Source organism: Chenopodium quinoa, unplaced genomic scaffold (genome assembly GCF_001683475.1).
Source record: "Chenopodium quinoa cultivar QQ74 unplaced genomic scaffold, ASM168347v1, whole genome shotgun sequence".
In the NCBI taxonomy this organism is placed as follows: Eukaryota; Viridiplantae; Streptophyta; class Magnoliopsida; order Caryophyllales; family Amaranthaceae; genus Chenopodium; species Chenopodium quinoa.
This window is the reverse complement of record NW_018745684.1, coordinates 5,279,504-5,399,863: the sequence shown is the minus strand read 5'-3', so window position 1 is coordinate 5,399,863 and position 120,360 is coordinate 5,279,504. Positions and strand designations below refer to the sequence as shown.

Here is a 120,360-nt window from a genome sequence, read left to right as displayed (position 1 = left end):
AGAAATATGCAAATGTGAAAGTTCACATGTATTTAGATCAATTATAGCTATCAATCCTATACTAGTAGGTACAATAATGCCTAATATTTTATTGTAAAATCTTACTATAAATAAAGCCATGAAGTAGTAGTAAAGTGGACTACATTTTCCACCCATACTCTTTCTCTTCTTCTTTACTCTACCTTTCACTGATAAATATTTCTGTCGGTGAAAAATCTTTTAACAAAGGTAAGTTTTTTGTGAAGATTAATGTTTTTAGGGAAATATCAAAAGAGAAAATTTAAATTAAAGAAACCTATTATAGAAAAATCAAGATGAAGTTTTATCTTGGAGAAGTTTATTGTTCGGAATTTACTAATGATAAGAGCATTAGCGGAGATGGTTGGTGACACGGGCACCGACAACAAACAAAATTTGAAGACACGAATATTTTGGGAGAAGGTTGGTGATATGAGCACTAACAAAATAAAATTGTTGGTAACATAAGTACCAAAAAAAAAAAGTTGAGAAAATTACAATTAGGGGGAGCAAGTTCAAGTTGGTAACACGGGTACCAACACAAAACATTGAAGATCAACAAGATGTGATGAAGAAATAAAATTGGGGTTGTTGGTAACATGGATACCAACATAAAAGATCAACAATATAGAATATGAAGCAAATTAAGAAATGGTTGGTGACATGGGCATCAACGTGCATAACAAGGAAAACTTCAAAAAAAATCAAGTTTGGAGATCATTGAAGAAGAAAGCATCAATGGAGTTTTTTTCAACAAAGATTTTCAAGATTAAGGGAGAGTGTTAGAGGTTAATCTAGAAAAATCTAGAATGATGTAGGAAAATCAATAGAGGTTTAGAAATATCTTGTAAAATATCTAAGATGAGTGATGTAGAAAAATCTAAATACAATATGAGATAAGTGTAAAAAAATCTAGAAAGTGGGAAAACACCACTATAAATATCTTATGTATACATGAGTAAGAAGTGAGCTAATCACGAGCTCTACCAATGGTTGATAGAAATTAAGGGTTCTATTAAGAGAGTGAGAGACATGAACTCTCACAAACATGTTTGTACAATTTATGATGAAATTTATGAAATCATAAAATTGTTATATGATATTCGGATCCATTAAACTTCCGCTTGCGCCCAAATTCTATTAGTTGTGAGCTCCATTCAAGTTGCTCATGAGCCCATTGAAGCTTTGTTTCCTCTTTATTTTATCTTTTTTTTTTTTTTTTTTTTGTATTTTCGAAATTAACCTTACAATTTGCGCGAGAAAGTTCAAAGTTAGCCATGTCAAACCAATAAAGACTTCCATCACTTGTCCAAGGTGGTAACAAAGAAACTATATAAAGGAATTCAATATTTATTGTGTAATTAAATACTTCCATGATTCCATCACTTGTCTAAGATGGTTGCACATGTTTTAGAAAAATTCTTACTAAATATAATCTAAATTCAAATATGGTCATTCACAAGAGATTTAAGTTTTTTTTCTCCTCATCTTTTCCCTCCTCAATTGTCTTTCGTAATTTTCAAAGTTCAACGATGACATTTGTTAATTTTTCGTGATGTTATTATTTGCTTTAATATAAAAAATAATAAAAAAGTTTTACTGTCATACCCCTAACCTCTTCAAAAATTATTAATCTTCCATAGTTCCATCGCCTTTCTTAATTATCATACGGTCATACCACTAAATGTCTTTCAATATACCTTTCCACTTCCACTCTTAATTTGTATGCTAAATTTTGTTTTTCAATCATAAAGTTTATATTTAAGTCTAATTCCTTTGTTAGACAACCAACTATCTATCTACCATCCCTAACAATCAAACACTAACCACACATCCTCCATTCTAATTTTCTAATAAGACCATCATGATCACCGTCATCACAACCACAACTTTTTTGCCACCCACCACCATCACCATCACCACCACCACCACAAATTTTAGCTACAACACTTTGTAAAATGGAGCAATACTTTTTTTCCCCTTATACTCTCTGTAGGCATGTAAATAAGAATTTTTTTTTATGTAACACTTAAAAAACAAAAATAATCTAAAGTAATTAGTTATAACTATATAAAGCTGATTTCCATGATTTTCAATGCGAAGATTAATTTTTTTTTCTTTTTTTAGGAAAGCCAAGACTACTTATTAGAGGGCGAAGGTGTACTAGATGATGCAGATGACTTTAAGTACTCCCTCTGTGTTTAATAAGTGTTACACTTTGACCGACACATAATTTTAGCTAATTTAATTGACTTAAATAAAATAAGAAATAAGTGGGGTACTCAGAGTATTAAAAAATTGTAAAAGATAGATAGTAAGATTAATAATTTATTGAAAAATAATGAATGTGAGAGAGAGGAAATAATAAAAAATGTAGTAGTAGGTTTGGGTGGGGATCATGAGAGAATAGAGATATAGTATTAAAATGTAGTTTTTTGCCAAAAATAAAAGTGTAACACTTATTAAAACACGGAAGGAGTGAGAAAGACTTCAACTACATATTTTCATTCAAAAATTAAAAATGGCCCAATTCGACACGAGCCCGCATAGGACAAATTTGTAACAAATTGATTATGTACTCTAATTTTGAATAATCAGCATGAGTTTAAGATGACAGGTAATCCTGGGCACCGTGCCGTGCCGGGCCGCCGCGGGCCGTGCCTGGCGGGCCACGGGCTGGTTCGTGCCGTGCCGGTCGTGCCGGCGGGCCCAGGATTTCGTGCCGTGCCGTGCCGGCCATTTTCACAGGCCAGCCCACGGCACGACACGACCCTCGTGCCTGGCGGGCTCGTGCTGTGCCGGCCACGTGCCGGCCTGCGGGCTGGTGCAGTTTTCAATTTTTTTTTTTTTTTTTTTTTTTTTTATGACAACATTATAAATTAATAAGTTTATAATGTATATAAGTTATAAAATTATAATTATAAGTTTTATAAGGTAACTTATAAGTTTATAACTTATAAGTTATAAGTTATTAAGTTATGAATTTTATAATTATAAGTTGAATATTTATGTTTTATAATTTGTTTATTCAATATTTATATTTATATATTTACTTTTTAATTTTTTCCGATATTAGGAAAATAATTAGAGAATTTAAGAGAATAATTAGAGAATTTAAGAAAATAAGGATTATTAGAGATTTAGAGAATATAAGAGATAAGAAGAAGAGATTGTGATTTTGTGATTTGGGAATGAAATGGAGGTGAGTATTTATAGAATTTTTGGCAAAAACCTAGCTGTTTTATAGCCGTTGGCCCGCGGGCCGTGCCTGCGGGCCAGCACGGCGGGCCATGCCCGTGGTCGTGCCGGGCCGTGCCTGGGAATTCTCAACCGTGTCCGTGGCACGGCCCGTGGCAAGGAAGTTGAACTTCGTGCCGTGCCGGGCTGCGCCGAACGGCGGGCCGTGCCGGGCGGCACGCGGGCCAACCCGGCCCGTGCCCAGGTTTAATGACAGGACTATATCTTGACCCATATGAGACACGCTGACACCTGACATCTCACGGCATAGATCGTGCGGTTCGTGACACTTTACACTTAACCTACACATGACTACATGACTCGTGACTAAAAACAAAAGGAAGAACAAAAAAAAAAAAACCTAAAGACGTAATAAATCCGTCCTTTAATTGTCCTTTTACATTTTGTCAGAAGAAATAACACACCTTTTTGCAGCAAACTAAATTAGTGGTGGATATAGGCATAGTGGTGCCATTGTCCAAATCACACTTTCTCTCTCCTCCTTATACCTCGGCTCCACCACTTCCCCCCACCAATTTTCTCTCTCCTCTCTCAAATCAAATTCAATCTTTACGTTACATTTTCCCCGCCATTCTCTCTCTTCCTCAGTTACCAGTTACAGTTCATCAATGGCGGAAGATCACATCCCTAACCCTAGCTCAACCTGCGTCGTCATCGGCGGCCAAACCTTCGTCGGCCGATTCCTCGTTTTACGCCTCTTGAAGCTCGGTAATTGGATCGTTAGAATCGCCGATTCTTCTCCGAGTCTCAATGTTGAGCAGAATTCTCTCGTTTCTGACGCTGTTGCTGATGGTCGTGTTTCGTATTTTCAAGTTGATGTTCGTGATAAATCTCAGCTTGTTCGAGGTAATTTTTTTTTTGATTTTTAGGGTTCTTCGAAGTTTAATGTTGTTGATTTGTTCATTTTATGATGGAAATTTTGATTTGTTTGTGTTGTTGTTGGAGAATTAAGCTGTAGAATGATAATTTGATTAGTTTGGTTGAAATTGTTCATCATGAGAAGTGTATGGTGTTACAACATTGTTGGAGCAAATTGATAAAGTTAAAGGAGATTATCTTCGGTTTTATCGAAATGTAGTCATTTTGATCATGACCTCATTTTTAGTGTTTTGATATTTGGAAGGACAGGAAGAAAAATTCAATGTTTAAGTCTAATTCATTGATAAATTGCACCGAGTGCTATAGTGTTGATATCTTAAATTTGTCCACGGAATCTCATCGTTTGCATACGATGAAGGATCACTGTGTTTATAGTCAATGTATAGGCTCATTGACTTTGTTTTCTTTGGTATTTGGCTAAGTTCTTTTAAGAGATTGGGTCTAGTTTTCGACTTCTCTACATTGGTGAGTAGGCAATATGTAATGTGGGCTTTTTGGCAAGTGAGAAGTGTAAGTAAGAGGCTGTGATGGGACTATAATTGTGTATAGGATTTGGAAAAGGTATATCACTGAGTTTTGGTACTCCCAAGAGTTGAGTCCTTGGGTTGTCTTCCGTTCTATCAGATTTTAGGCTAGAAATTTATTCGTCATCATGAGCTTTGTGATGGCATTCTGTTTTGGTTTGTTAGAGGTATGAGGGTTTTAAAGTAGTTTCATATGCTCAACAGAGAGATTGTGTGCTCACATCCTAACCGCTTCCCAGTTTCACATCGATAGGGATATTCTAGTCCCAAACAGTATATAAAAAGGCGCGCATAGGCGCTAGGTGATTAGGGGAGAGCACCTTTTTTTATCTAGGCGAGGTGGACTCAAAGAGGCGCACCTGAGGCACACTTGAGGCGCATACAGGCAAATTTCTCCAATTGTTTATATTGTGCGCCTCACTTTAAAGAGGCGCAGCAGGATCTTCATCGCCTCATTGCGCCTTGAGCCTTTTTATACATTGGTCCCAATGTCATGATTAATTGCAGGCCGGGAGGCTGGATAGAGGTTTTTTGCACTTTGTGTGGTGCGTAAGGAGTCTAAGGACGGTCAAGCGGCTAATCTGTTAGTGCATTATGAATATATAATGTATACGTAGATTAGGTGTTTAATGATACAAGGAGAAAAGAAGATTGTCTAGTCACTATGTTGCTATAGGAGCATTTTGAAATCAACTAAATTGGGCTTCGTGGTTTCAGAGCATAAGATTCTCTTCATGATCTTTCCTATTGTGCTTATGGTTGTTGATGAATGCTGAGTGCAGCTTTATATGTTGAGTGCAGTTTTATATAAACTTACTGCAGTAAATCAGCATGAAAAATAAGAATCCTTTGGACCTAATGAAGGTAGATGGGAAGAATGAAAGAAACTGAAAGTAAAAAGTAGAAAATGGCTTATGTAAAGGGGAAGATAATATCAGGACAGCTGGTGGATGTGATACTGAATTATAATTACCCATAACATATTGATGTTTTGAAAAAAGCAAAGTGGTTCTCACTTCACAAGGAAAAGTAGTGGGACTCTGTTACTTAAGTAAAAGATTATGGAAGGATGCTACTCTTATAGAAGATAGGATAACTAGCGGGCGATCTTGTTGTGAGCCATAGCCCGTAGGGTCCTGATTCCCAATTTTTTTTTTTTTTTGAGTATTAGATATAAGCAATACGTTGCTTACACATGCTAATTTTGCTCTTATGGAGTTTTGCTGAGCCAGCAATTGTGAAACTGCTTCTCATTGCTTTTGGATATTTTAAGTCTTGGGATGACATATTGATCTCTTCTAATATTGCCTGTTTAGATTGGTCCCTTTTATCATTATCTTACAGTGTTCTCTTCTAGTTGTGACACCTTCAGCAGACTGAGATTTGATGACTTAATTCTTCTTACTTTGTTTCACTGCAGCTGTTGATGGTTCGTCCGTTATTTTCGTTGCTGAAACTTCTGGTGTATCCCAATGTAATCTTTACGAAAGCTACATGTTTATTGTTCAAGGTAATTTCTTTTTAAATGAGAGTGATTAATTCATATGGAGTTTATGATTGTTGCAGAACTACTACAATACGTATTATCTCTATGTTGTCCATCAGGTGCCAAAAATGTCATCAATGCTTGTCGAGAGTGTAAAGTCAAACGACTAATATACAACAGTTCTGCTGATGTTGTTTTTGACGGTTCTCATCATATTAGAAAAGGGGATGAATCCATGCCCTACCCGTGGAAAGTATGTATCGTTGAAGTTCCTTTCTTATTCTTTGTTCACACCTTTTGAAACATATGAGGTTCTAATTGACTTCCTACACTGATACAGTATACAGACATGTTAATGGAAATGAAGGCTCAAGCAGAAGCGCTTGTTTTGTATGCTAACAACCATGATGATCTATTGACCTGTGTTCTCCGTCCCAGCAATATCTTTGGACCATCAGATACTCATCTGGTGCATGCTATGGTGAATCAAGCAAATTCTGTCTGGGCAAAGGTCTGGTAATTATTCATGTCTATATCCTCTCCTTGACACCATCCCTTTCCCTGAGCATGTGGATGGAATATGAATAAGCCTATTTTCATGGGTTGGCTGTGGGTAGAGCAGGGTTCAGTGTCATTGCAGCTTCTACTTAGTTAGATACCACAATGAAGTACATTCTCTGATTGCCTAAGTTTCAGAGATTTGGTTATCATATGTGCCAAGCTTCATATTGCCCTTTTTATTTAATCAAACTGTTGTTGGTCCAAAGTGAAGTGTCAAGTATGCAACATTTGTATGCAAGATGAAATGAAGAGTTTGAGAATTATAGCTGTTTGCTAACTAGTTTTGTATGATCTGCAATATAACATCGTTTGGCAGGTTTCCCGAACTTCTCAGTGTAAGCTGTTGTTCTTTCCCTACATTCTTGCAACCCAAAGTTCAAAGAAATGTAAGATATTTTAGAATTATATCTAGGAATAGCATCTTGTTTCGTTTGGCAGCCCCTTGAAGCGCAGTGGACAGTGATGAAATAAAATGCATGCATCCCATTTCCATCTTCCACACGGAAAGTCAGAGTGTTAATCTTTTTCTTCAAGCCCTGGGTGATGTGAATATGTGATATACAGTTACCACACAACTGACTAAAAGAAGCGAACGACTCTAGTTTTGCAGATCTAGGGTCTTTAGCTAAAAATTATATTGAGAATTCAACTATAATGATTTTTGTAATTTAAACGCTCTATGTCGCCGGGTAAATTTTTTGTTGCCATGGCAGGAGAGGCTAAGAGAGAGGAGTTGAGTGACTGACAGATTATAATTTATGTAGATTGCAAGGGATAAATTAGAGTGGGGTGTTTGGGAACAAGATGAATAAGATAGTGGAGGAGTTGTTTTCTTTTTTTCTAATTTTTTTTCCTATGGTATATAATATTCAGATTTCAGATACCTTCCTTCAAAATCTAACTTACATGACTGCACAACTTTATTTGCGATAATTATTTAGTTTATATTTCGTATTCTATGCAATAATTATTCACTTATTTTCCTCTTCCCTTTTTGTAGTTTTTTTTCATATGCTTTTTATCGTGTGTATATGCCAAATCATTTTTTCCCCTTTTTTAAAGTTAATTCCTTATCATGGACATATCTCCCTTTTCCAGTTTGTTTTAGGCAGTGGTGACAATCTCTCCGACTTCACCTATGTTGAGAATGTGGCCCATGCTCATATATGTGCTGCAGAAGCTCTTATTTCTCGAAAAAATTCTGTGGCTGGAAAGGTAATTCATTGTTTTAAATTGTTTTGCAGTCTTGCTCAGTGCATTTTATTACTATTTGGCCTTTATGTTTAAGATTTTCTCATATTTAGGCATTTTTTATCACAAATCTCGAGCCAAGGAACTATTGGGAGTTTGTATCTCGGATATATGAAGGTTTGGGATATAAAAGGTGCGTTGAAGTTTTATTTACAGGGTAGCTCCTAAATAAGTTTTCTTTTTTGCTAGGTATTTATAAGTTTGATGGGAATGAAATTATATTTTGGTCACATTTTAGGCATTTTAGCTTTCTCTTCAGTGTTTGTTCACTGACACGGGGCATGATTGTCACATGGTGATTTGAGTCGATTGATGAAAAACCTAGTTCTCTCAGCCTTTGTTGCACAGAAACCTCACAAATGTCGTGTTTTCCCATTTTTGGAATCTCTAGGGAACCTAATGAAAACCTCTTTTGGAGACTACTGACCACCATTGATTTCTGTCATACAGTTGAATATATACTATAATAGTTACCTATAATTGTCTATATAACTGGCTATACTTATATCAACTATAAACTATTTGGATGTTCCAAATTTTCTTCTGTTAAAAAACATGTTTTTCCTTTTCCTCACTTAGTCTCTTATACGTGGGACAAATAATAATATTTGTAGGCTTTGAAGTGAGCCTGATATGGCTTCTTTTGGGACTTTTTTCCACTGCTGATTCAACAAATTGTCTCGAAGAATGTATTGTATCTGATTGCTATATAGTTAGCACGATTTGAAAGCCTTTGCTGACTAAGAATTTTATTAGTATATGCTTCTTTCTGTTTTTGGACGACTTATCACCCTATACACTAGTGGATTTTCTCTTTTTTTCGTTTTTAGAAAAAGAAAATATGGTCATACATAGTTTTACCATTCTACCATTGTCCTTGTCTCCTCGATATAATGTGGATTTTTCCTTAGAGATATAATGTGTCCCATTGTACGTGTCTTTGTGTATTGTTATTATCACATGTGCATTTAATGTCAGTCACTATCCTAAAAGAAATGTTTCCCCAAGCAACATGTACTTAAAGATGTTTGCTAGGTTTTTTCGGTACAGTCGTTGGTTGTTTTGGTTAAAATACTTTTTTATCTGCATTTTCGTCTTCCACTGTATTGGTTAACTCTGTGTTTTTATGCCTTTCATTTTTGGGGTGGTTGGGCTCAATGGGTGGCACACTTTTAAAGTAGTTATAATTTTGTCTACGAAGTTTAGTAGTACAATGTTACCACAATTAGAAGATAAACTGTTGTTTCAATAATTGGCCACGTGGGAATTGGAATTTACTCTGTGTTAGAGTATTAGTTTGAATCACTAATGACCTTTTTTTGGTTAATTTTATTTTATTTTTAAAAATACAATTTCTTGCTATTAATCTCCCATGATGTATGGAGTTTAGTATTGTATTATTATTTTACTATCGAAGTGCTACTAGTAGTATATAGTATTACTTGCTCAGTGATTAGATTACTGCTTGTGCATTTATTTGTTATGTTCTTTATATTTTTTATATTCCATTATTCTGACTCATTGTCAAAAAACAATAAATGTAGGCCAAGCATTCGAGTTCCTCCTAAGATTGTCAATTTTTTGCTTCCGCTTTTGAGGTGGACAAGTTACAAACTGGAATCTGAATCTGATGTCAAAGGCCTCTTAGTGTCAGTTCAGTTTGCTATTGAATCATCACTGTTTACCAGAACTTTTAATTGTTCTGCAGCTAAAGAGCACATCAATTACTCACCTGTTGTTCCTTTGGAAGTAAGTTTGACCATATTGCCTACTTTTCCAACGCTTAATTATTGCTTTATCCTATTTTTCTTGTGCCTCTGTTTATGTGGTTTCCTTAGTTATTATTAAAACCTGTCAGGATAGATTAATATTTTGCAGCAGTCAGAAAAGGATGTATCTTATGCTAGAGCTTTAAGGCCTTTCATTATGTTTATATTGTTCCTTCTAGCTTGCAACTTATATGATAGAAGTGACTGGTCTGTTTCATGTCATCTTTATTCATTTTTTTGGGATAACAATCGAAGTTGTGCTTCTTTACCAATGTATATACTCATTTTTTCATCAAGAATGAGATCTTTGTTGGACACTTAATAGTGGACAATTTACTGAGAGTGAGGGATTTCTTAAGTGGTTAGAGCTTCCCTCCTGATTCCAGGAGATTCTGGGATTGATTCTCACCCCCGCCCTTGTGGCTCTCTAAACAAAAAAAAAAAATTAGTGGACAATTTACTTAATTTGCTGCAGAACTTTCTATAGATCTGCAATAGGAAAGAGAATTCCCTCTGGTACTTGTTGTCACATTGCTCCTACCCCTCATAATTAAGGATTTACCTTCACTTCACCAAATAATCTCCTTTCTTGTGCATTGGATATAAGTGATTAAGTGGTAGTAGGTTTGGAAATGTACTCGGAAGTAGTTTTTTTTTCTTCCAGGAATCTTGTTAAATTTTTTCTGGCACTTCCAAGTACTTTAAGTGACTATATTGTCTGGTCTGTGGGAACACATTGTAACTCTGTCAATTAAAATGTTATAATATCTACTCTGAACTTCTATAATTTCCTAGTAATCAATATTTTGTAAGAAGGAAGCCGGACATTGTGGAGATGTTTTCCTTAATAATAATAATAAAAGATAAGAAATTAAAGGTGATAAAACACAATTATACTACAACTAGGGCAATTTCTAATACAACAGAAACACATTTCTACTCACATGAAGCAATGGGTGAAGATGTGAGCCCATAATTATTTTTGAGTTAGTTATAAAACCTTTAGCTCTATCTATCATGATCTAAACTAGACCTAGCAATGTTGAGATGATGTTGTATGTTTGTGGCTCTTTTGAGTTATTAGTTCAATGTTAAGAGTCTCTCTCTTATTCTGAATAATGTATAAAGAAGGATTGTGAGAGTTTATAATCAACTTCTGTGCTCTCACTGGCTGCAGGAAGGTATTGCTTTGACTGTCAAGTCATTTTCTCATTTGGCTAAAAGCTCGTTACCCTCTAAACAACACCAGTTTAAGGATTATTCAAAAGCAGAAGAAATTCTGGGATATGGGAAAGGTTGTCACTTTCTCCTATGATTCTTCATATATCTGATTTCCTTTTAGCACAAATTTTTGCAACTATTGCTGTTCAATCATCATGCCTTGAAGTATGTGCTAAAATCTTAAGCTCTTCTAGTGACTACCTTAATATAATAAGCCCAGTACTCAAATCTCCTCTCTTAGTAATGTCTAGGGAAGATTCTCAAGTTGGCATCACCACCTTTCTATGTGGAGGCCACTTGAGCCCATGTCCTTCAAGGCTTCAGTTATCTTAGTCATAGTGGGGTATCATTGCTTCCAGCTTTTTCATTCAGTCATGATATGCATGCATGCATTGTTTGGCTTGAATGCAGTGAACAATTCCTCTGGTGCTAACCTACTTATTCAGCTGTGAAATTGTATGGCGACTAGTTTGGCATGAATACAGTGAACAATTCCTCTGATTCAGCCAAAAATTTTCTTGGATGATGATTTTTGAAAGAGAAGCCTTATTGAGAAGATGCTTCTCCTTTTGCTGCTCATGTTTTAGTATGTTTTTTTGTAAATCATACATGTTTCATGCCTGTGAACTATTGGTCTTGGTGGTTTTTGTTCTTAGCCCTCTTTTTACACATATGACACCTATATGACATCCGGAGGATGGTATTTCTTGTCAGTTTTATCTACAATTTTAATTATGTTTGTCGACTTTTTCGCTAACTTCATTTCCTTGATTTTTCTGAAAGTGCAGTTGCTGACATATTGCTTTGGAGGGACGAGATGGAAACATTTACATGCTTTCTTATTACGTGTGGATTGTTCTACTGGTTTTTACTCAGTGGACGAACATTCATCTCATCTACTGCTGGGCTCCTATTGCTGGCCATGTTTTTTCTCATTGTAGATAGCATTCTTCCAGTTAACATGTAAGTATCGACATGTTGCAATCTCTAGATTTGCATGCAGTTCTGTGCTTGAGTTATGGTACCTGTGCGGTCTTTTATTTCTGCACATCTTTTGTGAACTTATACTCCTATATCTCTTGTCAACCAGTTTGCATATCTTAACCGAATCACCCCAAAATGGGCTGATAATTACTGGAGTGTAATCATTACTTTCATCCCAAGTTGTAGAGTGATTGCCATGTTTCCCATCTACAATAGTTGGGTAGCAATTGATATTGCCCCTTGAACAAGTAAAGTGTTTGCCATGTTAACTATTTACAAACTCTTTGGAGTGTAGTTGGTGAGTGTAATTTGATCAACAGTGTTGTGTAAGGGGGATGGATCGGAGATAGATGTTTGCTGAACGTACACTTGTTAAATATCAAGGACAATATATAGGGACTTCCATACTAGATAGGTGGACTTTACAACTTGGAATGAGGGGATCAGGAGCATTGGACTTCCCATAATAGATAGTGTTTGATAAACATACAGTTCCTATTGCCCATTGGTCAATGCCTCGTGCAAATTGGATTTCATATTTTTCTGAGAAACTTTGACTGTGGTACCTTGTGTGAAAATTACTTGTCAAGAGATTATTAGCGAGAACAGTTACTCAAATGTCTTTACAACGTATTTGACTTCAGCTTCAAGAAGATATCTATCCCTTGTTTAGCAATCTCAGAGCCAACAATGAGAAACATGCTTGACAATGTAGCACTTATTTGGAATGAAGGGGTTCAATTTGCTAAAACTTTGGCACATGGAGAGGATTGGAGCTTATTCATAAAGGTACCTACATTGTCTCTTGTAGTGATTTGATGTGCATCTGCATGCAACCTACTGTTACGTTATTTTGTGGTATGAACTTAAATAAAGTTGCTAGCTAGAGCTCTTTTGCAGATTATAATTTTCCAAACGATAAAAAGTAATCATATAAATGTTGATGCTGTTTCCAGCTTTTTATGTGCTCATTTGTTGATTATTACAGGCAGCAGTTATTCTGTGTTTTTTCAAGTGGATCTCACATTCATTGACCTTTTTATTAGGATCAGGTAAGTTATCCTTTCTTACTTGTTATTAATGACATATTGAAATGTTTCTTGTTCCTTTTATTTTCCTCTAACTTTGACCTGGATGAATGCAGTGCTCGTGTTTGCGTTCACGTCATTCTTTATCTATGAGCAATATGATGATGAACTTGATCAGTTTTTTAGGGTGGTTGTCATTGTTGCAAAGAGTTTATTGACATTGTTGCTAAGAAGTCTTCCTCCGTCCATTATCTCAATCCTTTCTGCTGACGATGATTTGACTGAAGAACAAAAGCAACCTGTTGTGAAGTAAAGATAGTAGATTTCTTTAACTCCATGTATACACTCACCATGTGATCTGATAATCTTAGATCATCAGAAGAGGCAAGCCATGAAAATCGTGATTCTGAGTCGTATGAGGCACATAAATTTGTTTGAGGGGGATGTCTCTGAATTTGGCTGTCAGTAAGTTGCTTCAATCCACTTTTACTGTGGTTATACATATAATAAGTCTGATGCTGTTTCCTGTGAGTGCCTTGCTCCTGCTAATCGCGGCAACACATCCTTGTCGGTCAAATATTTTGTGTGTATTAGATGATGTATATCCGTGGTTTGTACCATGTGATTAACATCAGAACCATTTAGCTTACTATGGAATGTTATTTGAGCAAGTAACTGCAGTGAAAATTCTGAGAATTTTGTACAGACTTTATCTAAAGTGATCATGAGCTTTTCTTTTTCTTTGGTGCTCAACGTGCTTGTTTCCTTAATTAATTCACGGTGATGGGAATGTCTAACTTATTTCCTTAATTGAATTTATTAAAAGGTAAAATGGAAATTTTAAAATAAGGGAATTTCTAGGGCGTTACATAAATAAAGTAATTTTATCAATAGTATAAAAAAACCTTTATTTATTTTAAGGTAACTTTTGATTATTTAGAGCAACTTTAAAACGGATCACACTGATTTTTGTAAAATTTTGTGTTCCTTATAGGATTAATTGAAAATTTTATTTTAATAAAAATAATATTAGAGTTTTCATTTAAAGGCCTTTATCCTCAACAATGATTTTAGACTCACCAAAAAAAAAAAAAAAAAAAACCCACAATCTCTCGTCCAATTTGTGTTTTTCTGATCTAATCCGATTGTTTTATTAAAGATATTGAACAATTAAAAGTCACACATACACTCTTTTAGATCCCAACATATACGATAAACTATGACCCAATCCTATTACTCTGATATGATTCGCTTTGAACTTTTTTTTTTTGGAAATTTTATACAATAACCTTTTACTATTGACTTTTCTAAAATGTGCCCCCCTTTTTTAAAAGTTATACGTTGTAACCTTGTACAACTAGTGTATCACTACTTCACTAGTGACCTTGTTATCCAGCTTTTGATTCAATCAACACTAGTGGGGCTTACTTTACGCCTATATATATTTTTTCTTGATTTGCGTGCTAAAAAATGTTCCATTAAAGGTTGTAAGGGTCATTTTGGGAAAAAACAATAATGTCTCGTTTTGTGAAATGTCTCAATTGGTATGTCATTATTATTTTAGCTGCGTCAACACTTAACCATAGCCCTCCAAAAGCCCAATTCTCAAATTTTATTCATTTTTTTTGCTATAACCTCCAAATTAAATAACTTTCGCTTCTCCAATTTTTTATTTTTATTTATTTATTTATTTTGTGCATTAGCACGGATACTCTCTAGCTAAACTAAACTAATCTTCTGGCCTGTGCAATGCACATCTTATTCATAGGTATATAATGTAATTTTTTGTTTTATAATATGTTTTTAATTTATTGGTAGAAGAAAAAGGGGTGGAAATTAAATAAACTTATAAGAGATGTTAAGTTGGAGGAGAATGAACTAAACAACATTAATATGCATTGGAATTATGGCTATTTTTTATTTTTAATTTTTATTATATGTTAGAAAAGGAATTAAAAGGATAGATTAAATAAGGTAACATGTGGCATTATTCAACAAAAAAAAAAAAAGGTGACACATGACAATGAATGCATTTTGATTTGTGTTTTTAATACTAGGTATAGATACGAGGTAGGTGAACTAAACATAACATTAATCGATCCTACGTGAATAGTAGATTAGTAGGAGTATACGAGAAGTTTGAAAATCATTGACCACACGATCTACAGTGATAGTCTGCGACTGGTAGTGGGCAGCAACATAACAAAACGGTTGCTAATAAAATTGTGCGGCCACCAACTCACCGTCGTTCAATTCCTTCTTTATATATAAATACAAAACCCAACCCAATCTTCTCTCACATCCTTCTTACTCTCTCTCTTCTCAGATTCCTTCTTTTCTTCTCTAATCACAAACCCTAATTTCATCTTCCCCCTAATCCCTAATTTCTAGGGTTTTCTCTTAAAAAAAACAAATCATCAATTAATCAATCAAGCAATGCCGATGAAGCCGAAGAAGCAACCCTACGCTTCAGAAATCGACGCAACTTCGAGTCATCTATGGGTCGGAAATTTACCTCCAGAAGTTACCGAATCTGAGTTGACGGAGTTGTTCGAGAAATACGGATTGCTTGACGGAATCACTTGCTACGCTTCCAGGAGTTACGCTTTTGTTTACTATAAGCGTGTTGAAGATGCTGTTTCTGCTAAAGATGCTCTTCAAGGGTTTTTAATTAATGGGAATTCAATCAAAATTGAGTTTGCCAAACCGGTTTGTTCTTTTCTTTGGATTTTTGTAATCGAATTTGTTTTTATAAATTTTTTGTTGATTGGATTTGGTTTTTGTGTTTTTAATTGCTGTTTGTTTGCGACAATATCTCGAATCCGAGTCGAATTTAGATGATGGATAGATATAAATTAGGGATTATCGTGGTATTCGGATTATCCGGTTTCGAAAATCAAATTCATCTCAATCAAATTAGGTACATCGATTATAGTTAGTTTACGCAGCACGATTAATTGAAAGAGAGGATTATGTGATAATCGGTCTTGTAGTATATAGGATTTAGTATTTAGGAGATTCAGGCCAAGATCAATAAGTAAATTCATAAAAAGTAGTGAAAATTGAAATTTTTTGCAGCGGTAGGCCTGTAGTGCTGTAATGAACATCTAAACCTGCTGACTTTCAGCTACAATCCTCTCGTTTAAATTGGATTATTCGCGATTTAATTTATTTTGGGTTAGGTTTTGCTGTAGTTACATTCATCGCAATCTTTGTCGATCAACTACGAATCTAATAAATCTTGTTGTCAATTAATAAAAATTATTCATATTAAACAACTATTACTCCTATATCACAGTCGAAAAATCGAAAATAGATTGCATTAGACCCGTAACAGAGGAACATCATAATGCAACCGAGATTAACAATTAAGTCAATCGACTAACTACATTTCTATTGAGCATTTGTTTATTTTAACTGAAATCCAATTCATATGTTCCGGATAATAGCTATAACTGATTGCACAACTTGAATGTATATTAGCTGAATGGCATCAAGTACCGAATTCAATTCTCTTTGTGGCCTCCAGACTTTCCACTGATACTTCATGCAGACTACCGCATCAATTTTACTCCAACGGGTTAGGATGGGGTCGGATGTACCCATGGATGCTATATATACTAGTGTTCCAAATCAAAATGCAGTACCTTTTTCACTCCTCATTGGCTAATGCAATCCAAAGTTTGAGTGGTGTATTATTTTACTTTATGTAATTAAACAACTATAAATTGCTCTTGCTTGGATGATATCAGCTAAACAATTTTACTCACAATGGCGATTACAATTGAGCGATTGTAGATAGTAGTGTATTTGTAATCAAAGCTTATCCGTTCGCAATATAAGATAGTCACATGGTTTTATTATCACCATTATTTATTTTGACCATGTTGATAAAACAAAGCCAAATAGATTTAGAATTGTCATCTTTGTGAACATAATAATCCATGCCAATTCATATTGCCTAAATAACTGTTGCTAAGATGCCATTTTTGTGGCGAATGAATTTGTTGATCTAATTTTCTAGTTCAAAGCAACTGCATAACATAAGGGCTTATGCCTATTCCGTGGTCTTCGTCTTTATCAATCTGCACCTAAGGTCAATAAATTGTCAAATTGCCTTATGGGAGGTCTTATGTTGCAATTCTGTATTCTTCTGTCTGATAACTTGAAATCATGAGAATTGCAAATTTTTTATAAAAAATTCATGTACTAAAGGTTAAAAAAGAGTAGTTAGTTTTTTGTTGCAGTTTTGTTGGCTATATTATCTGCGCTACAATTTTTTTTAGAGCTTTTCATGTGCTTAGACCTTCATAGTAGACATTGGACTTGCAGGCTAAGCCCTCCAAGCATGTATGGGTTGGTGGATTTGGTCCATCAGTCACTAAGGAAAAGCTAGAGGAAGAGTTGAGTAAATTTGGTAAAATTGAAGATTTAAAGTTCATTAGAGACCGGAATACTGCACTTGTTGATTTTGTGAGGTTGGAAGATGCTTCAGCTGCAGTGAAGAATGTGAATGGTTTACAAATCGGTGATGATCGCATTCGTGTTGATTATCTAAGATCTTATCCTGCGAAGAGGGTTAGTATATACTTTTTTAAAAATGCTTTCAAAATTGAGCTTTGCATTTGTAAATAGGTATTGCAATGTAGTGCATGGGTGCTGCATTTCTTTCTACTACTGCAGAACAACCACTTGCTTGCCATCCGCTCCTCTCTTTCTTTCTCTTTCTCAGATGTCTTGTTTTCTATACTATATTTCTTCATTTCACAGTAGCTTTAGCATGAATTTGCAACAGTGTTCTGGTATTACTTGCAAGAAGTGCATTTGTTCTCATAACTGGTTGTTTGGCCGACAACTAAATATTTTCTGAGAGTTCCCTCTTCTATTCACATGTGATTTTTTATGACCTTATTATCTTGTTTTTGGAATTTTGCCACCTAACAGGATCAGTCTGATTTCCATGATCCGGGAAGTGCACAATTCAAAGGCATGGGGGGTTTTGATCCATCTTGGATTAATCCAGACATTTCAAGGAATTACCCTGAGCCTACTTATTCAGGACACAAGAGAATGCAGGTATGAACCTTAAGCTGTGATGCAAGTAAAACTTTTCCCTGACTCTTAAAAACATCATTCTTAGCATCAGTTATGTGGGTTTGTGTAGACCTGAGATATGCGTGTTATATCTGTACTTAGTTTCATTTTTTATTTGTTAATCTTACGAGCGAACGGGTTTGCAAGACTCTTGGTGAATATTCTTATTTTTTTTTTCAGCCATCTCAACCATTAGGAGGACGTAAAGTGGGTCAACCCAGTAAGGTTTTATGGGTTGGATATCCGCCTTCTGTTGTGATTGATGAGGAAATGCTGAATAATGCCATGATACTGCATGGAGAGATTGAGAGAATAAAATGTTTCCCTTCAAGACATTATTCTTTTGTAGAATTCAGAAGTGTGGAGGAAGCAAGGCGAGCTAAGGAGGCCTTGCAAGGAAGACTTTTTAATGATCCTCGAATTTCAATAATGTTCTCCAACAGTGATTTGGCTCCTGGCAAAGATTTTGGACCGCCATATCCAGGAATTAGAGGGCAGAGGCCAGAAATGTTTGGGAATGAGTTTTCTTTTGGACCACCTGCTCACATAATGGATGCATTTCCTTCAAGTCGTAATATGTTGCAAAACAGTTTCCATGGACCTCCTACTCCTAATGGTGTGCTTGGACCAGGTATGCCTCGGCCATTTGGGCCTAGAGGGAGTATGGATCCATTATTGCCCAATCCAGATTTTCATGATCCCAATATGCATTCTACCATGTCTGAAATGACTGCTAATGCTCCAGCTAACCACAGAAAACCGTCTCCTTCTGCTGCTGGACTGCTTCCACCTCCCTCTTTCCCAGGTAGGACATCTTATAAGACAAGTGGGTGGGATGTTCTTGATCCAAACCAGCTCCCTAGGGAACCAAAGAGGTCTAGAATAGGTGGTCCAACAGGAAAAGGTGATGAATATATTGCAAGTGACCAACCTTATACTGCTGGTCCTGCTGGAATGGTAGCTGCAAAAGGAAATGTTATTGGGCGTGCTAGTGAAGATTATATATGGCGTGGTGTCATTGCCAAGGGTGGCAATCCTGTCTGCCATGCTCGATGCATACCAATGGGAAATGGGCTAGAGTGTGAACTGTAAGATTTTCTTCTTATATTTGGGAGTTTTCTCATTTGATATAGTTGTTTTAACGTTTTAAACTTCTGTGAGCTATGTTTTGGTGACCAATCTCTTGTCGCAGTTGGCTGTTTAATGTCACTTATTTGTCTTGGATAGTTATAAATCTTATAGCTAGAGTTTTAAATCGTGATGCGATTGTGGATCCTTTTTTGCAGACATTGTGGATGGTTTGTGGCTGTGGCGGCCTATTATTACAGTCGTAAAAGCTTAAATTCTTTGCCATCCTCAAAGATTCCTTACAATGCCACAGAATGTGGTGATGCAGCCACATTTCTATTATATTTTTGTCTGGTTTTAATGATATGCTTTTTCGGGGATGCCAAAAGAACATGAGTCTGTTAGGTACTTTGGTTCACCATCAAATAGAAAAGGGATATGAAAGGTATTAGGGGGAGGAGTGCAATCATAATATCGTATCAAGTAATCAAACCCATTTCTTTAGTGACTTGTTTGGTGGTCATCCTTTTTTAACCTGCCCTTATTTTTTTCTAGTTCCCCTCTCCCTCCATCTCCTTCTTTTGATCATCCTTTATGATCACTTCATCTCTCTCTCTCTCCATAGTTATCTTCCTCTTCCATATTTCTGATTACTATTAAAGTGAATTTTGTTTCTGGGGAGAAATTAACAAATACCCATGTAGCCAAGTAATGGGATCAAAATAAAGTTTTTTGAAATAAAAACATCAAACAACAACCTTTCCATCTATATGTTGGTGATAGATGTGAAGTTGTAACCAAGATGAAATGAGATTTCCCTTTTTTCAGTAGCCATCAGATCAATGTATGATTTGCTTTTACGTGTGATGCGTTTAAGAGTCGTATGAGACTATGAGCTCAGCTAGGAGTGACATCCCATGCCGTAGCTTTAAATAAGTGTAATAGTCTTTGATTATTTCTACATGATTGTTACTAACTTTATCTTATGGAGCCTAGTTTCTGTTTTACATCCCTGAGTCAAGAGTTTCAAGGCTTTCAAGAGGACATCACTTTGAAACTGAAAAGGGGGCAATAAAGAAGCTTTGTAGTATTTAGCTACCCTATCTTTAGACAGGATTATAGATTTTGCAATGTTTAGGTGCTCCCGCGATTATTTAGTGGATAATGTGTTTTGGGTCTATGGTGCTTTGAGTATTTGAAGGCCTTACTAGAGAAGGTTTTATTTATTTATATGTTTTATTATCCATCTGTGGTTGGTGTGGATATTCATGAGGCTGAGGTAATAGTTGGTGATTGTGGATTTGTGAATTCAGAGTAATTGCAAGGGGTAGGAGGTAGAATAGAAGAGGTGTCCATGGATGAACTTTCTGATTAGCTAGTTAGTTTTTAGATGTGTTACTGTTAACCTCTGTTAAATCTGATGACTGAGCTGTCGAAAGGATAAAGTTATTGAATAGTAAATGAGTGAAGCTTTCCTCATAAAAGTAAGTTGTTATTTTGATGTCATTGCCCCCTTGGTGATCTGGTTGTGCAGCTTGGGCTTAACTTACTCCCCTGTACTTTGACATGGTTATATTTGGCTGAGCTGCCACTGATTCTTTTTATATGTTTATAAGCCATCTAGGTATTATAGCTTTATCGCAATATCTAATTTAGTTTCAATTTGTTTCTGGATGCCAGAGATTTTGATTGATGAGTGCCACCTTGAAACGGTGAAATAATGTATTAAACTTGGGTTGTAAGCTCTTTTGTCACTCGTAACTCACTTGCCTATTTCCTTTTTATCTTCACATAATCTGTCACGTGTAACCCTTATGCCTGTTTGTCTGTTGTGAGCTTGGGGAACTACTATATACTGGTGATGTTGCTTGTTGCACAATTGTGCCTTTATTTAGGAAGTTGCTATGTGGTTTGAATGCATTTCCTAATCCATTTGTCTTTTTGTTTATTTTTAATAATGTGTCACAATATTGTTGGTTTACGCACTAATATTATAACAAGCGTGGCTGTTTTTAGTTATATTTGTGAACTTGATATTGAATTTGTAATGTATTTTAATAGGTTTTTTTTGTTTTTTTGCAGACCAGAATCTGTTAATTGCTCTGCAAGAACAGGGCTTGACATGTTAGCGAAGCATTATGCTGGTGCTATTGGGTTTGATATTGTCTTTTTCTTGCCTGACAGTGAAGACGATTTTGCTAATTATACTGAATTTCTGAGGTATCTTGGTTCAAAGGACCGTGCTGGGGTGGCTAAATTAGATGATGGGACCACATTATTTTTGGTCCCGCCATCAGGTTTCCTGACGGACGTTCTGAAAGTGAATGGGCCTGAGCGATTATATGGAGTAGTGCTTAAGTTGCCTCAGCAACCCCCAGTTGTCCCACCTCTTTCTCAGCCAGTACATCTGCCCCTTCCTCCCATTCAACAGTCAGAGAGCCAATTGGAGCCTCCTACACAAGAATATGTAGCTCCTGAAAAAGAGTTAGCTGTTCATATGGATTATGGTAGAGCTGTACATGATGATACACATTCAAGAGCATCCTTCCCAAATGCATCTGTTTCACAAAATCAATCTAATGAAGGTGTTTCTTCAACACCACGACCTGCAGTTACATTAACACCTGAGCTTATTGCTACACTTCATGCATTCCTGCCAGCCCAATCTTCAGCTGCTCAAAGTGCTCAGCCACAATTACATCCCTCCACCACAGGACGTTCTCAACCTCATTCAACAAATGAGAAAGGAGCTTTCTCGCAGGATTGGAACCAACAGCCTCAAGCGATTGATCCAACTGGTCAATCTCAGCAGTTTGGGATGCAAGTGTATCCTAATGCACCGCTGCTCAATAATTACCAGTCATACGCGTCCAACTCTAACATGGGCAGTCACCCTGTTCAAGTTCCTCCTGCAAATATGCAAATGCAAAATCCTTTGTACAACTTTCAGGAGCAGAGTTCTGTTTCTTCTAGGCCTCCTAATGTTCACCCTGTTACAGCACAAAGCCAACAGTTTGTGCCACCAATGCAAAATATGCAGCATTATCCCTCAGATCACAACTTTCAGAAGGGTTATGGGATGATGCATGGAGCACCTGTTGGCTCTTATGGAATAGCAGAAAGTCAGCAGCATAGTGATCCAGGTTTCTACCCTAATCAAGCTGGTGGTGCTGATGTTTCCCATGCAGAGATTATGTTGCCAACCTCAAATGGAAATATGAACTCAGAGTCTTTAAATCCACCTGAAAGATCACAAACATTGCCATCTGGAGTTGGTCAAGGCTCATCGGAGGTTGAAGTTGACAAAAATCAACGGTACCAGTCCACTCTACAGTTTGCTGCCAGCCTTCTCCTTCAAATACAGCAGCAACAGCAGCAGGCAAGCTCTCATATGGGAAATCAGCAGTGATATTTCTATTTGGTAGGTAGGTACACCTCATCCAACCATTTTTGGTATTGACTGGGCATTTCCTGATTATTGCTTTTTTGCTAGATGTTGGTAGCTGATTGGTAGTTTATTTTTCTGATTCATGTGTCCATGCTCCCGTCCTTTTTTTCTCATAGGGGGGGAGGGGGGCGGTGTTGTGATGGGGTTGTGACTCTTGTGAGTCCAATAGCTGCCATAGAGTCCATCAAGTTATGCTATGTTGAAGGCTTCTTTTATGTGTTAGCTGTCATAACTGGGTTGTTCTTTTGCTTGTGCTCACATCCTGAGTATTATTGGTTTTCTGATCATCTAGTCTTTTGCCATTTGGGTCAGGTGTGGGGGGCTGGCGGCTGTGCGAGGGGGTAGGGGGGGGGGTGGGGTGGGGTGAGGAAGGGGATCAATATTGCGGCTGAAGATCTTTAAATTCGTTAACTCTGCATTATTGTGATTGGTTTAGGAAATTTGTTAATTCTATAACAAGCATGCTTCTAGATGAAATTACGGTTATGTGTATACACTTGCGTTTTTTGTTGATTAATAATTCTGATTTAAACTTGACTTGGCTGAAATCCCTCTGAGGTAACCTTTTGCTATTGTTAGGAAATTAGAGTTGGCTGTGTGGGCAATAATTGTTTATATATCTTTCTCTTACCCCCCTCTTTACAATACAAATATACCAGGCCTAATTGACTTCAAGTAGAAAGCCTAGTAGAAAAGCCAAACATCTACATTAGTGCAGTAGTACCATTGTATCTGTCATCTAGCAATTTTGTAAGTGGAAATATAGACTTTTAGACTTTAGTAGATGATATATTGTATCTGTGAGGTGTATTGCGTGCTGTAGAATCATTGTAGGAAATGAGGACATCAACAAGACAACTGTGTGTCGGTAGATTCTGAACTCTTATGTGAGTGACGAAATAGGGAAATCAGCATGTCATGGAATTTTTTGGGAGAGCTTTAGAAGGTTGACTTGAGGGTGTGGACAAGAAGCAAGATCATTTTCTTGACGTTGAGAGTCTAGGTCAGGATTATGGGTGTGAAAGGGGTGGTAGATAATCCATAGGAAGAATTATTGAAGAAGTGTTGCTATTAGATTGGGAGATACTTGGTGTTGTGGGACAAAGGCTTTAGGATTCTGAGAACTTTTACAATAAAGACTTCTTATGGAGAAGAGTTTCCAGTAGTCTTCTTGTACATTTTGAGTATTTCTGCATTGCCGCTTTTTTGCTTCATTAATCACTTTTTTTGTTTCCTCCCTGGTTGCATACCATTTGTGTTTAGTATTGCTGATGCTGTGATATTTGGTTTCTGCTATGAAAGCATGTCATAAAGGTGCCTTTCGTGTGTTTGCATGTTGAAAAAAAATTCTGTTTATATTATTTTTGTGCATCTTGTTCATGTTTTTTTGTGTAGCTACATTCTTTGCTGATCATTTTATATTTGTTTGGCCCTCCTAAGTAGTGAACCTTGTCTATTTGTTGTAACTAATTGACTTGTAAATGTTTTTTCATACCAAGTTTATATTATATGTTAAGATGCCTCTATGTTATTCTTCTTGGATGGGCAATGAGCATAAGATGAGATAAAACGTTGTTCGGGGAAGGGGGGTTGCAAATTATCATTACTAGCGATTGGAACTTCAGAATTCATGTACTGACTAGGGCAGAGGAAGTGAAGATAATGTAGGACATCCCAAATTGTTTCCCATCTATAAGAGTTTGAGACACGCAAATTTGCATGTCACAAGTTTTGTGAGCAAACAATTTGGGACGAGAAAACACGGGGTAGTAGAATTGGACAAACTGTTAAACTGCCAGTTTACTGTATTTCTTCATGTTTGCAGTGGACTATAATAATTCATCAGGAATATGTTTATGGTAAAAGCAAGATTAGAACTAAAGAACAGGGTAAATCTCGGGTTTGACTGCATTTGTCAAATAGTCTGAACTAGCTAAGGTCTGTGCAATTTCTACTAATAATAATGTTAACTAAAACTTGGATATATGTAATTAAAAAAACCGGAACTCTGCTTAAATGCACATATGTTGAACATTTGAACCTGAAAATCTTACCTAAACAAACCTTATTTGTAAGATTGAATGTTATCAAAACTTAGATACTTTTCAATTTCTGATCTTTTTAAGACATGTAATTTACTTATTTATTACAACTGGATTTTGTAAATTTCAAATTCACCTATCTGGTCCATTTAACTGTGTCTTCCTCACTTCATTATTGTGGTTTCTACCGTGCTTCAAATAACGGCAAAAACTAAATATTTATCCTGTATTTCGTGAACACTAATTATCCCTCTTGCAATGAGTTACGAAAACAACCTAGGACGCGGAGTTAGTGGCCGTTTTCTGATTTTACATTTTCCTTTTTCAATTTTAACCAACTTAAGCGAGTCATTAACCCTGAAATTTGACCAGTTCCTTAATGCTTGCCGACTGTCAAAGGTTTAATACTCAATGATAATCCATACCAGCAGCCTGTTTTCAGTTGGCCATTTGGGTTCAACACTAGTGTCCGCAAGGTTGGTAGGGGTGCAGGAATTTGTACTCAATGTTGCCCTAAGCCAGTCAACAATAGCAATTTACTTCGACTTTAAAACAGGTTTATATGGATGTTCTGTTAGCCTGTTAAGCAGTCAAAATCGGCTCAAACGGTAAAGCTCTCTAATTGTCTAATCAGATGGATCAAAATATCGTTTCAGTCTCGAATATTATTAAGATCACTAAGTTACCTAATGTTTTGAATCAAATGCTAAACCCTCCCATCTCAACCCGCAAGATATCTGTTAGGATGTTTTATACACTTTTTTATTTATTTATCTATTATTGCGAGTCTCGACTTTTACTCTCAAATTACGCGTTCGTTCTGTCAATTCGAGGGATTATTACTTTGTGGGACGCGAAGCTTAAAGCGTTCCCAAGGGTTTGTGTTTTTTTTTTTTTTTTTTTTTTTTCCGAAATTTGCTAAATCTCTAGGCATCCCCCCTAAATCTAGGAAAATTCATTTAAAATCTGGCTAAAGAAAACTTAGTCCCATCTCTTACACTTGACCTGATAATTAATCACGCAAATTACAGTGTTGCTTAATTTTGGGTTCAAATTTCGAGGAGCAATTATGTTATAATAATAAACTTATAGTAGTATAGCATCTTAGAATTATGTAAATGTGCCATATTGAGTAAAATACTACTGTAAATTATTAGGGTCGGTAGCCGAGCTGAGCCAATATAAACTTCACGTAAAAATTAGGGTAGTCGAGCCAACATATAAACTTCACTTGTTTCGAAATTTTAACTGTTATTAGGTATTCGCTGTATACAATGCGCAACGCTTATTTGACTGTCAATATTTTTTGTGAATTTTCCCATAAAGTTCAACTTTTCTAATTTTATACATAGCGAAAATTTATAGTCAAAGTTCTTAAAATTTGGCGTAGCTAATTTGAATGTCTTACTTCACCCTAGAGTCAAATATATAGCTTGTTCGTGTAAAGTTTTTACACTATAATATCAAAAAGGCATCTTTAATACGTGGCTTGTTTAATTTGACATACTACCTTTGTTTTATGTTATGTTCAACAATTAGATATTTTCTACTTATACTATATATCAAATCGTTGTAAATAATATGAAACAGAGGTAGTACTTAATCGAACCTAGTGAGAGATACAAAAAGTCGAAAAAGCTCTAGCTAATATGGTTGAGGTCTTAGGGATGGTACCTATGAGATTAAATTTCGTATACATTCTGTGGCGTTTGAGCGTCTCTACTGAAAATGTTCTTAGTCTTTCATTCAAAATAATTTACTTTATTTAATTTTTTTTTTTTTTTTTGACTAAACATTCAAAATAATATTAGTGACGGTTTATAAGGATAGAAAAAGAATAACAAATTGTGAAGGACTAAAAGCACTTTAAATTTACATTTAAAGTATTATACTTATTTGATTTGAACATGTATGCGTCCAACCTGCTTGACAGAAAGGTTACAATTTTATAAAGCTGAATAGAGAGGATTTTTTTTTATACAATAAGATACAGGGGGTGCCTCTCCTATCATAGGAGGGGTGGGTGAGGTGAGCATCGTACTCAAGTCACTCCTAGGGGATATGGAGGGACAAACCGTCCCCCAACTCCATGATCCTCAGCCGAAAAGAGAGGATACTTATACTGCCCAATTTTTAAACTCTTTTTTTTTCATTAATTGCAATATTTTCAGATGTTTTTTTAATAGCAACACTTTTTAAACTATACTCCACTCTTTTTATTTTTTATTTTTTTTTCTTTCTCATATTTCTTGGTTTTCAATAAATTATTTATCTGCTTCAAAAAAAAAAAAAAGAATATTTATCTACTTCTAAAAAAAGAAATTACATAAGAGGTGTATTTACTTCAAACATTCTATTGTCTCATCCAAGCTATTAACTCAATCACGAATTTTCCTCAAAACAAAAAAAAAAAGGAAAAAAAAAAAAAATTAAAGCACAAATTATTATACTTGTATTTACTTTGAAGTAGGGAAATTTCATGAGTTAGGATCATAACAGCTAAAAATGACATTCTAGCTTTTATACAAGACACTATTTAAGTACGTTAGCGTGAGATGGTGTAATTCAAATTCTGTTCGATAAAATATTGAAAAATAATAAATCGATAGCAAAGTTGAACATAACACCTCATAGATCTAGCTAATAACTCACACCTAAATTTCATTGATAGTGTTTATTCAATAAATTTTACATTGAAAACCCATAAATGTTATTAATTTTACATGGGTAAATTTAATTAATATATTATTTTTCCATTTATTTCAGCCAGTGTAGAAGTTGAGATCTGTCTGCATAACGAGGAGCAGATGCAAAGTTACTGCATCAGTAAACCCATTGCGCTCAAGGGCTTAATCATTGGTAGTGGACTAGGCTAGTGGAAGGAACTAATTTAGGTTTTTTTTTTTTTTTTTTTTTTTTTTTTTTTTTTTTTTTTTTTGTGTTAAGTTGTGCTACCTTCCTTTCCTTTTTCCCTTTTGTAAGAATATAAAGCTACCTTAGTTTTTAGCAAATAGGAAATTAAATTTATCCATGCAAAATTTCACTTGAAAATTTTCTTTACTGTTTTCCTCCCTCCGTGTCTTTTTAATTGTCACATTTATCAAATGTTGCCTTGTTTATTTTTTTTACAAATGTTATATTTCATTTTTTTGGCAAAAACATACATTTTAATATTATAGCTCTCTCATCTCATGATCCTCACCAAAATCTTATACTACTTTATTTTTATTTATTTATTTATTATTATTTTATATATATATATATATAATTATATTAGCTCTTTCCTCTTACATTGAGTATTTTTCAATTAATTGTTAATTCTATTTTCTTTCTTATACAATTTTTTATACTCCAAAAACCCACTTACATATTATTTTATTAAAGTTAATTAAATTGCCTAAAACAATGTGTTGGTCAAAGTTCAAATCTTGAAAAAATGCGGAGAAAGTATATAAATTGAAAACGACATAAACACAAAATAGCTTAGCAAGGCCCTTTCTCCTCTACAAGGCACTTTATTTTCGGATTAATAAGTTTATTTTTTTTAGAAAGAAAAGAATAATAAATTTATATAAAAAATAATGAGTTTAGATTAGTTCAGTTGAAATAGTAAATCAACCAGATATTAATAACAACAATTTAAAAAATATCAGGGAAGGAATTTTTTACCACATGATGATCACACATGTTATTTTTAATTCATCTTTAGTACTTTCCTTGTTCCTAAAAGATGGTTACAATTGTCATTTTAGATGCTTCCCTATATTGATTATTTTAAATATTTTCTAGATTATACATCCTTCGTTTCTAATTTTTTTTGTCCCATTTGACTTTTTGCGATCTTCAAGACATGTTTTTAAAAGGTTATATCTCTATTTTTATACGCGTAAATGTTATAAAAACTAGATATTAAGTTTACAATGAGGCGAATCCCCAACAAGATATTAAACGACTATATTATCTCTTATAGATTACCATTTTACGCTCATGCTATGTTTGCATGATGTATGTAAAATATTTTCAATGAAAAATTAGTTTCCATGGAAAACATATTTCTAAGGAAAACCACACTTGTAAGATAGTTTTCCTTTATTTGGTTTTTACAAGTAGGTAAAAGAGAAATTAAACATAGGAGTGGGACTATGGAGATGGATGAGAGAAAAGTAGAAAGAAGATAAGGAGAAGGGAGAAAAATGTGGCTTCCTTTGTTTTGCGAAGGAAATTGTTTTCCACCATATGGATTCAATTTAATTTTTCACCATTGAGAAATTTATTTTCCACCCCTTCACAAACCAAACAAAGTAAATTAAGAAATCAGGGGGAAATCATTTTGGCCTTAGTATTAAGAGGAGAACTCTAATTATTGCAATGGGACTTCGAATTGCTTGACAAGGACTGTCAGAATCGGTTGTATATATATGGTTGAAAGGTATTTTTGGGTCAAATTCTTCTGTTATGTTACGTATTGTTGTGTATTGTTTTCCGGAAACTTAGGATTAGGGTCGTATTTATAGGCTAGCTAGGTGCGGAAAAGAGAGACTGCACAAGAAATAATTGCACTCTTTTAGAATTAAAAAAAAAAATATCGTGTCACGGTGCAGATGCCGTGAGGCGATGTATTTGCCGCGGTGTAATGCATTGAGCCGTGTCGCGGCATATCCCATCATTACTAAACCCGTTTTCAGCCTTCTATGGATTGGGGTAGTTTAGGGCTTAGATATCGGGCTTGTTGAAGGTTGTGTAAATAGGGTTAGGCAGATTGGGGTTTAAAATGGAAGAAAGGAAAGGCTCGGATTATGATTTGGGCTAAAAGGGATTGGATTAAGGGACGACTGGAGTAAAGGTATATTTTCAAGCAATTCTTAGTTTCGTTGCGCAACTTGCTCAATTAGCGATAAAATGTCATTCATCATTGAGTCAATTGAGTCGGGGAGACACAATTAGGTGTCTACAAAAGGGAGTATAGTAGATTAATTTTCAAAAAGCATTTAATAATGTTTAATAATTGATTTTTCTTATAAACATTTAATAGTATTAAATATTAATAGTATTAAATATTGTATATAACTATTAAATGATTTCCATATTTATAAAGATTTTTTTGGATAGAATATCTTCTGTGATTCTAATTTAATGATAAATGACAAAAAAACATTAAATACTTTACCATTTTTAATTTTGTCTTACAAGTATATATTTCATGAGCACAGAGCTTAAAAATAGTTCCATATTGTTAAGAGTTCCATTCATTTGAAGCCGAATTAAAAGGTTTGTTTGAGGTAATAATAATTTTACACTAAAATTGTTTCTTAGTTTATTGATTATAATTAATTTTATGAAAACTTAGGCCTTGTTTGGTTAATGTAGGAAGTAAATTCCCATGGGAAATTCTAATTCATGGGAAATTACTTCTTTTATTAAAATTCCTAGGAATTGCATAAATATGTTTGGTTGTCATGTGGGAATTTGTAAATCTTAGGAATTGTGAATGACCAAGGTAAGGGTGGGTAAGTAACTTCCCATGTTTTGTGGGAAGTGAAAATTCCCATGAATTGTGACTTTCCCCATTTTTGCTTTTTAATGTCAACCAAACAACATACCTAAAAGGATATTCATGGGAATTTTGAGTGCCCATAAAAACTAAAGGCAACCAAACAACACCTTAATGTGCAGAGAAATGGTTGTAAAAAGTCTAGCATACTTGTTAGCTTTGTTGTTACTTCTAATAATCAATCAAGGAGCAAAAGGTCATTTGGCTAGAAGAGAGCTTGATTATGAAAAACAATTTAAACTCCTCCGAAAACCAAGTGTTAAAATAATTAGGGTGTGTTATTTATAATTATTTATTTTTGTAGAATGTATTATGAATCATCTTCTAAACTTGGTGATTTTTTTTTGAAATGATTTATATTTATTACAAATTAGTTTGACCGTTGGTTAATGCACAACTTTATTACTGGGTGCGTGATTTTGTCAACAAGTATCTTAGAAGTTTTCAGTACTACAAATAGGCCAGGGTTGGCAATGGCTCAGATCTAGATTTGTTTAATGGATATGAATTGGGATATGTAGATTCGAATATGGATTTCGCAAATATTACCTGCGTTTCATATTTTTTACAATTTTGGAATATTTTATATATTTTTTTTTGAATGGAATAGGGAGGGATGATTTCATTAAATAATAAGAGACATTCGGCACTTACAATCATCCCTTAAGAGATCTAAATTCTCAATACAAGAATTAAACACCCCTAAACTAATGACATCCCTTTTGAATTGCTCCTGGATAATTTTAAATGTCTTTGCATCGTTTTTGACGGAGCTCCATCAATGCATAGCCGCAAAAGTAATAAAATTTGATTGGTCATCAAGATCTGCAAATTTGCAAGACGAATCTTCTAAATCTGCACCCCTATACCAACAGATCCGCAATTCCACAAATTTGAAAGACAAACCTTCCAAATTTGTATCCCTGCACACACTAAAAACAAACAAACAATACTAAACCCTACATGGAGGGATTGAATATAATCACCATACTGTTGGTGATCTTTATTGGCTAAAAACATTAAATTAAAGAAGAATTTGGGGCTTACCATCGATAAAAATCGATGGCAGCCCCTAAGTTTTCCTATGGTGGCTAGGTTAGAAGAGAGAGAACAGAGAAAATTTTAGGTTTTTTTTTTCTTGACCACATTAGTTTTTAGGCCAATTAAACTAAAATGAAATTGGAATATTTTATATCTCACAAATAATACCCCAAAGTTGCAAAAGATATGAAAGGGAGGTAGTAATTTTTTTTGCTCGATTTTTTTTATATATTATTTTACATAGTTAATAATGAGCTAAAAACATATGTATTATAAGTTCTTTTATTATGATTACATGCTTAAGCCAATATTTTTCCAAAATAACAAAAAATAAAGTTTTAAATAACAATTTTTTCACAAAAATAATGTAGGTAATATGAGAAACAATTTAAAGTATTAGAAAAATCATTTAATATAATAAATAAATCTATAATTAATTATAATAAAATATAAAAAACGAATAAGTCATATATGAATCTCAAAAAAGAATTCAAATCTGTATTCGGTACATTAGAAACAGAGTTATATTTGTTGGGTCCAAAATAAAATTTGAAGATCATGATCTTATGCAATGGTTTTGGATCTAACAAATCTAGACATGATTCTGGATCCTTTGCCACCTCTAACGACGAACAACTACCTTAATTTTTTTTTTTGGATACTAAAATTAATTCATTAATAAAAAGACATATGGCATCTACAAAGATAATAGAATTTTACAAATACATAATTTGAATCAAATAAAAATATCTTTCATAAAAACTACGACCGTCGAGCAAATCTTAAAATGTGGAACACATCTCCCGCTTATACCGCTGGAAAATACAGCCATATTGGAGAGACAATTTAACGATCCCTTGTAGTCGCGAAGATGATTTTCATCGGATTCATCTGATCGTATTTAAAAAATTGAAAACCTTTGCGACTTCGCATAATTTTTCACCAACGAAACAATTTCACGACACCATCAGATCTTTTATCCCGGATTTAAATCTAAAGAAACCCCCCCTAAAAAAAGGAGGAAAATCCTGTCTTTCGAAGGAGGTCGAATAACATTGCCTTCGAATGACATCGACAAAACCTTGTCTTTCGAACGAAGTCGAATACCTTTATTTTGAGAGAGAAATCATTATTTTATTCTCTTTTTTATTCCAAAATAACTATCGCGCACACATTCGCCTCCTCTAGATGTCTATTCTCACATAAATTCTTGCGTGGACCTGGTCCACAATAATATTATTGTGGACCTGAGATTTATATACACGCATAACTAACGTTATTTGGAACATAGTGACCGTAATTTTAACATAGTATCCTTATTTTTTAACATAATAACCTTTATTAAAACTTGTGTGACCTTTAATGTTATTTCTGTTTACATCCCAAAAAATTAACCTCTTATAGCTTTTATAATGTCACAATCGCTTTTATTTCAACATAATAACCTTTATTTTAATGTAGTGACTTTTTTTCATATGTGGTCAATTAAAGGGCTAATACTTGTAACATATACTTGGTATATATGTTTATTGCGAAATTACAAAGGATCCGAAATATGGAAATTGGTGGCTTGTAGTAGGGTATAAAAGCGTCATACAAGGGTTTTGGCCAGGAAAGATATTGAATGGATTGGCAAATTCAGCATATGGCCTCGTCGATCAACCTTTACCGCCCATGGGAAATGGTTACAGAGGTATCGCATCTCCACAATATGCTGCTTATGTTATTGAATTTACAGTGTTGGATGAAAATTTTAAGGAAGATTATAACCCTGTAGAAACTGAAACGTATATTATTGATGATCCGCATTATCTTGCAATTGATTATGGATATTCGAATAAATATGGACGCATAATGTTCTATGGTGGTACTACTCCATAAATATGATGTACGTAGTGCTACTCTTGTATTGAAAGACATTAATAAATTTCTTTAACTTTTCAAGAAATTTCATATCAAGTATTTCGTAAGATCCGGGATGTTTGAAAAGCGTTTTGGACCAAGAAAATGAACCAAAATGAGTGTAATTATCGGTTAGGAAATTATTTGAAAATCATAATTTATTGTTCATTAGCTTTATACCTTTTAATTATTAATTTTGGACAAATTTGATAGGAAGAAAAAGGATTCATTGATAAAAGATTGTCAAATGACACTTACAAACAATTCCTATCAAATCTAAGAAAAACCAACTCAAGTAGATACCACCACAAAACTATTTACGTCGCAGATACAATCAACAATCATCTTAATAAAAATTTCATTTAAAGAAAATACAATGTGATCAGCACAATCATCTCGGCTAGAAATTCAATAATGCATAGTCGTTTGGGTGCGAAACTCATGCAGTTCTCTTGATTGTTACGGTGATTATGAAACCCTGTATCTTCAATCTTCACCAAACAAACAAATAAATTAAAGAAATTAATTATAATAGAAAAACTCCATCTCTCAAGGATGAAATCTGATTATTAAAAGAAGTTAAAAAGCTTTTTGGGGCTTACAATCATCGGTAAGATCAACACAAGTGGGATTGAAGCCTCTATAAAGATTTAAAACTAGAGGAAGAAAATAGATATATGAAAGAGAAGGAGAGGAAAGGAGATGAGCGAAGGAGACCTTCACAAAAACTGAAAAACCATGAGATAAAGGGTAGGAACTTGAGAACCCTCCGAAGGAAGAATCCCTAGAGGTTAATGAAAAACCTTCCCATAATCCTAGAGGGAAATGTTATTTTTAATTGAATAATTTATTTAAATCATGGCAAAAATCGATTCTTAGCTTACATATATCGACACAATACTTTAAATGACACGTTTATTATGATTATTAAATAACTTTTAAGGATAATTAATTAGAGATGTGTCAATTCCAACTAAGGAGATACTCCTTCTGTTTCAGAATAATATTTTTGTTTATGTAAATCGATACAAGTTTTTACCCATCTTTAATTTGACCGCAAATATTTTTAATCTTACACTAACAAAAATTATAAAAGTTAGATGTTAATAATGTACTCACCAAGACGAATCAAACTTGATCCCACATAACTATATTTGTTCTTATAGATTGAGAGTTTAAATTTAGAAGATTCTCTCTTATTTTTTAAAAGTCAAAGATTTCAAATAAGAATATCATTGTGGAACGGAGGGAGTACTTCCTTAAAAGGAATACGTGTGAACTAGTAAAAAACGTAGAAATATATATTACTTTCCTCTCTGAAAGCTCGACTCACATGTGGGATCTTATTATATTCGTTATTCTGTAGTCATTTCATAAATATAATTTGTTTCCTTTTACGTACTCCCTCTGTCCCTTTATTTTTGCCCCATTTGACTTTGCACGTTCTCTAAGACACGGGTTAAAACATTTATATCTCCATTTTCATACGCATAAAAACAATAAAAAGTTAATATTAATTAAATTTACAATGAGAAGAATCAAACAAGATCCTACATGACTATATTTCTTTTTGTAGAACAACGGAAATTTACGATTAAAGTTTTTAAAATTCGACCCACATTTTTGCAATGGGGCAAAAATGTAAGGACGGAGGGAGTATAATCTAAAATATTAGTGCTCAAAGATAATGGAGACCGCACATGCAAAGTAAAACAAGTTTTCAAGTATTATTATGTATTTTTTAATATTTTAAATTACCACCCTTTAAAATAAAAAAGCTAGATGTCATCACCCATTGTCTGAGTTCGGCCAAATTTTCGACCTTAGGGCCCACATAAGACGCATTATTGTGAGTAAAATGCTTTATTATGGCAAAATGCATTGGGACTTTCTAATTCGTTTTTCTTGCTTAGCCTATACTCCGTACTATGGGTCATCAAACCACTTGATACAACTTAATCACCAATTCACCATGGTATATCTAGTGTAAAGTATCATATAATTAATGTGCTCATCATTGGGCAACTTTTTTTTATTTTTTTATTTTTTTTGACAAAATGGGTAAACATTGTTAAAACAACGATTCAAGCTCATTTGCGGTAACAAAATTATAGTAGTATATCACTTTAAAAAAAAAATACTGCATTTCATCAATCAATATATAATATAATAATTAATGACACGTGTTACTTCCTGGTGTTGTTTTTTCCCTTCAAAACTTCTTCTATATTTTATTTTTATTTATTTTTTTCCAATGCGGTCATTTACTTTCTACTTACTATAAATTATATACAAAGTATTAAATTGTGATATTTTTGATATACACATTTTCCATATATGTAATAAAATATCTTCCATATCTTTTTTTTTTTTTTTTTTGAAGGAATAGTTTCCATATCTCTTACTTCGTATATTATAATCTTATATATTTTAAATGAAAAAAAGAACAATACATTATATTTTATTCCTTAAAATATTGTGTATGAACACTTAACATATAATAGATTTTAAATAAGCAAGGTAATTTTGTAACAATATTAATATATCTTAACATTATAAGCACTTAATCTATATATATTTAATCATGTAAGACAAATATTTTTTTTTAATTAAATAGAGGGAAATTACCGTGCATGGCATGGGACCTAATCTAAGTAAGATAATAAATATTTGACGCAATAATGTCATAAACAAACTCGACGTATTACAAATTATTAACAGGTACAACAGGAATTATGTTCCAAAAAGAAAATATCTAATATACTCAAGTGTACAATAATTTCCCTCGAAATAATCATATTTACAATTTGGGCATCGGCAGCCACGTTTCAAAAACCAATTGTCGATGCAATGACAGTGGAAGCTGTGCCGGCACGTCGGAAGAATCCGAAGCAATTCTCCGTCTTAAAACGGATAAATACATATGACACAATCTTCGTTAATAAATTCTGTATGCCTATCTACATAGTATATATCTAATGGACATAATGTCCATTAGATATATACTATATATTTCTACGGGTAATTTACGTTGGACATAACGTCCAGCTAAATAATAATAACGACAAAAATAAGCTACTAATACTATTACAACAATAAAAATTGCGACAAAAATGGCTACAGCATTATTTCTCAGGAGACCGAGCATCCCCTTTGTGCCTTCTGATTTTCCATGGACTACCGCCGGCAAGGTTGCAAGGTGCCTAGATTAAGTATCGATGAACTAATTAATGTTCAATGCAACACGTGTAACAACCCGATAAACTTACTAGAAAATAAACAATGATCGAAAGAAATACGAAGTATTTATTATAACTTTATTGGAAAATAATCATCTCATATAATGTACTTCAAATCTTCAATTAGTATAATTCATATTTCTAGCACAAGATGTCAAGATTAATATTACCAACTTAATAACATTACGCAATATTATCAACTTAACAACATCTATATTTTTGCCATTCTCCCAAAAAAGCTATATTTTATTATTTTTGCCTCAATATAATGTCACAAATTTAGGCATGTTGATAAGGGAGTACAAGAATCCTCTTGTATACTTCAATTTGTATGGTTCAGGTTTCTAACACATGATATATATTTTGTAAAAAACTACTTTATATACATCAAATTTTGTGAATAACTACCTTATAAGAAAATTGTTGTAAGAAACTACCTTATAAAAACTAAATGTTGTAAGTTGCTACCAAGTGCTTGATTTAACAATGAAAGAAAAAGGGAATTAGGGGTTATAAGCGGGCTATGGAGAAATTGGGTGGGAAAAAAGAGAAAAAATGATGTTCGGGTCAGGTAATGGGTCGAGTTCGGATCGGGTCAATTTTGGGTCGGGTCATTTTCGGGTCAAATATGTTCGGGTCAAAGTCAAGTCGAGTCATGTTCATGTTGTTCCATTTAATTTGTGGATCTAGCTCAAATCAAGAATTTAATATTTTATTATTGTTATAATAAGAACTATCAAATCGGTTTATGAGCATGGCTATAGTTGAAGATGAACAATTTAAATTATTTTTGGCACCAGACATATCTAGTTCAATAAGGTAGTTTAGTTTGGAAAATTTCGAGTATTGGGTCTGTTCAGGTCAATTTCGGGTATCGGGTTTGTTCGGGTCAAACAATCCGGGTCAACTTTGGGTCGGGTCAATTAGGGTGTCAGGTCAACTCTATTTTCGGGTCGAGTATGGGTCGGGTCGGGTCTAATTCGGATTTCGGGTCATTGTATTTGGGTCAATTTCGGGTCATAGGTCGGGTCATTCGAATCGGGTCATCAGGTTTGGGTCAGGATTGTTAGGTCTAGGCTTGTATCTCAGAAGTCTACAGTTTTTGTGACGAGTTTTGAGATTTTTAGTTAAAAATTGCTTGGACTGTGTATATATGCTTGTTTGGACTTTTGACATTTATTGATTAAAGTGATAACTTTTCTCCGATCATAGAAAAATCATAATATGCAACAAGTTGCAAGGCTCTCGCGCGTGAGCGAGGGTATTACTACATAGTACGGAGTATTACTGTATTAGAATAGAGTATTGTGCTAAGTCGATCTCATAATACACCTCATACATAGTATATACGGGTTGGTCACGTGTCAGGAAGTTCAATATATATATTGCAGAATTGGAGAAAAATGCCCAAGTTTTGCCGGTTTTCTTTTCTTTTCCCTGCACATCGATCAACAAATAGCCCTGTCTGACATAACTAATGAAGTACATTAATGTGTACCAAAGTCCGAGTAACATAGTATTATGATAGAGCATTGTGCAAGATCTTATAATAGACCTCATACATAATCTCCTATTGCAGGCAGCAGGATCTGAAGTACATTATACTTGGTATGGATCGGAGAATGGAGCATTAAAACAACGGTTAGATAGTTTATCAAGTGAGTAATGTCACTAATTTGTATAGCCAGATCACTTTCACCTGCATGGTTCTAGAGTACTTAGATTCATATGATTTTCTGCATCAATGGAATAACAATATGCCTAAACATACAAAATCATGTTTCAATGGAACAGGAAGTCTTAGACAAAGAACTTGCTAGGCTTCAAAACTTGTACCAAGTCCTGCGAAATTTGAGCGATAATCAGGAACTGCCACGACAGAAGCAGACTCCACAATTTTAATAAAACATTTTGATTTAATTAAGAGAGTCTAGAATGACCTTGACATACCACGCATGTAAATTTTAAGTGGTATATAAAAGCGATCCTGCACATCTCCTACATTCCATTTCACTAGAATGCTAATGGGTTTTTGGCATTAAAATCGAAGGCCAATAATGTATGAGAAGGGAGAATATGTTAATCACCTACCTTACATATCAAGGGATGATTCATCATATGAAAATAAATACTTTTAATTGAAGTTTGAAGGTGTACACAGGCTTTGTTGCAAGCTCTCTTATAGGTGGATCATGGAAAATATATCGTTAGATGATTTACATACGCCGGCCAAAAAGCTAGGCAAAGGGGTGCTAACATAAACATAGGGCTGAATCAATTTCAGTCACATTCATAGAAACAGCTACCTTTTCTATGACAGCTTCTCCATCAGCATCTTGCTTTACAACCTTAACTTGCTAAAAAGCAATCAACAACCGCATAAAGAAGGAAGTTTTAAGCTTGCTAAATTTTCATCTTACATGTCTAAAAGTCAACCAAGAGTTCTTGGAGAAAGAAAATTAGCACGTCACTAGAACAACCTCGGCATATGTCTGCCGGTTGATGAAGTCCTTCTAGTTAACAAGACATGGAAAACAAAATCTAGAGTAAATGGTATTGGCCGGCAAACACTACCTTGTACAAGGATGAAGCATACATATCCTCTATTCCTCTCCAAAATATAACTTGAAGAAGTGTTGCAAATTGAAAGGGTTCCAATAATGGACTATATATGTAAATTGGTTTAATTTTCAAGCCAATACATATGAGAAGGTCAATGTGACCCACACAAACTTATACTCTGAGGTTGAGATGATGGAGTAGTGGCATCACTCTCACATCGTATCCTTGTGATTTAGGGATCAAACCCCATGGGACTCCTTTTGAGGGATTTCCCTTTATCTTTCCCCTCAAATAAAACCCCTTCTTCTTACCATTATAAAAAAAAAAAAACACACACACACACAAACTTATACTCCGTAATATATACTCTTGCTTACACAAATAAAAATGCCACACAAAATATCCATAATCAACACCAAATTATAACTCTTGCGTACACATATGAGTATACCACACAAAAAGTTTCATAATTACCTATCGTATTCAACCACACAAAACAATTCCTCACTATATGAAAAAAAGGGCTGACCGGGTAATAGGCTTCTAATTTAGGGATTGAGGGAATAGATTAATTATAACTTAGGATACATTTTCCTTTATCAGACCCAACTTACATCATTGAAAATAAAAGATATTATTAGACAAAAAAAATATATAAAGAGGACATTTTATTTAAAATATACCAAGATCGTCACTATTTTAAAAATAGATATATCTCGTGCACTAATATGATACATTGTGATAATAAGATTCAAAGACGTCATTACTCACTACAAATCCTATCTACATCTCGCCATTGTCTCGACAACACACCCAAAAAAAAAAGGCAACAAATTAGGAGTACAAAAATAGCCTCCACGGCTCCACCTCATAACATTTGTTGTTCCCCAAGTAGAAGAAGGCGAGGCCACACCGCCACACACCCCAGCTTCAACTCCTTTCTCGTGTAATTGCAAACCTAATTACAAAACAAACTAGGCAAACACATGAACTGCTGCAACACCAAGAAATGGAAGCAGAAATAGGAATTGAGGGTTTAGGGGATCTAGCAATTCAAGTAATCCTCTCAAAATTAGACCCAAATCACACTGCTATTGTTTCTTGTGTTAACAAGAAATTCAAGGGTTGGGCTTCTGATGATTTTTATTGGTCTAATCACTGTTCCCGAGACCTTAATATCTCTACCCCCATTGACCCTCTTGGCTCCCCTGCTCCTTCTTATAAGGTATTATCCCATTATCCCATCTTTTTTATTTTATTTTATTTTAGTTTTAAAATTTTTTGTTTTTTGAGGTCTTCTATATTGAATTCAGTGTTTATTCTTGGTGTGTTTTATATAATTATGTGATATGATATGGGGGTATTCTGTGTTTGATTAAGGCTGATCAATTGGGGTTGATTTTTTTTATTTTTTTTATTTATTTTTTTGATGATTTTCAGAGCTAAATTGTGTGATTCTGTGTTTTTTCTGGGTAATTTCGATGATTTGGGTAGTAGCTGATTGGTATTGTGTTTTGGTTTCGAATATATATAAAGGTTGATGCTTTTCTTGAGAAAGAATGTAGCTTTATGTGATTTATGCTTTGAATTGATATTAATTGAAATGTAAGTTTTGTTGACTAGTGTGGCTGATCTGAGTGAGATATTCTACTTTTGACCATTATTAACCGAAAATGACTGTAGGTTTGTTGGTTGATATTGTGTATGATATTAATGGGATTAATATGGTCTGACCATTGAGAAAATGTTTGACTATGTCAGTGTGATCGATTCATATAGTTAGGAATTGTTTTGTGTATCTGAATATATTAAGAAATTATGGAATTTTTTGTGTGGCATACTCATATGTGTAAGCAAGAGTGTTATAAGTTTGTGGCGATTATGGGATGTTTTGTGTGGCATACTTATTTGTGTAAGCAAGAATAATATAATTTTATGTCAGTCACATCAGTTTTCTCTTGTATATTGACTTGAAAATTGAACCAATTTACATATATAGTCCATGATTGGATACAGAGTATTACTTTGCAACAATTCTTCTAAGTATAATTTGGAGAGATATGTATGCTTCATCCTTGTACATCGTAGTCTAGGCTGGCCAATACCATTTACTCTAGGTTTAATTTTGCATGTCTTGTTACGGTGTTACCTAGAAAGATTTCATCAACTGGAAGACATATGCCGAGTTTTTTCTAATGAAATGGTAAATTTGGACTTCTATCTTTCTGTCTCCAAGAATTCTTGGTTGACTTTTAGACATGTAAGATCAAAATTTAGCAAGTTGAAAATTTCTCTCTTTACGTGTTTGTTGATTGCTTGTTGGCTGCACCCTTGTTAAATCATTATCTTCTCTATATTTTTTTCCCCTTCTTTTCTTTCTCCGTTCTCCCTCACAAAAGAAAGTTTGTCTACCTGCTGATCTCAATTTGGATTATTGTTGGTCTCCCCAGGTAGCTTATCGACTATGGAGGGAAGCTTTCATTATGTATCCCTGGCCTCTTTTCAAACGTGTCAAAAGGTGTTGGGATAGTCTTAAAAGTTGGTTGGAAAGCAATTTTCCGGAGGTGCTTGCAACTTTGAGAAAGGGTGCATCTGAGGAGGAGTTAAATGATGTGGAGAAAAGCTTAAAAGTGAAATTGCCTCTTCCAACAAGATTAATTTATCGTTTGCATGATGGTCAGGAATATTCGGAGAACCTGTTGGGTCTTATTGGAGGGTACTTTGTGTATAACCACCTGGTGAATGTGAACTTACTACCTTTAAGGCATGCTGTTATGGAGTCACAGAGCATAAAACGTGACTTAGGTTTTTCTAATGCTTCCAAGTTTATTGCTGTAGCTTCCTCTGTTAAAGGAAGTGAAAAGGTCTTCTGCCTTAATTGTGTAAATAATCAACTGTATGTTGGCACCGCTATGCTTAGAGAAGACGGTGAAATGATTCCTTGTGTTCCTGATGCATTATTGAAGTCTAGTAGTAATCAACAGTGTGATGGAGTGTTATTGTGGTTGGAAGAACATAACCGTCGTTTACACAGTGGTATGATTACAGTTCTTGAGCAAGAAAATCTGAAGAGCATTAGTCAGTTTCCAGAAAAACCACCTCTCTGTTCCACTGCTGTGACAAATGGTGTACAGGTACTGTAGTTGGAATAAAAAGTAAATATATTGAAAAGATCTTCTATGCATGCTGAAATAAGCTTTGTTTTATAAATAGTGTGATAACAAATTAGCAACTATGCGTAATTGATCCACGTTTTGTGGTGAAATATAATGAGCTACGTTCTATTATAGTTCTGGCCCTAAGGGATGATTATTGTTTAGAAGAGGTGTAGTGAACTTACTATTTTCTAGTTTATCCTCAATTGAGCACGGATATTGTTCATTTTAGTAGGATATTTGATGTAGAAGACTTGACTCATAAACAAACATTTGGTTGCTTGTTTCCTGAACTAGTTAATTTATATGTTTACCTATAGTCACCCAGTCATAAATTTGTGTCATAGATGTTGAATTTCTAAAATGAGATCTATGGAGATTCAGAATGTATACTTATATGAAGTTTTGTTCATAGCATGCAATGTCTTTTTAATTAACTAGGAACGGTCTTAACTATTCGGAGACTAATCAGACAGTCCCAGCACCTTTTGCATATTTGATAAGACTGTTTAATGAAGGATGTTAATAGTTAGGACTGTGATCAGTTTTCCCATTTTTCAAAATAACAAGTTGGAAGTTTGGTGTACTTGTACTTGAAATAATCCTGTTTTCATGCTTGCTATTGCTTGGGTTGAACTTTCTTTATTTTAATTCTTTTTACCTTTCTCCTGACATCAACCTCATCTTATAAGTGCAATGTTCATGTCAGGTCCGTGCATCTGCTGTGCTTGTTCCAGAGCAAAGTGAGCTTGTAAGCCCCAAATTTATGTTTGCTTACTCGATCCGGATGTCCCTTTTGCCTGAGGGATGTAAAGTACATGGAATGACATACGATTCTTGTCAACTTCACCGGAGACGTTGGATCATCCGAGAAAATGAGGTTGTAATGCACGATGTTAATGGAGAAGCTGTCATAGGAAAGGTAGCCTTTATCTATAATTTTCATAATTACCTTTTTGCGATGAATGTGACTGAAATTAATTTATCCCTATGTTTATATTAGTACAGCTTTATCTTTTTGGCCACTGTACATCTAGCAATATGTTCTCATACATCTAATAATATGTTTTCATGATCCAACTCCATGAGAGCTTGCAACAAAGCCTGCAGCCTACCTATTCTTTAAGCCATTTCTGAAATAAGTCTGTCTGTGCTCTGGATTCTTACTTTCTTAGACATGAATTTATAATAAATTGACAAAACTGCATAACAATAGCTGGAATTAGAATTTCAACATATTGTAGTTATTGGTGCAACCTTATAACTCTCTTCCAATTAATATACAAGATGGTTAGCAATCTTAGCATGCTGAATTCATTGTCATGGCAAAAGCGGATGAGTCCAGTCATCAGTATGCTGCTTACAATTGATGATCTACCTTCATCACTCTTTACATTTCACCTTGTTTGGAATTTGGGATTAGTGCTGATTTCTATCTTTATATATCCTCTGGAACCTAGAGGTAATCAGCAATATAGTTGAAGAGCTTAATTGTTGTCAGTCTGAAAATCTGTTCACATAAATTGCTTCCACCTCAGCTGAAATATGCATCTCAGATTTTAAACTGTGACTTAAAGTAGAAATTTCCTTAAATTCTCATTGCACACAATTCAATTTCTTATTTATAAGGGAGAATGCCATGCCTGCTCCTGGTGTGTCATTATCAGCCAGTTGATTCCTTTTTTTTTTTCCTGATCTAATTATAAGCTTATGGGTATGGTAGGAAGTGAGCCTTTTTTTTTTTTTTTTTTTGTGCTCTCGAACTGTGCTTGTCAATAGGTGATTGCTTGAACAAGACTCGAGGAACTGTACCATAGTTTGTTCAGGGTTATCATCCACAAGGTGCACTAAACTCTGTACTTATGCGTAGTCACAATCCTGGGCGGTTGTTGCTTTATTGCTCACAGTCTCAGTTGTGCCTGGAAGTAAACTCTTCAAATCTGTTCATTATGTGATGCATTACAGTATTTAAAGATAACCCTGGTCACTGTTCTTAAATGACTCCTTGTACACCTTGTTTGTTGGCCACAGTTCAACTTGCTGAATATGAACTTTGTTCCTCTGTGTCCTCTGAGTCCTCTGATAGCAGGCGAACCAATTTGGTTTATTGTGTTGAGTGTTGTGACTGTTGTGCACCTTCCTCTAATTTGGAACATTTAGGTCCATGTTATTAATGTCAACTTGTCAAGTTTTAAGGTTCCAGTAAGTCAATCTCGTATTCTCTTAGCTCTTGATATCCATTAGCCGCAATACCACAAATCTTAGAGCATGATGGTTTAGGGGATATTTATGTGGGCACAAAACTAAAGTTTAATGGTTTCGTTTGAAAGAAACTATCAGCTAGGGTGTTTAGTGACCTCCTGTCAGTTTAAGTTGGGCGATCGTCAAAATGGGGTAAACAACTTCCAGTATACCAGCAAAATTTACAATTGGCCAATGGAAGTAATGTTTCTTGCTTTAGAGCAATATATTGTGAACCAATCTTTTATTTTATAATTTAAATGATCTATCAGATAAAAGGTGCATACTCTTTGAAGTGCAGGGATATTTCCCTTTAATTTAAGTAATAGATGCATGAATTGAGAGAAAATGAAATTTGCTTCTCTCTTCATTCGACTGAGTTCATTTCCCTGTTTCTATTTTCAAATTCCCATTTCCGAGTGCTTTAGTTGCTACTCACATCTATTTAATATACTTAAAGGCTGAAAACAAAAATTATATTCAGCTGAGGATTTGATAATAGCCTAAAGTCCTGTCCTTAAGAATTAGATAGATAAAAAAAATTCTAAACATTTAACAAGTGCTGCATACAAGTTCTGGTCAGATTGTTTGGGAAAGATAAACTTATTTAGTTATTTGAATTTGAACTGCTCACATGACATTCTTCAATCTTTCAAGTTTGACAATTTTTTTTCTGCTTTCCTTTCAGTACCCTTTGCTGCTTCCCGGTGAGAAAGAATTTGTATACGAAAGCTGCTCAAATCAGCAGCGTACACCTGGTTCCATTGAAGGTTCTTTTACATTTGTCCCTGGAAGGTATTGGATACCTTTTATTCTCATACTATCACAGTTGTGAAATCCTTAAATATTGAACTTGTTACAATTTTTTATGCCTGCCATGTTTTATTTTCTCATTACTATCATATGGTTAATGGATGCTGAATTTATTCTCATTTCCTTGGTAGATTGGCACAGCCAAAAGGTGATCCGTTTCAGGTTGAAGTGGCTCGATTTCCGCTTGTTATGCCAGACTACATTTTCTGATGGACACTTCTTAAGAATAAGTTCCATGACTCCATCATTCATCCAACATTGTGTGACTAGCATCGTCATCGTCATTTGTATCATAGTTCCTCATCTTCTTAACTTCAACTTAGTTTTGGGTGCTCTGTATACTACAAATGTGGATTGTTTGCTTTTGTGAGTGGCTTGTGAAGTAATAACAGGCTTTTCTGTTTGCCTGCTTAAGCCTATCTATTGAAGTAAAGTTCCTTCAATTCACTTTATTATTGTACTTTTTTGTTTGTTTGTTTGTTTGTTTTTGTTTTTTGTTTTTTCTTTTTTCCGTATCAAATTTTTACAAAGAGCAGATATTGCTGCAAAATACGTAGCAGGGAAAGATGCTTACAGGAGTTCGTATAAGCGAGATCTAGAAAGGCGATTAATACATACGCAATTTGACAAGTTATGCATGAAAAATAAAAAATGATTGTGATTTAGTACAACACTTTACAATATATATTGCCAGAAGATAAAATATATGAGTTATTTTCTTGCATAGTTTCATTAAGACCATACTTCAACTCAGTTAATAATGTACAGATAATTTGGCAACCATAAAATTGATACAGCAGTTACCTTCCACCTCCCAAAGACGAAACTATGCGTGAATCATATGTACTTGAGTCATAACCAATGCTACATTCGCCGTAATCTGATATTGACAATTCTCCGAGCAAAAATTCACAATCGCCTTCTTGAAACAATTCATTGTTACTCCATGGATGCGATCCTTTTCTTTTAATTGTTTCGAGTTCTATTGCAACCTCCTTCATCGTAGGCCTTTCCTCTCCTTTTAACATCAAACACCATTTAGCTAAAATGGCCACCTTTTGTATTTCTTCAACTGTTTCCTCGCTCACTATGTATTTGTCAAGTATGTCAAACAATCGGCCTTCTTTCATCTTTAGTATGAAGTGCATAGCGAGGCCTCTTTCAGTTTCGGGTCTATCATTAGATACCACCTTTTTCCTAGTCAATAGCTCCAACAAGACGACACCAAAACTATAAACGTCGCTTTTTTGAGTTAGTTCACTTGTTTGCATATATTCGGGATCCAAATACCCCCATGTTCCTAGCACCATTGTTGCCAATTGGTCTTGGTCTGATGGAACCAACCTTGAAGCTCCGAAGTCTGATACTTTAGCCGTGTACCTTTCATCTATGAGTATATTCATCGACTTCATATCTCTATGAATTATCGGTGTTGAGATTGTATTGTGTAGATATGATAGCACATCAGCAACTTCGGATGCTATATTTAAGCGCACATGCCATTTCATTAAGGATGCTTTGATTGGGTCGTCTAAGTGGTCATATAATGTCCCATTATTGATGAACTCGTACACCAATAGTGGTGCTTCGCTCTCAAGACAACAACCTAGCAACTTGACCACATTTTTGTTGTTGATTTGTGATAGAACAAGAACTTCATTAACGAATTGCTCAACTTGGTTCGGATTCACCTTGAGTGATTTTTTGATTGCGACAACTTGATTATTTAGCAAAATTCCCTTGTAAACAATGCCGAAACCTCCTCTTCCAATTATATTTTCGTCGCTATAATTATCAGTTGCAATTTCTAGCTCTTGTATAGAAAATATTTTCAATATGTCAACATCTTGTCCAGAGAGTTTACTATATAAAAGCAAACCACCATTTTGTCGAAAATAACTTTCTCGCATATTTTTGAGTTGTGTTTTCCCATGTTTCCAGTGCAAGATAAATCCAATCACAAGCATAATTATGGTACCACCACCAATACCTACAAAATGAAAATGCCGATTTGCTTATTATTTAAAATTTTGAGATGGGCACGATATACAATATGTGGTAGTCATATATAAATGTAGAAGCACCTAGACTTGGTTATTGGACAAGTTGGATTAAGTCAATACTAAGTCATCTTGTATAACACCAAAGCGCTAGCTAGTGGATTAATAGGTGCAATGATTGGGCTAACTCATACGCAAATTATAATTCTCAATAAAATGAAGTATATGATTACTTATAAGTAGAGCTGACAAATGAGTTGTGTTGTGCTAGACTTAAGGGTATTAATTAGCCTAGTTAGCTCATTAGGCTATTTAGGCTTAGCTCGAATCTTTCACAAACAGAACACAACAATGCTCGGCTTGAGAAACTCATGAACTTTTTGGGTTACTAATAATAATGATATAAAACGAAATAGAGCTTTAACATATTTGAGCTATAGGCATACCTGCAGTGACCAATACAGGAATGAGCCAAGGCTTAGGCTTTGCATGAAGAATGCAACGATCAGTTGTAGTCCCATTGCCGTGGTAGCCTAATTGTACTCTACAGGAAGGGCCAAGCCTTGGTAGTACTCCATATCATGACTTAAATATCTTCTGTTAAACGTAAACACATCTTTTGCAACTTGAAATGCAACATTGCACGGGTTAAAAGTGTACACAGAACTATGGTTGTTAAAACTGTCTAAATACACTGTAACGTTGTTAATTCCGCCGGGAATAGAGGCTTGACAACAACCAACACCGGTACATTCACCGTCTATCACATCTTCCGGCTCTACACATTTAGTCATGCATCCTGTTCCATATTCCTTGTCACCTCTAACCCCCGAAAATGTGGCATAGGTGTCACACCCTATAGCAACTAATATGTTTTTCGTGCTAGATAAGGTAAACGTTACAAGGTTGAACCAAGTCATCCAACTGTTAACATACCCGCTTTGGTTGTAACAATAGTAAGAAACTGGTAATTTAGAATGAAAATCTCCCTCTTTTACTGAAATGTTGAGTATTCCGAAGTTGGTACCAAATATTGTAGGAAGGCTATTATGATGATGACTGCAATTGATTTTGAAGCTAGGAAAAGGTGTAATATCGGGTTGTTCTAAGTAACAACCATCTTCGATACCAAATGGGTATGGAATGCTAACATTTCCACATTTGTCTGAGCAATGGGAGGCGATTACAAGGGGCATGGATGGTGTTACGGCCTTACCATCCCCGGCGATGAAAGGTGTAAACAACAACCACACGGTAATCATTGTTAAAATGACCATAGAACATGAATCAATGACACCCATGCCTAAAGGAAAAAAATCTTGTTTGAGAAATGGGATTGCATGAATTATCAAAGGCTAGAAACTTGAGTGTTATGTGACAATTGACAATTTGTAAGCACTATACTATATATGTACTAGTGATTTTTAAGGAGTCTTAGGACCTATTTATATTGAACTCAACAACTTAATTAACGAACATTCAAATTAAAAAATTGGAGCCATTTTTGAAAATTTCTAGGTGATTAGCTTGAAATGTTTGAATCCCAAAAGAATTAGCTAGCATACCGTCACTCTTTTTGTTTTAATATTGTCATTTGGTTTACAATATATTGATGTAGTAATTTAATTGACTAGCGAGCTATTTGTCATATTCAAATCGCGTTGTTAACACAAAGTTTGTGTTTAAACATGTTGTGTGGAGCAATAATTTTACTTGTTAACATTTCTATTAAAAAACAATTGGTTTGGTGATTAAAGAATGAACCTTATAGCCTTAAGGTCATGAGATCAAGCAGTCAAGCTTTACTAGCTAACGATTTCACCTTGAGGAAATTTCCTCCCCCAGCAAATTTCAAGGAAATTGACCAACAAAATTAGATTGGGTCGACTGCTTCGGTAGAGTTATGCCAAATAAATAAATAAAAAATGCTTGTACTCCATAATATAAACATGCACATTTGTTTTCTTTTGTTATTCGAGTTCACAAGGGTCTTAAATATATATAGACTTTTGACATAATTATATTTTACTTATGTATTTTTGTTTATTCATGATCAAAACGGAAAATAAATAAGAATATAATTAATATAAAAACTTGGTAAGGATACTTTAATTCGATCATAATCTAGTGAAACAAAAAAAAAAAAAAAAAAGATAGGAATATAGTATGTAGTTCTTCATAATCTAATGAATTCATTTCAAAAACTTAAGAACTAGATATAGGGAATTCATTTTAATTTAGATGTTCAAAGACGATGTGAAGAACTCAAAAACATTTCACAATATCTTGAAACCTTAAGAAAGGTTTTATTGGATACATTAAACCCTTTGGCCTCCTTTATTATAAGAACTCAAAAATGACTGATCCATATTAAATTTGATGTGATAGAGTAAAGAATTACCAAATAATAAGCCACTATTAATTGCCAATGGAGGTATCATGCTGTACTATATTATGGAGTAGTTTCCAAATGCAGTAAATTATCTTGAAATAATGGGTGTCTACAATGTAAATCGCTAAGAATTTAATTAAGTGATGATACCTACATACGTGCATCACATACATTTATATCGTGCACTACTACTCATACAACCCTACATACTAACTTGGGAAGTGCATTGCACAAATGCACAATTGTTCGATCAAGAATGTGTAGCTGAATTAGCTTGTGAGTAGGAATAACGTCGAATTAAGTATGGGGTAATTATACAAGATTGAAGAGTTAATTATGTATAATTTTTTAAAAATAGCAAGTAAAAAAAATGTAACCTTTATTGTGATTTTGGGTTCTCATATGAGGTTTATCAGTTGATGTGTAGGTCCAACTTCATAACTCAGGGGACTCACGACTTTACTTTGTAGTTGGATTATTAGTTTTATTACCAAATAACGAAGTAGAAAATTGCTTTAATCTCATCTCAGTTATACAATTTATGCTGGTAACATTTGCAATTGATGATTTCGAGATCAAGAATGATTGCTGTTAAATTATTAGTTATTAACTGAAGATTATTATTGATAAATTTTACTCCGTATTAATTAATTCAAGAAAATAGCTTTTTTATGTCATTTAATTTACATGATGTTTGTTGTTAAAATATTGAATATATCTACTTGAAATTGCTGAAATATTGTGTCTATTTTTGGAAAATTAACAATTTTAAATGCTAATTTGCCAAGGAAGTGAGTCATACTCACAAGTCGATTCAGCTAGACAATCTTGAACATCTTAAATTTCCAAGTTTAGTATGAATTAGTGAGTGCATCAGTTCAATTTACTTCTTAGTGTATGATATTGTACGTAGGAATCCATTTCATGAATTTATTTTCAAAAAATTTGCTGCATTTGTAAATTATTGTATTGATTACAACGTGATACTATGTATCTCATTGGCAAAAATACAGTATTAATCAGTGGTTTATTTGTAGACGACGCTTGCTAGAATAATTACTAAACTTGGGAAGTAATAGAAATTAATTAGAAAATACTCTTAGTTAATACTGATGATCGAGTTTGTTACGTAGAGAATTTGCTTACTAGTAGTAGTGATCTATGTATTAGTATAAATATCATTGCATATGTGCATAACTTATCATATACTTCAGCTTTTTTCACTGAATAACGAAAGAATTCTTTTTTAAAAAAAAAAAAAAAATTGATCTTCATTTCACAATTAGGGCAATATCTTGTTACATTAACTGCGCTGCCATGGCATTAACTCAAACTCCGCCGGCTTCTTATGGGCATCAAGGACGATTTCCACGATCACTGCTTTCGGGTTTAGTTGCCGCTGATGCTCCACGAGGCTTCACTTCGTTGTTGAGACTACTGATAACATGGTAAAATATGTTCTTTTAAATTTTTTTTGTTTTGAGGAAACATGCATGTGAAAAATAAGTTTAATGCAACGGTACGGCTTGATACTAGTATTCCTTTCACTCATAAAACTCACAAGTAGCTAATTTAATACTCTCTGATCAATTATTAATCTACTATTCTTGTATTATTAATATTTATTCACACAATCTTGCATATATTATGCTATTCTTAGTACGATATTAGATACTCCGTATATACGATTATATGAAGTATTAATTAGTATTGTCATGTTCATGTTTATAATAATTAAGGTGCAACTTTGGGAATTGGGATCATGTTTTATGGTTTACACGGTTGCTAATTTGCATAATACAAGGACTAATAATACTTACTTTTACTTGACTTTATGTTGTACCACATCAAAAATATAGCTTAATTTTATTTATTATATAAAAATCATTTAAAATGAAATACGAATATATGTTATTTAACTTATATTAATACTTCGTACGAGGTGCAAATTGAAATACTGCTTATTTAAATCATGTGCGATTTATTTATTTATTTATTAGATAGACATTTTGGATCTACATGTTATGGAATTTAAATTAGAATTTATATATATCTTGTGTAAGAAACATGAACCATACAATTGAAGTATGCGAGATGATTATTTTCCTGATTAAAATCTTTTCTTTATTACATATTTCTTAATTCATGCATGTTTGTGCATAATCTAGGCGCCTTGCAACCTTGCCGGTAGTCAATGGAAAAACACATGTCATGGAAACGATGCTCAAGAGCAAATATTTTGTACCCATTTGTGTAGCAATAATTATTATTGTAATAGTATTAGTAGCCTATACTTTTCGTTATTATTATTTAGTAGGACGTTATGTCCAGCGTAAATTATCTGAAAAAATATATAGGAGATTTCCATTAGATATATACTCTGAAGATAGGATGATAGAGTTTAGTAACATAGATTGTGCCATATGTATTTATCCGTTTGAAGACGGAGAATTGCTTCGGATTCTTCCAACATGTAGGCATAACTTCCATTGTCACTGCATTGGTGATTGGTTTTCGAAACGTGACTGTCGGTGTCCAATTTGTAAATATGATTATTCCGAGGGAAATTATTGTACACTCGAGTATATTAGATTTTTTCTTTTTGGATCATAATTCTTGTTGTACCCGTTAAGTTGTAATACATGCATTGAGTTTGTTCTATGACATTATTGCATCGAATATTTTTTTTCTTATGAAAGAATACAGTAATTCTTTTCAAGTGATATGTAATTTGGTACGGTACTGCAATTGAGTTTGAATTGTTCCAACAAGTTTTGCCCATATATTGAAGAGCACATTATATTATATGATACTAAACGCTAGTATAGGCTGGAAGAATACGAATTAGGAAGTCCCAATAATGTATTTTTTCATAATTAAGTTTTTTACTCAATCGTGTCAATCTTTCAATCAAAATCGGCTAGAAGAAGTGATGATTCAATGATAGAGATAGCGTCCGAAATATGAATGTATAGCATTATAAAGACTTGGAGAGTGCTACAAGGTTTCTTTAATCAATTTGAGCTACATGATATGGAGTTCTCATACTTTTTAATTAACAAATATAATAGTCGGCATAAATTTATTAAATCACAATTGAAATTAGATGACTACTTAATTAATTGTGGTAATTTAAATCATTGCTTTAGACCTTTAGTAATGTCTGTCGTATGGACTCCCAAGAACACGAATGCTTTAGAAATTGAAAAAAAAAAAAAGGTTTGTTACACAAATAGTATGACATTCTTTAAACATTCCTATCAAATAGTCCCGCCTCCTAAAAACTAAAATTATAAATTTCATTTACATAACCTATTCAAAACACATAATTGTTTTTTACACATTAGTAAACACTATGTAGTGATTGTAGTCAGTATAAATTCGAATTGGATCAAATTGTATTTGGTGAGGAAAATACATCGAATTGGATTGGAAATTTGAAAATCGAATATTTATTTTGGATCAGATTGGATTTGGCGTAAATCCAAACTAAAAACTCAATTAGACCCCTTAATAGGGAGTTAAAAGCCAAACTATGTCAATTACTTGAAATAGGAGCAATAACTTCTATTGATGAAATCCTTTTTCATCAAGTCTGGAAAAAAAAAAAATTGATATTTAATAGGTGTAGAACTAAGGAAAAATAAATTATAATTTCAAATCATTTGCTAACAGATAATAGTATTCATTTCAGTTCATATTCTCATGGTCCAAAATGCTTTTCAAAAACCACTAATATTAGGAATATTGATAAGAAATTCCCTGAAAAGTTAGAAGAAATTTATTAATGTTTATCAATAGAAGTAGTAGCACTACGTACATCATATATTACTGGAGTAGTACTGCCATAGAACATTATGCGTCCATATCTATTAGACCATCCATAATTAGTGACTTTATAATGTGGATCATCACTATACGTCTCAGTTTCTACAGGGTTATTATCTTACTTTAAATTTTCATCCAACACTGTAACTCCAAGAGCATAAGCAGATCCCATAGGCGGCAAAGGTTGATCGACAGGGCCATATGCTTCTCCACCAAACAAAACAAAAGTTGCTAAATTTGCAATCCATTGAAAATGTCACAATGCTCGCAATGCGCTATAATTGAAAAGTTTTTTAGTTTAAAGATGTACTATTATTAAGTCCATTTAAATTAGTTAATTTTTTCATAGTGGTGGGAGGAAAACTACAAACACATTAGTTTTTATTAAACTAATGCGACACCACTAATTCAGTCTTTGAATATTTTGTACACAAAATCGAAACAACTTCGACACTGGCCCTATCTCACAAAAATTGGATGTCAAATTTCATTATTGTGAAATATGAATGACATCTTACTATTATTTCATATGCTTAAAAATAAAATGTAATACCCTAAAACTAATTGCCATCCAAATTTGACCATGGACTATATTTTTGCTTTGACCAAAAGTCCAACAACATTAACTATGCAAGACATGTCTCCAAATTCCCAACCAACATAAGAAAGCCTTAAAAATCAAATTCACAAACAAAATATGAATACATAATAAGCCACCTAAGCAGTTTGGAGGCAGTAGTTTCCAAGGTAGAGGAATTCTTGCTGAGATCATATTACATGAGATCAGCAATATCGGCACTGTTCCCGCTCGTGTTGTTGATGCAAAAACTGCTGCTCAAAGGGTTAGTAGCGGTGAAGGTTTCTCTGGAGACCTATTATGTATACACCCCCCCCCCCCCTTTCTCCACTCAAAAAAACCCTCCCCCACTACTTGTATAAGAATAGTTACCAGCTTAGCACTTCCAAACAAAATAACTTTAAAATGAAATACATCAAGAATATGGTCAATTATGCAAACAAGCACAATCTTTTTCTTTTTGACAAGTTAAAGATTAATACAAAATTAAACAATAAACGTCAAGCTGAGCTTCATTAGCTCTTACCAACTTTCAGCCAGCAAGCAAGTAGCCTTCCTCATCAGTTCCTCTACAAAGCAAGGAAGTGTAAATAAAACGACATCAAATAGAAGAATTCAGGCCAGCAAATGTTGTTTCTGTCCCCCTCCTTTCTATCAACTAATACAAGATCAGTAAAAGCTTGAAATAATCTCCAAGCATGGAAACCTTGATTGCCGAAAGAATTCTTCTAGTGCCTTTCAGAAGTGCAATCTGTTAGATCAAAATTTACCTGTGCTTATCAAAATTTGCTAAATGATTAGTGACTAATGAACTAAGCTAGAATAAAGCTTAGACCAGCTAGAAGCTTGTTTACAATGAATGAGTTAACTATAAAATATCAATAATACCCAACACATGCACCCTACATGGACTTCAAACCACTCCATCACTACCCACTCCTGCTATCAACTATGTAGATATATAGGGCATTTCACTAAACTCTTTTACGACATCCATCTAAAGAAAATAACTCCAAAACAATTCCGAAGCTTGGATAAGATACAGCCTACATCATCTCACCCAAAGACCAATCACAATACCCACAATGCCTACAAACAATATAAACCTGTAGTTTTTCAATTGTAGATGTAATTTTACTACAAACAATATAAACCTGTAGAGACTACATAAACAACTTAAGTTATCCCTGCTGATGTAATTTTACTATATTGAACTCGTTGCAGAATAACTCCATGCCTTATGACCTTTAATCCTTTGATGTTCCAGAAATGGTATCTGATGCATTCTCTTTGGATAATGACATTGATGACCTCATTTTGAAATCACCAGAATGCTGAGACATCTGGGTTGGTTCTTGATGCTGCAATTGTTGCTGCTGGAGCTGATGCAGTTGATGCTGTTGATATTGTTGCTGCTGCTTTTGAGAATGAAGCTGTAGCTGTTGAAACTGCTGTGCGGTTATCAGAGTATGCATTGCCTGGTTGCTTGGGTAAAACGGCTGGTTGGCTGCGTAGGAAGCTGGAAAGTTCATCATAGGCCCACCATTGGACATAGCTTGACCAGTCACCAATTTTAAATGCTGAATCTCCTCTTTCAGCGCTTCATTTAATGCTGCATTAATCCAGAAAATCATAAATCGAAATGTTATTGTTGAAAGAAATAAATCGAAGAAGCAACAGAACACAGCTCATTCATTGGTAGGGTATCATTATTGATATGACAGCCCATAAAATTTAAAAAAACTACGTCAGTTCATCTATTCCCCAGTTGTCAGAGCTCAGAGGTGACAAGGCTCATAGTAAAAGCTTCATCACAACCTTCAAAGGAGGCTGCTAGGATAGGGACTACAAATTCACGGGAAGCAATGAAAAGGACTCGATACATAAAAATTCTCATCCAACTATCAAAGAATGGAATCTCATACCACAGGAATAACTATCCTCCCTCAAGGTCCTAAGCCCTCTATATGGAATTCCCACCACCCCCATATTGTGATTATTCCTCATTCTACACCGCAGCTACAGTTGCGTAATAATTTTTCCACAAATAATATAGGTCTAAAGCCAAAAAAGATACATTTTTATCGTTTGGTATCGAGGTTCAAAATTTCAGAATTTGGATGCATTAAGAGGTCAATCGGTGAATTTGGATGAATTTCAGAATTTGGATTGACCATCAACGGTAGACTCTTGACTCGAAAAAGACCCAACATATTGCTTCTCATCTCATAATTTATATCCAGGAAAAATGTCCACATTTAGTGTCCATGAAGTTTAGGACAAAGGAGTGAGTTGAAGGGCTGTATTGCAACTCCACTGTAAGATCTGTATTCTGCAACTACCTAATTAGCAATCAAGCAGATAGAGTCCTTGTAAGATAATTCAGACCATAACAGAATGAACAAGTCCAAGCAGAAACATAGATCCTATTGACAAGAAAACCCAAAAGACACTGTATCGTGTAAGACAGCATTAGTAAGAAGGGCTGACACATTTTCTTTTTTTAAGGTAAGGAGAATTCCTTCGCAAGTAGGGGGGGAAATTAGGCATCCCACTAGCTGGGGTGAGAATCGAACACCTCTCACAAGGGTGGAAGGAGGGCCTCCAACCACTAGACTAACCTTGATTCTCCATAAGTGTGGATACATGGTCATTTGATTCTTAGGGCTTTTAGCAATGTATACCCATATATACAGCCCATTCAAGACACTAAAAATAAAATGTCCAGACTATGAGTAGTCTTCTCCATCACAACAAAATAATACATATATCTGCCAAAAAATGATAAAGAAAAGCTGCTGCTAAGCGAAATTAGGCTTCCATCAAAAACTATTAATTCTCTCATTTGCAGAAACATCTACAGAAATTTACATAAATGACTCTACTTGACTTCAAAATATTAACCACTATATAATTTTAACGCAGTCCAAAACTTTGCAATACAGATATTGGATGAGAGGAATGCATTAAGCAAAGATGGGTTCTTACCATCCTGCAAGTGAACTTGCTGCTCCATTGTTTGCAGACGCAGCTTCAACTCACTGTTCTCAGCATTAAGGCCATTTGTATCTCTCTGGAGAATTACAATTCACCAATATTAAGAGTTCACAGAAAAAAAAAAAAAAAAAAAAATGCATCAGCTTACAAAAAAAAAAAAAAAAAAAAACAAAAAAGAAAACAGGTCTAGATAAAAGTTAAGACAATTATAGTTGAGGCAAAACGCAATGAAAATGAAGTGAGCTAGCAGGACCGATTGAAAGCTGCAGTGTATATTAAAAAAACCGCCTCTTAAACAAAGTCACCCAAATGACCTATTACCTGCAGCAGGGTCAACTGAGCAGATAAAGAGGTAGCCTCAGTTTGCAATGTTTGGACTTTGCGCTCTAGCTCAGCAATGTATCTCATCTTCCTTTCCTTAGATCTTGCAGCTGACTGCCTATTTGCCCAGATTCTACTCAAGCAAAACAAAGTAGAGTCAATAATTAAAGTGAAGAATAACAGTCAGATAATTTGGCCTAGTTGCAATTGCAGCAATTATATAGAGCACGTTATAGCCATAAAAGTTATCAAGATGTTAAAGTCCCAAAAGACTTCAGTACTAATATATTAATCATCAAATGCTCTTTGATCCAATGCAACCCAAGAGCCCCAGATACCAAAAAATTTCTGTGGCCATATATACATAATAGCATTTACATAACATATAACAATCACATTAGAATAATATCAGCAATCAGCATCGCAGAACCTCAACAATAATTTGAAATTGAGTTTATGCTGAAATTACGACTTCATACCCACTCTCCCTAATAAAAAAAGATAATCGAACAACGATTTTCTTTAAAAACCAATGAGACACAATAAGGTGAAACCTTCCTGAATTAAATTTTAAAATCCTTTGCTCTCCTACACTCCAACGAGTCAAAAATTTATCCAGAAAGGAGTGACACAACAGGATTAAGCAAAAAGAAAGAAAACTTGGGCGACGTACATGTGCAACAAATGGGTGAAAATTTAAAGCAGCAACCATATAAACTTCTTACAAGTCCTAAAAAGCACGTTGTACATTATACAAAATGGACAAAATTAAAACAAAACCTTGCTTGAGTTGATTTCATATCTTTTGGCATTGCTAATTAACAAAAGAAATTATTTCGCCTAGCTATTTGATTAAGGAGTAGAACCTAGCATTGCATAAAATCTATGATAATACAAGCCTTTATATCCCTTTGCAATACAAAATTAACGCATGTCAAGGTCACACCATAATGCCAGGGCTACCATATACGACAAGGATTTGCAACGGTTTTTATACAAGATCAGGCGTTCACATTTTACATGATTTTTATGTTAAGTAGAACGATAAGATTTCCATGTCATTTAAAACAGACATCCTGAATGAGGGCATGCCATTTAGGTGGTTCAAAAGTAGCCATTCAACTTTTAATTAGGACTCTATACTCCACACGATTATTTTGCATGCCTCTCAGCAAGGTTTGTTTAAAATCCCCTATTTTGAGTAACGTTAAATGCATGGACTGATACTCAAAAAAAGAGTGTGCATGATTCATCACCCAATACCTTTCAGGGACTTGGACCTTTTATCTGTATGTTAATAGGAATAGTACAAATTCTGAAAGCAATACGCCTTGATTCTCCTCAGGCTACCCTATTCTCTCAACTATAATTATCAAACTATTTCAAGATGGTAACTTGTCTTAATATGCGACTTAACTGAGATATGATTTATAAGAAGCCTATCGGTAAAATATTTACATTCTACTAAGAACTCAAGAGCCTGAGAATAATTTCCATATAGACCTCACCCCAACAATATATCTCATTAAATGTACCAGAAACATCTATGTCTCATAGGCTCATAAAAGCTAAACAAACCATAATTGTATATGGAGTATTTCCAAAATATGAACCGCTAGCTCTTAATTATACATTGATATTCGAACCATAATCAAGTTCCGATACTTGTTCCACACACTTCCATGTAATTTATTACAAAAGTTATCTTAATTGAGGGCACGTGTTTAAGTGTTTTAAATGGTTCAAAAGAAGGCATTCAACTTTCAATTAGGAATATTTACTCTACACGACTATTTTGCAGCCCTCTCTCCACTTACTCCACACGAGTATTTTTTGCATACCTCTCTGGAAAGTTAATTTAAATTCCCCTACTTTGATGAAAGTAAATACGTGGACTGAAAACCGTATAGTGCATGCATGATTCAATCCCTATGTTTAAGGGACTTTGAAATTTCTTTTTAAAACTACCTCTGTTGCAAAATAGTTGCAACACTTTTAGTTCAGCAATATTCATATACTTCCTCCATTTCATATTAGTTGACACGTTTCTTTAGGCAAGTTTGCCCATGCATAACTTCAAACATCAATATCTTCAATTATCAATAGGAAAAAAATAATAATAAAAATTTGATATATATATATATATATGGAGAAATTACTTCCATTTTAATATTTTTAAAAATAGATAATTAAATATATATGGTCAAAGTTGCCTGTTGCCAAGCACGCTAGTCAAAGTGTTCCAATAGTTTTGAACAGATGAAGCACACGTCAATAAGAATGACCCGTTAAATTATGAAACAACTACTTACCTTGATTTACTCATGCTACCTAATTCTAACGAGCCCACTCCTCACGAGTTAACCACATTTTGGAGCATGCAAGGTAGATTGTGGTTCATAGAGGACTATCCTATTCATTAGTCTAAGATTTGAGTTCCATTTTTAAAATTCAAAATTACAATACCCCACACATTGTTGTACAACCCCCTTTCCCTCTTTTGGCTAAGATTTTAAGTTTTTCCTAAGTATCAAACTATTAAGTGCACAGTCTATTCAACTCATACCAACAAATATGCTATGCAATCAAAATGTACTACAAAGTTCATGTAGGTCCTAAGTGAAATAAACATGAACAGAAAATTTAGCTATAAATTTATAGAAAAAGATTGTCCCGTTACCATTCACATATGAAATAATGAATGTAGGGGAAAGTAAAGTCATAGATACTCTTATATTTGCTCAATCAATCACATGTGAATATAATCTAAACCAACAACCTCGTGCTGATAAAACTCATTAAGATGTAAGACATAATCTTCTGGATACAAATAAGAATACCATATAATTAAATCTTCATAGTGTTCTTACGGAGTGCAATGAATCTTATTCGAATTGCCCTATCAAACAAAATGCCAACTATTCCTTAATTTACTTTGCCAATAAGGATCCACCCAACCAATTCCTTATACTAGCCTATCCACCTATCCATCATGTAATGGTAATCACTAGTTAATACCTAAGCCATCAAATTTTTTAAATGAATACTTCCTCTGTTCCACAAATGTTGCAACAAGGATGAAATTATGTTTCCCAAAGCACATTTTATATGCTAAATATCTATAATTATATAAGAGTAAAAATTTTAAATAGTTGATATTGTGAAAGTATTTTACGAGACGAATCTAACAAGACCCCACATGACTATATTTTACTTTACGTATAAATAATAATACGTGGTCAAACAAGCGTGATGAATAGTGTAAAAGTCCAGTTGTAACGGAGGAAGTATAGTATAAGGTTAAATATACTACCCGTAGAATTTAGATAATATATAATTGGTAATTGATTGCTATTTTTTTTTTTTTTAATTCTTATTAGGAAATACTATATATATTTTATGTCAGCCATTTATTTTACAGGGAAAAAAAAAAGTTTTATAAGGAATCCTAAAATTATAAAAATATAGACTATATAATTTGAGTTATTCAATAATTAATATGCAGTAGCTGGACAATATAGTGTTATCATGCTTTCTAGAAATATAAATTACTATATTATCATCAAATAAACTAAATATTAATTAACAAAAAAAAAAGAGGGGAAATTCCCTCCAAAAGGTTTCACTTTAGTATATAGTATAGATTTCAGTGATGGTTTGGGGTGTGCACACGGCCCCCAAAAATTAGATATATCAATATTAGTTTCATAATGTTATGTAAATGTAAAGTTGGTATAATGGTTTAATGCTCTATTATTATTTGTGTAATCATGGGTTCAATTCCTTAACTAATAAATCGTTTTTTATGCGTAATACTTCTATTTCTCCACCCAAACTCCAGAAATATGAATATTTCAGTTTTTTTTTTGGAAATAACTTTAAACTTTCATTTTCCAATTTTTTTTCTAATTTTATTTCCTCCTACAAATTCTCAAATTTCATTCTAGTTCCCAAAATCTTTTTATCTTCCAAAATTAATTACAATCTCAAAAGTAAAAAATTCTTGTTTTCAACATTTTTTATTCAAAATTTCTATTATAATCAATTAATAATCAAAATACTTCATCCCTCAGAATTAACTTCACCCTTTTAAAATCTTAATTTCTAATGGTTAAATTTAATTTTAAGATGGCATTGATGATTAAACCGTTGTTTATCTCCCAAAGTGGGTATTTAATTTAATAAACAGAGGCCCATTTGGAGAAATTGCACAGGATCACACAAGAATTACGTCATGGTAGCCCCTGAATAATTTGTCTTACGGTATGACTTAATTGTAATATGATGTACGAAGTATAAGACACTTATTGTCTTATTGATAATATAATTACATTCTACTACAAGTTCAAGAGCCAGACAATACTTTCCAAATAGACACCCCAATAATGTCCCTCATTAAATTACCAAAACCATTATATGCTCATAAAAGCTGGACAACATACCATAATTGTATACTCACATAATATGAATTACCAGCTCTTATTAAATAAATCACAATTCGAACCATAATCAAGTTCTGATACTTGTTCAACACATTACCATGTAGAATATATCAAAGCACCCTAGAAGAAGGCATTTCCATGGAATTCATCATGTCTAAACAGAAACAACAAGAACTAGCCAAAACATGAAAGAAAACAATATTTGAAAATTTGGGCGATTCTAATGCAAAGTTATCACATTTCACCAACATTTTAAATGAGCAATTCTTCATCATAATATCTCAAGAATAATCATCCAAAATTCAAAACTTTTTACTAATCAAACAAAACAACTAAATAAAAAAGGCAACAAATTGACAAATTCTCAACACCAATTACCTCTTAGCACGCTTAGGATCAATAAGAGCAAGCTCTGCAAGCTTAGCAGCAGACATTGCCTTCTTAGCATCAGCATGAGAACCCTCATCACCCCCAGGAACAAGCATTTCCGGCTTAATCGACGTCGTCCCATCCATTGATTGACTATGCTGATGCCTTGCCCTCGGCCTCTCATTCCCGCCCCCGGATACCGCCTTTTCCGCCCCCGCCCCAGACGAAGCCTCCCCAATCTGAAACCCGGAATTCGCCGAAGTCGCCGAATTCACCTTGTCCATATCAATGTACATAGAAAACAAATCCTCCTCCGTTTCATCTGACAATGACGGGCCATCGGGCCCACCTCCGACAACACCAAGATCACTGTCGAAGCTAATATCATCGGGAAGAGTAAGAATCTCCGAATGTGCTCTTCTATGACCCATATTTTTCGGCGGATTATCCGGCATTCGACTCAAATCATTGCTAAACGACGTCGTTTGCGTTTGCGACGTTGTTGAAGAGGGAGAAAACGCCGAGAATCTTCCCATCGGCGGTAATCCGGCGCCGCCGAGCTGATCCTTTTCCATTAATGCAGAATTTCGAAACCCTAAGTTAACGATTTGGGGGAATGAAATAAACCCTAGAAATCATTCAAATTAGGGGAAATGATTAATTGAAGGTGAAATTAGATCTAAGAAAACGATAATTAAATTAATTTTAAAAAGAATTAAGGAAAAAAAAAAGTAGAAGGTGAGAGATCTGTGATGTTAGCAAGAAGGAAGAAATGGGAAGAAAAGGAGATTACGTTGGCAAAATTCGAACTTTTTCGAGGAGAGAAAAAATGTGGACTTTTTCTGTAGAATATGACGGCCATTGGCCACTTAGATAATATAATAAAACTATAAAAGTACTACTTTTTTTTTTTTAAGACGGATATAATATACTCTCTAAAATGTTCAGGTAGAAAATCCAAGTTTGTCACCGTGAGAAACTTGGGGGAAAACAATTACAGGACACGAGTACATATTTATCATTTTTAGAGATTCATCAACTTGCTGTTAAATTTCTACATGTTAAAAACTTTGCCATAATTATTATGAATAATAATTAAACAATTATACCACGGCCTCTAAAATGTTTATTTATTAATTTGGCCTCATTATTGTTAATGGCCTATTGTAAATGAGTAAGGCCATGTTCACTTCACCTTAATAAAATAAGTTCAGTTCAGTAAAAATAAGTTCAGTTCAGCAAAAATAATTTCAATTCAGTAAAAATCAGTAAACTTAAAAAAGAAATATAATAGCAATTCAGTAAAAATAATTTCAGTTCAATAAAAAATAATCCGAAGTTGTAATTATTATTTACGAACCGCTTAAAGTTGGGATTATCATTATTAATTTTTCCTAATTATTAGATGAGTGCAAATGTGCAATCCTTCTAAACGATGTCAATATCCTTTTTATAGTAATCTATATTGACTAGTAGTCGCATTAAGTGACATGTGGTGGAGTCACTACTATATCTTCATTTAAAGTCTAAACTAGCTTTTGGGCTCGTTCTACACACAGGTTGTGTATAAGTTATTATTTATTTACTAAAAACATTCATATTAAAATTCTTTAATTGCATGATAGTTATATAATACCTTGTATCAAATAATTGAAGAACAATCCCTTGTCATAATTTTACATTTGTAAATCAATATATGACAAAGTTTTTCTTCACCAATTTATTTTTCTTGCACCCTTAATATCTTGAAATTATTTTTTATTACATGCAAGCAATTTCGTATAATGAAATTAGTTCCTAAGTTCTTACACCAAATATCTCTTTTTTTTTTTCTTATCATTCATATCTTTCTTATTTGCCGCTTTATTTCATCTCATTTTCAATCATGATATTCATCGTTGCAACAATATTAGAGATATATATATATGTCTATCAATATATATTTATTTATTTTTTTGGTTTGGGGATATGAAAGAAATTTATATTAGGAGAAGATGTTAAGGATCAATGAATAAATGGCAAATTTAGTTAAAATAAAATTGAAAGACGGAGAGAGTGAAAGATGAAGAGGAAGAGGCCGGATAACATTAAGAGAATTCAATTTATTGTATTAAAGTGAAGGTCATAGAAATTAAAAGTTAAGAAAAGAAAAAAATTGTAAAGAAAGTTAAAAGGAGAGGGGTACATGTGGCGGATTGGTTTATATTTTGGTTAAAAACAAAGGTGTATATGTGCAGTGGCGGATTGATTTGTATGTTGGTTTAAAAGAGAGGTGTACATGTGGCGGATTGGTTTGTGTTTTTAAATACTAAGTATATATTTGTCAAAAACTCAAAATTAATGTTACTTTTGTAACGTTCATAAAAAAAAAATTAAAACTTTATTTAAAAAATTGCCACATATTGACACGTGTTGTTTGATATTCATCTAAAGTATCGGTTTATTAATTTTTTAAAACATTTAATAGTGTTTATTTAATTATTGATTTTTTATAAAGACATTCAATAGTCTTTAATGTTGTATATGTATTATTAGAAGTTGGATAAAATAGTCTTTAATGTTGTAGATGTAACTATTGATTGATTTGTTCATATGATTAAACATTTAACGGTCTTTAATGATGATTATTAAAAACATTTAATAGTGTTTTCCAAATTTATAATAATTTGTTTGAATATGATATCTTCTGTGATTCTAATTAAATGATAGTTGACAAAACATTAAATACTTTACCGTTATTAATTTTTCTCTTAAGAGTATATATTTCGTGACACACAGGGCTTGAATAGTGCCATATTGTTAAGAGCTGCATTTGGTCGAAGGCAAATTAAAAGGTTTGTTTAAAGTAATAATACCTTTACATTAAAATATACAGTGTTTAGTTTGTTAATTTTATAAATTTTTAATTTGTATAGCAATGGCTTTAAAAAGTCTAGCATACTTGGTAGCTTTGTTGTTATTTCTAATTAATCATGGAGCAAAAAGTTTGGCTAGAGAAGAGCTTGATTATGAAAAACAATTTAAACTACTCCAGAAAACTAGCGTTAAAACAATTAAGGTATGTTATTATTTATTATTCTTGATCTTTATAGAATGTATTATGAATTATATGCTCACCTTAGGGATTTTTTTTTAAAGATTCATATTTATTACAAATCGGTTTGACCTTTGGCACAACTTTATTATTACGCGATTTTGATTGAAAAAATATATCTTTGAAATTTTTATAATACTAGGCTACGTACAATAGCAACGGTCGATACTGGATTGGATCCAACTCTGTTTAATGGGCATGGATTCTGATCTATGAATTTTTTTATTTTTTTTTTACGGGAAGCAGAGTCAAATTTTATTAATCACTCAAAGGGCTTAAATCAGCCATTACAAGCTCAGAAATACTATGTGGAACTTCTTCCAACCAAACTCTAAGGCTATCAAAGGAAGGTGCCATTTTTGCTAATTCATGAGCTACATGATTACCACTTCTTTTCACAAAAGAAAACGAACAAAGCTGGCAACCCTTGGCAATCTGAGCCAAATTCAGTTGGAGGAGCATTTCCTTTGGAGACATGACTATGGAGTTTAAGGCAATCGGTCTCCACACATACTCTTCGAAACCCAGACTCCAAAGCAATACTCAGCGCATGTCTCATTGCGAGAGCTTCAGCAATATCAGCCCCAAACTTTCCTTCCACTCGCAAACAAGTAGCAGCCACCACCTCACCCACTGCATCACGCATAACCCCTCCTAAACCCACATAGCTCGAGTTGGGAATAGAAGCATCTGAATTAATTTTAATCACCCCCTGCACCGGCACTCTCCACCAGCATTCCAGATTTGTATGAACAGCAGCCATGGCATGAGGGTCTTGGGCAGTAGCGAAGTCACCAACCAAACCAACAGCTTTACGAATAACTTCACTAACATCCTTCTTCCAGCCTTCAAAAATCCATGCATTCCTTCGAAGCCAAATCCCCCATAATAAACTCCAAAAAACATCCCACCACATCGAGTCTTTGTGACTCTTTCGCACAGACACACACCATTCACCAAAAGTATCCCCATCAAAATTCTCCACCTCCAAGCGCAGCGGGGAAAGATACCAAAGAAGTTTAGCATCTTTACATGACACGGGCATATGCAACACACTCTCGACCTCAGGACAAATCGGGTCAACAGACATACCTCTTATCACCAAAGTCTGTTGAGCAGCAACCGCCCCTTTAATAGCACGCCACGCTCTGCCCTGCCTATTCCTTCCTCATGTCCTGCCTATCTCTCCCCTCTCATGAAAAAAAAAACATATGATGGCTTCTGAACTTAGGGAGCATATTATCAAAATGGAAGTTGAAAAAAAGGAGGATGAGTTGATTTTTCAAAAACTGTACACCCTCCTCCTTCCTAGTACAAACTACCAAGTGGTTCAATTAAGATTTTTTGAGCTAGCGGATGATTTGGAGAAAGTCAATTCTATCAATTGGTCTCAAGTTGTACTTAACATCTACACAAGGCTTTGACCGACTCCAAATCCTCTTTGAGTGAGAATGGTAAAAATCACCGTGTCTTCAATGGTTGTTCCCCCATTTTGGACGTTGTTTTTGAGAGGATTTCATGCATTCGTCCTACTGAACAAAGTCAATACAGTCTTCCCCTTAAGAAGTACTTTACTAGAAGGATCGATGTTTGGAATCTGAAACATTTGACTGCTGATAAAGTAAGTAGGAATTTGAATATTTTGAGGTATTAATTGACTACTTATGAGGTATTAACTCTCTTCTTTTTTCCAGATATTATCCTGCGACGTATGTCAACCTCCTCCCGCTCATCCTTTGATGCCACCTCGTGTGGAGATGCCATCACCGGTGGAGAATGAGGTAACTTCAGGATATCAAGGGTGAAATGATTGCTGTTAGCCTGACGTATTACTATGGTGAAGTTTTTTATCGCATTCTCTAATACCATTAAAAAAAAAAATTAAATAAAATTTTATTTTCTGATTGTTTGCTATTCTTGCACCTTATGATGTCAATTGTTTAACATCGCACCTTCACTTAAAATAATTGTCGAAAAACGTTCGAGCTGATTTTGATTCTCTCAGCAAGAACAGGGCATGGGAAGGATAAGTATTAAGTAGTTGCATTTATCTGTAGAGAATTGCCAAGGAACATTCTTCCCTGGGTTTAATTCATAGCTTTTCACTGTGACTGCTGAAGGTTACAGCACTGCTGTTAAGTTTGGGAAGTGTGGTAACTGGTTACGGCCTCAGCTACATTGCTGAGAGGGACACGCCATACCTCAAAACCATGAAGTCGTTGAAGAAAAGATTATACTGTAGTCAGTTGATGTGATAATGTATGGGGAAAAGAGAGGAATATCATGTTTGATTATTGCCATGATCTAGGCACTCTTAAACATCTTGTTCTTGCATAAATCCTTTGCACTAAAATGAGCCCCAATTCCTCATCATGAGAAACACTTTTGTTTCTCATAATGTCATTTTGGAAAATAATGTGATGTTTTTCACTTGTGGGGACCGCCTATGTGTAATGAGTGTAACTCTCAGATCTTGACACATACCTCATGAGAAACAAAACCTGTTTTTCACAATGAGAAACAAGGAATTTCCCCACTAAAGTAGTTAATTGCTTTTAGAGTGAAGCAAGTTTCATTCTTATGTTGTAGGCCATATTGGAATTAAATGTAAGGTTTCATATTTGAGGTTGGTTATTTGAGATTTGTAGCTTAGCGTTGTCTAAGGATGATTAGATATGCTTTAGAAAGGGCTGATTGGTTGATCTTTAAAATCGCAAGATTTTTTTGTTCCTTATTACAACCATAACGACATAACCTCAGTTAGTGTATAGTATAATAGTAGTAATGTAGTACCACACATCCGATGTGCTACCAAAAATATGAAACTGGACTTGTTTGGTAAATCCTAGAGATCAACTTGTAGCTACTCCTATAAGATGTTTTTCAATGTTTGTCTTAAGAGATTACTACTATTTGAGTGGATTTAGTATGGTGGTACTACCTTATTAGGAGGGTTCTAATGAACCAATACCAGCTCTGAGTCGGACTTTTTACAGTGATACAATGGACTGATTGTCTCTGCAAAGTAGTAAAAAACAACTCAAATAGAACAACTAAATACGCCATGTATGAGTATTACAAGTTTCTGTGGTGTATAAAATCTAAGATGGTTGCATGAGGTACTTATAATCTTCTTTATTTTTGATATTATCTAGAACATGGGAACAATAATAGTGGTTCAACTTAAACACTGCTTTTAATAGCATTGCTGTATGTATTGTCTTTATCATATGCTTTAGACCATAACATGACTCCTCCATATTTAGAGGAACCCTTGATAGCGGGTAGGACTTGAGATGTAAGAGCGTCTGCTGGAATAAAACCGCTGTTGGCAGCATCAGTGGACGCTGGTAGTCCGAGGAAGACCTGGCTAGCTTGAACTGATGTCCATTGGTTCCACGCATTTACGAGATTATCAATGTTGTTATCATATTGACAAGGGGGGTTGTTGTAGAACTGAACCCACACAGAGTCGAAAAGGCCTGTGTTTATGGCAGTGCTTAAGCTGGCATCTGGGAAGGGACATTGAGGAGCTGCTGATAAGATAACTTTATTCTGGGCATTGCTATGAGCTGATAAAGCTTTAGCTAGATCATCCCAGTATCTGTTGTCACCAGATTCGATATCGAAATCAATACCATCCAGAACCGCATCTCCTAAGGGTCTAGAGTTAGATTGCCCCCCTAGATAATTGTTCCAGAGATAATCGGCAATCTGGTTTGCATCATCGGTTGAGGACAGTGAATAGCTTCCAGCCCCACCACCTATGGAAAGGAGCACCTTGATGTTTGCCTGTTGGCATGCTTTGATGTCATTGCTTAGACTGTTACAATTTGTTGCAGGGTCACAATGCCCAGCTAGGTTCAGCACCGGGGTTTGCCCATTCCCAAAGGTGGCTAGGAAAGCTAGGATCACAGTACCATAGTTTCCGGAGCTACAAGTGTCAGCGAGACTTCCTTCATTGCCATCTTGGCCCCAATATATGGCTATTTGGGCGCCATGAGAGGACTTGAATGACGCAAAGATTAAGAGAGAAATTAGGAACAAAACTGATGCTATTCTGGCTGCCATGTCTGTTTTAGATATATGCAGGCAGTGTTTAGGTTGTGAGTTTAGCATTCGATAAGTAGCGATTTATATACATGTTGGAGTCAATGGGGTCAATGCAAGAAATTTATGGGCTTTGAAGTTCATGTCACAAAAGAAGCAAGTCGGTGGAAATTTTCTTAAGACTTAAGAGTATGCTTGGAAAGTCTAAGTCAAGCTATAAAGTCTGTATGGTATTGCTCTATTTGCCTAACTGGTTGGACTAGATGCAAAGTGTCCTAAATTGACAAGGAAATTGTTGATCGATTCAAGTAAGAGCATTATTTATGACACTTCTTACCCTGTTAGTTGTCTAATTGCAAGACAATTAGCCAGGTTTTTTACTAATGAGACTTCTGTGTTAACATATGCTATTCAATTTCTGAGCATTATTTATGACACTTCTTACCCTGTTAGTTGCCTAAAAGAGTAATATACCGCTCTGTCCTTTCTAAACCGCGTTCTATATTGATCTGAGTCATTTTTTTTTTCTGTATATTGCCATTCTGTTTGAGAACTTTTTTGCATCTAAATTACTTACCTTTCTCTTCTCTGTATTGATCTTACTCATTTTTGCTTTCATTCGTAAGTATCCAGTTCAAACCTTAAGAAGTTCGAATCAGTACTTTTTTTTAGTTTAATATACGTTTCTGGGACCGGTAGATTGAAAATTGAGCTATTTTGATTTACTGCAAAAAATTTCGTCACAGAATAATGCAATTTTGCTCACTTGCATATATGCATTGCCCTGCTATACTTTCAGCTATTCATTTTTGTTCACTTGTATATGCATATGCTTTTTCTACGATCTTTAGTTCCCAGCTGCCAATATGACTATTGGTCTATTGGTGCTTGGATTCACACTTTCTTCAAATTATGGGGCAAGAAAAAACTTGAGAAATTTCAGAAGTGGGGTTGGGGGAGGCATCTTCTTGGAAATATACTCGTGAATTGGCAACATCTTTTTTTTCATATTTTGAGGCCCACAAATAGTAACCATAGAAACGTAAGTGTATACTCGGATTTATCTAAACTAATTTTTGTGAACATTATTGTAACTTACTCCGTATTTTGTTTGTTTTAATTTTTCCTAAACCTATCTTGTTTTTTTTCGATGAATTTGTTTGCCTATTATATACTTTCTCTGTTTCTTAATGTACTTGCAACACTTCTCTTTTCACGTTTGACAATGTACTATTTCAATCGTTAATATTTTTAATTACCAATGTGTAAAAATTATAAAAATTTGATATATATTATGAAAGTATAAATCGAAACGAGTAAAACAAGATCCTACATAACTATATTTTTCCTAACCTATAAATCACCAAAACTAGTCAAAGTGAGATATTTGAATAGTGTAAAAGTCAAACTTTTGCCAAATTGGTCACAGCTTTGAAAAGGTACGGATTTATTCAATCATACTCTGATTATTCACTCTTCACATATACTAAGGGTGCCGTACAATTGAATGTGTTAATTTATGTCGATGATTTGGTAATTTCTGGGAATAATTCTGCAACAATAAAGGCCTTTAAGATTATCTCGGTTCCTGTTTTCACATGAAAGATCTTGGTGCTTTGAAATTTTTTCTTGGTATTGAGGTTGCCCGTAGCTCTAAAGGTCTATTTCTTTCACAACGGAAATATGCTCTGGATATTGTCACTGAGGCCGGCTTGTTGGGTAGTAAACTTGCTCTTTCTCCTATAGAGCAAAATCATCAGCTTGGGCGTGCAACCTGGGAAGTCTTATCTGATCCTGAGTCTTATCGTCGCTTGGTAGGACGACTTATATATTTGGCAGTTACACGCCCTGATTTGGCATATGCGGTACATATACTATCCCAATTCATGAATGAGCCTCGACAGGAACACTGGGACGGTGCATTACGAGTGGTAAGGTACTTGAAAGGTACTCCGGGGCAAGGTATATTACTTCGCTCGGATAGTGACCTTGGGCAACCTATCCTCTTACTCGGCGCTCTATCGCAGGTTGGTTGGTATTTTTGGGCCAATCTCCCATTTTGTGGAAGACTAAGAAACAACCCACGTTCTCTAAATCATACTCAGAAGCAGAGTATCGTTCTATGGCGGCAATCACATGTGAATTAAAGTGGTTGAAAGGCTTATTATTAAGTTTGGGTGTGCATCACTCAAAGGCTATACCCCTTTATTGTGATAGTCAATCTGTGTTGCATATTGCAAATAATCCGGTTTTTCATGAATGTACGAAGCACATTGAGATCGATTGTCATTTTGTGACGTGCCTACTACGGATCAATTGGCTGATGTTTTTACGAAGGCTTTAGGTGTCCAACAATTTGACTATTTGCTTAGCAAGTTGGGCATTCTTGACTTACATGCTCCAAATTGAGGGGGGGGTGTTACGATAATTTTGGGAATATTGTGAGAATACATACTTGATATATTTGCTATTATCTTAGTTAGGCATATTTCTATCTTTTCCTTCTACTGGAAGTTAAATACGGGTGTGGGCCGCGCCTGTCACGGGAGAGTGCAAGTCCACCACTTTACAAGACCAAGGAGGTTCCACCTCAAAACCATATGGCAATGAGGGGAGTAGCCCCTTAGTATTATATAGTGATGGTAACTCTTGAATTCTTTCAATGTGGGATTCCATTACCACTACACTCCCCCTTTAGTCTTTTTAGTGTGGGACAAGAGAATGCTCACATGTGGGTTGTTCATGGGCTCAACACTCCCCCTCACATGTGAGCTGTTCATAATTTTTGGCCCAGTATACTTTAGCCATTAAGGCCCCAATTGTGAGATCGGGGCCAGTGCCAGAGATCGTGGCCCTGGCCCTGGCCCCGATCAAAGCTTGTTCTCATTCACTCTATGCAACCATATATTTATACAAGCTGTAGGTCAATAATCAATTCCCTAAACTTACGGCCAGTAGAAGGAAAAGATAGAAATATGCCTAACTAAGATAATAGCAAATATATCAAGTATATATTCTCACAATATTCCCAAAATTATCGTAACAGTTTGAAATGTGGATGCAATATCAATCTCCTCATACACAGTGCTAAATATTCCGCTTGAAAAGAACGGTTGAAGAGATTTGAATCCCTATCCTTCTTGGAAAACTTAAAACCCAAGATTGGTTTTATTATTCTATTACTTAAAATGAGATAATAACATGCTATACCATTAACTTAAATAAGGAATACGTACTCATTATCAAAATAAATACTCTATTTTGACTAACACATTTGCCAACATGAAATTTTGATTTATAATTTATGTAATCATCAACAAGTATTAATTATAATAACTTGATACTTGGAAATTATACATTGAGGCAATTTTAACAGGCATCTACTACGTGACTATATCTAATCTTATAATGCACGAATGGTGGTTAAAGTGATGTGTATGAATAGTGTAAAATTCAAATCAAAGCATTTAAAATGGAGGGAGTGTCATGCAATGTGTTTTACACTAGTACCTCACTAATAAGCATATATATATGCATGCAAAAAATGCATTGTAACAAAATAACAAACTATGAATGATGCATTATTGTACATTTGCACTTAGAATACCATGATATAATTACATTATGTTTGTTATTTTTATAGGCTGGTCAATCACATTGTTTCAATATGGTATGTCCTGGATTTGTTAATGTTAACCATGAATTTCCTGTTCACGTCGTGCTTGAACCAATGTCAAAAAGAGGAGGCGTCGTACGTACACGGTACTTCAGTATATTTAAGGTAAATACTGAACCTTTTTTTTTTTTTTTAGTTATGCATCTATAATCTATTAAGTTCATTTTTTTCTATACTTGTTGATTTTTAAATACTCCCCATTCATTTTATATCTAGACGGTTAGTGTAAATATGGAATTTTAGAAGTTAAGAAAAATGTGAGTGTATAAGACAAAGTATGATTAGGTATAAAAACAAAAGTGTATAAATAGGTAATAAAGTAAAAAGGGTATGTTAATATTTGTAATTAATTATGTGAGGCTTAAGGTATAAGATGGCAAACGAGGTTAGTCATTAATAGAATAATTCAAAGTGAGTAAAGCAAAAGAAGGAAAAAAAAAAAAAAAAGCGGCCTAAAACAAATAGAACATGATGAGTAGAAGTGTAGAACAAAAGAAAAAAAACAAAACAGCGGCCTAAAATAGAACATGATGACTTGATGAGTAGTGTAGAACAAATACACAAAAAAAAAAAAAAAAAAAAAAAAAAAAAAAAAAAAAAAAAACGGATGAAATAGTTAACTATTGAAGTTCGTCCTTTTTAGAAAATTATATAATTTGAACGTAATCTTTATATCTTGCATACATGGTCAATTATGGACTAATAACATGTACTTGGTATGTATGTGTGACTACAAAGGATCCGAAAGATGGAAATTGGTGGCTTATAACAGGGTATATGAAAACCGTACAAGGGTTTTTGGCTGGGAAAGATATTGAATGGATTGGCAAATTCAGCAACATTTGTTTCATTTGGTGGAGAAGCATATCGCCCCGTCGATCAACCTTTACCACCTATGGGAAATGGTTACAGAGGTATCGCTGATTTATTATATGCCGCTCTTATTCATGAAATTACAGTATTGGATGAAAATTTTAAGGAAGATTATGACCCCTAAGAAACTAAGACGTATATGCAGTTTTGGACCAGGAAAATAAACCAAATCAAAGACAAACCTTGCAACTGTTGCAATCTCAAAATTATATATAAAGCTTAACATTAAGAGTACTATTTACATCAATTGATATTCTTCTTGTTAATATAGCTGAACGTTCTGTTTTATTCATCAACTGCACCATTGAGAACTACCGTATCCTACATTACAGAATATCCCGGGCCGCCACCCCCTTCGGGGACTGTCCACTCGATGTTTTGCTTTGGGTCTTTGATATCACATGCCTGAAGAATTAGCAGCAAAATAGAAACGTTAACCTATACTAATCTAGGTTTTCCAAGTTCTACTTCCACACTTCTAATTGATCATAAGTCGGAATTCTTGAAGTAAATTCAGATTGGAAAAGACAGAATAGCCGAAATATATTTACCTTGCAGTGGAGACAATTTTGGGCATTAATTTGTAGCTTCATGTCACCGCTATCGTCAGGAAGATACCTACAAGTCATGCAATACAAAACCATCAAAACTAATCAAAGGAGAATCACCACAAGCTAAGCAATACTGAATAGGACAGCTAAGAAAACATCAAGAACTCACTCATATACACGTGCTGGGCAATATCGTGATTCAGGACCAGCGAATTCCGGGAAATTCACCTGTTGAGGGATCAATGGATCTTTCAAACGAAGATGAGCAGGTTGATCGTGGTCATGATTTGTGTTGCTCCTAAGAAAAACATATATATAAGAAAATGTTCAAGAGTATTGAACATGCGGAAAAATATATCATTAGTATCAATCTATTAGGTTAGTTCAACAGATAAAAAGAAAGTGATTGTAATATCACAAAGTAGTTTCATCAACAGTTAGATAACCTTTGCAGTTTCCTATAAATATTCTTGAACATAGTATATTTTTCAGGAAGCCTGGAAAAACTATGCACAAGTACGTCGATTAGCATGAATACACATTTTGATTAAAGAGATTTTGAATGTGTTAATTTCATGAATATAACTAGTGTCATACTCTCATAAGTCTGCATTGAATTTCAAGGCCTGAAGGGATTCCATACAAAAGGATACAAGTCGGCCATGTAAGCAAAATAGCAGGTTCAATTAGCATTTACTCCGTAATAATTAGCCATTCAGTGACATGTTTCAAAAACTAGCACTTGTATATTCTTTTCAATATGTGTCTATTTTGATCTCTCATTTGTTTTAGACAAACAAGGTCTTACACTGGCTTCCTTTATGAGGACTGAGAGAGTCAGCACTCAGCAGCCCGGGGGTGGAGTCAGACCTGAGAATCATTCTCTAATTATTTGGGGTATGCTCCAACTGACCCACCTCACATTCCCCCATCTACATTATGTCATCATGAGGAACTGAGTTCAATCAGAGAATAAAGCAGTTGCTAGTGACAGCTTCATCAAGCGGCAGCAATAATAGTTGAATCATAATTGCACTTCAAAAATTTATATGGCAACAAAAGAATAAATGGCTAAAGCAACTGTAAATTACCTGTAAAGTGAAGTTGGCATGTCAAAGGAGATTACTCCATCAGGTTTAGGATAATGAATAGGAGAATGCAAGTTTGCCACCTACATGTTGGAGAAAAATAAAATATTTCAATGAATTCTAAGCACAAAAATGAAAAGGCGGGGAAGACATTAATTAAGCCTCATACTAAGTCGCCTGCAACTTTTCTAGGATGTGGTACATCCATCAATTTATGAATCAGATGGAGAAGAAGAAGAAGGAAACCTTTTGTGCAGAGAGCTAATAAAAGCACAAAGATAGGAAAGCAAATCAAGTAATCAGCTAATTGTTGGTCTATTTATTATTTATCATTATATGCAGCGACTATTCTCATAGGTATATCCGTATATATACAGAATAGATGATTGTGTTACCCCTGTTTCCAAGGCGAATTGTGAGTTCAACATAACCAATCACTATCTTTGTTTTATTTGACACAAAACACTGTCTTTGTTTCTACAGGTAAAGGAAGCTTGGAAGTCACAACTCACAAAAATCAAACACAATAATTTTGTCTTCAAAATAAACAGATTTATTCAAAAAAAAAAAAAAAATGTATGGTATCAGGTGATAACCTTAGCAAGACAAAGACTTCTTTCAAAGAGAATCAATAACAACAGTAATAAGTTGTTAGGACAATATCCACACTAGTTTCAGATATTAATACCATCTCTCCTAAAATGTTTCCCTTTCGACTTTTCACAAATATTGAGGAGTTTAAACGATTAATTATTAACCAATAGTGTATCTATATAGTGGGAAAGGGAAACTTGATTGGATCAATAGTAATTTAAAAAGAACAATCAAACAGGACAAATTATAATAAAAATGTTATTGGGTGGAGAGACTTAATAGCAACAACATATGGGAGATAGAAGTCTTAAGAGTAATGACCTACTTACATTTGTTGCTTCATGATCAGGCTTTCCATGCTTTAGAGTCCAAGGTGACCTTCCTCTAAGTATGTAACTGCCATAAATATATGAAAATGTCAATCCTCAGATTTACAAGAGAAAAGCCGGAAGGATAGGGCAATGTTAAAGGTTAAACTACAAATGATTATCGGTAGAGGTAAGGCATTACTGTTCTATAGCACTCATAGTCAAACCAGGGACAAGCCCATAATCAAAAGCCTGCAAAAAATGAATGGCCATTAGATTACTGAGATATCCAGAAAATAATGCCAAATATGCTGTAACAATCTAATCTTCCAACTCCAACACAGTTTACAAATTGCAAAATGTAAACATCCTATTCTTATGTCAATCAGCAAACATACACACGTGAAGGAAAGATTTTACAATTACCTAGAGGACATATGTAGTTATGTAAACACTACAATTTTGGCCAAAATTTTTGAGGTACCTTAAATTAATTATCTCAAAGTAGTATCCTCAATAACAAGGATGCATAATTTATCAGAGATAAATACAGATTACGTTTTTAACTGCTGGGCAGAGCAAATTACTCGTTTAATAATTATTATTATATGATAAACATACCCAAGACAAGTCAGAGAAATTACCTTTTATAGGTCAAATACTAAGACATGCACACACAATATATAGGATGGATTAAGCAGTATTGTATATCTAATCCTCAACCACGGGGGTGAAAGAAAAGAAAAGAAAAGAAAAAACATACTTCTCAATAGAAAAGTATCCTTTTATGGTTAAGTGAATTTAGACAATGCTCTTAATGATCAGAAAAACTCTCTACTTTACAACATAAAGGAGATTAGGACACCCTCCAAATGTAAACAAAAAGACTAAGATACCCACATAAGATAATTCAAAGCCTAATGTAATCTTTATGGGAAGCAAAAAATTAAATTAATGAGAGTACGTTAACTAACAGGCCGGTAGTTTCTTGCTTTGTAGAGTTCTTCCCATATCCAAGAAGTCCGTAACTTGTCCCAATATACTTCCATCATCAAGCCCTCATGCAGGAGACCAAAAGCAGATTCTGCTGCTAGCATCCCTTTAAAAATTCATTAGAAAACCGAAGATCTTTATCAGCAATGAGCGAAAATGTAAGATACTAAGTATAAGTTACTCAATTTGCAAAAAAAAAAAAAAAAAAAAAAAAAAAAAAAAAAAAAGCATATCTAACTTCACAGCATTGCTTTTCAAAGAAAAAAAAAAGGTCTTAGCAATTAAAAAGATAAAATGTGCATATGAAGATATCTGCCAATGATACTGGCATAACACTTGCTACCTTCAAGGCTTCAAGATACCAAACACAAAAAGGTAGTTCATTAGTTTGTTTACGAAATCTATAAGGAGCCACAAACAGCAGCGATGCAAATACTATTCGGTTTCAAATCTTCGATACCACCACTTGATAATTTACCAACTAAAAGCAGGTTGACAATTCATAAATGTTCATTCAGATGCATACAAGTAAGAAACCTTAAATTATACAGATAATTTTAGGAATTTTTAAAAAACAAGAGTGAAAAGTAAATTCATTTATGTGACACATCCAGAAATGCCTACCAAAAAAAAAAAAAAAAAAAAAAAAAAAAAAAAAAAAAAAAAATACTGTATAAAAATGAGTGGCTTATCATGTTATGGAAGATTGTGGCAACCTGTTTTAGTTTATTTAGGTAGAGTAAAAACACCACCTGATTTCATTGCCGTATGCGTTCCTTTGATTTTCGGTACGTTTAAAAAGCCAGCAGAGCATCCAATTACTGCACCTCCAGGAAAAACTGGATATGGAATAGACTGAAATTGGCTACCATCAATTCAAATTTCACATGTAGTAACCAGCAGATGATTGAATAAATAAAATTGTATATGCAAACACATCTGTGTGTTATGTGTGTATACATATTGCAAGTATAGTGTGGATTCACTTGAGTAGTAGAGTGGCTTTAGCCATAGGTGTAGGGGCTAGTGGCATCAACATAAAATGATTCCATAGCTAAACAAACCTATACTTCGTATATATTATCATACTTCTGGTACCTGAAAACCACCTTCATTCAGTGTACGAGCACCATACTGGATAACGCTGCCACCTTCAAGCATTGGTTTAATTGCAGGATGGTGTTTAAGTTTCTACACAAAATAAAATAGAGGACACCTTACAGTCTGAAAATCAAAACCTGAATCATATCTGATTGAACTCAGATATTTTTATTTTTGAAAACATGAAAAGTCTAAGATACCTGAAATTCCTCATATGGGTTCAGGAAAGGATTCTGATAGTTTAGAGCAACAACAAGGCCAACAGATACCTGCATCAAGCAGAGGTGACGAGTAACCATTAGTTTCTGCAAATGCAACCACTCAGCCACTGGTTTTGTAGCGCAAATTAGTCAGATGGAAGGAAAAGCAAATTTAGGTTTTTACAAAAGAAATCAGTTTGCACAAATTTTTATCAAAAATTCACATATGAAACACAGTAGTATTGTGATCAATGGTTATTGATTAATAGCTAGTTTGCTACAAGATCAGGCTGATATCACCAAGATATTTATTGACTAAAATGTAACCAATCTAGACAAGTTCTTCAGACCATGAGTGGCTTTTATTTAGGGTTTCAACCTTCATAAGATGATAGGGAAAGTAATTTGTATCACTGCACTGCAGAATTTTTCTTCCTAGATAACATTTCACAAATTACACAGCTTCACTCTCAAAAAAAAGGAAATAAGACCATCAGAAAACAGAGGACACAAAATAAGAAAGACCAAACAGTTGCAGCAAAATAACCAAACCAAAATTTATATTAAATTGGCATTGTTCTTAATAGATAAAAGTATGTTCACATGTGCGGATTATATGTCGACATAGTAACTTCTCACCAAGTTATCTTTCATGTGGTAAATAAAGGAGCCTCCGTATGTATTGTAATCCAATGGCCAACCCAATGTATGAAGCACAAAGCCAGGTTGATGTTTGCTGGCATCGATTTCCCACACCTATTAGATGAAACTTGTCAAAAATTAGAGACATCAAAATACAGAGGCAAATAGGCAATCTCAAAAATAAAACTCAGCATATATCAAAATGAACAAGACTTCGCTTCCAAACAACAGAAATTATTTCTAATCTAATCATCACAAGGTTCCAAGCCAAGGACTATCTTCTACACCCAACTAAATTTGTAATACTACCTCTGTTTCATATTATGTGCAAGAAATGAGCATGCATGAACTTCTAGGCAAAATATGTTTGTGAGTGTTGAATAGAGAGAGCAAGATAGTGAAGCATGTGATGAGGAGAGAGATAGAGAGAAATGACAAACTAGAAAGTAAAGAAAACATTTATTGCATAAAATGTGTAGCAACCATTTTTAGTAAATGTTGCACATAATATGAAACGGAGATAGTATGAAACATCGCTTACCTTCACCTATAGAGGACAATAGGGTCCAAAACTCTGACTTCTTAAAATTTCTTTCTGTATTTCAATAAACTAAAATAACCTCACTTGATACCTATGTGAAAATTGTTTCTCAGACCATAAAGACTATATTCACTACAAGCAAAAAATAGGCTACCTAGACATTAGCTTAGAATGATTTTAACCCTTCTTAAGGAATTCTAATAGGTTAGTTCAAGAATGGAAACTTCAGATGTTTACACTGATAAAACTAAGATTATCAAGTTAAAATTCTCCCTATGCAGAATTCACGCACCAGAAATTTGCATGTTACCTCTTTAATTCCCAGAGCATAAGTCTGATGTTGAGCCTTCCCCTTCTCTCTCAACTTGTACTCTTTTATTATTTTCTGTAAGAAAAAGGGGACAGTTAGAATATGGTGCAGTTTAGGTGACATTTAGCAGCAAGATTATACACAAGATTCAGTTAATAGACCTCTGATAGTGATCCTCGACAACCCTCTGAAAGAAGGGTAACCCGCCCTGCAAGCAACTCACACAAGAATATTTCAAAAAGCTATTTTTGGTGAAGTTATATCTTCAGAGAGTAGCAGAGATGACTCGATGAGTAAGAAAAATAATTTAAGTTCAAGGCCCTTCAAGCTAAATTCTTTAGAGAAAACATAAATCAAGAGAACCCCATTTTTGTCTGACCTAATTGGTAGATCAATACATATCAGCACCATAATCATTTACTATACCAAAAAGGCAATCTTAAATCCTAAGAGACATTGGCAATTTGGCATACAAAGCCAATGTCAAGATTTGGCAGTCAGCACACAACAGTTGTTATCTGTTTCTAGTAAGTAGCTTGGTCGAATGAACTTACTGGGCCAGAATAACATCCTAATACTGCAGGACCCACCTCATATTTACATATGCTCCTCAACATTGCTTAAATAGCTAAGACACAATGCTACATGACAAAAAAGTCCTTGTATTAAACAAAACTTCGCCCACATAGTTCGATCCTTACAACAACATTACCCAAATGCTTCTAACAACCTTCAGCTCTCTGCAGGGTGGGTGAGTGGTGGGTTGCCAGACTTTTGCAACCTTACCCATGCAATCGACAAAAAAACCTGTTCTAATTGACCCTTAGTTCGAAATGTGATGATTGTCTCCTAATTCACAATAAATAAGAAGTGCAGGACATTTTAGGGACTATTTTCTGTAAGCCCATTATAATCTGGAAGTCAAAGAATTAATTCCATTATAGCAATTCACCGCGATACATCAAAATTGGGCAGCTAATAATGTTGTACAATCTAAAGATGCATTTTAAAATAGGAATGACAGTTTCAGAAAACACATGCCTTTCAATTCTACACCACGCTGAAAGTTGTCTTTCCTTGATCCGTCCTTTGCAATCCCCATATCATTTGTTGCTATACCAGCAACTTCATGATTTTTATTGTACAATATCTGTCTATTTACAGAACTCATTAGCATGGGGCTGAAGGTATGACTTAATCAATTTATTCTTATCATAAAGTACCTCACTGGCAGCAAAGCCAGGATATATTTCAACCCCTAATTCCTCAGCTTTCGTTGCCATCCAGCGTACTAACTGACTCAAACTGCATAAAAAAGAATTTCTAGTTACCGCAGACTCAACGAGGACAAATTCCCATGACAACCAATGCAAAGGACAGCTGAAAATTACAAACGATGCATATCATACAAAATTTCTGAATAATTTAGAAACAAAATTGCTAATCAGAACGACAGGAAGCCAATGTACCAAAACTAAAAGAATTCAGAAAGCAGTTCCAAAAGCTACACAGATAATATCACTGCAAAAGGGCTCCCGCCATAATCCTCTCCCCCTCTAAGCACTCCATCACTCCATCTCACAAAAGCCCAGCCACAGTCAGAGACCATAACCGCCAGTAGACGGTCAAGCCCCTGTAATGACACTGGCAACAATTTGTGAGACTAAACCTCTGAATATTTAGCAAGCTCAACAGAGACCAAACCCTTAGAGCCAAGAGATGATGTAATTTTTCCAGATTGTTGTCATTTGCTGACATTCCAACTTTTTTTTTACACCTGATTCACCACATGTTTCTTGCCACAAGCCAGACCACTGCGAGCAGTGTGTTTAAACAAAATCCTATCTCAGCCTCTAAGAAAATCTCCTCCATCAACCAGTAACCAGGAAACTGGAGCCTTTCCTCTCCTTTGGACTGAAATGAAAACAACTTATTAATGTTGGAAAGCAGCCTCTTGGGAATCCTCCCTAATAAAGCGTATGTGCCACTTGTTTAGGGTGAAAATACCCTAAGACACGTGGCCCAATAAAGGCTTGACACGTGTCAATCTTTCAACGGTCTGCAAAGGCCCAATCCCTTTGCGACACGTGTCCCTTGTACCCTAATTGAGGTACAGTTCTCCCTTACTATAAATAGTAAGGGTAGACCTCATTTATGGGGAACACACATTAATTGCAACCACACAAAAAACAAACAAAGCCCAAACCTACTGAAACGCTCTCGAACCGAGAAGCTTTTATTGTTCTTATTCCACTTCGAAAAGATACTAACTTAATCTTCGGAGGCGGAACTCCCACCCCCATCTAGAGTCTCGTTACTTGTGCAGGTACAGGCGTAAGAAGGAAGTCTGCTTGGAAATCGTAACTCTCCCGAAGGACATAAAAGACCCCCAAACATCTGGCGCCGTCTGTGGGGAGAGTACTTTCTAGATGACATCTGAGCCTATACTACTTGGTAAAGGCAATCTGCCTACTGGGGAGGTTGAGGTCCATTCGGACCAAGATACAGCCGATAACTATGACTTGGAAGCCTACACTGCTGCGGATGGCTCTTTAAGGACCAAGAGCACCCGTTCCAAAGATAAGAGAGAACGGGAAGGGAACCAGGCGGCTCCTAGCAAGCCAACTAGGGGGCCGCTTGGGTTAACCTCTACCGCTGGAGACTCCCCAGTCTCCAGAGATGAGCTCATGAATATGATGATGAGCTTCAAAGGAGAGATCAAAGGCCTTCTGGACTATACAGCCGGCCCCCGTAAGGGTCAGGCGGAAGAAAGGCGTCTCGGTAAAAAGACAGCCAAAACTGTAAAGGGTAGAGCATCTACCCCGCATCCGAAGTCAAACATGCCGGCTAGGCTCTTTGATTTCTCAAAGATGCACACTCCTATAGATGGAGTCAGAAGGCCCGTCCGGCACATTCAGTCGGATGGAACCAAGAAAGTCTATTCTGACGCCCAGACGCTCATCCAAGATAAAAAGACTCAGCGATCCGAGTCGGCATCAACATCGACCTTTCGAGACAGCTTCAATGCCACCTCAGGAAGGCACTCGAGAACAAACAATGACAGCCGGACGAGCGAGGTTTCCGCTCGATCCGGCCCCCATATGATCCAACCGGCAGTGCATGGAACACCGTATACGCCCTTTGGATCCCCCTATGCACAGGCAGGTATTTTCGGGGGGCAGCATCAGCCGCCCGTCCAGCCTATGGACTGGCAGCTCCAGCTGCTCAACCTTGGGGAACAGCCAACGACGTTCTCCAGAGAAATCACCGAGATGACCCAGCCGTCTAAAATCAAAAACGTGTTGGTAGGCGCCTACGACGGTACCACCAACCCGGAAGATCACCTCATAGCATACACAACCTGATGTATTTGCAGGGTTTGGATGACGCCTCATGGTGCCGGTGCTTCCCGGCTACGTTGAAAGGGATTGCTCAACGTTGGTTTGGTAACCTCCTAGCCGGATGCATCAATAATTTCAGGACCTTGGCCTACTGGTTTACGTCCAACTATTCTATGAACATCCCTGCCAAGAAAACAAGCCTTGATCTAGGGGCAATACAACAGGGAGACAAAGAGGGGCTCCGGTCATATGTCAGGCGGTTTAACCTGATGAGGATCCAAATCCATGGATTGTCTGATGACGTTGCCTATACTGATTTCTTCAAAGGCTTAAAAGATGGATCAACTTTTAAGTTTGACTTGGTTAGGAAGAGGGTCTCCACTCTTCACGAGGCGCTCATGAAGGCGGAGGCCTACATTCAGGCAGTGGAATTGTGTGCTGTTAAACTTCCAACGGATTACAAAAGATCCGATAAAAAAGAGAGTCGGCCTACCCAGCCGGCCAAAAAGGAAGACAAGAGAAAGGGGGTATGGGCGGCAGACTCATCCGAACAACCTTTCCAGAAAAGGAAGAGGTCGGATCCGTATGTGCCAAAGTACGAGTTCAACAAGGACTGTGCCTCCATTCTCAACGAAGTAAAGGACCGGTTGAATCTTGAAAAACCGTCTCCTATGAAGAGTCCTCTAAGCGCCCGGGATAAGAGCAAATATTGTCTTTTTCATGAGGAAATTGGCCACGACACTGAGGGTTGCTTTAGCCTCAGGCGGCTCTTCGACCGGCTCGCTGATGAGGGGGCTCTCAAATCTTATCTTTCCAAGTCAAGGGGTACTCCTAAACAAGCAAGACCACCCCCAAAGAAGACGGCTACTCAATCGGATACGGATGAGGAAACCATCCTGACCATAGCCGGTGGATTTGCGGGAGGTGGGCCTACCATCCGGGGCACAAAAGACAACATTCGGAAAATGGTCAACTCAGTGGATGAGGGCCAGTCGTCTGAATATTCATTTCCGGAAGTTAACATCTCCGAGAGAGAGAGAGGCGAGGTCAGGCGGCCTCATGATGACCCCATAGTCATCGAGTGCAAAATCGCCAATCAAAGAGTTGGCCGGATCTTGATTGATACCGGGAGCTCATCTGACCTCATCAGCTACCGGTGCTTGGAGAAACTCAAGTATAAGCCCAGTAGCATGCATCCGGCCTCATACCCTCTTGTAGGTTTTGGGGGAGGAGTAGTACATCCGGTGGGCATGATTGATCTACCCATCCGGTTCGGAGAGAAGGGGAAGGGCCGGCACATGGTTGTCAAGTTTCTTGTTGTAGAAGAGCTGACTGCCTACAATGGCCGTCCAACCCTTAACCTCTCAAAGGCAGTCATCATCCCATCTCTAATGTTGATAAAGTTTGAAAGGGATGATGGCACAGTCGGTTCCTTGAGTGGGGACCAAAAGATGGCGAGAGAGTGTTACCTCTCGGACATCAAACCAACGCTTAACACAGGCGGTCAAGAGAAAGAAATTGTTGAACTTGACGACTGTGATCAAAGCTTACCAGCTACAAAGCCAGCCGGTAAAAAGAGGAAGGCGGACCAACTGGCGCCTGTAAAGGAGAAACAATAGCAATCACTGTCCGGGGAGAGGACAGACGTCCTTCGCCCTCAGCCGGCTGGAGAAATAATTGATGTTGTCCTTGAAGACAGCCGGCCAGATAGAACCGTCAAGGTTGGAACGGCTGCGTTTGAAAGTTTGGGATCAGATTTGCTCCTTTTGCTGAAGGAGTTCAAAGATGTGTTTGCCTTTGAAGTAGAAGAGATGCCGGGTGTAAGTCCGGATCTTGCTGTACATAGACTCGCTGTGGATCCTAAGAAAAAGCCGGTCAGGCAAAAGAAACGGAACCATGGCGAGGAAAGGTCCCAGGCGGCAGCAACCGAGGTCAAGAAACTCTTGGATGCTGGGTTCATCCGGCAATGTTACTACCCGGATTGGGTAGCCAATGTCGTCCTTGTGAAAAAGCCGAATGGAACTTGGCGGATGTGTGTAGATTACACGGACCTCAACAGGGCTTGTCCAAAAGATAGCTACCCGCTTCCAAAGATAGATCATTTGGTAGACTCTACAGCCGGCCATGCTCTGATGAGTTTCATGGACGCCTATTCCGGCTTCCATCAGATACCCTTGTGGAAGAAAGACCAAGAGAAGACGGCTTTCGTCACAGATCAAGGGCTATATTGCTACACGGTGATGCCGTTTGGGTTGAAGAATGCGCCTGCTACTTTCCAGCGAATGATGAACTCGGTCTTTTATGATCAGATTGGAAGGAACGTGGAGGCGTACATTGATGATATGATTGTCAAGTCAAAGCTGCAGGCGGATCATCTAGCCGACCTCCGAGAAACTCTCACCACCCTCAGACGGCATAAAGTCATGTTAAATCCAAAAAAATGCGTCTTTGGAGTTGAGTCCGGGAAGTTTCTTGGATTTTTGATTGATCAGAGGGGCATAGAGGCCAATCCGGACAAAGTACAGGCGGTGATTGACATGCAGTCGCCACGTACCGTCAGGGAGGCTCAAAAGCTTACCGGTTGCGTGGCGGCATTGGAGAGATTCCTCAGCCGGTCAGGTGACAAGTGCCTGTATTTCTTTCAAGCAATCAAAAAGAGGTCAAGGTTTGAATGGGGTGAAGAGGCTGAGGCGGCATTTCAACGGCTGAAGCAACACCTGCATTCTTTGCCAAGATTAGTGAGTCCCCTACCCCAGGAGGCTCTCTACATGTACTTGGCCGTCTCGGATCACTCCTTGAGCGCCGTCCTCCTTGCTGAGAGAGACGGTAATCAGCTCCCGGTATACTTTATAAGCCATGTCCTCCGGAATGCTGAACTTCGTTATCCCATGATCGAAAAATTCGGTCTGGCTTTGTTCAAAGCAGTCAAGCGGCTGAAACCGTATTTTTTAGCACATCCGGTGACCGTTTACACTGATCAGCCGCTCAAAAGGCCTATGACCACTTTAGAGTCATCCGGAAGAATGATTAAATGGGTTGTGGAAATCCAAAGCTTAGAAATCACTTTCGAACCCAGGCGAGCAGTGAAGGGTCAGGCGTTTGCCGACTTCATTGTTGAAATGACAAGGCCAATACAGCCGGATAAAACTGATCAAGTTTGGAGGGTTTATGTAGACGGGAGCTCTACGCTGAATGGTTGCGGAGCGGGTGTAATTATTCACTCTCCGGAGGGGGACAAATACGAGTATGCTCTACGATTCAAGTTTCAAGCTTCGAATAATGAAGCTGAATACGAGGCCCTGCTAGCCGGTATCCGCATGTGTAAGGCAGTCGGGGCAAGGAAAGTTGACACCTGCTCAGATTCCCAACTCATCGTTAGCCAGTACAACGGTGACTACGAGGCCACCCATCCGGTGATGATTAAGTATCTTCAGGCAGTCAAAGAGGAGGCTGGGGCATTTGATGAATTCAACCTAAGTCAAGTACCCAGATCCGAGAATCATCAGGCGGATGCACTATCCAAACTCGCATCCTCCGCCACATGTGATACGCCTAGATCAGTCTTCTGGGAAGTCATGGAAAAGAAAAGCATTGAACATGACCCCATTGGAGTTCTAGATCGAAGCTCCACTTGGATGGACCCCATCCGGAATTACTTGGTAGACGGCACTCTACCGAAAACCTCATCCGAAGCAGCTGCTCTTAAAAGACGAGCATTAAGCTTCGCAATGCACAAAGGTGAACTGTTCCGGAAGGGTTACTTGCAGCCGCTATTCAAGTGTGTTACCCCAGAACGGGGTAAGGAAATACTGGAAGATCTGCACGCCGGCTTCTGTGGATCTCACATTGGCGGGAGGACCCTCGCCAAAAGAACCCGGCGGCAAGGATACTTTTGGCCTACCCTTGAGGCGGATGCATTAGATCTGGTGAAAAGATGTGACAAGTGCCAGAGGTTCGGCCGGCTGATAAGGCAGCCGACAACTGATTTAACAGCTATTCACAGTCCAATTCCCTTTGCAAAATGGGGCATGGATATTTTGGGGCCATACACTCCTGCCCCAGGCGGCAGAAGATACATCTTGGTGGCTGTTGATTACTTCACCAAGTGGGTCGAGGCCGAGGCGGTTAAGGGCATCAAAACTAAGGATGTCATCTCCTTCATCTGGAGAAATGTCATCACCCGGTTCGGTGTACCAATGTCAATGGTCTTTGACAATGGCCCCCAGTTCGAAACGCCTGTCCTAAAGACTTGGTTGCAAGATCAAGGGATTTCCCACTACTTTGCATCCGTTGGCCGTCCGCAAGCAAACGGTCAAGTTGAAGCTTTCAACAAGCTCATCTCAGGCGGCATAAAGAAAAAGATCGAGAAGGCAGGCGGGCTTTGGGCAGAAGAGTTGACTCACGTTCTTTGGTCCATCAGAACTACTGAGAAGGGGTCAACCGGTGAAACTCCATTCCTTATGGCATATGGCACAGAGGCGGTGCTTCCCATTGAATTATATGAGCCAACACTTCGAATCATGTTGTATGATGAAGAGGCAAATTGGGAAGCCATGCGCCTGTCTCTGGATACTCTTCCAGAAAGAAGGGGCAACGCCGCCTTGCGTCATGAAATCTACCGCCTTCGAATGACGAGGGCCTACAACAAAAGGGTGCGTAAACGCCCCCTCAAAGTTGGAGATTTTGTATTACGGAAGCTTGAAGCAACCGGTAGGGCACGCGAACAAGGGAAACTGACCCCAAACTGGGAGGGACCCTACCGGATTTTTGAAGAAGTTAGAAACGGCACATACCGCCTGGAAACCCCAGACGGAATGCGGCTGCCTCGTACCTGGAATGTAGATAACTTGAAAAAGTACTACTTCTAAGGATTTTGTGAAAGCATATAATTTCCATTCATACAATTGTATTTGCACCTGTCTAGTGCAAGAACACAGACGGAAGAACACTTGTTAAAACCACTGCTCCAAAAAGAGCAGTCATCCGGTGACACCCATCCGGGTGAATCACTGAAGAGAACAGCTCCCTTCTGGGTGGAACATTGTTCTAGCGATCCAATAACTCAAACGGCATTTGTCTAAAACAATTTTGCAGCCGTTAGAAATGATCCTTTGCATCTAGGATTCATCCGGCAAGGACCCAAAAGAGGTCCATCCGGGTGAATCACTGGAGAGAACAGCTCCCTTCTGGGTGGAACATTGTTCTAGCGATCCAATAACTCAAACGGCATTTGTCTAAAACAATTTTGCAGCCGTTAGAAATGATCCTTTGCATCTAGCATTCATCCGGCAAGGACCCAAAAGAGGTCCATCCGGAAAAATGAAATTCCTAATGGGCCACCGTAACCACCTAAACGGTTTTACATCCCATCCTATATATAATTGTACCAGACGGGGCAAAGTTAGGTCAGTCACTGACCCCCCATCCGGCTTTTTATTGTACCAGACGGGGCAAGGTTAGGTCAGTCACTGACCCCCCATCCGGCTTTTTATTGTACCAGACGGGGCAAGGTTAGGTCAGTCACTGACCCCCCATCCGGCTTTTTATTGGACCAGACGGGGCAAGGTTAGGTCAGTCACTGACCCCCCATCCGGCTTCCATGAAACGGCTGCCAGTCTACTGTTGGGGTAAACAGGTAGCCATTTCAGGGGCATATTGTGGTATCGCTACTTCATCCGGCATATATAGAACGGCTGAAATACTTGTAAATACTTGTAAAAATGCATATATAAAAAAATGCTAATAATAGAGATAGCAAAACCGACTGTGTCGGTTAAATAGATTAATATTAATCTAACGGAAATGTTAGCCGGACCCCCGTCCGGGAAAGTTACATTGAAAATACACGGCACGCAGGCCGGTAAAAAAAGAGAGAAGTTTATGGTTGCTGATCTTGCTGTTGCTCTTGTTGCTGAGGCTGCTCCAACCCTTGAGCTACCTGAGTCTCAGCCGTCTGCTCCTGCAGCTGTTCCGGCTGGTCTCCCATTGGCACCCCATCCGGCTCTGACCCTAACCCCTTCTCAGCCCACTCGTCGAAAGGAGGAGGGGCAGGAGTGCCGAGTACTTGAGCTTCATAAACTTCAGAAGCATACAAGTAACGGAGGTTGAAATAGTTAAAGTCAGAGTCCGGATGGATGAGGCCCCAAGCCAGCTTCATGCGTTCCTCGCAGTCGGCTTCATTCTCTGAAATCAGGCGGCCGAGTTCCTCGTTCAGCTCCTTTTTGTGGGCCGCCTGAATATTAGCGAGTTGGACAGTCAGCTCGTTGTTCTTCTGGCGGAGGTCGGCATTTTCCCTGTCAGCACCTTCCAGAGCTCTAAGATCAGCCTGGAGGTTCTTGACCTTAAGCTCAAGATCTTCAACTTTCTTCTTAGCCTCATCCCCAGCCAGTACAGCCTTCTTCAGCAATTCCTCCTGTTCCAACTCCCTCTCTTTAGTTGCCTTATCATAGTTAATAGTATGAAATTGACTAGCGTCAATCAGGTCAAGGGCACGCTTCTGAGCGTCTCTTACCTCCTCTTGCTTTTTACGCAAGGGGACTCGGAGCCCGTCCACTCTCAGCATCACCTATGGTACCAGCCGGAAAGGGTGTTAGAACTAATGATGATAATTACTACTCATCTGGCAAAAACAGAGTTTGAGACATGTATAGGTCATTCGGGTTATTTACCTCAGCAAGAAGAGAGTTGATGCGATCCAGGTTAACCTGGTGTACAGCCGGCACTGCCTCCTTCTCAGAACGGGTCAGAGTCTTGACCATTCTCTTGGCATATTGGTTGTAGTCGGGCCGGCTGGTAGACTCATCTGCAAAGGAAGGTTTACTTGTCAGATACTGGGCATATGCGCCGCCTATATTCATGCGGCTGCCAGAGGAGCTCCCAGACTGGCTTGCATGAGTTTTGACTCTCATATACCCAAGCGGCCAGGGGGGGTCAAAGGCAGGTCAAAGGCAGAGGTGTTACCTTGTTCAGGCTGTGGGGTGCCATCCCCCCCAGCCGCATCTGAGCCAGATCCCATCCGGGTATGGCCCGCCGAAGCACTCGGCGTTAGCTGCAGGCTCTTCCCTGCGGTGGTTGGCCTGGCAGGGGCAGGCGTCCTCTTTGCAGGACTAGCTGCCAAAGGTGGACCCGGCAAAGCTTTTGAAGCCGGCTGAGGTATGTCACCAGCCGGTCTTTTGTGCATGCTTGCTAGTGATTTTGGCATGCCTTGGGTTCCACCCTGAAAATAGTCAAAACAAAGCAATCAGTTAGAAATAAAGGTAGCTCACCATATGTCATCCGGTAAGAAATGTAAGAGGTTTTACCCCAGCATTCTTGGCGGCCAGTGCCGCCTTCTTCTCTTCGATTTGCTTCTTTCTCAGCTCAATGGCTGAGAAGGCAGGTGTCTTTTCTGGAGGCACCATTCTTTTAGCTTTATCTGCAAAAAGGGAAATTCGAGTTAGAACAAGTGTACGCATAAGCAGGTGTCAGAATACCGGATGGGTTAATGAACCTACTCTTTTTAAACATTGAACTTAGATTGCAAAGGGACAAAAAGGTCTCATCCCTGAACCATTCCGGGAGGGGTACCCAGAACTTTGGGACGATGATTTCACTACCGTCCTCCATCAGATGGGTCGTTTTGAGGAAGAGACCCGTCTCCATTATTTGGTCCCAGGCCTCAGACGGCACTTTCGGGAGCGCGCATTTTTTGCCCAGCAATGCCGGGTGCTTATTATACCGCCGCAGCCTGTGATTTAGGGAAGTGGAAGGGGAAGAGACGACATAAAATTTGCTCTTCCAGTTGGTCCACTTTGATGGCTTCTCCAAAGTCATCATGTATTCTTGGTTGGTGGTAAGGGTGTACCAGGCATTCCACCCACCCGGAGCCCGGCTGAGGTAATGCATGTGTGCAAAAGCCTCCCAACTGGGGTTTACCTCCTGCAGCTCACATGCGGCAATGTACCCCAAAATATTGACCCAAGAGTTAGGAGTCAATTGCCATACGCCCAAGTCATACCCCAGCAATATGTCCTTGATGCAGGGGTGAAGGGGGAACCGGAGGCCTGCTTTGAATGCCGCCTCATAACAGCCGAAAAAATCATCGGCATGGTCCAAGTCGTCCGTCCATACGACGGCTGCATTAACAGGCGGGACTCTTATTTCCCAGTCCTTCCCAACTGGTTTCCTTTTAAAAAGAAAGGCAGGAAGGGTTGCAGTAAGGGTGACCACGTCTCTCGCAGACATGGTCATGTCAGTCGGATCCCCCTTAGCCGGCCATTTGTAGGCCTCCTCATCAATAGGCTCAGCCTCCTGTGCAGGGGCTTCAGATTCGGACCCAGACTCTTCTCCAGCAGATTCATCGCCGGATCCTTCGGCATTAGAATCAGAGTCTTCTAATATGCTGTCACCCGGTGTGCTCGGACCACTCGGGGAATCTTGACGAGTCCCCAGGGTTTCTTCCAAAGGAATTTCACCAGACGGTCCTGCCGTCTGGTCCTCGTTTCTGGGATCAGCCGGATCTTCGGCTGCGTCGTCGGACTTGTAATCCGGGTCAACTGCCGTCCATCTTATCCGAGCCATTCTGTCCTGCACATGAACAGAGACGGTCGGATTCGAGGTAGGTGAAGGTTCGCCCAAATACCCCCAGACGGCAGTCCCAGTCCTAGACTCAGCCGTGCCTGGTGACCGCCTGACAGCAGTCGTAGGCTGTGCCGAGTGTATAATTGAAGGGTCCATATCCTATCTATGCAACCGGAAAATTAACAAAAAGAATTGAAACAGGGTGCAGACGGTACCTTTGGAGGTTGAAATTTGCTGAGTTGATTGCTAGAAACCTTCACAGGCGGAAGTCTCCGAATGTGTTTAGAGCTGAAACAAAGATACATAGATCAGACGTATTTAATAGAAACTCATTCAAAAGCTCCCCAAGCGGTGGAGTCCCTGATGAAGGATAGCAAAGTTTGAGCCAAGGCTGCTCAAACGACCCCCATACGGTTGAAAGCCGGATGGGGGCAATTTGAAACAAAGTTTGAGCCAAGGCTGCTCAAACGACCCCCATACGGTTAAATGCCGTATGGGGGCTATTTGTATGTTTGAGAAAAAGCTAAAGGCTGCTCAAACAACCCCCATACGGTTAGACGCCGGATGGGGGCAATTTAAACAACGTTTGAGAAAAAGCCAAGGCTGCTCAAACGACCCCCATACGGTTAAAAGCTGGATGGGGGCAATTTGAAACAAAGTTTGAGCCAAGGCTGCTCAAACGACCCCCATACGGTTAAATGCCGTATGGGGGCTATTTGTATGTTTGAGAAAAAGCTAAAGGCTGCTCAAACAACCCCCATACGGTTAGACGCCGGATGGGGGCAATTTAAACAACGTTTGAGAAAAAGCCAAGGCTGCTCAAACGACCCCCATACGGTTAAAAGCCGGATGGGGGCAATTTGAAACAAAGTTTGAGCCAAGGCTGCTCAAACGACCCCCATACGGTTAAATGCCGTATGGGGGCTATTTGTATGTTTGAGATAAAGCTAAAGTCTGCTCAAACAACCCCCATACAGTTGAAAGCCGGATGGGGGCAATTTGAAACAAGGTTTGAGCCAAGGCTGCTCAAACTACCCCCATTCGGTTAAATGCCGGATGGGGGCAATTTGAATGATGTTTGAGAAAAAGCCAAGGCTGCTCAAACTACCCCCATACGGTCAAATGCCGGATGGGGGCAATTTGAATGATGTTTGAGAAAAAGCCAAGGCTGCTCAAACTACCCCCATACGGTTAAATGCCGGATGGGGGCAATTTGAATGATGTTTGAGAAAAAGCCAAGGCTGCTCAAACTACCCCCATACGGTTAAATGCCAGATGGGGGCAATTTGAATGATGTTTGAGAAAAAGCCAGGGCTGCTCAAACTACCCCCATACGGTTAAATGCCGGATGGGGGCAATTTGAATGATGTTTGAGAAAAAGCCAAGGCTGCTCAAACTACCCCCATACGGTTAAATGCCGGATGGGGGCAATTTGAATGATGTTTGAGAAAAAGCCAAGGCTGCTCAAACCACCCCCATACGGCTAAAGGCCGGATGGGGTTACTTATAACTAGTTTGAATAAAAACAAAGTTGGCTCAAAGGGGTCCCATGCGGCACAATGCCGGATGGGTGTATATTAAACATCCCAGACGGCAAAACGCCGGATGAGGGGGATTTTTGGACTTGTCCCAAGCCAGCCCCATGCGGCAAAATGCCGGATGAGGGCATTTTAAAACTAGGGAAATATTTCAAAAACCTCAGACGGGAAATCCCGGATGAGGTAGGGGTAATTCAGAAATTTTGGACAAAATATACCCAGGCGGCAAAATGCCGAGTGAGGTCCTTAATCTAGGGGCAAAGAGGGAGAAAGCAGACGGTACCTTACTAAATCCGCACTCAGCCGGAAGGCAGATTTCAAGTTCTTGCGAAAACCGGATGCTCGAAAGTCTTGAAAGAAGCAGCCGGTATCAGAGCTTTTTCTCAGGAAATTTTTGAAAAAAAATTTGAAGAAAATAAAAAGTGCGGAGGAAAGAGGTAGCCACCCTACTTATAGAAAGAGGCAGAAGGCGAACAGTCACCTTCTGCACGAAAATTTGAAATTCAAAAAAAAAGAGAAGGGGGGAAGCAGACGAACCGTCACTTACCCCATGCACCCTACGTCTGTCACAGGTGACACGTGAGTTTGCCACATCTCACCTGTGAGGGGCAGATGTTTAGGGTGAAAATACCCTAAGACACGTGGCCCAATAAAGGCTTGACACGTGTCAATCTTTCAACGGTCTGCAAAGGCCCAATCCCTTTGCAACACGTGTCCCTTGTACCCTAATTGAGGTACAGTTCTCCCTTACTATAAATAGTAAGGGTAGACCTCATTTATGGGGAACACACATTAATTGCAACCACACAAAAAACAAACAAAGCTCAAACCTACTGAAACGCTCTCGAACCGAGAAGCTTTTATCGTTCTTATTCCACTTCGAAAAGATACTAACTTAATCTTCGGAGGCGGAACTCCCACCCCCATCCGGAGTCTCCGTTACTCGTGCAGGTACAGGCGTAAGAAGGAAGTCTGCTAGGAAATCGTAACTCTCCCGAAGGACATAAAAGACCCCCAAACACCACTGGTGTTCTGACATTAAAAAGGTAAAATGCTATTATAGAATCCAACGTATCATGATACTTCCTTTTTTTCGGGGCCAGCTTTGGTGTCTGGTCTGATGATTGCACGGCTAATAGAGCAAGATCAACAGAACAGTAGCAACATTAGAGTTTTGGGCATTGCTTAGGCCGAGTCTTCTATGGCTACAACGACATAGAACTCCCAAGCCAAAATTCGGACCAAGAGTCCTAAATCGAGCCTGGAAGTTTTCGGTTGAAGGGCTTCCTTCCATAAGAGATGGTCCAGAAATTGAACGATTTGCTGCAGCTTTTGCGGTGAAGATGTTTCCAGCCTAAGATTGTCAAAAAGTTATTGGACCACATCCTCCGGTGGTTTCCTTCCTTTTTGAAAGAAATCCCACTATCACGTTTTCCCTGAATTTCATCACTTCCAGACTCGTGTTACTAATAAAACCTTTCATTCACTACAAAACCAAGACCTATAGTAAGTAGTCTAAGTACTTATTACCAATAGATCCCCTTTCCTTCCTCCTTCCATTAAGATAGTAGCTTCTTGTTAGTATTTAGTATATGAACTAGCTTCTTCTCTTTGAAGAAACTAGCCAGACTATGTAGATAGTAAAAGCAGGTCCACTAGGAGTATTCACTAACTGACTGCCTAACGGATTTTGTGGGAGAAGGGCTTTCTGCTAGAGTTATACTCCCTTTATCATTAACAAATGACTTCAAAAAGATCAATTGCATGAAATTGCAGATAACAAGCAAAGAGGGATGTAACATTCCCCTGGATTAGCATTACATGGATATAAGCCATACATAATTGCAAACACATGCCAAGATTAAAGACATTAAATCATTTAAGAAATCACCTTATAATATAGTTTCCATTGTTGTCAAATGGACTTGGGAGTGACAATGCACGATCCCTTGTAAGGAGCCAAAACTTATCAGATGAAACGGGAGTATCAATAGGTGCCTATAAACATAAAAGGATAAAACAAATTAGCTTTCCTATTGACAGTGCGCATGGTTGTGGCTTGTATAATCGAGACACAAAAGGTTGATATTCAAAGTAATTACAAACGCACCTGTTCCTGTTTCCATTCTGGAATGAGTTCATCCAGTGCTCGTGGCTCAAAGACATTTCCAGATAATATATGTGCTCCTAGCGACAAACAGAAATTATAACATAGTGAGTACGATATTCTCTAGTCAACCAGATGCTAGTAAGTAATCACATGAAGGGAGGAGGAAGGGACTAGCATAGTTTGAAAGACAACATGAAAATTTCTTGTGAGTGCCTGAATCCAAAAGAAAAATTAAGACTTATCGATTACCAAGCAGGTTCACATCGAAAAATTAAGAGCTAATTGCTTCTGCAACAAATTGCAGTGTCAATGCCATAGAGCCTTTAGGATATTGCAACGTGATTGTAGAATTCAACAACGCAAACAGTCACTAATGTAAAATCGGGTAGACCTATTGTTCTAGTCAAAGTCAAATATCACATTAAACCCTCAACTCCCATCCATCACTAATGTTTTTCAAAGCGTGGACGTCAGTTAGCTTAGTTAATAAAGTTCCACAAGATGGTACTCGGAATAGAACTCCGCATACATTACTACCCTTCGTGGCTTTCTATACATGTTCGTAACAATGGTACAGTAAGCGACAGGCACAAAAATCTCATTCTCAGATTCAAAGATAATTGCTTTAATTCAAACAACACAGACACCAAAACATAATGATATAGTACATATGCATAATCATATCATTAAACTACCAAATTTCTATGAAATCAATCATAATCTATAAACAAACAAAAAACACAATGCAATCAGAATATAAGCATACCAACTTCAGCCCCTTTTTCCACAACACAAACTGACAAATCAACATCTTTCTCCCTACAAAGTTGCTTCAATCTTATAGCAGCAGATAACCCAGCAGGCCCAGCTCCCACTATAACGACGTCGTATTCCATTGATTCTCGGCTCGAAACGCAGCAAAATCTCCTCTTTGACCCCACAAAACTGAAATTTCTCAAAAACCCACCTTCAATTCGACATGAATTTTCAAAATTACCGCGAATTAACGGGTACCCAGATGAAAAAAATCGAACTTCGGTGTGAAAAAGGAGAGAATTGAAGGAATTTGAAGGTTCTGAAGAACACCCAGATGATGAAAAATCAAATTGAGGGTAAAATTGATGAGATGATATTGAGGGATTGAAGAAATTTGGTGGGTTGTATTGGCGAATTTTGAGAGGGTTCCATCTTTTGCGAGATAAAATTCTGAGCATTTTTTTATAAAAAAAAAATTCAAAATTTGAGATTGAGTGAGGCAAAGAAAGGATTGTTGAGAAGATGTTGATGATTGAGTATTGGAATAAAACAGCGGGAAGGTTTAGAAGTGTAGATGAAGTTGAATTGTGCACAATTTACACTTGTAATTAGAGGAACAACGACTAACGAGGTTTCAAGTCAAAGAGGTTATGTTTAGTACGTACTCGGTACTCCGTTGTAGATTAGGAACAAAGAAGTGGAACTTACGTGGAGGGGCAATTAGATTGTGTCAAAGAATATACTACGTATACTCTTTCCGTTTTTTAATGGAAAGTTTTGACACTGTTCAATATTTGTGAATTACTCATATAAATATAGTTTTTGTGAAAATTTGTTGAAATCGTCTCAATGAACTAATTATCGGTGATTTTTTTTTTGTATGGCTACTCACACTGTACAGCAAGTTGACACATACCAAAACACTGATCGGGTAACCCCTGACCGACCAAGTAACCCCTGACTGAATAACCCCTAACCGATCGAGAAGCTAACTCCTGCCCGATCGACTAACTACCATGTAACTCTGGCCTGGCTAGCCACACCAACCCTTAACTGATAGAGTTACCCTTGGCAGAGTAACCCCGGTCACACTGTGTGGCCAGCCACATATGGAAATTTATGCTAGACTATTAATTTTCAATTATTATGATTTGTAGTTATTGATAATTAAAGATATTGTTGGTCAAGTTTTGCATCAATGTGTGTGTCATGTCACTATGGGGCACTTAAAAAATAGAGGGAGAATAATATGAACTTATTATTTCTAATATGATGTAGTTATCATAATATGAACTTATTATTTCTAATATGATGTAGTTGTTTGATTGACAACATTTATCTAATCATGGTATGTAATAGTTGTCCAACTTGAACCTATCTTAGTCCAGGTCATCGCTTGAGAGTAGAGGGGGGAAGTAAGGGAATCCCTTTAGTTCAAAACATTTTATAGTTAGTGGGGTTCGAACTCGTGACCTTAAAGTTAAAAGGTGAGTTCTCCAAAGCTTGGTGGTTCACTTTGTTTAATATAACGGCTTATATTGTAATTTTCATTAAAATTTACTTGTGATTTAGTGAGTCTTTCCTAATTATAGTTCCTTAAGACACCTTACTACTTTGGATCCCCACCAATAGGCTGTAAATTGTTCATTGGTTGTTTCTTGTCCCAATACATTCGAATGGTTATTATGCCACGTGTATATATTAGTCGCTAATAATTTATACACAAAATATAAGATTATTGACTAATTGTGTAGCAAATAAACTAGAGGAATATACAATACAATTAGAGCATCAACAGCAACAATTGGCATAAGTGTGACAAATTTTGAAGACAATTTTATGCATTGAAAAAAAAAATTATGAAAATTAAATATTTGAAAAATACACATACATTAACACAAATCAAATAAGATCCATCCATTTGATAAATTTTTCTTTATAGATTGATGTATATATAAGGTCAATGTTTAGTTAAATAAGACAAACTATTATTGGATTGGGAATAGGAAAAAAAAAAAAAAAAGGTTATGATCAGAACAAATAAGGCAACTAAACATAGCCTAATGTAGAAAAATAAACAATCAAGTAATGAGGAGAGGTCCTAGTATTAGAAAACTCAGGTTATGTTTAGTTCACCTCATATAACAACCTTATTACATATTTCAGGACCTGCAATTTAAAAATACAAGTTCATATCCACTTTATTGTTTAATTTGTAATATTTTATCGTTCAATATCTTTAATTTCGCGATAAAAAAAATTATTATGAAAATTACATATTTAAAAAGTACACATTAATACATTTCTAATAAAAACCATTTGATGTAATAGCGTAAAACTTTAATTAGTCAAATCAAACAATCAAAATAGATTAAGTGAAATCCAAAGAAAAATATAAGTTTACATAAAAATTAAAAAATAAATAAATAAAAAAGTTCATATCAATTCAAACCCGAAAAGCCAAAAATAAGACGAACTAAATAATAGCCTTATCGAAGTTATTGGGGAAGGATATTCATGAAATTGTATATATATGTGATTATTATTTAATTACTGTGAAAGGGGTCATCAATTTTATATTAATTGATTTTAATGAATTAGCTTTATACAATAGAAACTTAATATATATATATATATATATATATATATTTAACATTATATGAAAAAAAAATTAAATATGTTGAATACACTGTACTATAAGCTACTCCCTCAGCATTATTAGGATGTCAATGGGGCGGGTCAAGTAGGAGACCCGCCCCAATAGGGTTAGGGTGGGGATGGGTCTCGGTTTGGTGGGTGGTGGGGCGGGGATGGAGATGAAAACCATACCCGCCATGGGTGATGGGTAGGAATAACAACGGATCGGCTTCGGGTCGGATGGAGCTTCACCCGCATCCATCTGTCACTACTAGAAATAGGCAGTTTTCCGACGGAATCTTTCCGACGGACCTAAATTCCGTCGGAAAATTTGAACTTTCCGACGGAATTAGGGTCTGTCAGAAAATTCCGTTGGAAAAGGTACATTACGACGGAAAATCCGTCGAAATTCTTGCGACAGAAATTAATTCCCTCGAAACTATAGGCTTCCGACGGAATATTCCGTCGTAATGTACCTTTTCCGACGGAATTAAATTCCGTCGAAAATTTCCGACGGAATATTCTCTCGGAAATCCCAAATATTCCGACGGATTAATATTCCGTCGGAATCTTAATTAAAAAAAAAATGAGAAAACCCTTTAAAACCCAAACCCTAAAACAACCCAAACCCCCCCCCCCATTTCCGCCACTCTCCTTCCCCTTTCTCCTTCTCTTTCTCTCTCCTCTCCTCTTCTCTTTCTCTGTTCCTCTTTCTCCTTCTTTCTTTTTCCGTTCCTTCGTTCTCCTTCTTTCTCCTTCATTCTCTTTCCTTTTTTCCTTTTTCGTTTTCTTTTTCGTTCTCCTTAATCCTCTTTTCCTTTTTCGTTTTCTTTTTCATTCTCCTTCATTTTCGTTTCCTTTTTCGTTTTTTTATTCGTTCTCCTTCATCCTCGAGTGTGGGCTGGTGGTCGTCAACAATTATGATGTTTATGGTCAAATTCGACTATAAAAATTCCAGATTTGGAGTTTTTATGGTCGAATTTAACCATATAATCCCAAATTCGAGGTTTTGGAGGTGGAATTGAAGGTATGTCTTCGTTTTGTTTCTACTAATTTGCTTTGATTTTTTTTTAATTATTAATGTGGGTTAATTTCGATTGTGTGGTTAATGTTTGATTTCGTTGTTTAATTTGAGTTTATTTTTGTTGATTTATTTTTGCTTGGTTGTTTTTTGTGTGATTTTTGTGGGTTTTTTTTGTGGGTTTTCGAATTTTTGGTGGTGGCTGGTGGTGGTAGGTGGTTTACGGGGTGGAGCTGGGTGGTTTACGGTGTGTAAGGGGGCTGTGGGGTATGCGTGGTTATTATGGGTGCAGGGGGGTATGCGTGGGTAGGGGGCAGGGGGTGGGCTGGTGGTGGGGGTGGGTTGGGGTGGTGAGCAGGGGTGTCGGCAGTGGTGGATCTGGGTGGGGTAAGGGGGGCTGTTTTTTTTTTATTGACTTTTCCGACTTTATTGACTTTTTCGACGGAAAATTCCGTCGGAATATACCTCTTCCGACGGAAAATTCCGTCGGAATGTAACTCATACCGACGGAAAATGTTCCGTCTGAACATTGCGACGGACTTCCCAATTAAGTCAAACTTGACTCCGACAGAACAAAATCCGTCGGAAATTCCGTCGGAATGGACCTTTCCGACGGAATTTCCCTCGGAATATCACGAAATTCCTACAAAATGTAATGTGACGGTGCCTTCCGACGGAATTCCGTCGAAAATGGGCATTTCCGACGAAATTTCAGGGTTTTTCGACGGATTTTTTCCGTCGTTAATTGGCTGTTTTCTAGTAGTGTGCCAAACCCATCCACCCGACCCAACCGTCACCCGCCAAACCCATCATCCGTATCCAATCCATCCATCACCCGCGAGTGAAACGGGTGGAGTGATTGTTATAATTTCTTGTTTTACAAATACATCAAGATTATTGTCATTATTTTTTTATATTACGGGTGATAATTACATAAAATTAAATAATACAGTAAAATTACCAATGCTTTCCTTTGTTAAATAAATAATATCTTTAGCCTTGCTTAAATCTATAATTAGACCCCAATGCAAGTCCCCAACGAATCAATACATAATCAGACCCCAACGAATCAAAATTATAATCAGTCCCCAACTATATATAAATCTATAACATATAAATATATAATAATACAACTTCAACGAATATAATTCTTAAAAACAAAAATTCAATATCAAATCTTCTATGCAGCATGAATTTCAACTATAATTCTTAAAGTACTACATCAGCTTTTTTTAAACATCAAAATGATTATGACTAGCTATATATAGTGCAATATGAGTAGTATAAAATCAAAGTGCGAACCATTCCTAAATCTACTGAAATGATTGAAAAAAAAAACTTATAGAAGAGCCGATAAGGTAGTCGGTGCTCGGTGAGGAGTAGCCGCCGCCCGTGGTGAAGTATTTGGTGAGGAATAGCCGCCGGTGAGGACTCTGAGGAGTGAAGGCAGTGAAGGAAGTGGGTAGTGACTAGTGTGAGAGTGTGAGTCAATTTTGAGGAGGTGGGAAAGGAGGCATATAAAGGTTAGGGTTTTAGGAAATGTACTTTTTATATGAGTGTAATTTTTTTTATTATTATTTATATACTAAACGGTTGGATGATGGATCGGGTGATATACGGATGACGGATGAAATGGTGCTCCACCCGAATCCGACCCGATCCGTCACTCGCCTTTCATTCATTTAAAGCGGATTTTCATCCATTTAAATATATCGGGTAAATCGGGTTGCTGGATATCCATTTAAAATTGTCATCACTAATGATGGAGCGGGGGTGGATTTTACATTTATCCTATCCCCGCCTCGCCCCACCCGCCCCGCCCAACCGCCCTACTTCGTACCCGCCCCATCCCCACACCATACCCACATCTATATAATTTTAATAACAAAATTATATACTTTTACACTATTTTTATAAAAAAAATTATGTAAAATAATAAATATAATACTTTGAACATTGTATGCTATATTAATTATGTAGGATTGTGTATATCTGAAGCGGGGATAAGGCATATCTTGGGTGGGGATTAGGTGGAGGTGGATATCCAAGTGGGGGGTGGGTCGGGGATAGTTTTAGAATTGTACCCGCTGGGGTGGGGATGAGGATAAATTTTGGACCCGCCGTAGGGATGGGGATGAGGATAAGGATGCAAATTTTAGGTGGGGATGAGGATAGGGATGCAAATTTTAGGTGGGGATGGGGATGGGGATGCAAACATCTGCCCTGACCCGCCCCATTGACATCCCTAAGTATTATCCTAAAATATAGTGTTTATTTGCAGTTTTAATTTCAAGATATATCTTTGACTATTAATATATTCAATTATGCATTACTAAAATTATATATATAACAAAGAAAAAAAAGGTTAATATATTATAAAAGTAGACCATGAGACAAATCTAACGCTATCTAATCGATCTGATTAGATCTAAACTAATTTCTAATTCGATTTGATTCTAATTTGACTAAACTTAAACCTATTTATAAGGATAAAGTTTTTTTCCTCCGTTTTTTAATTGTTCCATTTTTCTTTTTGTGGAGTTGCATATTAATTGTACAATTTCCTTTAATTTTTTGGTACCATATATGTTTTATTTATTTTTTGGCTTGTGTTTACATACAAAATACCGTAACTACCCATGTCAGCAATGTCATCTCTCTCATTTTTTTTGTATCACATGGGCACATTTTGACATTTTACTATTTTTATTCTTTCTCTTAATTCTTGTGCCCAAATATTGTGATTACAAAAGCGCAGGAAGCCAGCAGGAAGTATCAAAATGTGTACTTTTTAGAAATGTCAATTTAATTTTTTATTACAAAATTAAAAAAAAAATTTAGCGATAAAAATTCGGTCATAAAATGAAAATTTAGATATGAACTTAATTTTTTTGATTTGATCTAATCTCTACATTTTTTTTACTTAAATAAATACTTAAAAAAGATGAACTAAATATAACCAACTCGAATGGATTGATTGTGAAGGATTTCGATTTAATAGTGCACTGTACATTTCCTTACCTTTTTTCGAAATTCATAATATCTTTTAAAAGTTTGAGAGATTTCTTAAGAATAATATGCAAATGTTTATACCCTTAAAAATATTTGTTTACATATTTATCGTCATTTTAAATGTATTAGAAGTTGTTTTCTTTTTTTCCTATACATTAAAAACAATTGTAACCTCAACTACCGCTAAATTGATTAATTATTTGTAAATAAAATTCTATATGTATTCATTTTAATTATACTCAAAGCTAATCTAACACATTTATCATCTATATACAAATAATTATATTAAAATAACATTTAGATAGGCATATGACATTAACGTCAACTATAAAAATTAAACTCTTTCGAAAAGGCGTCTAGATTGTGCGCATCAGAATCCCCAGTAAATAAACTAAAATATCTTGAGATATGCACCAATGCACCATGCATGCCACGTCATTGCCACCACGTCAGTGCGATTTAACACTCTACTCGTGGCCTCGTGGCTATTAATTGTAATGGAAACATCATCTTTATTACAACTTTACTAGTAGTCAAGTACTCCATATTTATCATATTTTATTTTTAAATAATTGCCATGGGAAACATCGTCTTATTAATTTATCTTATTAACATCGTCATATTAATTTATCTTAATTCTCAATACTTGAGCTACGAAAACAAAGAAAAAATAAAATGGTCAGCAAAATTTGTGGCGAACTAATAGCTATGTCAGATTGGTAAAGGCTACAAATACAATTGTTGTATGTGGTCCCTACATACAACTATAATTTGTCATGTTTTTGTTGGCTAGAATAATAGGACCAAGTTTCATTAAATTCAGTTTATATTTGACTTATAATTTTCTCCCCTCTTTTAATGATGTGTTAAATTTCTAATGGTGTTGTATGTAGGAACAACATCAATGGTTGTATGTGTATCAGCTCTCTGCTAGATTGCCAGGAAATAGGAAAATGATTTTAATTTCCTAAGGCTATTGAGTTTATTAATATTAACCATGCATTGTCACACTCACAAGACTCGATCTCGAAGATTTAATACATGTGCCAATGAATTATTCGAGGCCATTAGTCATGTACGAGTATTTGTAAAGATATCATATACGGAGACACGGAGTATCGAGTTATGTTTAGCGAGCGTAAAAGACAATGTAGAAGCTCGTCATGATATTATCCAGATATAGTAGAAAAATTAAACTATGTATGAGAATAATATTACATGTGATACTAATATTAGAAAATTGAATTAGTCTTGAAAGGATATTAGGAGATATTTATCGAAAGGAGGAGTATGACAGTAATCGGTATGAGCTTGAAATGTTATGTATAGTATACTCCATCTATTTCTTTTTATTACGAAGTATTTACGTATTTCATTAATTAGTAAATATAATGTTAGATATGATCTATGATCGAGCAATAATATTATTGTGTTCGCAAAAGAATTCGTATGCACGCAAACGCGAACGCAGAAGTTCGTGGCCAGATATCAAAGAATACATCATGCACGCTCAACTCTTGGGCTTATGCGCACAGGTGTACTGTGCGCAGTATTGGATCCTATGCACAGCGCACAACAAACATTGGATCCTGCGCACAACTGCTGCATGCAAGCTTGAGGGTTGAGCGCATTTCTGTCTCTCAAGTGCCCCGATCTGCGCTATTAATCATTGTAGCTTTATTTTTAATGGAATAATCTCCTAATTCCAGTTCGCTACTTTAACAGCTACTAGAGTTATACTTGAGGAAGATTTTAGGGTTTATTAAGTACCCTTATATTATAATTTTATAGGAATTTAGATCACACATTTACACCTTCGATCAAGTCGTTAAGCATTAGAGCTAGCTCATTGTATATTCCTCTTATTTTCGATTCTCCATTTTAGTGGAGAGACATTCTCGATTATCTCGCCTATGAAGTAGGTTTAATTGAGCAGACAATGAAATTTTTTGTGTTCTTTGTTTATCGTTTTTATTGCTTTCTCGTTCTTATTAATTTGTTGTCGATTGTTTTGCATTAAACATATACAACACCACCTATCTCTCAACACATATTATTATAATATTATCTCTCATCTAATTTTCCATAAAATTAATTATGTGTTCACATTAATTTTATCTTCATAGAAATAATGTAAATCTTTTTATTCATCTAATATTTATTCGGTGCTTTTTCGATCTGTGTGGTTGGGGTTACTTATAGGGGTTACTTATTCACGGGTTACTCGGTTGGTCAGGGGTTACTCGGTCAGTCAGGAATTACTTATTCAGGGGTTATTTGGTTGGTCAGGGGATACTCTCACACAAAAGACACAATAACCGACTGAGTAATCCTAAAATAGTAACCCCTGACTGACTGAGTAACCCCTAAATAAGTAACGTGGAAAAAGTAACCCTGAAATAAGCAACCCTAGAATAATTAACCCCTATAAGTAACCCCGGTCACACAGTGTGGCCAGCCACATATAAAAATTTGTGATATTTAAATTGTATCTCATGACCTCTATTTAAGTAAAAGTAATTATAAAAGTAGAATTTATCTTTTATTTTTAATTTAAAATATAGAAAATATATTCTCACTTTAGTTCTTTAATCATCATGTAAATGATACTAAATGTAAAACAAGATTTAATCTTAGGTTTGGAATACCACTACATCCCTCAAGATTTAATAATTCTAACCAATGGTAAAAACTAACAAACGGCCTTAAGGTGTCAGACTGTCAGATAAGAGAACTAAAATTGAAAATTTTAAAGTAAAATAAACATTAATTATAACGATCTATGCATGATTTTGACATGCATTACAAGCCTAATACTCCCTTCATTTCATAATGTTAGTCTCATTTACGTATATTGATGCAAGTCTTTTGTTGCAAATAAATATCTTAAATCTCACACTAGCAAAAATTAAAAAAATAGATATTAAAATGTACTCACCAAGACAAATTAAACTAGATTTCATATGACTATGTTTATTCTTATATATAGAGAGAAATTTAGAAGATTTTCTCTCATTTTTGATAGCCAAAAGATTTTAAATGAAACTAACATTATAAAATGGAGGGAATACTATTTTAGATAATAAATTAATTAATACCCCAGATAATTGATCCTATATTTAAATGCCATGTTAGTTGTCCCACTACGTGCCAAATCAAAAGAAGACGTACATACATGTAAACATTATATGAATATTAAATAAATTTAAAAAACAAGTGATAATGCATGCCTTGCATGGGAGTGATAAATTAAACTATATAATCCGTACTGCCTAAATTTTCTATAAATTCACTTGAATCCCTCCATTAATTTCACAAACAACTCAAATAATCTCAAAATTAATTAGAAATAACAATGTCGAATAAATTAAATAAGAGTTTGTTAGTAACATGTTTATTAATTTTCACTTTAGTCTTACTAGACCAAGGTGAAGCTCAACAATGTGGGTCACAAGTAGATTACAAGTTTAATTGCACACAAGGATATTGTTGTAGCAATTATGGTTGGTGTGGCACCACTGAAGCCTTTTGTGGTGAAGGCCATTGTCAAAGCCAATGTCCCGAGCCTTCGCCTCCTACACCGCCTCCACCTCCACCACCCCCTATGTTACCTAGTCCTATAACTGATATATTTACCGAGGACTTGTTTGAAGAAATGCTTAAACATCGAAATGATGTTCGATGCAAGTCTAACGGGTTTTATACTTACTATGCTGGATTTTTTACGAAAGTAAGCTTAATTGGCAAACAATTTACCAATCTAGACGCGTGGCCAAACTATTTACGAAACTGAGCTTCTAACATAAAACGTTTCCTCGGTCAGCGTTTTACCTTTGGTTATTATTTTTTTTTTATAAAATTTCGTATTATGTGAAATACAAATTTAAAAAAAAAATTGGAAATACAGTAAAACGCTGACTCAGTCAGCGTTTTTCTTGTATCCATAACACAGAAAAACGCTGATTGATTCAGCGTTTTACACCTAAGCATAAAACGCTGCCTCAGTCAGCGTTTTATCTGCTGGCTGAAGGCAGCAACAGCAGGCCCCCAACAGCAGCCAATGCAGCCCCCTTCCACATCCACCACCCTCTCCACATCCACCAACACCACCACCCTCCTCCTCCACATCCTCCACCACCCTCCTCCTCCACATCCACCACCACCATCACCCTCCTCCTCCACATCCACCACCACCACCACCACCCTCCTCCTCCACATCCACCACCACCATCACCCTCCTCCTCCACATCCACCACCACCACCACCACCCTCCTCCTCCACATCCACCACCACCACCACCCTCCTCCTCCACATCCACCACCCTCCTCCACATCCACCACCACCATCACCCTCCTCCTCCACATCCACCACCACCACCACCACCCTCCTCCTCCACATCCACCACCACCACCACCCTCCTCCTCCACATCCACCACCCTCCTCAACATCCACCACCACCATCACCCTCCTCCTCCACATCCTCCAACACCTCCACCACCCTTCTCCTCCACATCCACCACCTCCACCACCCATCCTCCTCCACATCCACCACCTCCACATCCACAATTTATTTTGAACGAAATGAGTCAAACGTGGACAAATAAGGAATTTGAAATTCAAACAAGACATAAATTCATTCAAATAATTATTAAAATAATAATGTAATGTAAGTGTTATGTACAACAAACTAGAGAAGGTCATTACAGCAAATAAATCAGATAATTCTATCCTATTTTGACTCATCAATTTGGTGTAACGGCTCTCTATCCTGTATGTCCACTCTCGGCCTTTGACGATGGCTGTAGTGACGGACCGTAGTAAATGGGTTCGGGCGTACTGGCGGAGTCAGCTGGCTAGAAGATGGGTCATCAGGATGACGTAGGGGCGCGGAACTGCGAATGTCGTACTCCTCTACGCCCGTGAATGACAAAGGATCACCCCCACAGGTACTCTGGCCAGCCTCGAACCGTGAGTGACTACAGTGGCCGCCATGATCGTCTCGGGGGTGGACGAGATAGGCGTGACCATATCTATGCAAGGTAGCCATGCCCATATCTCGCACCCGCTCGACCTGTGCTCTGGGCGGCTCAGGTATGCCTGGAAGGATGTCCGACAGTGCGTCAACCATCGCCGTCATATCCAACGCCTGCAGTAATTAAGGATGAGTTAGTTGAATGATATACAAATTTAAAATTGATAAAAATAAGTTAATCAAATACACTTACATATCCCCTGATCACATCAAAGGATGGATGGTAATGTGCGGATGGCGGTGTGTAGCTGGGGTTGATGAAACGCCGTGTAATCCGCATGTACCACTCCATGTATGGATCGTATGGATCCATAACGCCGTGGATGGGGTCACCAGTGACGACGAACTCCAACCGTCGATGCCACAAGTCAATGTACTGGGCATGCTCCGTCCGCCAGTTCCTGTCGCTCTTTCCCCGACGGTCAATGCGGTGCAGCCGGGCACTAGTGTCACACTGCTGGGGGATAGTCTGTCGTAGTCCAAACTGTCGCATGACTCGATCTGGTAGGTGACCCTCGACGACCTCAAAACAGATCAGGGGGACCCTAGAACGCCACTGCGCCTGATGATCTAGCAGATGTGGAGGCATGGCAGCAACTAAATCAGCTTCATACGGGTCCCATGTCATCTGCGATAACACATAAAAAGTAACATAATAAACAGGTTAGTGCATATTAAATATGTTAAGAGTATACATAATAAATAACAATTTCATAAACAAATTAAAGATTTCACCTGATCCTCGGTCAGTCGATCAAGGGCGTCTCGGTAGTACGGCAGGCCCCTCGCCGCATGCGCATATGTCAGCTTGGGGACCGCCCATCTGCAAGCGTACGCCTCGTCAGCGGAAGGCCGTGGTGGAGGAATGTACCGCTCATACTGCTGGTCCTGATCCTGCTGCCCCTGACGATGTATAGCAGGCCTACCTGGCCTACCTACATGGATGTGCTCCCAAGACCAATACTGGACATCAAACACACAAAACTAGGTTAATTGTAAACTAAGTAAGAACTTTCCGAATTAAATTGTTAACAGATAGGTAGGTTACCTGAATAAAAAATAACGGTCCGCTGATCTCACGAGAACCCCGGCGGGATGCTCTACACAGATGGCGATACAACATCGCCAGACAAGCACTGCCCCAGCTGTAGGCACGAATATGCTCCCAGTCGTGGTCTACCAGCTGTAGGTAAATGATCTGTAAATGGCTGCCACTCTTGCCACCGGACAACACACCCGAGATGAGTAGAAAAAGGTATGCTCGAGCATGTCTCGCAATAGTGGCCTCATCAGCACCATCAGGCAACACACGAAAAGTGTCGCGTATCCAACCGGTCCTCAATCCGCCGCCCCTGATATCGTCCGGTCCTGGCTGAACCCCGATAACCTGAGCTACATAACCGGGGGGATCGACCAACGCAGATCCAGACACCGGACTCCCATGAATGGGAAGCCGTGTGAGTATCGCCACGTCTCGCAACGTCACGGTCGCCTCCCCAACAGGTAGATGGAAGGAGTGCGTCTCCTGCCTCCATCTCTCCACAAGCGCAGTAACAAGCGCTGGGTCGACCTCTCTGAACGCCATCCGATGTATACCCATGAAGCCAGCGTACTCCACGAAAGGCAGAGCTTTGAGGAAGAGTGAATGCGTTGCGTGAGGAAGAGTGAGTTTGAGTTTTTAGTTTTGAGGAAGAGAGAATGCGTTGCGTCTGCCTGGAAGAATATACCAAGCAAAACCGCTGACTGAGGCAGCGTGTTTCTAGTATTAATGAAACGCTGCCTCAGTCAGCGTTTTAAGGCCTGTTATAGCCTAACACAAAAACGCTGACTGAGGCAGCGTTTTTGTGTATTTTAGTTTTTTTTATTTTTTATTTTGTATTTCACAAAATACATAATTCAAAACAAATTAAATAAATAAAAATGAGGAAAAATGCTGACCGAGGCAGCATTTTAACTCAGAAGCTCAGTTTCGTAAATAATTTGGCCACGCGTCTATATTCGTAAATAGTTTACGAATAAGGCTTAGTTTCGTAAAAAATCCTACTATGCTTTTATTACTGCTGCTACTTCTTTTCCCGAGTTTTGTAATACAGGGACATTGATGCTAGGAAGCGCGAACTTGCTGCTTTCTTTGGCCAGACCTCTCAAGAAACCAATGGAGTGTTTCACTTATTATGTTTCCTTTATATATCTTCAATTATCATGTTATATATGAACGACCATATAATCATATATACCCTTGATCATCACTTTTTATGCTAATGGTTATTGACTTATCATGTCACATGTTTATATAGTTGTCGTGTAAAATATATATTACCCACTTCAACATAAGTTGTCACATTCTTCACACCTCATAATTAAAAAATTAAAAACATATGTAATATTAGTATATCATAAATTTATTATAATGAACGTATACAGAAGTAGTACATAATTATAACGAACGTAGAAAAGTATACGTGACAATTTTGATACACGACTATACAAATATATATCGATGTACTAAATATTTGAGTTGTGTATGGAAAAAAAGGGGGATGGCCAACAGCAGATGATGGACAACGGGTACTTACTCAGGCAGACAAAGATGCTGGTCGAGTACCTGGTTACGGGGTAACCATAAATATAAAATATAATTAATGGTGGCCTTGAATGCAACATACCTGCACCAGATACACGAATTGAGAATCGGATTGGATTTTACAAGCGTTACTGTGACATTCTCAGAGTTAGTTATGGTGACAACCAGTGGCGTATCGAGGAATTCCGAACTGTGGGTTCGGAATCTTAAAAAACAAACGATGCTCATATATTAATTAAATATTCAATATATAAGTTCAAATTTTTTATTACAAATGGATGGATTAAACAATTATAAAATAATAAATAAAAAAAACCTACAAAAGCATTATTCGAGTTTTATACTTTGAAAACGTGCTAAAACATTACTACTTCTATAAATGATAAATCTATAATTATATTGCAAAAAATCAATATTACACGAAAATTCGAAAAACAAAAATCCCAAGTCCCCAATAAACACAAATTTGATAATGAATTTTTTTTTCTAATTATCAATTAAAAGACCAAGTAAAAATTTTAAATTCTAAGTTTCTAAATTCAATTTGTACGTCAACAATATATCAAAACTAATTAAACAAATCAATAATTAATCTAATTATCACTAATTTACAAACAAATAATGATTTAAGAATTAAGAGGAGTAGAGGAATAAGAGGACCGTTGAAACTAATACGTACTAAAGGATAAAAGCAATAATAATATTAGATAAGTATGAAGCAAGTAAAATAAAGAACTCATAATATTTCTTCATGCTTACTTCACCAAATACAAGAGCCATATATGTAGGCTAACAAACAACAAATAATAAGCTAAAAAAACTGAAAGTATAATGCCATGTTTAACCCATAAACCCACTAAATAAACTCATTAACTTCTAAATTCATTTAACTCTCTAACTTAACAAAATGACCAACATACTACTCCTAAAATTATTGACCCAACTATGGACTAACTCATGAAGAACAACGGAAGAAATTGAAAGGGGGAAAAAAAAAACAAAAAAATGAGGGTGGCTGGTCTCGAACCCATGATCAAGAGGAGCCTCACTAATCTATTAGTCACTCCCTTACCAATGTGCCAGAGTTACATATTTGTTTATTTACTTCACAAAAATTTGCTTTAACCTTATTTTTTTTTTCTTTTTTTAAAAAAAAAAAAAATCAAAACTTATAATTTTTTTTCAAAAAATCTGGGGGTTCAATGAACCCCCTTGAACCCCCCCTAGATCCGCCCATGGTGACAACCTCGATTGCTACCATCAAAAACCATTTAATTGGGGATATTATCAATCGCGTGGAGGTGCATTTTCGGCCTAGCTGCATCATCGATCATTAAGTTGATTATGGTACGTTCATGGAGTATGCGGAAAGGAGGATGAGAAAGAGAGGAAAGAAGGAGGCTGAGAAACAGAGAGGAGATAGAAAAAGAGAGGAAGAGGAGGGGAGATGATCCGAGAATGAAAGAGAGAGGAGAGAAATCTGAAAGAGGAGAGAGAAACTGAGAGAGGAGATGAAACGAGAAAGAGAGATGAGAAATGAAACGAAGGAAATATTAGGGTATTTAAATACCCGTAATTTTTTTTGAAAAAAACAACTCTACGACAGCCATAAGCTGTCGCAATATAGCTGTCGTAAATATTAATTTTGTTTTTAATTATTTTTACTGTCTATTGCGACATTTTTATTGGCAAAAAACCATCGTAAATCAACGACAGTTTAAAAAACCATCGTTATATTACGAGAGCAACTAAAACTGTCGTAAAATTAAAAAATTACGACAGTTTTGCTAGCTGTCGTAGAAAATCTGTCGTTATTTGCCCGGATTTTAGTAATGAGGTTTTATAATTAAAAAAAAACTGATTATCTATTTATCGCATTTTATTTAAAGAGTTTTTTTTTAAACTAAGGGCTTATTGGTCGTTTTTTTTAACAAAAAATCAAAAAAGGAATTAGAAAAGTTTTTACCATTTTTTTGTTGTTATTTTTCAAAACGGATTTTTCACCATATACCACTGAGTTAATGCATAATTCACCATATACCACACGAAACTTTCTAATACACCAAATACCACTGAGTTTTTGGTAAATGTCACAACATGCCCTTAACGACTAACGGACGTTAACACCGTTAGTCATTAAGGCTAATATTGCCACGTGGCAGCTTGTGATTGGTTCCCTTCTAAATTATTTAATTAATTATCAAATAAAAAAAACCAAAAATAACAAAAAATAATAAAAAATAACAAAAAATAATTAAAAAAAAAAAACCAAAACCTGCTGCCACCAGCCAGCCCATTCCGGCCACCCAACAACCATCGTCTATTCCCCACAATCACCCTTATCTCCGCCGCATCTCTCTATCTCCTATTCATCATGAACTCTCTTCTCTCCTTCTTTGACGCTATTTCAGCCAGCCCGTTCCGGCCACCCAACAACCACCATCGATTGCAATTTGTGTGTTTTCTACTATGATTGAATTGGTTTCCCGAAATTTTGAAATCCCTAAACTGGGTCTTGGGTTAGGGTTAATCTTGAAGGGGACTTGGTTTGTGCAAATGGGGTTTTCGTTTTTTTCGGATTTGATTGCGAATTGGATTCCCCAAATTATGGAATCCCTAAATGGGGTTTTCGTTATTTTTTGGACTTGGTTTGTGCAAATGGAGTGTATTCGTGTTTTGGAAGAAGGTTTGTTGCTGAGGTTAGTTACTCGAGTTACTGGCTTCAATGGATTCTTCCGCCATGGATTTAGATGACGAACTTGAAGATCATCACCATTAGCAACAAGACAACATCGATCCATTCATCAAATTCATCAATTATGCAAGCTCTATGGGTAGGGTTTCGGGGTGGTGGAGGAAGGGGGGAGGGGTTTCGGTCGGGTTTTGGGTTTAAATGGGTGGGTGGGTCGCGGCGGGAAAGAGGAGGGGAAGGGGATGGTCGCCGGCCGGCCGGGAAGTGGACTAGGCGGCCAGCCGTGGGTAGAGGTCGGGGCTAGGCTGGTGGCGGCAGTGCGTGGTTGAGTTGGTGGTATTTTATTTTTATTTTTTTAATTTTTTTTTAAAGTTAGTTAATTAAATAAATAATATTAATAATCACCAGTTACAAGCTGCCACGTGGCATAATTAACGTTAATGACTAACACCGTTAACGGAAATGGCATATAGTGACATTTACCAAAAACTCAGTGGTATTTGGTGTATTAGAAAGTTTCTTGTGGTATATGGTGAATTATGCATTAACTCAGTGGCATATGGTGAAAAATCCGTTTTTAAAATTATCATGATTTTAATAAGTTTTACTATTTTTTGATTCGTTATATATATGACATAAATCATATGATTTTGAAAAACAATACCTAAATAACAAAAACATGATACTGAATGACCTGGTATATTATTTCAATCTTTATCTTTTCAATTCACTGTCAAACTCTTGACGACCAAAACACTTTAATCTAGCCTAGATTATGAATTTAATCATGAAAACCCAATTGATTAAGAATCCCCATATTTCATCAACACCTAAAACAATTCCATCTTTTGGACCTAATTTGTCTAAAACTCTTAACGTGATTTGAAAAATCGTTGAGGTTAGACTTTACATATTCTCTACAACATTAAGATTCTTCACCAAATATATATTCATGCATGGCTATACAACATTTTGGGATAGGATTATCAAGTATGTTCGTGTTTAGAAGATTCTTAAAGATAAATTGGAATATCAACATTTAGGGATAGGATTATCAAAATACAGAGTAGTTTATTTCAAGGGTCTTGTACGACACATACCATAAGCAAATTTCGGCCTCAAGTTAGATCTCCTATGTTATATGGTCCTATTTCCTATGGGTATGGATACACTAGGCCTTCGCTTAGAGCTGGGCACAGGGGCGGAACCAGGAATTTTATTTAACGGGGGCCAAAGTAAAGGGAACTACGATGACGATAAAAATAATGAACATTTTCACACATCAATTTATTAATCCACATATCACAACAACAAAAATATATTTTATATAAGCAATGAATATAGAGTTATAGAACATATTCCAAAAAAATTACCATAGTACTACATGAAGAAAAACATACCTTATCATTTATCTTATATCATTTTAGTTGTGCTCGTCTCTCTTTCATCATATAAAAAGCATCAATGATGGCATCTTCACTAAGTGTTTCCGCTATCTCCTTTTCTATATACACTATTAAGTAGTCCTTCAAAAAATCGTCCTCCATCTTACTTCGAAGGTTTGTTTTCACTATCTTCATGGCTGAAAAAGCTCTCTCAGTTGTTGCAGTAGATGCTGGAAGAGTTAATACGAGACGAATTAACCTTGAAACAAGAGGATAATCTTTTATTTTTTCTGTAGTCACTAATCCTTGACATAAATCACCAAGAGTAGTTAAGTTCTTCAACACTGGATGAATAGGAATATCAAGCCAATAATGTTGCAATTCATAACTCAAATGATCTTTCTCATGTTCTGTGAAATCAATAGGATAAAAATCTCGAGCTAGCTTGCAAATATGCTCTATATTGAATGACTTGTAACCATCTCTTGGATTCAAGGCCGCACTTAAAATGAGAAGTTCATTAGCTCGCTCACTAAATCTTGCGTTTAGCTCTTGCAATTGACGATCTATAGCAGCCATAAATATATCAACTCTATAGTGATGTTCCATTGTCACATTGTCTTTTTGTCTTGATTGTTGCCTTATAGATTTAAGCACATCAACATAAGGAGAGTCCATGTCGGGAACTGTAACACCATTTTTCTCACAAAAAAATTTAACATTATGTAGCAAACTCTCCCACCCATCATTCCTTAAAGTTTGAAGTAATGTCTTTGTAGTGCAAACTAAATGCATTGCATTTACAATATCTTGGGTCTTCAATTGTAGTGCTTGACAAAGTCCATCGGTGATGGCCATAATCTCCTTCACAACATGTATGTTAAATACGAATTCAAATGACATTAACAACTTAACTCCATTAAGAGCATCTCCTCTCTGAGCATAAGTTGTTCCTTCACTAGCTATGTTAGCAAGAACTAAGCGAGTAGCACAATACATTCTTAACAAACTAGATATTGACTTGTAATGCGAGCTCCATCTAGTATCACCTGGTCGTTGTAATGTACCGATTTGATTGAGACCTTTTCCCGTCTCAAGCCCCTCAATCTCAACTAGATGTTCAATTTCAGCCAATTGAGTTGCTTGTAACTCGTCATGTCGCTTTGAAGAGCTAGTGACCACATTAACAACAAAAATCAATTGTTGAAAGAAAGTATGAATCTTTGGCACTTCCCTAGATGCAGCAACAAGAGCTAGTTGTAGTTGATGTGCCAAACAATGAATGTAATAGGCATAAGGACACTCCTTCATAAATAAAGCTTGTAACCCATTCCACTCTCCACGCATATTACTTGCACCGTCATACCCTTGACCTCTAATATTTTGAAGGTTAAGGTTATGATGAGACAAGACAGCACAAATTTCCCTTTTTAATGTTTTTGATGTAGTGTCTTTGACATGGACCAAATCCAAAAATCGCTCTCTTACCAATCCACTTCTATCAACATATCTCACTACTAATGCCATTTGTTCTTTCTTAGAAATGTCCCTAGACTCATCAACAATCAAACAAAACTTTGCATCACCAATTTCCTCACGTATACTATTTTGCACTTTTCTTGCATAAACATGTAGAATCTCCTTTTGGATTAGTGGAGAAGTGTATTTGGCATTCTTTGGGGCATTATCCAAAATAACCGAATCAACATCTTTATTATATGATGCTAAAAGTTTTAGCATCTCCAAGAAGTTCCCTTGATTAATTGAACTAGAACGTTCATCATGCCCTCTAAATGCACAAGCTTGGAAAGTTAACCATTTAACAGCATCTATTGATGTCTTAAGGCGTAAACGATTCTTGACAATCTCCTCTGCAGTTACTTTCTCTAATACTTTCTCAATGTGAGCGGATTGATTTTTGAGATTAAAATAAAACTTTGTTGAAAAGTTATGAGCAGAATTGGAATCTTTCCCCATGTGACACAAAAATGCACAATCCTTCCCATTATTTACTTTCTTCCAATTTTTAAAGCCCTTCACTGTGAATGTATCCGAACCACATCTTCCAAGAGGCTTTTTAGCAAAAAGAAAGCAATAGAAACAATAAGCAGCATCCATTGTGGGAGAATACTCTAACCAAGGAAACTTCACAAACCAACTTTTTTGGAACCTACGTGGGTGTTTTTCGGAACCAGAGTATGGATAATTATCAAGTTTAGGTTGATATGGCCCAAAATCAATGTAATATCTCCTAATCAAATCTTTTTCATCTGAATCATATGTCTCAATTTGCTTACGCAACCCAGGATCACGCATTAAAAAATCAAGACCAATACCTTCTTCATTAGGCATTTTCTCATCAACATTGTCATTATTAATATTACGTTCGACTTCTTCATTATCAATGATAATTGGCTGATTTGGCTCAACAACAGGTATATCTTCATCACCCCTGCCCTTTTTTTTGTGGAAGAAAATAAGAAGTGATAGTCCTCTTTGTCATTCCTAAATTACAAAAATTAACAGCAAAAAAAGCATAATCAAATCTACTGATTATTGGGCAATATATCAAGTATAATTGCAATTGTATTAATTATTCTAATTATTCACAATTTTCATATAATTGTTTGGATTTACACATTTACTGATTTACATATACAATTAGAGTATTAAACCCCAAAATTTCTAATTCAAAATCTCACTCTAACTATTTATTCAACACACTAAACCTGTAATTAATATGAAAATTGAAGTAAACAAACAAGATTAAGTAGAAATTGATAATTAAATTACCTGAATTAAGGAAAATCAACAACAGCAAGCAAGAAACTTCAATGGTGATATGTACTGTTTGTTTCGTCACTTTGGGGGTTTTCACTGCTTTCCTTTTGTAATTTTGTGTTGAAGTGAATTGTAATGTTTGCAAGTTGTTATTTTTTTATTAGATAATTCTTTTATCTTTTATTTTTATTTAGTTGCAATATTTATATTTTGTCTTATCTAACAATATAATATAGTAGAATCTAGAAATATCAAGTACCAAACTCATCACATGCGTTAATATTAGTACATAAAGTGTGAGTTTGGTTTTGTATTAATTTTTTTTTATTTGTTTGGCGGGGGCCACATGAATTTTTTATACTTTTACTTGTACTAAAATCCAAATATTACCAATGTAAAGCAATTCACTTGAGGGGGGCCTTGGCCCCCTTTGGCCCCTACTATCTTCCGCCCCTGGCTGGGCATCGTGTCGTCACGGACCGTACCTAGCCATGCCGGGCCTGGGTGATGGCAGGTCGCGCCGTACTGGGCCACCAAATAGCACACCCTATAGCCCACGACACGGCACGATCCACGTGTCTGGCGGGCAGGGTCGTGTTGGGCAGCGGACCAGCCCATTATTTTTATTATTAATTAATTAATTTTAGGAAAAATTGACGGGAATAATCCCAATTTTACTCAATTCGGCCAAAAACAATCTCAACTTTCGATTATTTTTTAATAATCTGAACTTTAATATGAATATACTTCTAATGGTCTCAATCGGTAACCTAATTTGTTATAACAAGTTAGATGACACGTGTCGGCACCCGATTGGTCAAAAAATAAACATTAAAAAAATAAAAAAGTTAAATTTTTTTGTAAGAAAAAGAAAAAAATTGATTAATTAAATAATTAATAAAAATCACCCCAGCTGCCCCAACCAACTTCTTCGCCGCTCACCCCGCTAGCCCGACCCCCTGCCTCCAACTTCGGCCAGGCCCAAACCCTCTCCCCATGCGCCGACGCCGTGCCACCCCACCCTCTGAACCACCAACCCTCCTCCCTGACGAAACCCTTTAAAACCAACGGCCCACCATCGAGTCAGCCGCCGCTAATCTTCTCCACTCCCTCGCATTCCTCCAATGCGCTGCCCAACGTAGGCTTCTTTCATGGCAGCTTGTTCTCAGCCTTGGCTCATCTGGCCGCGCCGTTGATTTTGCTTTAGCCACCGATCTTAGACGCTGCCTTGGTTACGGTTTTGGTTACGCTGGTTGTGGTAGGATAGGTGTTGGGCCGGGGAGGTAGGGTGGTGGAGGTGACTGGGTCGTTAAGTTGGTGTTGGTGGCTGGCATGGTTTGCACTTTGCAACATTAAGTTGCTTTTTTTTTTTTTTTTTTTTTTTTTTTGTATTTTGTATTTTTTATTTTATTTTTAAATTTAGTTTTAAATTAGTTAATTAAGTGATAATTTTTTAAAAAAGAGTTAGCGTTAATTTTTTTTTTTGAAAGGAAGAGTTAGCGTTAATTAGTAACAAATAATCATGTTTTTTTTAAAAAAATTAAAAGTAAATCTTACTTTTGACCAATTACGTGGTGACACGTGTAAATTAAACCTAAAAAAAATGTACCTACTCGACAAGTTACTTTGTCACCTGGGACCATTAGAAGAAAATTCATATTAAAATTCGGATTATTAAAAAATAATCGAAAGTTAGGATTATTTTGGGAGAATCGAGCAAATTTGGTATTATTCTTGTCAATTTTTCCTTTAATTTTAATATTTATATTATTTTTATTTTTAAAATTTATAGTTCTTTATATTATTATGGTTCTTTTTATTAATTTTATTTTTATTATTAATTTATTATATTTCTTTTTATTATTTTTATTTTTATTATTCATAGTTTTTTTTTTATTATTTTTATTATTATATATGGGTCGTGCTAGTGGGCCGTGCTGGCGGGCCAAAATTTCGTGTCGGGTTCGCGCCGAATTTTTTTTTGTTCACAGCACGGCTCACCCCTCGTTCCTCGTGTCGTGCCATGCCACTCGCGGGCTCGTGCCGTGTCAGGCCGCTACCATGCCGTGTCAGTGCCGCCCATGGGCCGGCCCGGCCCATGCCCAACTCTACCGTCGCTTACAACAACCTAAGCTAAACGCGATGTACACCTTGACGACGATGAAAGGAGATTAGGAGAATAAGGCAAGCTCACCTCAAAAATACTCTCAAATATGGAAGTGTCACTCTCACTAATTCAATGCCAAACTTAGATTGTGTTGTTAATTTTACTTAATTACTTTGACTTTTCTATACATTGAACCACTACTACTATTAAGAGTCCATTCAAACATAATATATAAGGATGAATAGTAAAAAGGAATAAAAATCAAACGTCAATTCAAATGTCCTACAGTAGTCTAATTATTTGACTTACATAAAAAACATGGTAGTTTACTTAGAAAGCCAAATTGGATTGCATTCCAAAAATACCGTAAGCGCAGCCTCCTTACTATAAAAAAAATTAGTAAATCAGGAATTCATGCCCAGTAGAAATTTCGTAGAAGCTAACTAATTTAATTATATTTTTTAGACATTGATGTGTAGAAAATAATAAATTTATTATAAAAATATAATTAACTTATCATTTAGTCAAGGTTGATTGAGAGATCTAACTTATACTAGTTGATTTGTCCAAATTCAAATAATCAATAATACATTGGACTTAAAATTTACTCGTAAACAATTTAAATTTGTATCCAGAATTCATTGGTTAAAAGTTGATACTGGTAACTACAATAAATCGAATATTTTCAGATTGACGAGGGAGTGTTGAGAGTCTATAGAAATA

At 36.3% G+C, this 120,360-nt stretch overlaps 11 protein-coding genes across 13 annotated transcripts; 4 read left to right on the top strand and 7 right to left on the bottom strand.

The window, feature by feature from the left end:
* The first annotated feature begins 3,486 nt into the window (after positions 1–3,486).
* LOC110717644 (3beta-hydroxysteroid-dehydrogenase/decarboxylase-like) lies at positions 3,487–13,728 on the top strand. The gene is made up of 12 exons (XM_021896395.1): positions 3,487–4,122; positions 6,100–6,189; positions 6,285–6,418; positions 6,506–6,676; positions 7,825–7,941; positions 8,031–8,110; positions 9,522–9,726; positions 10,924–11,041; positions 11,756–11,930; positions 12,596–12,740; positions 12,940–13,003; positions 13,096–13,728. Exons 1-12 carry the CDS (start codon positions 3,885–3,887, stop codon positions 13,290–13,292), a joined length of 1,734 nt encoding a protein of 577 aa, XP_021752087.1. The 5' UTR covers positions 3,487–3,884; the 3' UTR covers positions 13,293–13,728.
* A 1,385-nt stretch (positions 13,729–15,113) lies between these two features.
* Positions 15,114–27,691, top strand: LOC110718151 (flowering time control protein FPA-like). 2 transcript variants are annotated; one of them, XM_021896951.1, is made up of 6 exons: positions 15,114–15,688; positions 17,312–17,557; positions 17,924–18,055; positions 18,254–19,161; positions 21,224–22,562; positions 27,398–27,691. In XM_021896951.1, exons 1-5 carry the CDS (start codon positions 15,416–15,418, stop codon positions 22,548–22,550), a joined length of 2,886 nt encoding a protein of 961 aa, XP_021752643.1. In that variant the 5' UTR covers positions 15,114–15,415; the 3' UTR covers positions 22,551–22,562; positions 27,398–27,691. The 2 variants fall into 2 exon arrangements, with proteins under 2 accessions (XP_021752643.1, XP_021752642.1); XM_021896950.1 differs by having other exon boundaries at positions 21,224–22,566.
* Positions 27,692–39,645: 11,954 nt separating this feature from the next.
* LOC110717518 (F-box protein SKIP16-like) lies at positions 39,646–45,590 on the top strand. Its single transcript, XM_021896238.1, has 5 exons — positions 39,646–40,151; positions 41,377–42,060; positions 42,791–43,003; positions 45,011–45,117; positions 45,267–45,590. The coding sequence occupies exons 1-5, from the start codon at positions 39,936–39,938 to the stop codon at positions 45,343–45,345; spliced, it is 1,299 nt and encodes a 432-aa protein (XP_021751930.1). The 5' UTR covers positions 39,646–39,935; the 3' UTR covers positions 45,346–45,590.
* Positions 45,591–45,935: 345 nt separating this feature from the next.
* LOC110717983 (wall-associated receptor kinase 4-like) lies at positions 45,936–48,436 on the bottom strand. Its single transcript, XM_021896785.1, has 3 exons — positions 47,722–48,436; positions 47,582–47,668; positions 45,936–47,125 (listed from the first exon to the last, which is right to left on the bottom strand). Exons 1-3 carry the CDS (start codon positions 48,434–48,436, stop codon positions 45,936–45,938), a joined length of 1,992 nt encoding a protein of 663 aa, XP_021752477.1.
* Positions 48,437–54,723: 6,287 nt separating this feature from the next.
* On the bottom strand, positions 54,724–63,089 carry LOC110717506 (probable transcription factor PosF21). Of its 2 annotated transcripts, XM_021896222.1 has the most exons (5): positions 62,855–63,089; positions 62,071–62,689; positions 57,251–57,383; positions 56,921–57,005; positions 54,724–55,544 (listed from the first exon to the last, which is right to left on the bottom strand). In XM_021896222.1, exons 2-5 carry the CDS (start codon positions 62,634–62,636, stop codon positions 55,180–55,182), a joined length of 1,149 nt encoding a protein of 382 aa, XP_021751914.1. In that variant the 5' UTR covers positions 62,637–62,689; positions 62,855–63,089; the 3' UTR covers positions 54,724–55,179. The 2 variants fall into 2 exon arrangements, with proteins under 2 accessions (XP_021751914.1, XP_021751913.1); XM_021896221.1 differs by having other exon boundaries at positions 62,071–63,088.
* Positions 63,090–65,537: 2,448 nt separating this feature from the next.
* Positions 65,538–66,245, bottom strand: LOC110717982. The gene has a single exon (XM_021896784.1). It carries the CDS (start codon positions 66,243–66,245, stop codon positions 65,538–65,540), a length of 708 nt encoding a protein of 235 aa, XP_021752476.1.
* LOC110718095 lies at positions 65,900–73,825 on the top strand. Its single transcript, XM_021896896.1, has 4 exons — positions 65,900–66,776; positions 66,850–66,936; positions 72,849–72,986; positions 73,620–73,825. Exons 2-4 carry the CDS (start codon positions 66,895–66,897, stop codon positions 73,803–73,805), a joined length of 366 nt encoding a protein of 121 aa, XP_021752588.1. The 5' UTR covers positions 65,900–66,776; positions 66,850–66,894; the 3' UTR covers positions 73,806–73,825.
* Positions 68,155–69,283, bottom strand: LOC110718093 (acidic endochitinase SE2-like). The gene has a single exon (XM_021896894.1). It carries the CDS (start codon positions 69,272–69,274, stop codon positions 68,339–68,341), a length of 936 nt encoding a protein of 311 aa, XP_021752586.1. The 5' UTR covers positions 69,275–69,283; the 3' UTR covers positions 68,155–68,338.
* A 119-nt stretch (positions 73,826–73,944) lies between the features above and the next one.
* On the bottom strand, positions 73,945–97,026 carry LOC110718092 (electron transfer flavoprotein-ubiquinone oxidoreductase, mitochondrial-like). Its single transcript, XM_021896892.1, has 18 exons — positions 96,397–97,026; positions 95,631–95,707; positions 95,412–95,518; positions 81,306–81,387; positions 81,124–81,232; positions 80,244–80,290; positions 80,083–80,157; positions 79,229–79,345; positions 78,590–78,658; positions 78,387–78,479; positions 78,041–78,143; positions 77,270–77,394; positions 76,498–76,547; positions 76,317–76,383; positions 75,397–75,476; positions 74,475–74,603; positions 74,306–74,372; positions 73,945–74,159 (listed from the first exon to the last, which is right to left on the bottom strand). The coding sequence occupies exons 1-18, from the start codon at positions 96,842–96,844 to the stop codon at positions 74,076–74,078; spliced, it is 1,929 nt and encodes a 642-aa protein (XP_021752584.1). The 5' UTR covers positions 96,845–97,026; the 3' UTR covers positions 73,945–74,075.
* On the bottom strand, positions 89,536–90,793 carry LOC110718094. The gene is made up of 2 exons (XM_021896895.1): positions 90,384–90,793; positions 89,536–90,225 (listed from the first exon to the last, which is right to left on the bottom strand). The coding sequence occupies exons 1-2, from the start codon at positions 90,622–90,624 to the stop codon at positions 90,035–90,037; spliced, it is 432 nt and encodes a 143-aa protein (XP_021752587.1). The 5' UTR covers positions 90,625–90,793; the 3' UTR covers positions 89,536–90,034.
* Positions 97,027–114,782: 17,756 nt separating the features above from the next.
* LOC110717981 (zinc finger MYM-type protein 1-like) lies at positions 114,783–117,101 on the bottom strand. The gene has a single exon (XM_021896783.1). It carries the CDS (start codon positions 117,099–117,101, stop codon positions 114,783–114,785), a length of 2,319 nt encoding a protein of 772 aa, XP_021752475.1.
* Between the last annotated feature and the right edge of the window lie 3,259 nt (positions 117,102–120,360).

Coding starts and splice junctions, on each gene's coding strand:
- LOC110717644 (XM_021896395.1), top strand. CDS start 3,885: ATGGCGGAAGATCACATCCCTAACCCTAGCTCAACCTGCGTCGTCATC. Junction 9,727..10,923: donor CACCTGTTGTTCCTTTGGAA/GTAAGTTTGACC, acceptor CACTGGCTGCAG/GAAGGTATTGCTTTGACTGT. Junction 13,004..13,095: donor GACCTTTTTATTAGGATCAG/GTAAGTTATCCT, acceptor GGATGAATGCAG/TGCTCGTGTTTGCGTTCACG.
- LOC110718151 (XM_021896951.1), top strand. CDS start 15,416: ATGCCGATGAAGCCGAAGAAGCAACCCTACGCTTCAGAAATCGACGCA. Junction 17,558..17,923: donor GATCTTATCCTGCGAAGAGG/GTTAGTATATAC, acceptor GCCACCTAACAG/GATCAGTCTGATTTCCATGA. Junction 19,162..21,223: donor AATGGGCTAGAGTGTGAACT/GTAAGATTTTCT, acceptor GTTTTTTTGCAG/ACCAGAATCTGTTAATTGCT.
- LOC110717518 (XM_021896238.1), top strand. CDS start 39,936: ATGGAAGCAGAAATAGGAATTGAGGGTTTAGGGGATCTAGCAATTCAA. Junction 42,061..42,790: donor CTGTGACAAATGGTGTACAG/GTACTGTAGTTG, acceptor TGTTCATGTCAG/GTCCGTGCATCTGCTGTGCT. Junction 43,004..45,010: donor GAGAAGCTGTCATAGGAAAG/GTAGCCTTTATC, acceptor CTTTCCTTTCAG/TACCCTTTGCTGCTTCCCGG.
- LOC110717983 (XM_021896785.1), bottom strand. CDS start 48,436: ATGGGTGTCATTGATTCATGTTCTATGGTCATTTTAACAATGATTACC. Junction 47,669..47,721: donor GTTTAACAGAAGATATTTAA/GTCATGATATGG, acceptor GAGTACAATTAG/GCTACCACGGCAATGGGACT. Junction 47,126..47,581: donor TCCTGTATTGGTCACTGCAG/GTATGCCTATAG, acceptor TTCATTTTGTAG/GTATTGGTGGTGGTACCATA.
- LOC110717506 (XM_021896222.1), bottom strand. CDS start 62,636: ATGGAAAAGGATCAGCTCGGCGGCGCCGGATTACCGCCGATGGGAAGA. Junction 57,384..62,070: donor GATCCTAAGCGTGCTAAGAG/GTAATTGGTGTT, acceptor TTGCTTGAGTAG/AATCTGGGCAAATAGGCAGT. Junction 57,006..57,250: donor CTCAGTTGACCCTGCTGCAG/GTAATAGGTCAT, acceptor GTAATTCTCCAG/AGAGATACAAATGGCCTTAA.
- LOC110717982 (XM_021896784.1), bottom strand. CDS start 66,245: ATGTCTGTTGACCCGATTTGTCCTGAGGTCGAGAGTGTGTTGCATATG.
- LOC110718095 (XM_021896896.1), top strand. CDS start 66,895: ATGCCACCTCGTGTGGAGATGCCATCACCGGTGGAGAATGAG. Junction 66,937..72,848: donor CATCACCGGTGGAGAATGAG/GTAACTTCAGGA, acceptor TTATTTTTATAG/GCTGGTCAATCACATTGTTT. Junction 72,987..73,619: donor GGTACTTCAGTATATTTAAG/GTAAATACTGAA, acceptor GTGACTACAAAG/GATCCGAAAGATGGAAATTG.
- LOC110718093 (XM_021896894.1), bottom strand. CDS start 69,274: ATGCTAAACTCACAACCTAAACACTGCCTGCATATATCTAAAACAGAC.
- LOC110718094 (XM_021896895.1), bottom strand. CDS start 90,624: ATGCCAAAATCACTAGCAAGCATGCACAAAAGACCGGCTGGTGACATA. Junction 90,226..90,383: donor CACCCCACAGCCTGAACAAG/GTAACACCTCTG, acceptor CTTCCTTTGCAG/ATGAGTCTACCAGCCGGCCC.
- LOC110718092 (XM_021896892.1), bottom strand. CDS start 96,844: ATGCTCAGAATTTTATCTCGCAAAAGATGGAACCCTCTCAAAATTCGC. Junction 81,233..81,305: donor CTGGCTTTGCTGCCAGTGAG/GTACTTTATGAT, acceptor GTAAATAGACAG/ATATTGTACAATAAAAATCA. Junction 74,604..75,396: donor ATGCCAACTTCACTTTACAG/GTAATTTACAGT, acceptor TGTTTTTCTTAG/GAGCAACACAAATCATGACC.
- LOC110717981 (XM_021896783.1), bottom strand. CDS start 117,101: ATGCCTAATGAAGAAGGTATTGGTCTTGATTTTTTAATGCGTGATCCT.